The sequence below is a fragment of the Rutidosis leptorrhynchoides genome, chromosome 6 (genome assembly GCF_046630445.1).
Source record: "Rutidosis leptorrhynchoides isolate AG116_Rl617_1_P2 chromosome 6, CSIRO_AGI_Rlap_v1, whole genome shotgun sequence".
Lineage (NCBI taxonomy): Eukaryota > Viridiplantae > Streptophyta > Magnoliopsida > Asterales > Asteraceae > Rutidosis > Rutidosis leptorrhynchoides.
In genome coordinates, this window is record NC_092338.1 from 418490801 (window position 1) to 418634979 (window position 144179).

The 144179-nt window shown below is 34.1% G+C and overlaps 3 protein-coding genes, 3 long non-coding RNA genes and 1 other non-coding gene across 8 annotated transcripts; 2 read left to right on the plus strand and 5 right to left on the minus strand.

The window, feature by feature from the left end:
• Nucleotides 1-8969: 8969 nt before the first annotated feature.
• LOC139855635 (uncharacterized) lies at nucleotides 8970-108992 on the minus strand. Of its 2 annotated transcripts, XM_071844883.1 has the most exons (8): nucleotides 108883-108989; nucleotides 108627-108658; nucleotides 108022-108142; nucleotides 107220-107283; nucleotides 106772-107025; nucleotides 12868-12988; nucleotides 11490-11553; nucleotides 8970-8986 (listed from the first exon to the last, which is right to left on the minus strand). In XM_071844883.1, the coding sequence occupies exons 3-6, from the start codon at nucleotides 108115-108117 to the stop codon at nucleotides 12941-12943; spliced, it is 462 nt and encodes a 153-aa protein (XP_071700984.1). In that variant the 5' UTR covers nucleotides 108118-108142; nucleotides 108627-108658; nucleotides 108883-108989; the 3' UTR covers nucleotides 8970-8986; nucleotides 11490-11553; nucleotides 12868-12940. The 2 variants fall into 2 exon arrangements, with proteins under 2 accessions (XP_071700984.1, XP_071700983.1); XM_071844882.1 differs by lacking the exon at nucleotides 108627-108658 and having other exon boundaries at nucleotides 108883-108992.
• LOC139852092 (uncharacterized) lies at nucleotides 14801-18679 on the minus strand. The gene is made up of 7 exons (XM_071841315.1): nucleotides 18674-18679; nucleotides 17240-17303; nucleotides 16899-16972; nucleotides 16719-16802; nucleotides 16281-16403; nucleotides 16058-16106; nucleotides 14801-15607 (listed from the first exon to the last, which is right to left on the minus strand). Exons 1-7 carry the CDS (start codon nucleotides 18677-18679, stop codon nucleotides 14931-14933), a joined length of 1077 nt encoding a protein of 358 aa, XP_071697416.1. The 3' UTR covers nucleotides 14801-14930.
• LOC139855636 (uncharacterized) lies at nucleotides 20002-21913 on the plus strand. Its single transcript, XR_011761502.1, has 4 exons — nucleotides 20002-20152; nucleotides 20276-20796; nucleotides 21612-21667; nucleotides 21877-21913. It is a non-coding gene; the product is annotated as an uncharacterized lncRNA (long non-coding RNA).
• On the plus strand, nucleotides 21949-22900 carry LOC139855638 (uncharacterized). The gene is made up of 2 exons (XR_011761505.1): nucleotides 21949-22121; nucleotides 22641-22900. It is a non-coding gene; the product is annotated as an uncharacterized lncRNA (long non-coding RNA).
• Nucleotides 29628-29733, minus strand: LOC139856254 (small nucleolar RNA R71). Its single transcript, XR_011761749.1, has one exon. It is a non-coding gene; the product is annotated as a small nucleolar RNA R71 (small nucleolar RNA).
• On the minus strand, nucleotides 104519-105974 carry LOC139855637 (uncharacterized). Its single transcript, XR_011761504.1, has 3 exons — nucleotides 105853-105974; nucleotides 105707-105755; nucleotides 104519-105098 (listed from the first exon to the last, which is right to left on the minus strand). It is a non-coding gene; the product is annotated as an uncharacterized lncRNA (long non-coding RNA).
• A 2492-nt stretch (nucleotides 108993-111484) lies between the features above and the next one.
• Nucleotides 111485-111919, minus strand: LOC139855144 (uncharacterized). Its single transcript, XM_071844390.1, has one exon. It carries the CDS (start codon nucleotides 111917-111919, stop codon nucleotides 111485-111487), a length of 435 nt encoding a protein of 144 aa, XP_071700491.1.
• Nucleotides 111920-144179: the final 32260 nt, after the last annotated feature.

The following is a 144179-nucleotide window of genomic DNA, read 5'->3' on the forward strand; positions in this document are numbered from 1 at the left end:
GCTATCTTATTCGAAGGTTTAAACTTGTAATCACTAGAACATAGTTTAGTTAATTCTAAACTTGTTCGCAAACAAAAGTTAATCCTTCTAACTTGACTTTTAAAATCAACTAAACACATGTTATATATCTATATGATATGCTTACTTAATGATTTAAAACCTGGAAACACGAAAAACACCGTAAAACCGGATTTACGCCGTCGTAGTAACACCGCGGGCTGTTTTGGGTTAGTTAATTAAAAACTATGATAAACTTTGATTTAAAAGTTGTTATTCTGAGAAAATGATTTTTATTATGAACATGAAACTATATCCAAAAATTATGGTTAAACTCAAAGTGGAAGTATGTTTTCTAAAATGGTCATCTAGACGTCGTTCTTTCGACTGAAATGACTACCTTTACAAAAATGACTTGTAACTTAATTTTCCGACTATAAACCTATACTTTTTCTGTTTAGATTCATAAAATAGAGTTCAATATGAAACCATAGCAATTTGATTCACTCAAAACGGATTTAAAATGAAGAAGTTATGGGTAAAACAAGATTGGATAATTTTTCTCATTTTAGCTACGTGAAAATTGGTAACAAATCTATTCCAACCATAACTTAATCAACTTGTATTGTATATTATGTAATCTTGAGATACCATAGACACGTATACAATGTTTCGACCTATCATGTCGACACATCTATATATATTTCGGAACAACCATAGACACTCTATATGTGAATGTTGGAGTTAGCTATACAGGGTTGAGGTTGATTCCAAAATATATATAGTTTGAGTTGTGATCAATACTGAGATACGTATACACTGGGTCGTGGATTGATTCAAGATAATATTTATCGATTTATTTCTGTACATCTAACTGTGGACAACTAGTTGTAGGTTACTAACGAGGACAGCTGACTTAATAAACTTAAAACATCAAATTATATTAAAAGTGTTGTAAATATATTTTGAACATACTTTGATATATATGTATATATTGTTATAGGTTCGTGAATCAACCAGTGGTCAAGTCTTACTTCCCGACGAAGTAAAAATCTGTGAAAGTGAGTTATAGTCCCACTTTTAAAATCTAATATTTTGGGATGAGAATACATGCAGGTTTTATAAATGATTTACAAAATAGACACAAGTACGTGAAACTACATTCTATGGTTGAATTATCGAAATCGAATATGCCCCTTTTTATTAAGTCTGGTAATCTAAGAATTAGGGAACAGACACCCTAATTGACGCGAATCCTAAAGATAGATCTATTGGGCCTAACAAACCCCATCCAAAGTACCGGATGCTTTAGTACTTCGAAATTTATATCATATCCGAAGGGTGTCCCGGAATGATGGGGATATTCTTATATATGCATCTTGTTAATGTCGGTTACCAGGTGTTCACCATATGAATGATTTTTATCTCTATGTATGGGATGTGTATTGAAATATGAAATCTTGTGGTCTATTGTTACGATTTGATATATATAGGTTAAACCTATAACTCACCAACATTTTTGTTGACGTTTAAAGCATGTTTATTCTCAGGTGAATATTAAGAGCTTCCGCTGTTGCATACTAAAATAAGGACAAGATTTGGAGTCCATGTTTGTATGATATTGTGTAAAAACTGCATTCAAGAAACTGATTTCGATGTAACATATTTGTATTGTAAACCATTATGTAATGGTCGTGTGTAAACAAGATATTTTAGATTATCATTATTTGATAATCTACGTAAAGCTTTTTAAACCTTTATTGATGAAATAAAGGTTATGGTTTGTTTTAAAATGAATGCAGTCTTTGAAAAACATTTCATATAGAGGTCAAAACCTCGCAACGAAATCAATTAATATGGAACGTTTTTAATCAATAAGAACGGGACATTTCATTATACACGTAATTTGATTTATTAGCTAATAAATGAATATGATTAATTTTGACCATTGGATTAAAGGGTAGGGTGAAGTCTTTTTTTAATCTAATGGTGATTAAGGGGGTTTTGAAAACATTTATTAGCTAATAAAGACTCTATTTTAATGTATAGTAGGATAGGATATGATAGAATAGGATATATATATATATATATATATATATATATATATATATATATATATATATATATATATATATATATATATATATATATATATAAGGGATCAAGAGAGAACTAAGGGTGGGAGAGAATCCATAGAACCTGCAGGTTGAGCTCAATCTGCACATAGATTGGGTTCAATCTGCACACAGATGGAGCTCAATCTGCAAAAGTTCTCTGAGTTCTCTTCTACCATTGGTTCTCTCTGAATCCTCACCCTATATATATATATATATATATATATATATATATATATATATATATATATATATATATATATATATATATCCTTTTGTTCAGATATTTTCTATACACACATACATATACATTCTGCTATATACAAAACTTCATCAATAGCACCAATTTCGTTCAACGTTCATTTCGGAGGTAACCCAACGAGCGACTGGAAGTCATACGTTGGCGGAACGCAAATGGAATTTAACGACGTCTATATGAATGATTTTGATTTTTCAGAGTTGAAGTTACTCAAAAAGGAAATACCGGTCCCATTTTCGAGTATTTGGTATTTAGATGAAGAGAAGACAGAAGTGATGTTCCAATGTAACGACGTATAGAATAAGCTTAAAAAACGAGCCAGTGAAAATGGTAATCGAATTTAATTGTATGTTATGGAGTTGAGCACGTGAAAAACTAATCCGTTCCCTTCCGATTTTGGAACTAGCTTCGAATCAGGAGCTTTGATGGAATGAGACTTTTAATAATTGTAGTTTTGTGTTTTTAGGATTTTTAATAAGTATTAATTGTTTTAGGACTTTAATATTTTCTACTTTTAGGAATTTTAATATTATTGTAATCGTTGTTAGTTTGTTTTCATAATTACAGAATAATATAACTAATTAAACAAAATTAAAACTAAAATAAATTCATACATTAAAAAATGAAAAAGAGATAAAAATAATAATCTTTTATATCTATATCTATATCTATCTATCTATCTATCTATCTATCTATCTATCTATCTATCTATCTATATCTATATAAAAATTGAGTCCTGAAAAATTAATTAGGCCTTAATAAATATTGTTAACTCCATATGAATTACCCTTTATTTATACTATTTACCACATGTAAAAAAAATCATCATTCACTCCATTGCATTATTCAATATTAACCCCATTGCATTTACCCTTCCTTTTTAATGAAATGAAATGTGAATTTAAATAAATTAAAGATTGTAAGTACATAACTGATGTAATTATGGTGAGAATCTAAAATGAAATCCATAACCCATAGTATAAGTAGCTCATCATTTTATTTCATATGCAAAATTGAAAAATCTACACGGTAATGTATCAAATGTAGAATGTGAAATCATGTAGATTTTAAGTAGTTATTATTTACATCCCTTTATTAAGCTTCATTTTTATTCTACTAACCAGTTTTAAAAAAATAACTTTGCATGTTACTAATTCCATGTAGCCTATTTTTATGTTGTTTAGGTTAAGATACGTAGATAGCCGATGATTTATAATTAACGGATTACTTTTTATGCTGTTATAGGTGAAATGGCCAAGAGATATGTTAATGAATCATAACATCAATGAGGCTTTTTCTGGAAATGGAGCAATGATGCTTTTTTGCGGAAATGCATCAATAAGGTACGACAGATTATATGTTTAAATAACTACTCCGCATTACTTATATGCAATATTGAGTAAACGAGTTATATATGCTATCTCTATTAACTCTATAAACAACACATCTCTTTTGTGCCTTCCTGTACAAATTCTCTAAAAATTTCTACCACTCTATAAACAACCTATCTCTGTTATTCACAAAATAATGTAAAGGTGATCATAACTTACATGAACTCACCAATCATAATTTTTTTTAATGTTTATTGTGAATTTGTGATTTGGCCATACTTTGACTACCCAAACGCTATTTATATCGTTAAAAGATACTATTAATAGTAGTTAAAGATAACGAAATTTATTTATTTGAGTGCGTATCAAATATCATTTTAGCTCATCCATATAAGAATTTGAAAAATTTTAAAACAACTCTTGCATTTATTTATTATCATAGTAAAAAAAAAGTGAGAATTATCTTTTGCATTTATTATCATAGTAAAAAAATAATAATCTACCCGTTATAATAAATTTATTTAAATATGTAGACTTATAGATAGATTGTAATTATCATAGTAAAAAAGATTTAAAAATAATCTAGCTATTGTGATAAATTTATTTAAATATATATCTTGCATCTATTATCATATTAAAAAATTAAAAAAAATAATCTACTCATTGTAATAAATTTATTTATATATATAGACTTATAAATAGATTTTAATTATCACAGAAAAAAAGTTTTAAAAATAATCTATCTATTGTGATAAGTTCATTTAAATATAATAATATATAGACAAGTTTAAAAAATAATCTATTCATTGTGATGAATTCATTTAAATATATATCATATTAGCGTTTATAATCATGTAATGAAGTAGATATCTAATATAATCCTAAAACTAAAAATATTATAGTTGATCGTCTTTTATTATTGAGCCAATTAGCATAACGAAAATGTAAAGAATGAAATGATAGTATTTATTTATGACATAAGTTAAATTTGTTAAATTTTTATTGAGCGAATTAGTTTATTTCTTATATTTTTTTTTATCAAATACCTAACATTTAACCCTTTCATTTTTCCTTATAATAAATAGATAAGTTTCAATCCTTTCATAATTCTTATAATAAATATACATGTTTTAATCTTTTCATTTTCTTATATTAAATAGCTAACTCATATGATACATTGTTGTCTATAAATACCCATTTTCATTTATACAATACTCATTTTCATATAAAAGTTAGTCATACTTTGCAACTAAAATAATTGATAGAGATTTATATATATTAGTTATTCATCATCATCGGCATCATAATTTATTTGCTCTTTCATTGTCAAACATCCGTCCATCACAAGAACATTATATATATGTATGTTACGATATGATTTCATTAAAATGTAATTGGTGTGGAAATAATTTTTATCTTATTTTATGTAATTTTGATCTTCTTTAATAATTGTTTAGAAATTATTAAAAGATACATTTGATTTGTGTGTAGTTTTATTAAATTATGTATATATGAGTTCACTTTCCTTAGCGATACTTTTATGGTGGTGATGGACATTTTTAATGCATTTGTACAGTATATATGTATCAAATTATATTAAGTGTGCATGTATAGTTTTTCATGCTTACATAGATGACAACAAACACATACCTAATTTTCGGATATACGTATGCATACCCACAAATATATGACATTTAATAAAATATTGTTTTCCTTTACTTCTTAGGTTACAAAACATTTATATCATCTCTCAATAATATATATTTCTTCTATTAGAAAAATAAATATTGGATCACTTCAACCTTATCGAGAAATAGGTGATATAAAACTATTAAATAATGATGAAATGTAAGCAAATGAAAGGATGGTTAAATTTAATAGTTACTTTCGTAATTTTTGATTTAAAGTATGTAATATAAAATGAATAAGGAATTCTTAAAATTATAATTTTCTAAAACTCTTATAATATATTAAATGAAATATGGTGATTAGCTGTTTGTTTCGAAATCAATATAGAAAATAAAATAAGATGTTGAAATTAACGGATTTTAATAGAACAATATGTGAATCGTTATTTTAATGAGTCTCGTAATTGTATTATGATAATGTTACAAACATCTAAATAGTATATATTATTATTATTATTATTATTATTATTATTATTATTATTATTTTCTATGTTTAAGTCTAAGTGTATTACAAATATATGAATATATATGCATATATATTATTCAGAGCCATTGTTATTACACAAAACTAAAATATCGATGTGGTTAATCAACATTATGATATTGAATTTTGAATTAGATTAATTTATAGAGTGTAAATCAACTATATTGTATCTTAATAATTTTTAAATTTCATTTCAAAATACATTTTACACCATTACTTTGTATTATTGATTTAAGATATGTTAACAATGAGATATCTAGAGTAATACATGAGTTCTTATACGTAATCACAAATTAAGTTGTTTTATATAACTTATTTGAATATAGTGTATGTTTTCTTAACAATTACTAGCTGAATTTTTGTTCATATATATATATATATATATATATATATATATATATATATATATATATATATATATATATATATATATATATATATATATATATATATATATATATATATATATATATATATAATTTTATCATTTAATATCTTGAAACATAAACGATGAATAACATGTAAAAAGTCGGATGAGATTTATGCAGGGTTTAACAGAGAGAATATTTTAGAAATAACTATATTGTCGAATTCTAAAATACTTTAAATTATCAAGGGATGCCGCTTCATGAGCTAAACTTCAAAAACTTTATATGACTACCGATAATGCTCTTAAACGTTGAACCGTAACACAATCCGTGCAACGCACGGGCTTTACCACTAGTAATAATAATAATAATAACAATAACCAACCTCTATCCATCAACACGACACTCAGCACGCCACCCATTATTTACCAGTTACCAGCACACCTGTCAAACACCCCACCCCACCCCTACCAGTCAACACGCTAACACGCCCATCATTGTTAAAGATGGTCTTATTGTAACAACTAGTAAAATGACCCGTGAAATCACGGGTTGGTTTAAATAAAACAGTTTAATAATATGTTTTAGGTATTAAGAGAATGTAAATGATAAAGTCATTTAGTTTAATGACCCGTGGAACAACGAATTCCGACTAAGAAACTTATCGTTTTTACAAACATATTGATGTACTTAACTTGGTCAGAATAAATGAACTACCTTGATGTACTTAACTTTGTCAAAAGTCGACATTACAACCTTTTATTGAGACTTGTATTTCACATACATACGTAACGTAATTAATCGTAAAAAGCAACCATATTTGAATAATAATCAATAATAATAATATAATAACTATAATTATAATTATAATAATTAATGATAAAATTTGTTTAAAAATTGAGTATTTATATTTTTAATAATTATTATTATTAGTAATAACAAATGCCACTTGATAAATTTTCAAAAATTAAAATACAATTATTATATGAAGGTTGTACAATATGTTTCAAAGTTTATACACGTGTTTATGTGGTGATTTGTAAAAAATTGTACAATTTGTTTTAAAGTTTATACATAATACTTCAAATATTGTACATACAGTGTTGAGGGTGTTTTACAATAAGATTGTACATATGTTTCAAATATTGTACATTTGGTCATGAGGGTGTTTTATCAGCCAATATCACATCTTCAGCCTGCACTTTTTCCTCACAATTAACAGGAACTGAACTCTGTGTCTGCATTTTCATGCACAAAATCATCAACCATTTTCACATCTTCGCTCGCCACTTTTTCATCAAGAACAACAGCATTCACAGGATCTGAACTTTGCCTTTCTGCATGTCCTTCAGCTAAATCGTCAACCATTTTATCGTCACAAATAACGGTATCCACATGACCTGAATTTTGTATCTCTGTGTCTCCCTCTGCTGATAAACGAGTGCTAGAAGATGCATTAAGAGGTGAAGCAACAGAAATCGACTCCTGATTAATGCCTAAAACAAGTACAGTTACAAACAAATCTAAGATTAGCATGCAATATTTAAAGATAGAACTGTTTACTAGCATGGGCTTGTTAGATCTAAGTTACTTTAAGTGCATGTAGTAAGCAGTTCCTTCATTCTAAGGGTGTAAGCGTAATAAGAGAAATCTTGTTGAAAAGAAGAGTAACAAATACAAGCATTGCTTTTCAAGTTAAATGGTGATTCTAATCAACCATCGTAATATCTTAGATAATTTACTACCAGTTAGCAGACGGGTCTTAAAAATGTAGATTAAAACAGCCAACAAAAAATAGAAAGACAAATTATATAAGAATGGCAAGCATTGGTCTACAAAATTAGTTCACCTTGCTTTGATGGAAAGATAAGCTGTGCACCACATGAAGTCCTACCACCCTACATGAAAAAAATTGAACTTAGATAAGAACAAGGTTATATTAACACCACTTAAAGCTGTTACAATTATAAAAGAATCAAATAGGCAAAAAAAAAAAAAAGGAAGTAATTTACATAAATAAAGAAAATAAGTGGAGAGAGAGGCACCACAGTAGGCAATGTCCAGCCTTTTCTTTGGGACCACTCTAAGTTCGGCCGTAAATCCTTAACGAGTGCTTCATGTGTCTCGTCGTCTTTCCTTTCTCCGGCTGGGGGCATTGGCAACTCAATCTACAGATGGTGGAAACATGAATACAAATAAAAAAAAATAAAAAAAGGAAGGAACAAGAAACTGTGAATCATAAATTGTATGTGTATTTAACTATTTATTTTGTAATAATATATCAGATACATCCTTCCTAACGAAACATTTAAGAAGTAAAAATAACATCACAAGAGTGTTTCAGATGTTTATAAAACCTGATATTAAGATAGCTAAAAAAATTATACCTTAAAAGTTAACTCTCCAAGTTAATGTAATTAATTAATTTTTGCCAACAAACACAATAGTATACTAATTAAATTTAACAGGTTGCACAAGTCAAATTCTTTACCTTAACCTTGTCATCGCTCAACACTTCAACCACCCTTGCAGACCAATAAGAACTGTCAGAATACCAATCTACCTTATCACCAACCTTAAATGTACCATCAAATACAACACAAACTTCGGAAATTGAGTTAGCATCTGGCATTTCATCTTTTTTATATGTTAGCGGATAGCGAGGCCGAACCATTAGTTGTTTTTTAATGTGCCTTGTCTTTCTTCCATAAGGAGGCTGTCCATACATCTTTTCCCAACTTATCTCTGCAAACACATCAACAATTAACTTTATCTGAAATCTATGATTTTAAAAAGCTTAAGAACAAGGAACCCGATGAGAGAACACAATCAAAATAGAAGAATGTACTATAAGAAAAGTGACAACGGGCAACTAAGTTGATGAGGATCAAAGGATCCGTTGGAAGACAAACGCTCTTCGCAACAATAAATTAAAACACAAACGTGATTTAATTATGAAAATACTCGCGCACGAGTATAGCAAGAATGCAATAGCAATTCTTAATCAAATAATAATAATATTATTAAAAACAAAGAGAGGTAGGTGATCCCCTGTACGTACATATGCATCTATATATAAAGATAATAAACTAACTTACCCTCCAAGACTTTCCTACTTGTACTCTAACACTTAATAGGAAACGTATTATTTAATTACAGAAAACAAGATAATCTAATAATTAAAGAATATAAGTCTATCTATGACTCTTATATTCCAATCAACTAATACGGACCAAATAATAAGGAAATAAAATCTCTCATGCCAACCACCTTTGATCCTTTCAATCCGGTTCCATATCAGTCTTCCCCACCCAAAAAGAACTCGCCCTCGAGTTCCAACTTGAATATGACGATATGCCCGGGTCAAAGACAAACCAATTAATGACAAATTCATTGTTGCCATTCCAAATAAATTTGAGCATGCCCGGGTCAAAGACAAACCAGTCAATGACAAACTCATCGGTGTCATTCCAAATAAATTTGATAATTTTACGACAACCTTTTATGAATTTCTTATGCTCTAAACCCCTTTGACCATTCTCCCCTTCTTTAAAAGAACTCGTCCTCGAGTTCTCGTTCAAATCATATGATATACCTGATGTAAACTCAAACAAATCAATTATCGCAACTAGATCTTCAATTGTAAACCTCTTTTCATGGAACTGATTGTCCCCAAAGTCTTTGTATGCCACCATGTTGTACTCAACCTCCTTGAATTCATCCTGAGCTATCATATTTAATTCATCAACTATATTGTCAACTGAAGTTAGTTGTAGTGGTGACAACTCATCTTCACTGACAACTCGTGATTCATGTAATTGTTCCTGCTCATTAAGAATCGAGTTTAAATCTTCATCTTGTGTTATTGGAGTCGAAACATCTGCATTCAATAATTGTTCAACTTTTAGTTCTTCTTCCGAAACTCCTGGAAGCACATCATTTGAAGATGATTCGTCTTCATCATTTAAATCGTACAATGGTGATGATACTTCCGGCTCATAAGGGAGCTCATAAGGGATGTGATCTTCGTTGTAAATATCTTGAAATTCATAGTTTGAGTATGAATAATCATCACATAAGCGACGATGATGATGTGTTGGTCGTCGGATTCGTCGGGGCGGTTGTTGGTAGAGTTGTGGTTGATAGTATGGATGATAGTAGGGCAGTGGTGGATAGTATGGTTGATGGTAGGGTTGTGTCTCATAGTAAACAGGGCATTGGTGGTATTGAGGTACACCATATTGGTAGTCTTGTTGTGATTCGACCCAAGCATCATAAGTAGCACTTCGGGTTTCTTCTTCAAGCCATCGTTGTTTTGCACGTTCATTGGATTTGTTAACTATATCTAACGTGTCCTTGAGTCTTTTTAGGGCGGTAGCGAGATCGCGACTTTGATTACCTTTATCGGCCATTGAACAAGAAAAGAAAAAAAAAATCTTTTTTTATGAACAGTAACGTGAACAGTGATTTCTGCGCGTTTTCTGACGATGAATAGTTAGCGTGAACAGTGTTCCGGCGATGAACAGTAACGATATATATACTTTTTTTTTTTTTTTTTTTTGAGATAGAATATCAAAACTCAAACGTGGGAGAGACCCAAGTAATCGAATTAAGATATGTGAGATAAACTATCAAAATCCAAACGTGGGAGAAACCAAACTAATTGGAATTATGATAGATTGGATCGATTGCTCTGAATACCAATTGATGAGGATCAAAGGATCCGTTGGAAGACAAACGCTCTTCGCAACAATAAATTAAAACACAAACGTGATTAAATTATGAAAATACTCGCGCACGAGTATAGCAAGAATGCAATAGCAATTCTTAATCAAATAATAATAATATTATTAAAAACAAAGAGAGGTAGGTGATCCCCTGTACGTACATATGCATCTATATATAAAGATAATAAACTAACTTACCCTCCAAGACTTTCCTACTTGTACTCTAACACTTAATAGGAAACGTATTATTTAATTACAGAAAACAAGATAATCTAATAATTAAAGAATATAAGTCTATCTATGACTCTTATATTCCAATCAACTAATACGGACCAAATAATAAGGAAATAAAATCTCTCATGCCAACCACCTTTGATCCTTTCAATCCGGTTCCATATCATAAGTATATGCCTAATGATGACTAATAAGTCGCAATCAGAAACATAATAATCTAAAGTTAATGAAAAAAGTGGCAATCAATCATACCCACACTGGTTCATACAGCAAGTTAGCCAACTCACCTTCGTCTTCGAAATCATAGTATTCCAGCTGTATCTTGTTCCTTTTCAAATTGATATCTCTGATCTGAATGACATTTTAGACATGGATTAATAGAATTAGACTTTTGGTAAGCTCCTTCTGTAAGTACTTTAAAAATAGCCTGTTTAAAATTGCTCAATGGCAGTCGAGCCTTCGGTTAAATACTTTCGATGAACACTTAGATGTGTGGTTAGAAAATTATATGCTTTGGAAATTGGAAATAAGTTTGAAAGCAGGAGGGATAAGAGAATTCATAAATTTATATAGATTATTTACATAAAATATAACCTATTATAACAAATTTGAGTAAAAAGACTATTAAGTAATGTATCGTACAATATATTTCAAAAGAAGTACCCTTCTTCCCTTAAACACACTTTTTTGTTCCAAACAATGTTGCAACCAGAGTACCATCTTACTTGAATATATAACTCCAAAATAAGTCTTGCGTATAAACTATACCTGGCAATTGAGAGCCATACTCTCAAAATCGGGTCATTTGGGTCATCGGGTCAATTGGGTCAAGCTATCGGGTCAATTGGTTCTTGAGAAAAACTAGGTCTAGCAATGTAAATCAAAACTTAAAAAAAGTCCAATAGGTTCCCCTCTAACCTATTGGGTCCTATACAAAAATAAAAATATCAAAGAACATGTCTAATGGGTAACAATTCCCAAATCTCAATAAAGAGAGATAGGTCTAATAAGTCAAATGGGTCAAGCATAACAAGCTTCATCCGCCAAACATTTATGAAAGCATTCATGGTTATATAATTTACTATGTATATTAATATTTTCATATATATAATAAATAAATAAATAATAACTAAAATAATATAATCAATGTAAAAGTATATGACCTATTTGGACCACTTGACCCGTGTGACTTGTTTCGACCTGTTACCCAACCCAGCCTGACCCATTTGGACCCGTTTAAAAATTTGACTCGTTTGACCCATGACCCATTTCAACCCATGACCATTTTAACCCGTTACGGAAACCGACCTAACCTGACCCGTTTTCTAGGTATAGTATGAACATCCATGACGAACCGATCATATCCCACGCACAACTAAGTGTGCAACATCAGCCAAAGGTTGTAATTCAAACCTTAAGTTATTTCTATATGAAAGAAAAGAACAGCATACTAATGATCGTGACACACTAATGATCGTGAAACAATCATCCTAAACGTGTTCATACTCTTATGTTGGACATCTAAACATCATATCAAACACCAGATATGCTCGTAATTAATATTACGACGCCTAAAGTTGCAATCTAGCCCACCATTAGTATTTTTATTGCAATTGCATATGGGAACAAAACAGAGCTACCAAATCAATTGAATGAAAAAGCTACCTTGCATCTGAACCAGGCACCACGATATCCATCCGCAAAGGATTTCGATTCCCCAAGCTGGCCCACTTCAAACTTAAAACCACTCGAATTCTCCATTTTGCATCACCAGAATTTTCCTGATCTAGAAAAATAAATTTATCTCAGCAAATTTTCCATGCAAATCAAGTCTATGATTCATGAATTCATAAAAAAACTCATAGAACTTAACAATGAAAAATGAAAAAAAAAGTCCAAAATTAGACGTTTTTTCACCTACATCCGCCTTTCATAAAATAAATACCATTCTTGACCTTGCAATCACAGAATCGGGCAATCAAATTGCTACATATATTCACAAAACTACAAAATAAGGTTATTCATTAATGCACTATAATTAGGTATCATAATAAGTAGTAGTAGCAATTTAGGGTTTCGGTGAATTAGGGTTTTGCGTTACCATTAAACAAGAAATACAGTAGTACCTCGATGATTTAAAAATAAAAAAGTGAACCTTTGATAAGCACGGAAGATGTGATTAATCGCGAATAGTGTGTCTACTTAAAAGTGATCACCCTCACACTCACATGCTTCGAACTAAACCAAAGGGCTTTGTTTGTCTTGCATTAGTAAGTTACGGATTATGTATTCATTTATTTATATTTTATATTTATAATAAATTATTAATATTAATAAATTATTATTACAGTAATTAATTTGCATTCGTAATTCGTACGGTGTGTGTAATGTATGCAGTGGAGGATCTCGGATTGGTAGTCACTAGTTCAAACCCCCAAAAAAATTCTACTATTTCAATGGTGTCACTCAAAAAAATGTACATTATCAAATTGTATCACTAGTTAAAAACCCCATTTTTTTTTCACGACATCGCGTATTTCAGTGGTGTCCCGTGCCACCACTAGGTACAATATAGAACCGCCCCCATATCAGTGTATGTCACCTTTAAAAAACGGATTTTCAGGAAAACCTACCCGGGTAAATTTCATGGTTTATTTTATTTTTAACTATTAATCAAAAAGACACATTTTTCAAACAAACTATAGCGTACGCCCCAAAAAACAAATATCTTAAAATCCCTCGCAAGGTTGGCTTGTGATCTTGTGACTCGTAAATTCGCGATCATGACCTACAAATTCCATGTCGCGACCTGGAATTTACGGTCATTGCTGATAAATTATATCTTGCAATTTGCGACTGTCTGGAAGTTAGGAGTCGCAAGGTTCGCAAGATCCTATCCTACCATGTGACGTGCGACTAGATCTTATCTGCTCTAAGATTTTCGGATAAGATTTCCTGACATGTTATTTGAATAACATTTTCACTTTCTTAATATATAGTTGTGATGCTTCATTTCTAAATAAACAAAAACCCGTACTAAAAAGGGATGATGGTTGAACAATTCTTGCTGGAGTAGATGACTCCGATCTATTTCCAGCAACAATTCATCTCAAACCATAACAACACCTCCACCACCGGCCCACCTCCCCCGCCACGTCAATTTATGCAAAGTTTTGAGTCGCAAGAATCGAATGCAATAATATACAATATTCCAGGGGATGTTCTGTTATGCGTCGTAAAAGAAGCAATAATCAAGGTGAACATTCAAAGTCTATCCAGAAATTTTTAAAGGGAAGTACTTGAAGAGTCAGAAGCAGATGATAGCTTTGAACAAATTCCTGTGGATTTTGCAATGTAGTTTGTGTATCTTGATGGTGAACATTCAGTGTCTATCCAGAACAGTAACCCTGACGACGTCATGCTAACGTGATCATCCACTTTAACTAATAAAAATAGGTATATTCTCTATTTGATATGCTTGCTCTCAGCATGGCCTTTAATTTTTAAACAGTCATATTTATAGTCTCACTATGCAAATGATAAACCGGAAAGAAAAAGAAAAATGAGGAATCAAAAGCGCCACAGAAATTTGCATACGGAGTGTCAGAAACAACCTTCTAGATTGAGCAACTACAACACATGTCGATTACCACGTTTCAAGTACCAGAAAGAAAACTTACCAAACTATACAGAACGCGTCAAATAATACTTGATGTGAAGAGAATAGTTTAAACAAACTTCCACAATGTTGAATCAGTACTTGACTGACTGCCATTGTTATTTAGAAGGTTCTGCATCCATTTAATTTTGTTAACAAGTTCCTCCAGATCGATTACGGCTGCTTCCAGTGTATCTTCATGCTTTATGTTCAAGTCTTTACTAAAATGAATACCACCCTCATCTGCAACTGCCGGTGCCGCTTCTGCTGCTGATTTCTTCTCTTCCACACGCAAACTCGTAATACTATCGAAGGATTCCACACATTCATCATCCATTTTCACATCTTCAGTCTGCTTTTTTTCTTCACAAACAACGGTATCCATCAGATTTGAATTATGTGTTTCAGTATCACCCAATATCGCATCTTCAGCCTGCACTTTTTCCTCACAATTAACAGGAACTGAACTCTGTGTCTCTGTATTTGCATGCACATCATCATCATCATCATCATCAACCATTTTCACATCTTCACTCGCCACTTTTTCATCAAGAACAACAGCATTTACAGGATTTGAACTTTGCCTTTCTGCATGTCCTTCCGCTAAATCATCAACCATTTTATCGTCACAAATAACGGTATCCACATGACCTGAATTTTGTCTCTCTGTGTCTCCCTCAGCTGATAAACGAGTGCTAGAAGATGCATTGAGAGGTGAACCAAGAGAAATTGACTCCTGATTCATGCCTAAAACAAGTACAGTTACAAACAAATCTAAGATTAGCATGCAATATTAAGAGATAGAACTGTTTACTCGCATGGGCTTATTACATCTAAGTTACTTTACGTACATGTAATAAGCAATTCCTCCTGTCAAAGGGCGTACAAACAACAATTGATCACATGCTTCAAAACAAAACAAAACACTATAACTAAAAGTACGAAGTATAATAGAACTTTTTTTAGAAAAGAGAAAAAGAGAAAACTAGTTGAAAAGAAGTGTACTAACTATGATAGTAAGATGTTCAAGCATTGCATTTTAAGGTAAATGGTGATACTAATCAACCGTCGTAATATTTTAGATAATTTACTACCAGTTAGCAGACGGGTCTTAAAAATGTAGATTAAAATGGCCAACAAAAATAGAAAGACAAATTATATAAGAATTGCAAGCATTGGCCTACAAAATTAACTCACCTTGCTTTGATGGAAAGATAAGCTGTGCACCACATGAAGTCCTACCACCCTGCATGAAAAAAATTAAACTTAAATAAGAACAAGGTTATATTAACACCACTTAAATCTGTTACAATTATGAAAGAATCAAATAGGCAGGAAAAAAAAAGTAATTCAAATAAAATAAAATAAAAAAGTGGAGAGAGAGAGAGAGAGAGAGAGAGAGAGAGAGAGAGAGAGGCACCAGAGTAGGCAAAGTCCAGCCATTTCTTTCGGACCAATCTAAGTAGGGTCGTAAATCTTTACATAATGCTTCGTATGTCTCACCTTCTACCCCTTCTCCAGCTGGGGGCATTGGCAACTCAATCTACAGATGGTGGAAACATGAATACAAATCAAAAAAAGGGAAGGAAAAAGAAACTAAGAATCATAAATGGTATGTGTATTTAACTATTTATTTGTAATAATATATCAGATACATTCTTCCTAACGAAACGTTTTAAGAAGTAAAAATAACATCACAAGAGTGTTTCAGATGTTTATAAAACCTGATATAAAGATAGCTAAAAAATTTATACCTTGAAAGTTAACTCTCCAAGTTAATGTAATTAAATAATTTTTGACAACAAACACAATAGTATACTAATAAATTCTAACAGGTTGCACAAGTCAAATTCTTTACCTTAACCTTGTCATCGCTCAACACTTCGACAACCCTTGCAGACCAATAAACACCTTCATAATTCCAATCTACCTTATCATCAACCTTAAATGTACCATCAAATACAACACAAACTTCGGGAATTGAGTTAGCATCTGGCATTTCATCTTTTTTATATGTTAGCGGATAGCGAGGCCGCACCATTAGTTGTCTTTTAATGTGCCTTGTCTTTCTTCCATAAGGAGGCTGTTCGAATATCTGTTCCCAGCTTATCTCTGCAAACACATTAACAATTAACTTTATCTGAAATCTATTATTTTATAAAACTTTAAGAACAAGAAACCAGATGAGAGAACACAATCAACATAGAAGAATGTAGTATAAGAAAAGTGACAACGGGCAACTAAGTTTATGCCTCATGATGACTAATAAATTGCAATCAGAAACATAATATTCTGAAGTTAACGAAAAAAGTGGCAATTAATTCACAAGAAACGATTTCCAAACCCACACTGGTTCATACAGAAAGTTAGCTAACTCACCTTCTACGTCGAAATCATAGTACTCCAGCTGTATCTTGTTCCTTTTCAAATTGATATGTTTGATCTGAAAGACATTTTGGAGATGGATAAATTAAATTAGAGTTCTGTAAGTAATTTAAAATAGCCCGTTTAAAATTGCTCAAAGGCAAATGAGCCTTCGGTTAAGCACTTTCCATGAACACTTAGATACGTGGTTACAAAATTATATGCATTGGAAATTGCAAATAAGTTTGAAAGCCGAAGGGTGGATAAGAGAATTCATAAATTATACTGATTATTTACATAAAAAGATAACCTATAATAAAAAAATAAAAAGTGAACCTTTTGGTAAGCACGGAAGAAATGATTAATCGCGAATAGTGTGTCTACTTAAAAGTGATCATCCTCACACTCAGGCACTTCGAACTAAACCAAAGGGCTTGTTTGTCCCGCAGTAAGTTAAGGGTTATGTATTCATTCATTTCATTTATTAATTACAATAAAAATAATAATAATTATTAATATTATATATTTTAAAGGGATGATTCTCACACACACTTTTTTGATCCTCACACACCAATTGAGTATTATTAGAAGAGTAAAAGGTTAAAATAGGTGTGTGAGGATCAAAAAAGTGTGTGTGAGAATCATCCCCATATTTTAATAACAAGCAATTGCGCCAGCTCGCTACGCTGGGCCCAATTGATTTCGAAACTGGTGGCTGCATCCCTTTGGTTGTAATGAAGACGGCCAAGCCACCAAACCGATTGCACGCTTGTGTTATTATATACATCTAATAGTATTTATCTACTTAAACATGTCGCTATCAAAACTGTGTATTGTAGCTACTGTTCATTTCGTCTTTTTTTGTCTTTTAGTGATTTCCAAATGAATATATACAAGTATTCGGGTCGGCCCGCTTCGCTGGGCCCAAGATCGCTAGCCGGAAAAAAAGGCCAACTTCAAGATTCAAACCTACGTCCCTTCAAATTTTAACAAACATCCTTACCAACTGATCTACATATTCATTATGATATATTTATAGTTTGTTTAACATATATCCCTTAAAATTAGAGGGTTGGTCAAAATTAAAAAGGTAGTCAAAAGGGGTGAAATTTAACATAATGTAAAAACCGGGGGTTAAGGTGACAAAATTACAAAAAAGTTTCAAATGAATAGTTTCATTTTTTTTTTGTCTTTTTGTGTTTTCTATTTGAATATATATATATATATATATATATATATATATATATATATATATATATAATATATAATGTGTTTTCTATTTGAATATATATATATATATATATATATATAATATATTATATTATACATATATACAATTCAGCAAATTTAGTTACTATTCCTCGATAGTAATTTCTTTGTCCTTTTGTGGGGTTTTTTTTCTGCTTTTCCATCCCAAACTATTTTCGTCTTTGTTCCAACAACTCTAACCGCCATACTTCCGGCAACGCAACTTTTAGAACCTACGCACATAGCTTTTAGACCTAAAAAACCTCATAAACCCACCCCAAACTTTGAACGCAAATACTTTCAATTTCCTAGCGAAATAAAAAGACACCACCTACACAAATTAACTCGCAACATATTTTCGAACGTACAATTTTTACTAGCAATCGGTCTGAAGCGCACTGCCACACGCCACACACATAGGTCATCGGAAATTTCCCCCGCCACTTTTTCTGAGTTTTTTCAGGTAGTATAGATGTGTTCTTCAGTGGGAACAAAAGATATCAACGACGAAAATAGGAAAGAAAGAAGAAAAGTCCGGATGTTCGGAGAATACCAGAAGCCGGAACGAAGCCGAAAAAATCAGGTTTTAGGCGAGACACATGAGAGAAGGCAGAGTCAACAAAAATGTAGAGACTCATAGAAAAAATATTCAGAAGATATTGTAAATGGTTACCTGAGAAGAAGATCGGAGATCAGAGAATCAAATGGAAAAGGCAAAATGAGATGGGTAGATTTTCAAGTAAGAGAGGATTAGAGAAGGGAGCACGTGATGACTTTTTTAATATTAACTATATAGATATAGCTCTTACTCCAATTAAAGAGTTTGAGTCATTAATAAAATATTCCTTTAATGTGTAACACAAATTACATTATAATTATAAATTACATCAAAATTGAGCCATTCTTTTATAACTTGAACTTTCAAACCTTATTAAATCATTCTTCTGATTTATACAGAGTAATTTTTATTACGTGTATAAAAATTTATTTACGTGTTATATAGTAATTATCTATAACAATTAATTTGATACATCTAAAAAAAAAATATTATACAACATAATTTGGACAGATCAAGATAATTAATTTGTTACAACACATTTAGTAATATATGACAATATGTTTCTTTGTAATAATATGTTTCTTTGCAATTGTATTAGATGTTTAATATGTTAAAACGAATTATTGTCTTATAGGTTACATTAACTGTTTTGCTTTAACATATTCTTAATAGAATATATAATTGGATGCTACAAAAAAGTTTTACGTAAACGAGGGTGGCCGCCGCAACACGCGTCTGACTACTGTGCTTGTAATATTACAATTGAGCAAAAACCCTTTACTGTTCAACAACGGTAACCCTAGCTTTCCATTCCCTCCATTTAACTCATCCGGTCGCCACCATCACCGTAGCCTACCATCTCCGGCGCCACCACATGTCTTCTTCAGAGGTTGTATTTTACAAACACAACCTGAAAATTTTAGGGTTTCGTCTTTTATGGATATGTGACATATTATCGAATGTTTTTTTTTTTTTCGTTGGTTATTGTGACGTAGCGGTGTCTAACCACGGTTTGAGTTGATAAATCGCGACCATGGGCTATTGCGATTGTAACCAGTATGATTGCCGTCGGAAATTTAGGGTTCAATACGATTCACCAGAAACCGTCATCGTCGCTACTGGTAAATACTAAATCACTTATTTTTTTTGTTAATACTCGACATGTTTGTTTATTTATAACATGTAACTTTTGTTGTTGTAGCATGAATTGTTTGTGGTTTTATACCTTAGTTGATGTATTTCAGAATTCAGATGCGATGGTCATGGGTAGTGTTCGGTGACTGTCACCTCTGCAAAACAGTAAGTTGTATTCATCTACACCGTCACATCATTTTGTGCTCTACTTTAACTACAAAAGTATTACAACTGCATATAATTATATGATATAATATCAATAGAGAGTATATTTTTTGCATATATTATTATAATTATAATTATAATTATAATAATAATAATATCATTGAAATGTCGTCGTTGGGATTGTAGTCCGATTGATACATACACTGTCCAGAAATTAAACATTGATGCTTGAATCAATTTTTTTCTGTCAAAAGTAGTGATTTTGTTGTTGTTGGTTACAAATACTGTTAATAATGATTGACTAACTTTGGTTGGTTTGGATGTGATTTTGCTGATGTCTTTCCGCTTGGCTGTGATCCCGCTGGCTAATTTGGTTACATGTGACGCTGTTGGCGGGTGTGAAAAAGGTTATCCCATTTAGAAAACCCTTAAAAGACGACGATGAACAATCAAGTCCAACACTCAGGTAACAAATTAAACTCCCGCTCAATACACATGTTTCTTACTTATTACATACATATACAGAGAACTAATTGCTCAAGGATTTAAAGTTCTAAAGTTCATCATTTCAGTTTTCACTACTTACATAGTTTGAAAGCAAATAGGTACTTCATGACAGGTGTTTTTATTTGTTTATTTAATATTAATATTGTAATTGTATGGTTAATTATCATAAGGTAGCAGGCAGTTTGATTGTAATATGCTTTATTGAGCATTATATATTTATTTTGGATGCTGAGTTTCTAAGTAGTTTGAAGATTTTATTACTCCAAAATGCTTCTCTTTTTTACTATGATGGAGAATGGAGATATATACATTACCATTAGAAATATGTCAGTGTTAATAAGAAGATATATACAATTAGGTATTTCCAGCTTTAATGCCTTTTGTAACCATAATTGCTTAAGAAGATATAATGTAAGCTGGCCTTTGTAGGTCATTTGAGGATATACGGTTAGTATTGATATAGTATTTTTCTGTCAACAATTGTGGTTTAGATTTTTACCAGTTCTCAATAAGAACAAATACATCCATAGAAATGTTAAAAAAAATGGTTGTCATGATAAACATATGGGAGTTGGGTCGAGTAGCGAGAAAAAATAAAATTTCGTATCTTGGCGTGGTAACTAACAAGTTGCAGCCTTGGCGATTTATGTTCTCTTGCTTGATTTCAATTAATTGCTTGAGATGTTAGATTTTAGAAACAAAAAATTGCTTGGCTATCTTTATTTCGGCAATTCTTTTGATATACTAAACTCTTCATTTTTTTGGTTCGTTTAGGTATGCATATCTCACTGGATCAAATAAACATGTCAAAAGGCACTCAAATTTCGATGGTGAGATGTTTTCTTTCTACATTCTATTATACGTATTGATATATGATCTATATCTATGTATTTAGAAAGACATTTCTATTGATCAGAGGTTACACGTTCTATTAACTAGCATAGTTTTAATTTACTTCGATTTTACAGTTCTCAAAAAGTTACAACCTTCTACAAGAATGGTCCCTTTCAATACAGCTAATACGTGTTTTTTCTTGCAGCTTTTATGTGTGCCTGATCGCAGGCCTGCTCTGTGCGCGACTGCAACATATAAGCTTGCCTGATCGCGGCATACAAGCATGCGTGATTGTTACCCTGCTGCATGCCTGATTGTGTTTGCCGATTGCAGCTCAAACATATTCCTGATTGCAGCCCTCCTGACTGCTGATTATAGTGTGCTGGTGACACACACAGTGACTCAACTTATGTTCATGTCGTATTTGTTTGAGCTTATTCTTACGTCCAGGTATTTTTCCCATTTAGTAGCAAAGCTTTTATTTATTTGCATCATCATTTACATTTGCCTAATCACACACATGTTTCCTCAAATACTCTTTTGGTGATAAATGATTTACAAGAATAAGAACACGACTTATTCCTTCAACTTCTAAAATTTCAAAAGTCCTAATCTTTGATGGCTTCACTGTTAAGTAAGTTCTGTCTCAATAACTGTAAGTTTTTGTGCAAATGATCAAACATATAATACACTCTCCAACCTAAATTTCTCTACAATAAGTTATGTGTTGCTGTATTTCATTAACTAGGTTATTTTGTATGTATCTGATTTAATATGACTGTCACACTTTTTTCGTGAATAAGCTGCCAAGTTACAAGTACTCTGTTAACCAAGATGTGAATGACTAGAGTTTACATTTTTGTTTTTATGCAAGTTCTACTCTTTAAGTCAGAAATGAGTTTAGTTTGTATGCATCCCTTATTATCTTTAATATTGTCACTAACAAAACCTTACCTACTGCGATTACAGATATGCCCGCAAAATAACAAAAGAAACAAGAATGGATAACGTAGCAGACCACAATCTCATATTCAGCACCTTTTGTGCCATGTTTTCAATCACCTATCTTGCAGCCTTTAAACTTTTCGTATGACGCTTTGAATCACCTTTTGCATTGCTATAAATTTATGTATTCCTATGTATGAAACTTTTGTAAACCTGTGTAATGCATATGTAAACTTATATAACCTTATGTTATAAAATCATCCGGTTAACGGCCCTTTTCGTTACTCCTTAATAATAATAACAAAAGAACCCGCAACAATGTGCGGCGGGCCAACCGCTTGTTAATATTAATTAGTGATGTTAAATTTTTTTTCTTTCTTTAATGTACTCTTTTTCTATTTGCGGTGTCTCGTTTCATGTCTCCTGGAAACAGACCAATTTTCAGATTAAGTAGCAAATTAAGTGGCATATTAATTAACAAAGAAATAGCAATTTTACTTATTATACGAATGCACACCATTAAGTGGTAAGTAAATAAGCCCTATGTCTCGTTTAAAAGACGGATTCTCAGAAAAAACTACCGGGTGAATTTCGTGGTTTATTTTATTTTAGGCTATTAGTCCATTTTTAAACAAACTATAACGATACGCCCGAAAAACGAATTTCCTAAAATGCCAAGGTTAGCTTGAGACCTTGCAACTCGTGATTTTTCGATCATGAATGACAAATTTCAAGTCGAGACCTGGAATTTACGGCCATTGTTGGTAAATTATATCTTGTGAATTGCGACTGTCGGGAAGTTGCCAGTCGCAAGGTTCACAAGATCCTACCTTGCGACGTGCGACTAAATCTTATTCGCTCTAAGATTTTCGAATAAGATTTTCTGGCATGTTTTTGAATAACGTTTTCACTTCTTAAATCTATAGTTCTCATGCTTCACAATTTCTAAACAAACTAAAACACACACTAAAAATGAATGATGTTTGGGCATTTCTTGTTGAAGTAGATGATCCTCATCTGTTTCCAACCCCTAGCAATTCATCTCAAACCATAACATCTCCCCACCACCGGCCCACCTCCCCCGCCATGTCAATTTCTGCAAGGTTTTGTGTCGGAGGAACCGAATGCAATAATATACAACATTTCAGGGGGTGTTCTCATCGATGTTATGCATTGTAAAAGATGCAATAACCAGGGTGAACATTCGAAGTCTACCCAGAAATTTATAAGGGAAGTACTTAAAGAGGCACAAGTAGGGATGGCAATGGATCGGATATGGACCGGGTGACGCCATATCCATATCCATATCCATTTAGTTTTTGTTCATCCATATCCATTTAGTTTCAGGTCATCCATCGATATCCATATCCAGTGGATTTAGCGGGTTAATGGATATCCAATGAATATTTAAAAAATGTTATTATATTTTCTAATATGCGATTTAAACGAAAATGTAGTATAGCAAAAATAAACATAACATGACATTATTAAATTATATCCATAAAAATGTATAACCCTTGTCGAAGATATAACAAAATTTGTTAAATTTAATATAAGACATAGATTATACAAAATTAAATATGAGATTTGTAAGTTTATTTTGTTGGATATACATATTTTTTGTAATATATTATAGTTATTTCATTATAGGGTTGAAAACAAAATTTAAATCTATTGGTAAATGAGCTTGTAACAGTAAATATATAAGCATATATCTATATTTATGTATTTTTATAGGTATTTCGGGTTGTAATGGATATATCCATGGATGAAACTTTTCATCCATGTCCATATCCATATCCATTTAGGTTCATCCATATTCGTATTCATATCTATTAAGGTTCAACCATATCCATCACGAAACGGATGGATCGGGTGGATATCCACCGGATCGGGTGGCCATTGTCATCCCTAGGCACAAGCGGATGATAACTTTAAACAAATCATGAGGCTTTTTGCGATGTAGTTTGTGTATCCTAATAATGGTAGTATACAATTATGTTTAGTTTTCTTTATTATACATTTTACTATTAAATTATATATATACTTTGTGACATTTGTTTGCATTTTAGTGAAGGAAACTCAAATTTAAAACAAATATAGGCTTGTCTAAAACATCTAAAGTATAACAAACAAATAGGAGTATTATTTATTTTAATTCAACCAAGAACCAAAATATACCATACAAAAGTTAAAACATTTTTCTTTTTAAAACTAAAGTATGGGATATCAAGTTGTTTGTTACGAGCCACTTATTTAAGACAAAAGTATCCAGATAATCATTGTAGTTTGTACAATCTTGCAAGTTTAGACAATATTTTTTTCTCCAAAAAGAGTCATTGTGATTTATAAAGGTTGCACGTTTGGTCACTTTATCTAACAAATGTTAACAAATGTCCATGAAGTCCAATCTTGTTAGCCATCGACATTCAAGAATTAGATTAAACACTCAAACTGGAAAGTGAATATAGAAGCGGTGGTCCGTCAGTGACCTGCAAGCGGTGTTGATTACCTTAAAGTCATGTAAGTTTCTTACATATTTAAAGAGCTGGGAAGATGTTGTTACCTTGAAGTCATGTAAGTTTCTTGCATATTCTTTTTGGGTTGGGAATGGAACACGCAAAAAATAGTTTCCCCGACAGAAGTCTAGCAACCTGATGAAACACGCAAAAAGTAGTTTCTCCGTCATCTAGATCTCGTTGGAAACAGATCTCCGGTCAACTTCTCGTCACTTCATATGCTTAACCGTACGTTACTTTCCAGCAACCAAATTTCCGATCAATTTCTCGTCACTCCAGATCTAGATTGTAAGATCCTAGATTTTATGCATCAGAAAGTGTCTCGAAAGTGTCAGTAAATGTGTGCATCAGGAACTGCCACTAAAAGTCAACCTAAAACTTATGCATTTTCAGAATTTACATCAGAATCGGAGTCAGACAACTTCAGTCCCTGAACTTCAGAATCAGAATCAGATACAGCACTGAGCCGCGTCGCGGGCCTTAGAGCCGCGTCGCGGGCTAAAATGTGAGCTGATGGTGAAGTTTGCTGAAAAGTGTCGGGGGTGTTTTTCCTCATTAAGTCGCGTTGCGGGCCCTGGAGCCGAGCCGCGGGCTATAACTGGAGCTGGTGCTGTTTCAGCTTTTTAAAAGGGGTTAAATGAGGGGCAAATTGGTAATTTCACTTATGAACGGTTTTGAGGCCTCAAATCTTGCCAAATCTCATCCACATCGTCATTTCATCTAATCTTTTCACTCTCTTTTCTCTCAACCTTTTTAGAAAGAGAAAACCCATTTTAGAAAGAGAGAGAGCTCAATCGAGGAAGAAGAAGCTCGAATCGGGTGAAAGCGCAAGAATTAAAGTTGTTCCACTTGCTCTTAGCTACGTTTTGGTTGTAGTGGTAAGTCTCGAATCCGGATTTCAATTGTTTGATTCTTGTTCATGTTTAGGGTTTGTGCTAGTTAGAGTTATAACCCCACTTATTGTGAAATTTGGGGGTTTTGGGTATGATTCATGTGTGTAAACACTAATTGGAGACCTAGAGTTTTGGGTGACACATTTGTAGGTCTTGTAGCTTGCATGTGTTGATTAAACACTAGGTTACTTGTGATTTAGTGTTCTTGAGGGTGTATGTAAGTTGATTTTTGTTGAAAACCCCATTTTGGGTCAAAATGGGTCAAGTGGGTATTTTGGGTCAAGTAAACTTAATTTGGTGTCAAAATAAATTTTGAGTCAAGTTTTCGTGAATCAAGTATGTGAATACTTGATTTAGGTGTTAATTGGTGTTTTGAAAATATAATCACTAGTCGTTAGTGATTTTGGGCATTTTGAGACTTATGTCAAAATGGGTAAGTTGATTGGGTCAAATTCGATGATGACACTAGTTTTGGTCAAATGGATGTTTAAACACTTGTGTTAAGTGTTAAATGGCGTTTTTGGAAGTAATCACACATGAGAAGTGATTTTGAGTCAAAGCGATGTTTTAACAAGTCAAACGTGGTCAAACGCAATATGGGTCAATATTGCACGTGTTGTAGTTTTGTTGTTAACGGCGGTTTGAAATGATCACTACCTAAGTAGTAATCTAGTGTTGGGACCTAGGTTGGTCAATTTGGTGACAAGTATGATTTGGGTTAAATTGTACTTTGTTGTGTGGGTTTGAATTACCACCTCATATCGGCTAAAAAGTCACGTTTTCACCCCGGTATTATGGCCCAAAAACAAGAAAGATTCGAACTTTGTCGGAAAAATACCCACTTCGTCGGTTAGAATTAAAGAACAAGTAATTCCGAAGACGGTGCAAAAAGAATCAAGAGAATCGGAGCTAAAACGAAGATTCTAGAGCAAAAACGATGAAAGACAAGAAATCAAGTTACGATCCAGTGAATCAAGGCTGACCAGGCACAAAAACGGCCTGCCAAACGGCTTGCCAGTATGGCAAACGGCCTGCCAAACAGTCCAACAAACGGGCTCAATAAACGGCTTGCCTGGCAAACGGCTTGCCAAATACGGCCTGCCAAACGGCTTGCCAGCCATTTGCAGGCAAAATTCTTGTCTATTTAAAGAGTCTTTGTCATTCATTCCAACACACTTCAATTCACTTCTTTCTCTCTCTTGTACAATATTAGTCATACTCTCAAGCCCTTCGACTCCGTGCGGGAAACCTAGTACCCGGAGAAGAACGCCGAAGATTGTATTAGGAGCGGTCTGGAGTCTTGAAGTTGTCACTTTTGTATTCGGAACTCATTTAATCTACTGGTACTTCTATCCCTTATCTTTATATAATGTCTTATGATATTTTTGTCAAGATTAGTGAGTAATTATCTTTAGTGTATGCTATGATGTAAGCAGTTACAATGCCGAAATAATATTATGGTTTGTGTATGCTGTTGAAATGATTTCCGATTTTGCTTTAAACTCAATCGCTTTTCCAACTAATAGAACGTAGTTATAGGCTCTATTATTGGGAAGTCGCGAACCCCGATTTAGAGTACACTATCTGTGTCACCCCTTGGTAAGAGAAGTCTATCGGATACAACGTAAGATCGACTGAGGCACACCGGTTGTAGTAAGTCTTTCAAGCTTTGGATTCCGACTGAGGATTCTTTCGTAGTGAAACATCTGACTAGACCCTTAGTACATTGTCGGTCCTAGACCATGCTAGTGTAGTCATCAAGCATATAAACTTCGTGCACGCTGAAGCACAACGGTTGTTGTAAACTGTACCTCTGCTAAGTAAGGCCATGGAACCCGGTTAGTGTTGACCAGTACACTGCACCATAACGCGGTCTCAAGCATTGCACCCCGTAGGGATTCTTAGTTAATTAAGGAACTGTTTGTTTAGACACATAAAGGATTGGACCGTTAGGATAACCGAACGTGTTCATGGAAGTCAGCTTGACTTGGCCATGGTGTTCTTTATGGTTGAACTCTTTTCTAAAGGGCCTAACTATCTTTTAAAACCAATCATTAACGAAAGCATTGAAACACATCACGTCTCTCGGATATGGTAAACCATGTATTCTATTATGCTTAAGAAAGTTTAGACCATTGTGGAATGTTAATATGTCACCCAACCGAGTCGCTCAATTCGATGAGCCGTCCGAACGTGTATGCCTGTAGTCAGACTGTACGGGCGTCGGGGGTAAGGGACGTTGCTGTCTATTCAGAATCTTCAAGCCTAATGCAGTACCCAGTGACATGTCTTATGACAGGGGCGTTTAGGACCAGTGTAATGAATACAAGGCCTTTGCCTATTCATGAGCCAGCATTTCATAATCTCGGCAGAATAACTGATGAAGTCATAGTATGCACTCACTTTAACCTTATCGGAATTACGAATTTTATCGCATTTACTTTATCTGTCTTATAAATTAGAAAATCCCAAAAATAGGTAATCACTACTCCGTGTTAACTATCTTAGGCTTATATATAGGTTCGATTCTACTGATATCTCAAAAATACGACTCTAGGTCATACTTCCCTTACTCATATAAGGAGTAGTAAGATTTAGGTCCCGCTAAATATAAATTTAAAACAGTATCTCCCCCTCGAGTGGCTGATCCTGGCGCGCCGCGGCCCTACGACACCGCGCGAAATAAAACCGTCCGTTTCGGCCGTATCAAGGGGGAACCTAGTTTTTGGCGCCGCTGCCGGGGAACTGGTATCAGACAATACTGCTCTCTATCAAACTGATTCAAAAGCATTTAGTGGTATCTAAGAAAGACAATTATACACGGACTTGGTTGTTGGATTTTCTGAACAGTCGCCAATTATATTGGGACCAAAAGGATCTTGCCTCTCCGTAGTCGGCCTGGCCACTTGGTTTGTTGAATAGTTCATGCGGAGCTCTGTTACCGAAATACCAGGGAATCAGTAGCCAGAATCAAAAACATATTCAACCATAGGATAGTAGTTAATTAAATAAGATTACCTTAGATTACCTTAGAATTAGATTACCTTAGACTAGTTTAGCTTACTTTAGATTATCTTAGTTTATTTGCTAAAAATTAAAAACAAAAAGGCATACCCAGTGTATGACCCAAACCCGATCTAGACCAGGGCCGTTGTTATTCGTACCTGATCCAGACGCAATAATCTCTAAAGCACGCAAGGAAGCACGAATCAGAAATCAAATGGCGTTACGCGTTACTTTAGCAGAAAATACCAAACCATCGATTGAAGGTCGAGGAGGACCAATCAGATTTCCAGAGATTCAAGGACACTCGTTCGAGTTAAAACATCACATCATCCAGCTCATCCAGAATAGCTGTCAGTTTCGTGGATTACCGAACGATGATCCTAATTCTCACCTTGATAAATTCATATCTCTTTCGAACTCCTACAATCAGCCAGGGATAGGACAAGATATAGTCCGGCTATACTTGTTCCCCTATTCTCTCACTCATCATGCTCAAACTTGGTTTGAATGACTGGAAAAAGATTCCATCAAGTCATGGACGGAGATGGCTACCAAATTCCTAACCAAATATTTTCCTCCTTCTAAACAAACCAAACCGAAGAATGACATCATTAACTTCAAACAAAGTTATGATGAATCTCTTTACACTGCATGGGAGCGATTCAAAAATCTGCTGAAGAAATGCCCTAATCACCAGCTAGAACAGTCAGCCCAAATCTGTACCTTCTACAATGGTCTTACGGTAAATCATAGGACGACGATCGATGCAGCAGCTCAAGAGAATCTGATGAACCAAACCGCAGACGAAGCATGGGAATTGCTCGAGAACATGACAATGCATCATCATGACTGGAACAGTGGTGAAACAACTTCATCATCTGCCCCACTCTTAGCACTTAACAATCAAACGGAGGCCATCAAATCCCTCACAGATAAGATGGAATCTCTCGCTAAAGAACTCGAAGAATTGAAGATGTAGCCGCAGCAGGTCAACCAAGCTCAGGCTTGTGTTAATTGTACCAACCCGCAACCCACTGAAGAATATCAAGTTGAGTACGAAAACCCTGACGATTCAGTCTGTTACGTCCAATACCCAGCTCCTCCACCAAATCCCGGATTCAATCAACCACCTAGGGTTAATCAATTTCAGTGAAGCAATCAACCTTTTCGCTATCGCTATCCACCTTATCCAGCCCAACAATCTCAATTGACCTACGATCAACCACTTCCACTCACTGGAACCCCAGTTGAGGAAAATTCCCCTACCACCCAGATTACAAAAGCAACTAACCCCACTCTCGGAGCTGATGATCTCTTGACTCAGTTCATTCAAGGACAACAACAGCTAAATCAGAGAACTGCAGCCAGGCAAGATCAGACGGAGATATTAATGAGAAATCAATTGGCTCTGCTCAAGAGTCTGGAAACGCAGCTCGGACAGTTATCACAACGCCTTGAAACCCGACCGCAGGGAAGACTGCCAAGTAATACTATCCAAAATCCCTACATAGAAGAAGAAAAGCAAATGGATTCCATAATCCCAGAGGAAGAACCACGGAGAAGGTCAGCCAGGCTAAAGAACAAATCGACATATACTCAGAAGTTGACCCCTGAAACTCCAGTTCGTGTACCTTATCCTGGAAGGCTACAAGAAGAACCATCCAAGCTTGATTCCTTCAAAATTGATGGAAGATTCCTGGACACCATGTCCAAAGTTCCCAACCAGAAGAGATACATCCGAAGGCTTCTTTCTACAAAGGAGAGGATACCAGATTCTAACAAAATTCCACTGAGTGAAGAATGCTCTACATTACTCAGAAACTCTCTACCACAAAAGCTAGGAGATATGGGCCGATTCGTTTTTCTGTGTTCAATCTACCAATCTGGAACCATTCATGCGCTAGCAGATTTAGGAGCAAGTATCAACCTAATCCCTCACTCTCTCTACACGAGATTAGAGTTAGGAGACTTGTCACAAACTAAAATGACAATCCAACTTGCCGATCACACAATTCGATATCCTAAGGGCATAGTTGAGAACGTCTTGGTGAAAGTCGACAAATTCTTGTATCCTACGGATATTGTAGTAATGGATATTAAGGAAGACCTACACACACCAGTAGTGTTAGGAAGACCTTTCATGAATACGGCTAGGATTGTCATTGATGTATATAATCAAACCTTGATATTACGATCACATGGGGAGATCGTTACCTTCAAAATTGACCGACCAACCGATCTTTCTGGACAGGAAGAGATGTTTGCTATTTCCACCAGACGGATCACTTCCGATGACGAGTCTTCACCACCAGCCGATGATATCGAGATGGGTGTCGAATCACAGTCTGTAGGCGACCCAGAAATGGAAAAAGAGAATCCTAGCGAAGAAATAGAGGAAGAGGAGGAATTTGAAGAGGAAGAGGAAATGGAAGACGTAAAAGAAACTGCGACAATGCCCGCTCCAAGCATTGAGCGTCATGAAGAAATAATGAGGCTTGAGACGGAAGATCACAGTTTAATCATTCGCTTCAAGAAGAAGACCGACAAGGCTGAGGTAAAGGATATAGAAATTGATCCCGCAAGTATCAAAGTGGAGAATCAGAATACTGAAGAAACCCGTTCATCAGACGCATCCTCAGAAGAACAATACACCAATGATGACGAGGTGGAGCAACATGAAGACATTCTGAATAACTCACACTCTCCAACCGAACCAGATCAAGGGAGCCGGACTCTTCTTCAGATCGGATTTCGGTTATATCCACACACGCAGATATGATAACCTTCATCAATGATACCGATGAATTTGAAGACATTCTCGAAGCCATTCGAAGATCAACCATTGATTTTTCGCTACGCTTAATAGAACGAATTATGGCTATCCGAGAAGAACACAACCTCTATCTCCAAAGAGAAGACAATGATGTTGAAATCCTAGAAGAACGCATTCAAGACTTTATCAATTCTCTTCACAATCATATCTACCAAGAAGAAAGGCAACGAGAGCACAATTCAGTGGTTCGCACTATTCTTGAGACAAGATTCTGTCGAGATCAGAAGATCATTTACTCTAGGGTTTATAACGCCTTAGTCGGATCTGCACTTCCGTTCTCACGAAACCAACGAGCACTACTGACTCTCATCCGGAAGCATATGGATCTTTCCACCGGACGCCCGACTTATCACTCTGATTTGCAAATGATCGAGGATATTCACAGCTTTTTCGCTCTCTTGGAAAGAGATAATTGCGAAAGCACACCAGACAGACTAGTGATTTACGTAACAATTGATCACCATGCTGATCTGATTATCAAAGAGTTACGAGACGCTGTTATGGAAGAAGCAAGGCGAAACAATTCGTTCTCTCATCTTGAACCAGATCGAGTCAACATTGCCACCTATGTTATGAAGCATATATCACGTATCTTCCACGAATCCACAGATCCTAGTTTCACATTTAAAGCTGGATGTCGGGAGATATACTCAAAGACGGTGAAATTAATACTCGGATCAGGATTGCTGTTCACTTCTTTTCAGCTTCGTCTTTTAACTAATTTGTGCAAAGCTACAGACTCCTACTGTGGAGATCACCGTTCCGAAGACTTCGAAATTCTACAGATACGGTTTCTAACATTGTTTGAAGACCTCCAAAATGAGCATCCCATCAGAGAAACAATCACCACCAGCACCGCTTCTATGATTGACATTCATGGGTCAACTAGCAGAGCCGTTGATCATATTCTCATCGGACTTCAAGACTTATCAAGATCCGAAACTGCGCACTGTAGTGACCCGAACTTTTCCATGTTTATATATATTAATTGAGATTGATATTTACATGATTAAATGTTTCCAACATGTTAAGTAATCAAACTTGTTAAGACATGATTAATTGAAATATGTTTAATATAGACAATTGACCACCCAAGTTGACCGGTGATTCACGAACGTTAAAACATATAAAAACTATATGATGACATATATATGGATATATATATAGTTAACATGATACTATGATAAGTAAACATATCATTAAGTATATTAACAATGAACTACATATGTAAAAACAAGACTACTAACTTAATGATTTTTAAACGAGACATATATGTAACGATTATCGTTGTAAAGACATTTAATGTATATATATCATATTAAGAGATATTCATACATGATAATATCATGATAATATAATAATTTAAAATCTCATTTGATATTATAAACATTGGGTTAACAACATTTAACAAGATCGTTAACCTAAAGGTTTCAAAACAACACTTACATGTAACGACTAACGATGACTTAACGACTCAGTTAAAATGTATATACATGTAGTGTTTTAATATGTATTTATACACTTTTGAAAGACTTCAATACACTTATCAAAATACTTCTACTTAACAAAAATGCTTACAATTACATCCTCGTTCAGTTTCATCAACAATTCTACTCGTATGCACCCGTATTCGTACTCGTACAATACACAGCTTTTAGATGTATGTACTATTGGTATATACGCTCCAATGATCAGCTCTTAGCAGACCATGTGAGTCACCTAACACATGTGGGAACCATCATTTGGAAACTAGCATGAAATATCTCATAAAATTACAAAAATATGAGTAATCATTCATGACTTATTTACATGAAAACAAAATTACATATCCTTTATATCTAATCCATACACCAACGACCAAAAACACCTACAAACACTTTCATTCTTCAATTTTCTTCATCTAATTGATCTCTCTCAAGTTCTATCTTCAAGTTCTAAGTGTTCTTCATAAATTCTACAAGTTCTAGTTACAAAATCAAGAATACTTTCAAGTTTGCTAGCTCACTTCCAATCTTGTAAGGTGATCATCCAACCTCAAGAAATCTTTGTTTCTTACAGTAGGTTATCATTCTAATACAAGGTAATAATCATATTCAAACTTTGGTTCAATTTTTATAACTATAACAATCTTATTTCAAGTGATGATCTTACTTGAACTTGTTTTCGTGTCATGATTCTGCTTCAAGAACTTCGAGCCATCCAAGGATCCGTTGAAGCTAGATCCATTTTTCTCTTTTCCAGTAGGTTTATCCAAGGAACTTAAGGTAGTAATGATGTTCATAACATCATTCGATTCATACATATAAGGCTATCTTATTCGAAGGTTTAAACTTGTAATCACTAGAACATAGTTTAGTAAATTCTAAACTTGTTCGCAAACAAAAGTTAATCCTTCTAACTTGACTTTTAAAATCAACTAAACACATGTTCTATATCTATATTATATGCTAACTTAATGATTTAAAACCTGGAAACACGAAAAACACCGTAAAACCGGATTTACGCCGTCGTAGTAACACCGCGGGCTGTTTTGGGTTAGTTAATTAAAAACTATGATAAAATTTGATTTAAAAGATGTTATTCTGAGAAAATGATTTTTATTATGAACATGAAACTATATCCAAAAATTATGGTTAAACTCAAAGTGGAAGTATGTTTTCTAAAATGGTCATCTAGACGTCGTTCTTTCGACTGAAATGACTACCTTTACAAAAACGACTTGTAACTTATTTTTCCGACTATAAACCTATACTTTTTCTGTTTAGATTCATAAAATAGAGTTCAATATGAAACCATAGCAATTTGATTCACTCAAAACGGATTTAAAATGAAGAACTTATGGGTAAAACAAGATTGGATAATTTTTCTCATTTTAGCTACGTGAAAATTGGTAACAAATCTATTCCAACCATAACTTAATCAACTTTTATTGTATATTATGTAATCTTGAGATACCATAGACACGTATACAATGTTTTGACCTATCATGTCGACACATCTATATATATTTCGGAACAACCATAGACACTCTATATGTGAATGTTGGAGTTAGCTATACAGGGTTGAGGTTGATTCCAAAATATATATAGTTTGAGTTGTGATCAATACTGAGATACGTATACACTGGGTCATGGACTGATTCAAGATAATATTTATCGATTTATTTCTGTACATCTAACTGTGGACAACTAGTTGTAGGTTACTAACGAGGACAGCTGACTTAATAAACTTAAAACATCAAAATATATTAAAAGTGTTGTAAATATATTTTGAACATACTTTGATATATATGTATATATTGTTATAGGTTCGTGAATCAACCAGTGGCCAAGTCTTACTTCCCGACGAAGTAAAAATCTGTGAAAGTGAGTTATAGTCCCACTTTTAAAATCTAATATTTTTGGGATGAGAATACATGCAGGTTTTATAAATGATTTACAAAATAGACACAAGTACGTGAAACTACATTCTATGGTTGAATTATCGAAATCGAATATGCCCCTTTTTATTAAGTCTGGTAATCTAAGAATTAGGGAACAGACACCCTAATTGACGCGAATCCTAAAGATAGATCTATTGGGCCTAACAAACCCCATCCAAAGTACCGGATGCTTTAGTACTTCGAAATTTATATCATATCCGAAGGGTGTCCCAGAATGATGGGGATATTCTTATATATGTATCTTGTTAATGTCGGTTACCAGGTGTTCACCATATGAATGACTTTTATCTCTATGTATGGGATGTATATTGAAATATGAAATCTTGTGGTCTATTATTATGATTTGATATATATAGGTTAAACCTATAACTCACCAACATTTTTGTTGACGTTTAAGCATGTTTATTCTCAGGTGATTATTAAGAGCTTCCGCTGTCGCATACTTAAATAAGGACGAGATTTGGAGTCCATGTTTGTATGATATTGTGTAAAAACTGCATTCAAGAAACTTATTTTGTTGTAACATATTTGTATTGTAAACCATTATGTAATGGTCGTGTGTAAACAGGATATTTTAGATTATCATTATTTGATAATCTACGTAAAGCTTTTTAAACCTTTATTGATGAAATAAAGGTTATGGTTTGTTTTAAAATGAATGCAGTCTTTGAAAAACGTCTCATATAGAGGTCAAAACCTCGCAACGAAATCAATTAATATGGAACGTTTTTAATCAATAAGAACGGGACATTTCAGTTGGTATCCGAGCGTTGGTCTTAGAGAACCAAAATTTTGCATTAGTGTGTCTTATCGAGTTTGTTAGGATGCATTAGTGAGTCTGGACTTCGACCGTGTTTACTTGAAAAATGATTGCTTAACAAATTTTGTTGGAAACTATATATTTTTAACATGTGAATATTATGTGATATATTAATCTCTTAACGCGTTTGATATTATGTGATAGATGTCTACCTCTAGAACAAGTCCCATTGACTCACCTAATAATAATGAAGAGTCAAATATAAATTGGAATGATTCGTGGACTGATTCACAAGTTCCCGAAGAGGAACCGGAAGAAGAGTCGGAACCGGAAGAAGAATCGGAACCGGAAGAAGAATCGGAATCGGATGAAGAAATAGAACCGGTGGGGGAAATAATAAAACGGTTAAGTAAAAGAGAATCCTCAACCAACCGACCAAGGTTAATTATGGTCAATGGTGTTTCCACCAAGGAAGCAAAATATTGGGAGGATTACCAATTCTCCGATGAATCGGATTCCGACGAGAATTCCGATGATGTTATAGAAATTACCCCAACTGAATTTAAAAAGGCAAAAGAAAATAATAAGGGAAAGGGCATAAAAATAGAGAAATCTAATTCCAACCCCGATGAACTTTATATGTATCGTCAACCCCCGAAGTCCTTAAGTTGTAACAATGACCCGGGAACCTCTAAACCACCAGGTTTTTCTAAACCAATGTGGAAAACGACGGCTCGTATTAGGAGAACATCATATATCCCTAGAAACTTGGCAAAACGAACCAAAACCGAAGAAGAAGAAACAAGCGAGTCGGAATAAGATAGTTGTATTCGTGTGGTGTAATATATGTAATATAGTGTGCTTATGCTTTATGATATATGTAAAAATTGCTTGTATTAATAAGTATTTTTTTTATGAATCTAACTCTTGTCTATTTTACAGTATAAAAACACAAAATGGATAGACAACCCAATATTTTAAGAGACCTACCCGGAGACATGATTGATGAAATCTTGTCTAGAGTCGGTCATAATTCTTCGGCACAACTATTTAAGGCGAGATCAGTTTGTAAGACATTCGAAGAACGTTCCAAGAATGCCTTGGTTTATAAAAGGCTTTCGTTCGAAAGATGGGGGATATCACATTGGGAAATCCATAAGTTACGATGTGTTTACTTTGACGCATATATTGCGGGGTACCCAAATGCTATTTTACGCAATGGGTTAAGAAATTATTTTGACTCAATATATCCGAATATTGGACTTCGTGATTTAGAAAAAGCGGCTAACATGCAACATAAAGAAGCATGTTATGCTTACGGATTAGTAATGTTCGCTTCTCACCAAAGTGAGAACAAGAACATCGGGCTACAACTATTAAACAAAACGTTCCCACAAGTGACGGAGTCGGTAATTGGGGTAAGAAATGAGGTTTTTAGATTGTTACGGGACTGTTGGACATTACGTAACCCTCGTCCCTTTGACGACGTTACAACACGCTGTCTTATCAACGGCCATAACGGTTATGTTCTACAAGACCAAGGATGGAAAGTAGTCCTAGTAAAACCAGAATGCATGACTTGTTTCTGGACGTATGAATTACGTGTCTTTATTGCCTTTGCTGAACGACTTGTGTACTAGCTAGAATTATCTTCACAACTATCTTGTATCAAAGTTATTGTGTACTATATTTCATGCTTTATGTAAAATAAGCGGTATTGTAAGTTTGTAAAATATTGTATAAAAGTTTGAACGCGAAATATTATTATAATCAGTTTTTCATATAGAATTGTAGTAGTTGAATTGTATATTAGCTACTAAGTATGAACTTAACGGGTAGGTACTACCCGAATTTAAACTTATAAAATGCTAATATGAAGAAAAAGCTTTTATAAATGAGTTCATATTATGCTACGAAATACTATTAACTACTCTTAATATTCTGTATGATTAACTTGTTCCATTTGACTATTTTGAAGGAAATGGCACCGACTACTCGACACACCGTGAATATGAATGAAGAGGAATTCCGTACTTTTCTAGCTTCAAACATAGCCGCAGTACAGGCTGCGCTACATACCAACAATAACCTTGGATCTAGCAGTACAGGAAATCGTGTAGGATGCACCTATAAAGAATTCACTGCCTGCAAACCTTTGGAATTTGATGGAACCGAAGGACTGATCGGATTGAAACGGTGGACCGAGAAGGTCGAATCGGTGTTTACCATAAGTAAGTGTACTGTAGAGGACAAAGTGAAGTACGCTACGCATACCTTCACAGGTTCTGCGTTAACATGGTGGAATACCTATCTAGAGCAAGTGGGACAAGACGATGCGTACGCACTACCGTGGTCAGCATTCAAGCACTTGATGAACGAGAAGTACCGTCCCAGAACCGAGGTCAATAAGCTCAAGATAGAACTTAGAGGGTTACGAACCTAAGGATTTGATATTACCACGTACGAAAGACGATTCACAGAATTGTGCCTATTGTGTCCGGGAGCATTCGAAGATGAGGAAGAGAAGATCGACGCGTTTGTGAAAGGATTACCGGAAAGAATCCAAGAAGATATAAGTTCACACGAGCCCGCCTCCATACAACAGGCATGTAGAATGGCTCACAAACTAGTGAACCAGATTGAAGAAAGAATTAAAGAACAGACTGCTGAAGAGGCCAATGTGAAGCAAGTCAAAAGAAAGTGGGAGGAAAACGGTGATAAGAATCATCAATACAACAACAACAGCAATTACAACAATAATCGCAACAATTATCCCAACAATCGCAACATCAATCGCAACTACAACAAACGGCCCAACAACAACAACAACAATAACAACAACAACAACAGCAGCAACTACAACAATCATCCCAACAACAATAATAACCGCAACAACAACAACAATCAGAAGCAGCTATGCCAAAGGTGTGAAAAGTATCACTCGGGATTCTGCACCAAATTTTGCAACAAGTGTAAAAGAAATGGTCATAGCGCGGCGAAGTGTGAGGTCTACTGTAACATCCCGCCCTTTTCCGTTTAACTATTTTAAACTCCGTTATATGTTTATAACATCTCCCGTTAATACGCGTTTCAAATTATCTCGTTTAGGTAATTTAACGCACCCGACTACGACTTGAGGGACTTGTTTTGCCAAAACCCCAAAATGGTGACTAGCACTTGACTAGTCAACCATCTTCCACCTCCATTTTTCATTTTATTTTCTCTTTTTATTCTCTACTTTCATATTTTCTTTAAATTCATCAAAAAGCAAATCTTCATCCATATTCAATCGATCAAGCTTCGGGCCAAACAAATTACATATTTGAACTCCTCGTGATCTCCTCTTCGATTCCATACCAATCTCATTGCATTTGGGTAACTTTCTAAAATTACTAATTTTATGTGTTCTTGAGATTTTTGAGTTAAAAGGTTGTTAATTAGTGTCTATGGCTCAAGTCTAGTATGGTTATGTGATTTGTATGTTTGTTCTTGCTATTTTGATGTAACTAGTTCATATTGAAAGTTCACATGCTTAATCTTGAGTTTTGAGTGTTCATATGTTGTTTGATGCTAAGAGTTCATGTTTTAATCTTATTCCTAGTGTTACTAGCTTCGTTATGATGTATGGTTTGGTTAAAGAAACCTTCTAAACTTGATTATGAAATTTGGTGAATTTGAGTTAGGGTTTCATGACCTAGAAATGGACTTTTGATGCTTTAAATGACACGAAATGCTAATCGTAAGTGTTAGGTTGTGTTGTATGCTTAATTACCTTCGAAACGGCATATTGTTCATGTAATTTGGTTACCGAATCATTAAATGGCATTTATGACTTGTATGCATTGAATGAGGAATATTAATTGCGGTTTTTGGTTGTTATAAGTGGAAGTTTGATTGATGATATGTGTTTAGTTGCATTCCTCGTCAAAACACCTTTCCAACGATGTATGATAAGCGTTATATGTATTTGCGGGTCAAGTGTTGTGTTAGAATTGGTTTTGGTTCGTGCATATCTTTGAAAAACAGGAAAATAGCTGAACAGCAGGTGGCGCGGCGCGCACCTCACCCCGCGCGGCGCGCAGAACAACCTGGACAGATTCTGACCTCCGTGTCCCATTTCACGTGAAATGTTTGACTAGCTACCGACCTCCGATTCACATGAAACTTGTTTTAATATACTTATATATGAATAATTAGCATAGAAAATTTGTTCGAGACCCGACCCGAACATGTTGACTTTTTCGTTGACTTTGACCGACCAAAGTTTGACTTTTTGTCAAACTTAACCAATTGATTATGCAATCTTTCTAACTTGTTTCTATACATGTATCTTGCATGAAACTTGACTATTTGCTTCACATGCTTCATAATCGAGTCGTGTTGAGCCATAGGACTAATTGAGCAACTTTGACCCTTCGTGACTATCGTTATTGATACAACCTATTTGTTTAGGTCGAGGCTAGCGTTGTCCTTTGCGCACATTACTTGTTGAAGTACTTATTTACTCTTGCAATCAAAGGTGAGATCATAGTCCCACTTTTACACTTTTATACTTATATTTGGGATGAGAAAACATAAACGTTTCATTTTACAAAGTGAACACAAGTACGAAAACAAACATTCTACGTACGAGTTAGAACAAAAAGCCTCAATTCAATTATCATTAGTTACACTTGCAGGGTGTAAGCGAGAACTTATGTTGTGTGGCCATACGGGTTTGACAAACCCTCATTCGGAAGGTTCGCTACCGTTAATCGGATGAAATATATTTTCGGGGATAAGTGTATGTTCTGACACTATATTAATGGGGTTTCGTGATAGTTAAGCCTTGATAATTGGGTGCTCATGATATCAACTTTTAGAATGGTTTATTATTATTTCAACGTGACAACACTTGTGGTTCAACTTACTTACTCACTTACTTACTTACTAAACCTATGATTTCACCAACGTTTTCGTTGACAGATTCTCTATGTTTTTCTCAGGTCCTTGAACTTAGGTGATACATGCTTCCGCACATACTTTTGATACTTGCATTGGATGTCGAGTATACTTGCATACGTGGAGCGTCTTTTTGGCTACTTTAAACTATGTCGCACGTGTTTCATATGAACTATAACTTTTGATATGTACTTGTCTTGGGAATTACTTTTGTAAACGTTGAAACATCCTTTTATGAAATGAATGCGACATATTTTCGGTCAAACTTTGTTATAAATGCTTATGCCCATGTAATGGGACCATACGTAGACGACGCCGTCACTTGACGATTTGTCGGGGTCTCTACAAGTGGTATCAGAGCCTTGGTTGTAGGGATTTAGAGTTCATTGGTGTCGACCCCGAGTCATAGGGTACATTGATGAGTCTAGACTACAACCGGCATATAGACTTGACATAGGAATTACTTGACTACTTGTGCATTATACTCGAACTCTCTTACTCATATCTACTCTTATTCTATCTTACTCTTGAGTGGTATAATTTAATTGACACGCCACCTTGACTATATGTAGTAATGTCGAATGCACATATGAATTAGGGTAATATAATTTCCGGGATTATATTACGGTGACTCATATGAACATACCGACATTATGACATAAAGAATTTAAGGCGAGTCAAGGATAATTTTCTCTTTATCTTTATTCCATATCACGGTTAGTATTATTTAGAATACTAACCAACGGTATTCTTTTGTTTTGAAGGAACAATGCCTCCTCGCCGTGTACGACGCAATGAAACTCCCGAACAAGCTTTGCAACGCAATGATAGCCACCGCCGTGGATGCGGCCATGGCCGGTCACTCGTCCAACAACAACAATAACAACAATAACAACAACAATAACCAAGGAGCCGGTAACTCTAGCGAAGGGTGCTCCTACAAAGCTTTCACGGGGTGCAAACCTCACACTTATGATGGAACCGGGGGACCGGTTGTGCTTACTATTTGGTTTGAACAAACCGAGGCCGTCTTTAGCATAAGCGGTTGTCGGGACCAAGATAAGGTCAAATACTCCACCCACACTTTCTCCGGTGTTGCTCTCACATGGTGGAACACCTATGTTCAATCGGTGGGAACCGATGAAGCTCATGCCCTTTCTTGGGCCGATTTGAAGGAAAAGATGATTGTTGAATATTTTCCGCGCGAAGAAACCCGCAAGCTTGAGCAAGAGTTAAGAGTTTTGAAGGCGGTCGGAAACGACCTCAAGGCTTACAATCTACGCTTCGCCGAACTATCTTTGATGTGTCCCAATCTCGTTAGCCCCGAATCTCAAAGGATTGAGCTCTACATGCACGGTCTTCCAAAAAGCATCAAACAAGGGGTGATGTCATCCAAACGCACTACTCATCAAGCCGCTATGAACATGGCCCGCCAATTAATTGAGACGGTTGACGAAATTGTAGTGCCGGCTCCTAAGGCCGAGGACAAGTCGGGTGGCAACAAAAGGAAATGGGAAGCCACTCCATCAACCAATTACAACAACAACACCTTCACCAAAAAGCCTTTCAACAATGACGGCAAGAAAATCTATGGTGGAAATAAACCCTTTTGCAACAAATGTCACAAACATCAATACGGGGAATGTGGCAATTTATTTTGTCACCGGTGCCAAAAGAATGGTCATGTGGCCAATGATTGTAGAAGTGCCGCCCCCGTCGCTCGAAAGGGGCCCAATCCTCCAAGGACGGTCACTTGTTATGAATGTGGCCAAACGGGCCATTATAAGAACGAATGCCCGAAAAAGAAAGCCAACCCCAATAACCGAGGCCGAGCCTTTAACATCAACACCGAGGAAGCCCGAGATGACAATGAACTAGTCACGGGTACGTTTCTTCTCAACAACACTTATGTTACTTGCTTATTTGATTCGGGTGCCGATAAATGTTTTGTGTCTAAGACTTTGGCTCCTACTCTTTCCGCTCCACCACACCCTTTAGATACTACTTACTCCATCGAGGTGGCCGATGGAAAACTCTTAAGTGCCGATACATATTACCGGGGGTGTACTTTAAATATTTTGGGTAATGAATTTGAAATTGACTTGATACCCATGGAACTAGGGAGTTTTGATGTAATAATCGGTATGAATTGGATGGTCAAAAATAAATCTCACATTCTTTGCGATCTTCACGCAATCCGAATCCCTATCGAGAATGGTGAACCATTGATTGTCTATGGCGACAAGAATTGCACCGGACTCAATCTCGTTTCGTGCCTTAAAGTTCGAAAGCTACTTCGCAAGGGTTGTTTTGCGATTCTTGCTCACGTTAAGAAAGTCGAGGCCGACGAAAAGCGCATTGATGATGTGCCAATTGTTAGTGACTTTTCCGATGTATTTCCCGACGAATTACCGGGTCTTCCACCTCATCGACCGGTTGAATTTCAAATCGATCTTATACCGGGAGCCGCACCCGTAGCGCGTGCACCATATAGACTCGCTCCATCCGAAATGCACGAATTGCAAAGTCAAATCCAAGAGTTACTTGACCGTGGTTTCATTCAACCTAGCCATTCACCATGGGGTGCTCCGATTTTGTTCGTCAAGAAGAAAGACGGATCCCTACGAATGTGCATCGATTATCGTGAATTGAACAAATTAACAATTAAAAACCGATATCCTCTTCCGCGCATTGATGACCTCTTTGATCAACTACAAGGTTCTCGTGTATATTCAAAAATCGATCTCCGTTCGGGTTATCATCAACTAAGGGTTAAGGGGGAAGATGTCTCCAAAACCGCCTTCCGGACTCGTTATGGTAGTTATGAATTCCTTGTCATGCCTTTCTGTCTCACTAACGCACCGGCGGTGTTTATGGATCTCATGAACCGCGTGTGCAAACCTTACCTCGACAAATTCGTTATCGTGTTCATCGACGATATTTTGGTCTATTCTAAAAGCGAAGAGGAACACAAAGAACATCTCCGACTCGTGCTTGAACTCTTGAGAAAAGAACAACTCTATGCCAAGTTCTCCAAGTGTGAATTTTGGTTGAAGGAAGTTCAATTCCTCGGTCACGTTGTAAGTGATCAAGGCATTAAAGTCGATCCCGCAAAAATCGAAGCCATTAGTAAATGGGAGACTCCTACTACTCCTACTCAAATTCGTCAATTCTTAGGTCTCGCCGGATACTATCGTAAATTCATCAAGGATTTCTACTTAATCGCTCGCCCTCTAACCGCGTTAACTCACAAGGAACGAAAGTTCATTTGGTCATCCGAACAAGAAACCGCTTTCCAAATCTTGAAAACTAAGCTAACCACCGCTCCTATCTTGTCGCTTCCCGAAGGCAATGATGATTTTGTCGTATATTGCGATGCCTCGAAAAACGGTTATGGGTGCGTATTAATGCAACGAAAGAAAGTCATTGCTTATGCATCTCGACAACTCAAGGTTCACGAACGAAACTACACGACACATGATCTTGAACTCGGAGCCGTCATCTTTGCACTTAAGTTATGGAGACATCATCTTCTTGGTACCAAGAGTACTATCTTTACCGATCACAAAAGTCTCCAACATATCTTCGATCAAAAGCAACTAAACATGAGACAACGACGGTGGATTGAAACCTTGAACGATTACAATTGTGAGCTTCGTTACCACCCCGGAAAGGCAAATGTAGTGGCCGATGCCTTAAGTCGAAAGGAAAGAATGGTACCTCTTCGCGTCCAAGCATTAAACATCACCATCCACTCCAACCTTAATAGCCAAATTCGTGTAGCTCAAGAGGAGGCTCTTAAGGACAACCACATCGGACGTGAACTTTTAAACATCCTCGTCTCTCGATTCGAAGTTAAGGAGAACGGACTTCGATATTACGCCGGAAGAATTTGGGTGCCTAGATATGGCGATTTACGAAACCTCATCTTAGACGAAGCCCACAAATCACGATACTCGATTCATCCCGGCGCCAATAAGATGTACCATGACCTTAAAGAACAATATTGGTGGCCGAACATCAAAAAGGAAGTTGCTAGATACGTTGCCAAATGTTTGACTTACGCAAAAGTCAAAGCCGAACACCAAAGACCGTCCGGGTTACTTCAACAACCCGAGATCCCGCAATGGAAGTGGGAAAGGATCACGATGGATTTTATCACCAAACTACCAAAAACGTCGGGCGGTTATGATACTATTTGGGTCATTATCGATCGCCTCACCAAATCCGCGCACTTTCTCGCCATGAAAGAGACCGACAAAATGGAGAAACTTGCACGACTTTACATTAAGGAGATTGTAGCCCGACACGGTGTACCTTTATCGATTATCTCCGACCGAGATGGTCGTTTCGTTTCTAGATTTTGGCGTACTTTACAAGAAGCGTTGGGAACGCGTTTGGACATGAGCACCGCATATCATCCTCAAACCGATGGGCAAAGTGAACGTACAATACAAACCTTAGAAGATATGCTACGAGCTTGTGTTGTTGATTTTGGAAAAGCTTGGGACAAGCACTTACCTCTCGCCGAGTTCTCTTATAACAAAAGTTATCACGCGAGTATTAAGGCCGCACCTTTTGAAGCATTATATGGCCGAAAATGTCGCTCTCCTCTTTGTTGGGCCGAAGTGGGTGACGTGCAAATTTCCGGGCCCGAACTCATTCATGAAACCACCGAGAAGATCCTTCAAATCCGAGATAGGCTTCGGACGGCCCGGAGTCGTCAAAAATGCTATACCGACAAAAGACGCAAAGACCTCGAATTTCAAGTCGGTGACCGCGTCATGTTAAAAGTCGCACCTTGGAAAGGTGTCATCCGTTTTGGGAAACGTGGGAAACTAAATCCGCGGTATGTTGGTCCTTTCGAAATCTTAGAGCGTGTTGGAACCGTTGCGTATCGTTTGGATCTTCCGCCTCAACTAAGCTCCGTCCATCCTACTTTTCATGTATCTAACTTGAAGAAATGTCTTTCCGAGCCCGATATCGTCGTCCCTCTCGAGGAACTTACTATTAATGACAAACTTCATTTTGTGGAGGAACCGGTTGAAGTTGTGGACTACGTCGAGAAGGAATTAAAACAGAGCCGGATCCCGATTGTTAAGGTCCGATGGAACGCCAAAAGAGGACCCGAGTTTACTTGGGAAAGGGAAGATCAAATGCGAAAGAAATACCCTCATCTATTTCCGATTCCGGAACCGTCGGATTCAGAGGAAGAGACAACGATTACTACGCATGCTTAATTTCGTGACGAAATTTCTTTTAAGGAGTAGGTAATGTAACATCCCGCCTTTTTCCGTTTACTTTTCCGTTTAACTATTTTAAACTCCGTTATATGTTTATAACATCTCCCGTTAATACGCGTTTCAAATTATCTCGTTTAGGTAATTTAACGCACCCGACTACGACTTGAGGGACTTGTTTTGCCAAAACCCCAAAATGGTGACTAGCAATTGACTAGTCAACCATCTTCCACCTCCATTTTTCATTTTCTTTTCTCTTTTTATTCTCTACTTTCATATTTTCTTTAAATTCATCAAAAATCAAATCTTCATCCATATTCAATCGATCAAGCTTCGGGCCAAACAAATTACATATTTGAACTCCTCGTGATCTCCTCTTCGATTCCATACCAATCTCATTGCATTTGGGTAACTTTCTAAAATCACTAATTTTATGTGTTCTTGAGATTTTTGAGTTAAAAGGTTGTTAATTAGTGTCTATGGCTCAAGTCTAGTATGGTTATGTGATTTGTATGTTTGTTCTTGCTATTTTGATGTAACTAGTTCATATTGAAAGTTCACATGCTTAATCTTGAGTTTTGAGTGTTCATATGTTGTTTGATGCTAAGAGTTCATGTTTTAATCTTATTCCTAGTGTTACTAGCTTCGTTATGATGTATGGTTTGGTTAAAGAAACCTTCTAAACTTGATTATGAAATTTGGTGAATTTGAGTTAGGGTTTCATGAACTAGAAATGGACTTTTGATGCTTTAAATGACACGAAATGCTAATCGTAAGTGTTAGGTTGTGTTGTATGCTTAATTACCTTCGAAACGGCATATTGTTCATGTAATTTGGTTACCGAATCATTAAATGGCATTTATGACTTGTATGCATTGAATGAGGAACATTAATTGCGGTTTTTGGTTGTTATAAGTGGAAGTTTGATTGATGATATGTGTTTAGTTGCATTCCTCGTCAAAACACCTTTCCAACGATGTATGATAAGCGTTATATGTATTTGCGGGTCAAGTGTTGTGTTAGAATTGGTTTTGGTTCGTGCATATCTTTGAAAAACAGGAAAATAGCTGAACAGCAGGTGGCGCGGCGCGCACCTCACCCCGCGCGGCGCGCAGAACAACCTGGACAGATTCTGACCTCCGTGTCCCATTTCACGTGAAATGTTTGACTAGCTACCGACCTCCGATTCACATGAAACTTGTTTTAATATACTTATATATGAATAATTAGCATAGAAAATTTGTTCGAGACCCGACCCGAACATGTTGACTTTTTCGTTGACTTTGACCGACCAAAGTTTGACTTTTTGTCAAACTTAACCAATTGATTATGCAATCTTTCTAACTTGTTTCTATACATGTATCTTGCATGAAACTTGACTATTTGCTTCACATGCTTCATAATCGAGTCGTGTTGAGCCATAGGACTAATTGAGCAACTTTGACCCTTCGTGACTATCGTTATTGATACAACCTATTTGTTTAGGTCGAGGCTAGCGTTGTCCTTTGCGCACATTACTTGTTGAAGTACTTATTTACTCTTGCAATCAAAGGTGAGATCATAGTCCCACTTTTACACTTTTATACTTATATTTGGGATGAGAAAACATAAACGTTTCATTTTACAAAGTGAACATAAGTACGAAAACAAACATTCTACGTACGAGTTAGAACAAAAAGCCTCAATTCAATTATCATTAGTTACACTTGCAGGGTGTAAGCGAGAACTTATGTTGTGTGGCCATACGGGTTTGACAAACCCTCATTCGGACGGTTCGCTACCGTTAATCGGATGAAATATATTTTCGGGGATAAGTGTATGTTATGACACTATATTAATGGGGTTTCGTGATAGTTAAGCCTTGATAATTGGGTGCTCGTGATATCAACTTTTAGAATGGTTTATTATTATTTCAACGTGACAACACTTGTGGTTCAACTTACTTACTCACTTACTTACTTACTAAACCTATGATTTCACCAACGTTTTCGTTGACAGATTCTCTATGTTTTTCTCAGGTCCTTGAACTTAGGTGATACATGCTTCCGCACATACTTTTGATACTTGCATTGGATGTCGAGTATACTTGCATACGTGGAGCGTCTTTTTGGCTACTTTAAACTATGTCGCACGTGTTTCATATGAACTATAACTTTTGATATGTACTTGTCTTGGGAATTACTGTTGTAAACGTTGAAACATCCTTTTATGAAATGAATGCGACATATTTTCGGTCAAACTTTGTTATAAATGCTTATGACCATGTAATGGGACCATACGTAGACGACGCCGTCACTTGACGATTTGTCGGGGTCTCTACATCTCCGGACCAGGGGTTAATAGAACGAAAGGAACAAATGGTGTCGGAACGAGTAATGGCGGAGCAAGTAGTGTCGGAGCAAGTTATGCCAATGTAGTTTGTTATAAATGTGGAAAACCGGGCCACATTATTAGAAATTGCCCGAACCAGGAGAACACGAATGGACAAGGCCGCGGAAGAGTTTTCAATATTAATGCGGCAGAGGCACAGGAAGACCCGGAGCTTGTTACGGGTACATTTCTTATTGACAATAAATCTGCTTAAATTTTATTTGATTCGGGTGCGGATAGAAGCTATATGAGTAGAGATTTTTGTGCTAAATTAAGTTGTCCATTGACGCCTTTGGATAGTAAATTTTTACTCGAATTAGCAAATGGTAAATTAATTTCAGCAGATAATATATGTCAGAATCGAGAAATTAAACTGGTTAGCGAAACATTTAAGATTGACTTGATACCAGTAGAGTTAGGGAGTTTTGATGTGATAATCGGTATGGAATGGTTGTAAGAAGTGAAAGCAGAGATCGTTTGTTACAAAAATGCAATTCGCATTATACGAGAAAAAGGAAAACCCTTAATGGTGTACGGAGAAAAGGGCAACACGAAGCTACATCTTATTAGTAATTTGAAGGCACAAAAACTAATAAGAAAAGGTTGCTATGCTGTTCTAGCACACGTCGAGAAAGTACAAACTGAAGAAAAGAGCATCAATGATGTTCTCGTCGCAAAAGAATTTCCCGATGTATTTTCGAAAGAATTACCGGGATTACCCCCACATCGATCCGTTGAATTTCAAATAGATCTTGTACCAGGAGCTGCACCAATAGCTCGTGCTCCTTACAGACTCACACCCAGCGAGATGAAAGAACTACAAAGCCAATTACAAGAACTTTTAGAGCGTGGTTTCATTCGACCAAGCACATCACCGTGGGGAGCTCCTGTTTTGTTTGTCAAGAAGAAAGATGGTACATTCAGGTTGTGTATCGACTACCGAGAGTTGAACAAACTTACCATCAAGAACCGCTACCCACTACCGAGAATCGACGACTTATTTGATGAACTACAAGGCTCGTCTGTTTATTCAAAGATTGACTTACGTTCCGGGTATCATCAAATGCGGGTGAAAGAAGATGATATTCCAAAGACTGCTTTCAGAACACGTTACGGTCATTACGAGTTTATGGTCATGCCGTTTGGTTTAACTAATGCACCAGCTATGTTCATGGACCTTATAAACCGAGTGTGTGGACCATACCTTGACAAGTTTGTCATTGTTTTCATTGATGACATACTTATTTACTCAAAGAATGACCAAGAACACGGTGAACATTTGAGAAAGGTGTTAGAAGTATTGAGGAAGGAAGAATTGTACGCTAAATTTTCAAAGTGTGCATTTTGGTTGAAAGAAGTTCAATTCCTCGGTCACATAGTGAACAAAAGAGGTATTAAGGTGGATCCGGCAAAGATAGAAACTGTTGAAAAGTGGGAAACCCCAAAAACTCCGAAACACATACGCCAGTTTTTAGGACTAGCTGGTTACTACAGAAGGTTCATCCAAGACTTTTCCAGAATAGCAAAACCCTTGACTGCATTAACGCATAAAGGGAAGAAATTTGAATGGAAGGATGAACAAGAGAAAGCATTTCAGTTATTGAAGAAAAAGCTAACTACGGCACCTCTATTGTCATTGCCTGAAGGGAATGATGATTTTGTGATTTATTGTGACGCATCAAAGCAAGGTCTCAGTTGTGTATTAATGCAACGAACGAAGGTGATTGCTTATGCGTCTAGACAATTGAAGATTCACGAGCAAAATTATACGACGCATGATTTGGAATTAGGCGCGGTTGTTTTTGCATTAAAGACTTGGAGGCACTACTTATATGGGGTCAAAAGTATTATATATACCGACCACAAAAGTCTTAAACACATATTTAATCAGAAACAACTGAATATGAGGCAGCGTAGGTGGATTGAATTGTTGAATGATTACGACTTTGAGATTCGTTACCACCCGGGGAAGGCAAATGTGGTAGGCGATGCCTTGAGCAGGAAGGACAGAGAACCCATTCGAGTAAAATCTAGGAATATAATGATTCATAATAACCTTACTACTCAAATAAAGGAGGCGCAACAAGGAGTTTTAAAAGAGGGAAATTTAAAGGATGAAATACCCAAAGGATCGGAGCAGCATCTTAATATTCGGGAAGACGGAACCCGGTATAGGGCTGAAAGGATTTGGGTACCAAAATTTGGAGATATGAGAGAAATGGTACTTAGAGAAGCTCATAAAACCAGATACTCAATACATCCTGGAACGGGGAAGATGTACAAGGATCTCAAGAAACATTTTTGGTGGCCGGGTATGAAAGCCGATGTTGCTAAATACGTAGGAGAATGTTTGACGTGTTCTAAGGTCAAAGCTGAGCATCAGAAACCATCAGGTCTACTTCAACAACCCGAAATTCCAGAATGGAAATGGGAAAATATTACCATGGATTTCATCACTAAATTGCCAAGGACTGCAAGTGGTTTTGATACTATTTGGGTAATAGTTGATCGTCTCACCAAATCAGCACACTTCCTGCCAATAAGAGAAGATGACAACATGGAGAAGTTAGCACGACTGTATTTGAAGGAAGTCGTCTCCAGACATGGAATACCAATCTCTATTATCTCTGATAGGGATGGCAGATTTATTTCAAGATTCTGACAGACATTACAGCAAGCATTAGGAACTCGTCTAGACATGAGTTGTAGTGACCCGAACTTTTCCATGTTTATATATATTAATTGAGATTGATATTTACATGATTAAATGTTTCCAACATGTTAAGCAATCAAACTTGTTAAGACTTGATTAATTGAAATATGTTTCATATAGACAATTGACCACCCAAGTTGACCGGTGATTCACGAACGTTAAAACTTGTAAAAACTATATGATGACATATATATGGAGATATATATAGTTAACATGATACTATGATAAGTAAACATATCATTAAGTATATTAACAATGAACTACATATGTAAAAACAAGACTACTAACTTAATGATTTTTAAACGAGACATATATGTAACGATTATCGTTGTAAAGACATTTAATGTATATATATCATATTAAGAGATATTCATACAAGATAATATCATGATAATATAATAATTTAAAATCTCATTTGATATTATAAACATTGGGTTAACAACATTTAACAAGATCGTTAACCTAAAGGTTTCAAAACAACACTTACATATAACAACTAACGATGACTTAACGACTCAGTTAAAATGTATATACATGTAGTGTTTTAATATGTATTTATACACTTTTTAAAGACTTCAATACACTTATCAAAATACTTCTACTTAACAAAAATGCTTACAATTACATCCTCGTTCAGTTTCATCAACAATTCTACTCGTATGCACCCGTATTCGTACTCGTACAATACACAGCTTTTAGATGTATGTACTATTGGTATATACACTCCAATGATCAGCTCTTAGCAGCCCATGTGAGTCACCTAACACATGTGGGAACCATCATTTGGCAACTAGCAAGAAATATCTCATAAAATTACAAAAATATGAGTAATCATTCATGACTTATTTACATGAAAACAAAATAACATATCCTTTATATCTAATCCATACACCAACGACCAAAAACACCTACAAACACTTTCATTCTTCAATTTTCTTCATCTAATTGATCTCTCTCAAGTTCTATCTTCAAGTTCTAAGTGTTCTTCATAAATTCCAAAAGTTCTAGTTTCATAAAATCAAGAATACTTTCAAGTTTGCTAGCTCACTTCCAATCTTGTAAGGTGATCATCCAACCTCAAGAAATCTTTGTTTCTTACAGTAGGTTATCATTCTAATACAAGGTAATAATCATATTCAAACTTTGGTTCAATTTCTATAACTATAACAATCTTATTTCAAGTGATGATCTTACTTGAACTTGTTTTCGTGTCATGATTCTGCTTCAAGAACTTCGAGCCATCCAAGGATCCATTGAAGCTAGATCCATTTTTCTCTTTTCCAGTAGGTTTATCCAAGGAACTTAAGGTAGTAATGATGTTCATAACATCATTCGATTCATACATATAAAGCTATCTTATTCGAAGGTTTAAACTTGTAATCACTAGAACATAGTTTAGTTAATTCTAAACTTGTTCGCAAACAAAAGTTAATCCTTCTAACTTGACTTTTAAAATCAACTAAACACATGTTCTATATCTATATGATATGCTAACTTAATGATTTAAAACCTGGAAACACGAAAAACACCGTAAAACCGGATTTACGCCGTCGTAGTAACACCGCGGGCTGTTTTGGGTTAGTTAATTAAAAACTATGATAAACTTTGATTTAAAAGTTGTTATTCTGAGGAAATGATTTTTATTATGAACATGAAACTATATCCAAAAATTATGGTTAAACTCAAAGTGGAAGTATGTTTTCTAAAATGGTCATCTAGACGTCGTTCTTTCGACTGAAATGACTACCTTTACAAAAACGACTTGTAACTTATTTTTCCGACTATAAACCTATACTTTTCTGTTTAGATTCATAAAATAGAGTTCAATATGAAACCATAGCAATTTGATTCACTCAAAACGGATTTAAAATGAAGAAGTTATGGGTAAAACAAGATTGGATAATTTTTCTCATTTTAGCTACGTGAAAATTGGTAACAAATCTATTCCAACCATAACTTAATCAACTTGTATTGTATATTATGTAATCTTGAGATACCATAGACACGTATACAATGTTTCGACCTATCATGTCGACACATCTATATATATTTCGGAACAACCATAGACACTCTATATGTGAATGTTGGAGTTAGCTATACAGGGTTGAGGTTGATTCCAAAATATATATAGTTTGAGTTGTGATCAATACTGAGATATGTATACACTGGGTCGTGGATTGATTCAAGATAATATTTATCGATTTATTTCTGTACATCTAACTGTGGACAACTAGTTGTAGGTTACTAACGAGGACAGCTGACTTAATAAACTTAAAACATCAAAATATATAAAAAGTGTTGTAAATATATTTTGAACATACTTTGATATATATGTATATATTGTTATAGGTTCGTGAATCAACCAGTGGCCAAGTCTTACTTCCCGACGAAGTAAAAATCTGTGAAAGTGAGTTATAGTCCCACTTTTAAAATCTAATATTTTTGGGATGAGAATACATGCAGGTTTTATAAATGATTTACAAAATAGACACAAGTACGTGAAACTACATTCTATGGTTGAATTATCGAAATCGAATATGCCCCTTTTTATTAAGTCTGGTAATCTAAGAATTAGGGAACAGACACCCTAATTGACGCGAATCCTAAAGATAGATCTATTGGGCCCAACAAGCCCCATCCAAAGTACCGGATGCTTTAGTACTTCGAAATTTATATCATATCCGAAGGGTGTCCCGGAATGATGGGGATATTCTTATATATGCATCTTGTTAATGTCGGTTACCAGGTGTTCACCATATGAATGATTTTTATCTCTATGTATGGGATGTGTATTGAAATATGAAATCTTGTGGTCTATTATTATGATTTGATATATATAGGTTAAACCTATAACTCACCAACATTTTTGTTGACGTTTTAAGCATGTTTATTCTCAGGTGATTATTAAGAGCTTCCGCTGTCGCATACTTAAATAAGGACGAGATTTGGAGTCCATGCTTGTATGATATTGTGTAAAAACTGCATTCAAGAAACTTATTTTGTTGTAACATATTTGTATTGTAAACCATTATGTAATGGTCGTGTGTAAACAGGATATTTTAGATTATCATTATTTGATAATCTACGTAAAGCTTTTTAAAACCTTTATCTATGAAATAAAGGTTATGGTTTGTTTTAAAAATGAATGCAGTCTTTGAAAAATGTCTCATATAGAGGTCAAAACCTCGCAACGAAATCAATTAATATGGAACGTTTTTAATCAATAAGAACGGGACATTTCAGTTGGTATCCGAGCGTTGGTCTTAGAGAACCAGAAAATTTGCATTAGTGTGTCTTATCGAGTTTGTTAGGATGCATTAGTGAGTCTGGACTTCGACCGTGTTTTCTTTAAAAATGATTGCTTAACATTTTTGTTGGAAACTATATATTTTTAACATATGAATATTATGTGATATATTAATCTCTTAACGTGTTTGATATTATGTGATAGATGTCTACCTCTAGAACAAGTCCCGTTGACTCACCTAATAATAATGAAGAGTCAAATGTAAATTGAAATGATTTGTGGACTGATTCACAAGTTCCCGAAGAGGAACCGAAAGAAGAGTCGGAACCGGAAGAAGAATCGGAACCGGAAGAAGAATCGGAACCGGATGAAGAAATAGAACCGGTGGGGGAAATAATAAAACGGTTAAGTAAAAGAAAATCCTCAACCAACCGACCAAAGTTAATTATGGTCAATGGTGTTTCCGCCAAGGAAGCAAAATATTGGGAGGATTACCAATTCTCCGATGAATCGGATTCCGACGAGAATTCCGATGATGTTATAGAAATTACCCCAACTGAATTTAAAAAGGCAAAAGAAAATAATAAAGGAAAGGGCATAAAAATAGAGAAATCTAATTCCAACCCCGATGAACTTTATATGTATCGTCAACCCCCGAAGTCCTTAAGTTGTAACAATGACCCGGGAACCTCTAAACCACCAGGTTTTTCTAAACCAATGTGGACAACGACGGCTCGTATTAGGGGAACATCATATATCCCTAGAAACTTGGCAAAACGAACCAAAACCGAAGAAGAAGAAACGAGCGAGTCGGAATAAGATAGTTGTATTCGTGTGGTGTAATATATGGAATATAGTGTTCTTATGCTTTATGATATATGTAAAAATTGCTTGTATTAATAAGTATTTTTTTATGAATCTAACTCTTGTCTATTTTACAGTTTAAAAACACAAAATGGATAGACAACCCAATATTTTAAGAGACCTACCCGGAGACATGATTGATGAAATCTTGTCTAGAGTCGGCCAGAATTCTTCGGCACAACTATTTAAGGCGAGATCAGTTTGTAAGACATTCGAAGAACGTTCCAAGAATGTCTTGGTTTATAAGAGACTTTCGTTTGAAAGATGGGGGATATCACATTGGGAAACCCATAAGTTACGATGTGTTTACTTTGACGCATATATTGCGGGGAACCCAAATGCTATTTTACGCAACGGGTTAAGAAATTATTTTGACTCAATATATCCGAATATTGGACTTCGTGATTTAGAAAAAGCGGCTAACATGCAACATAAAGAAGCATGTTATGCTTACGGATTAGTAATGTTCGCTTCTCACCAAAGTGAGAACAAGAACATCGGGCTACAACTATTAAACAAAACGTTTCCACAAGTGACGGAGTCGGTAATTGGGGTAAGAAATGAGGTTTTTAGATTATTACGGGACTGTTGGACATTACGTAACCCTCGTCCCTTTGATGACGTTACAACACGCTGTCTTATCAACGGCCATAACGGTTATGTTGCACAAGACCAAGGATGGGAAGTAGTCCTAGTAAAACCAGAATGCATGACTTGTTTCTGGACGTATGAATTACGTGTCTTTATTGCCTTTGCTGAACGACTTGTGTACTAGCTAGAATTGTCTTCACAACTATCTTGTATCAAAGTTATTGTGTGCTATATTTCATGCTTTATGTAAAATAAGCGGTATTGTAAGTTTGTAAAATATTGTATAAAAGTTTGAACGCGAAATATTATTATAATCAGTTTTTCATATAGAATTGTAGTAGTTGAATTGTATATTAGCTACTAAGTATGAACTTAACGGGTAGGTACTACCCGAATTTAAACTTATAAAACGCTAATATGAAGAAAAAGCTTTTATAAATGAGTTCATATTATGCTACGAAATACTATTAACTACTCTTAATATTCTGTATGATTAACTTGTTCCATTTAACTATTTTGAAGGAAATGGCACCGACTACTCGACACACCGTGAATATGAATGAAGAGGAATTCCGTACTTTTCTAGCTTCAAACATAGCCGCAGTACAGGCTGCGCTACATACCAACAATAACCTTGGATCTAGCAGTACAGGAAATCGTGTAGGATGCACCTACAAAGAATTCACTGCCTGCAAACCTTTGGAATTTGATGGAACCGAAGGACCGATCGGATTGAAACGGTGGACCGAGAAAGTAGAATCGGTGTTTGCCATAAGTAAGTGTACTGAAGAGGACAAAGTAAAGTACGCTACGCATACCTTCACAGGTTCTGCGTTAACATGGTGGAATACCTATCTAGAGCAAGTGGGACAAGATGATGCGTACGCACTACCGTGGTCAGCATTCAAGCACTTGATGAATGAGAAGTACCGTCCCAGAACCGAGGTCAATAAGCTCAAGACAGAACTTAGAGGGTTACGAACCCAAGGATTTGATATTACCACGTACGAAAGACGATTCACAGAATTGTGCCTATTGTGTCCGGGAGCATTCGAAGATGAGGAAGAGAAGATCGACGCGTTTGTGAAAGGATTACCGGAAAGAATCCAAGAAGATATAAGTTCACACGAGCCCGCCTCCATACAACAGGCATGTAGAATGGCTCACAAACTAGTGAACCAGATTGAAGAAAGAATTAAAGAACAGACTGCTGAAGAGGCCAATGTGAAGCAAGTCAAAAGAAAGTGGGAGGAAAACGGTGATAAGAATCACCAATACAACAACAACAGCAATTACAACAATAATCGCAACAATTATCCCAACAATCGCAACATCAATCGCAACTACAACAAACGGCCCAACAACAACAACAACAACAGCAACTACAACAATCATCCCAACAACAATAATAACCGCAACAACAATAACAATCAGAAGCAGCTATGCCAAAGGTGTGAAAAGAATCACTCGGGGTTCTGCACCAAATTTTGCAACAAGTGTAAAAGAAATGGTCATAGCGCGGCGAAGTGTGAGGTCTACGGACCAGGGGTTAATAGAACGAAAGGAACAAATGGTGTCGGAACGAGTAATGGCGGAGCAAGTAGTGTCGGAGAAAGTTATGCCAATGTAGTTTGTTATAAATGTGGAAAACCAGGCCACATTATTAGAAATTGCCCGAACCAGGAGAACACGAATGGACAAGGCCGTGGAAGAGTTTTCAATATTAATGCGGTAGAGGCACAGGAAGACCCGGAGCTTGTTACGGGTACGTTTCTTATTGACAATAAATCTGCTTACGTTTTATTTGATTCGGGTGCGGATAGAAGCTATATGAGTAGAGATTTTTGTGCTAAATTAAGTTGTCCATTGACGCCTTTGGATAGTAAATTTTTACTCGAATTAGCAAATGGTAAATTAATTTCAGCAGATAATATATGTCGGAATCGAGAAATTAAACTGGTTAGCGAAACATTTAAGATTGATTTGATACCAGTAGAGTTAGGGAGTTTTGATGTGATAATCGGTATGGACTGGTTGAAAGAAGTGAAAGCGGAGATCGTTTGTTACAAAAATGCAATTCGCATTATACGAGAAAAAGGAAAACCCTTAATGGTGTACGGAGAAAAGGGCAACACGAAGCTACATCTTATTAGTAATTTGAAGGCACAAAAACTAATAAGAAAAGGTTGCTATGCTGTTCTAGCACACGTCGAGAAAGTACAAACTGAAGAAAAGAGCATCAATGATGTTCCCGTCGCAAAAGAATTTCCTGATGTATTTCCGAAAGAATTACCGGGATTACCCCCACATCGATCCGTTGAATTTCAAATAGATCTTGTACCAGGAGCTGCACCAATAGCTCGTGCTCCTTACAGACTCGCACCCAGCGAGATGAAAGAACTACAAAGCCAATTACAAGAACTTTTAGAGCGTGGTTTCATTCGACCAAGCACATCACCGTGGGGAGCTCCTGTTTTGTTTGTCAAGAAGAAAGATGGTACATTCAGGTTGTGTATCGACTACCGAGAGTTGAACAAACTTACCATCAAGAACCGCTACCCACTACCGAGAATCGACGACTTATTTGATCAACTACAAGGCTCGTCTGTTTATTCAAAGATTGACTTACGTTCCGGGTATCATCAAATGCGGGTGAAAGAAGATGATATTCCAAAGACTGCTTTCAGAACACGTTACGGTCATTACGAGTTTATGGTCATGCCGTTTGGTTTAACTAATGCACCAGCTGTGTTCATGGACCTTATGAACCGAGTGTGTGGACCATACCTTGACAAGTTTGTCATTGTTTTCATTGATGACATACTTATTTACTCAAAGAATGACCGAGAACACGGTGAACATTTGAGAAAGGTGTTAGAAGTATTGAGGAAGGAAGAATTGTACGCTAAGTTTTCAAAGTGTGCATTTTGGTTGGAAGAAGTTCAATTCCTCGGTCACATAGTGAACAAAGAAGGTATTAAGGTGGATCCGGCAAAGATAGAAACTGTTGAAAAGTGGGAAACCCCGAAAACTCCGAAACACATACGCCAGTTTTTAGGACTAGCTGGTTACTACAGAAGGTTCATCCAAGACTTTTCCAGAATAGCAAAACCCTTGACTGCATTAACGCATAAAGGGAAGAAATTTGAATGGAATGATGAACAAGAGAAAGCGTTTCAGTTATTGAAGAAAAAGCTAACTACGGCACCTATATTGTCATTGCCTGAAGGGAATGATGATTTTGTGATTTATTGTGACGCATCAAAGCAAGGTCTCGGTTGTGTATTAATGCAACGAACGAAGGTGATTGCTTATGCGTCTAGACAATTGAAGATTCACGAACAAAATTATACGACGCATGATTTGGAATTAGGCGCAGTTGTTTTTGCATTAAAGACTTGGAGGCACTACTTATATGGGGTCAAAAGTATTATATATACCGACCACAAAAGTCTTCAACACATATTTAATCAGAAACAACTGAATATGAGGCAGCGTAGGTGGATTGAATTGTTGAATGATTACGACTTTGAGATTCGTTACCACCCGGGGAAGGCAAATGTGGTAGCCGATGCCTTGAGCAGGAAGGACAGAGAACCCATTCGAGTAAAATCTATGAATATAATGATTCATAATAACCTTACTACTCAAATAAAGGAGGCGCAACAAGGAGTTTTAAAAGAGGGAAATTTAAAGGATGAAATACCCAAAGGATCGGAGAAGCATCTTAATATTCGGGAAGACGGAACCCGGTATAGGGCTGAAAGGATTTGGGTACCAAAATTTGGAGATATGAGAGAAATGGTACTTAGAGAAGCTCATAAAACCAGATACTCAATACATCCTGGAACGGGGAAGATGTACAAGGATCTCAAGAAACATTTTTGGTGGCCGGGTATGAAAGCCGATGTTGCTAAATACGTAGGAGAATGTTTGACGTGTTCTAAGGTCAAAGCTGAGCATCAGAAACCATCAGGTCTACTTCAACAACCCGAAATCCCGGAATGGAAATGGGAAAATATTACCATGGATTTCATCACTAAATTGCCAAGGACTGCAAGTGGTTTTGATACTATTTGGGTAATAGTTGATCGTCTCACCAAATCAGCACACTTCCTGCCAATAAGAGAAGATGACAAGATGGAGAAGTTAGCACGACTGTATTTGAAGGAAGTCGTCTCCAGACATGGAATACCAATCTCTATTATCTCTGATAGGGATGGCAGATTTATTTCAAGATTCTGGCAGACATTACAGCAAGCATTAGGAACTCGTCTAGACATGAGTACTGCCTATCATCCACAAACTGATGGGCAGAGCGAAAGGATGATACAAACGCTTGAAGACATGCTACGAGCATGTGTTATTGATTTCGGAAACAGTTGGGATCGACATCTACCGTTAGCAGAATTTTCCTACAACAACAGCTACCATTCAAGCATTGAGATGGCGCCGTTTGAAGCACTTTATGGTAGAAAGTGCAGGTCTCCGATTTGTTGGAGTGAGGTGGGGGATAGACAGATTACGGGTCCGGAGATTATACAAGAAACTACCGAGAAGATCATCCAAATTCAACAACGGTTGAAAACTGCCCAAAGTCGACAAAAGAGCTACGCTGACATTAAAAGAAAAGATATAGAATTTGAAATTGGAGAGATGGTCATGCTTAAAGTTGCACCTTGGAAAGGCGTTGTTCGATTTGGTAAACGAGGGAAATTAAATCCAAGGTATATTGGACCATTCAAGATTATTGATCGTGTCGGACCAGTAGCTTACCGACTTGAGTTACCTCAACAACTCGTGGCTGTACATAACACTTTCCACGTCTCGAATTTGAAGAAATGTTTTGCTAAAGAAGATTTCACTATTCCGTTAGATGAAATCCAAATCAACAAAAAACTTCAATTCATCGAAGAACCCGTCGAAATAATGGATCGTGAGGTTAAAAGACTTAAGCAAAACAAGATACCAATTGTTAAGGTTCGATGGAATGCTCGTAGAGGACCCGAGTTCACCTGGGAGCGTGAAGATCAGATGAAGAAGAAATACCCACATCTATTTCCAGAAGATTCGTCAACACCTTCAACAGCTTAAAATTTCGGGACGAAATTTATTTAACGGGTAGGTACTGTAGTGACCCGAACTTTTCCATGTTTATATATATTAATTGAGATTGATATTTACATGATTAAATGTTTCCAACATGTTAAGCAATCAAACTTGTTAAGACTTGATTAATTGAAATATGTTTCATATAGACAATTGACCACCCAAGTTGACCGGTGATTCACGAACGTTAAAACTTGTAAAAACTATATGATGACATATATATGGAGATATATATAGTTAACATGATACTATGAGAAGTAAACATATCATTAAGTATATTAACAATGAACTACATATGTAAAAACAAGACTACTAACTTAATGATTTTTAAACGAGACATATATGTAACGATTATCGTTGTAAAGACATTTAATGTATATATATCATATTAAGAGATATTCATACAAGATAATATCATGATAATATAATAATTTAAAATCTCATTTGATATTATAAACATTGGGTTAACAACATTTAACAAGATCGTTAACCTAAAGGTTTCAAAACAACACTTACATATAACAACTAACGATGACTTAACGACTCAGTTAAAATGTATATACATGTAGTGTTTTAATATGTATTTATACACTTTTTAAAGACTTCAATACACTTATCAAAATACTTCTACTTAACAAAAATGCTTACAATTACATCCTCGTTCAGTTTCATCAACAATTCTACTCGTATGCACCCGTATTCGTACTCGTACAATACACAGCTTTTAGATGTATGTACTATTGGTATATACACTCCAATGATCAGCTCTTAGCAGCCCATGTGAGTCACCTAACACATGTGGGAACCATCATTTGGCAACTAGCAAGAAATATCTCATAAAATTACAAAAATATGAGTAATCATTCATGACTTATTTACATGAAAACAAAATAACATATCCTTTATATCTAATCCATACACCAACGACCAAAAACACCTACAAACACTTTCATTCTTCAATTTTCTTCATCTAATTGATCTCTCTCAAGTTCTATCTTCAAGTTCTAAGTGTTCTTCATAAATTCCAAAAGTTCTAGTTTCATAAAATCAAGAATACTTTCAAGTTTGCTAGCTCACTTCCAATCTTGTAAGGTGATCATCCAACCTCAAGAAATCTTTGTTTCTTACAGTAGGTTATCATTCTAATACAAGGTAATAATCATATTCAAACTTTGGTTCAATTTCTATAACTATAACAATCTTATTTCAAGTGATGATCTTACTTGAACTTGTTTTCGTGTCATGATTCTGCTTCAAGAACTTCGAGCCATCCAAGGATCCATTGAAGCTAGATCCATTTTTCTCTTTTCCAGTAGGTTTATCCAAGGAACTTAAGGTAGTAATGATGTTCATAACATCATTCGATTCATACATATAAAGCTATCTTATTCGAAGGTTTAAACTTGTAATCACTAGAACATAGTTTAGTTAATTCTAAACTTGTTCGCAAACAAAAGTTAATCCTTCTAACTTGACTTTTAAAATCAACTAAACACATGTTCTATATCTATATGATATGCTAACTTAATGATTTAAAACCTGGAAACACGAAAAACACCGTAAAACCGGATTTACGCCGTCGTAGTAACACCGCGGGCTGTTTTGGGTTAGTTAATTAAAAACTATGATAAACTTTGATTTAAAAGTTGTTATTCTGAGGAAATGATTTTTATTATGAACATGAAACTATATCCAAAAATTATGGTTAAACTCAAAGTGGAAGTATGTTTTCTAAAATGGTCATCTAGACGTCGTTCTTTCGACTGAAATGACTACCTTTACAAAAACGACTTGTAACTTATTTTTCCGACTATAAACCTATACTTTTCTGTTTAGATTCATAAAATAGAGTTCAATATGAAACCATAGCAATTTGATTCACTCAAAACGGATTTAAAATGAAGAAGTTATGGGTAAAACAAGATTGGATAATTTTTCTCATTTTAGCTACGTGAAAATTGGTAACAAATCTATTCCAACCATAACTTAATCAACTTGTATTGTATATTATGTAATCTTGAGATACCATAGACACGTATACAATGTTTCGACCTATCATGTCGACACATCTATATATATTTCGGAACAACCATAGACACTCTATATGTGAATGTTGGAGTTAGCTATACAGGGTTGAGGTTGATTCCAAAATATATATAGTTTGAGTTGTGATCAATACTGAGATATGTATACACTGGGTCGTGGATTGATTCAAGATAATATTTATCGATTTATTTCTGTACATCTAACTGTGGACAACTAGTTGTAGGTTACTAACGAGGACAGCTGACTTAATAAACTTAAAACATCAAAATATATAAAAAGTGTTGTAAATATATTTTGAACATACTTTGATATATATGTATATATTGTTATAGGTTCGTGAATCAACCAGTGGCCAAGTCTTACTTCCCGACGAAGTAAAAATCTGTGAAAGTGAGTTATAGTCCCACTTTTAAAATCTAATATTTTTGGGATGAGAATACATGCAGGTTTTATAAATGATTTACAAAATAGACACAAGTACGTGAAACTACATTCTATGGTTGAATTATCGAAATCGAATATGCCCCTTTTTATTAAGTCTGGTAATCTAAGAATTAGGGAACAGACACCCTAATTGACGCGAATCCTAAAGATAGATCTATTGGGCCCAACAAGCCCCATCCAAAGTACCGGATGCTTTAGTACTTCGAAATTTATATCATATCCGAAGGGTGTCCCGGAATGATGGGGATATTCTTATATATGCATCTTGTTAATGTCGGTTACCAGGTGTTCACCATATGAATGATTTTTATCTCTATGTATGGGATGTGTATTGAAATATGAAATCTTGTGGTCTATTATTATGATTTGATATATATAGGTTAAACCTATAACTCACCAACATTTTTGTTGACGTTTTAAGCATGTTTATTCTCAGGTGATTATTAAGAGCTTCCGCTGTCGCATACTTAAATAAGGACGAGATTTGGAGTCCATGCTTGTATGATATTGTGTAAAAACTGCATTCAAGAAACTTATTTTGTTGTAACATATTTGTATTGTAAACCATTATGTAATGGTCGTGTGTAAACAGGATATTTTAGATTATCATTATTTGATAATCTACGTAAAGCTTTTTAAAACCTTTATCTATGAAATAAAGGTTATGGTTTGTTTTAAAAATGAATGCAGTCTTTGAAAAATGTCTCATATAGAGGTCAAAACCTCGCAACGAAATCAATTAATATGGAACGTTTTTAATCAATAAGAACGGGACATTTCATGAGTACTACCTATCATCCACAAACTGATGGGCAGAGCGAAAGGACGATACAAACGCTTGAAGACATGCTACGAGCATGTGTTATTGATTTCGGAAACAGTTGGGATCGACATCTACCGTTAGCAGAATTTTCCTACAACAACAGCTACCATTCAAGCATTGAGATGGCGCCGTTTGAAGCACTTTATGGTAGAAAGTGCAGGTCTCCGATTTGTTGGAGTGAAGTGGGGGATAGACAGATTACGGGTCCGGAGATTATACAAGAAACTACAAAGAAGATCATCCAAATTCAACAACGGTTGAAAAAAGCCCAAAGTAGACAAAAGAGCTACGCTGACATTAAAAGAAAAGATATAGAATTTGAAATTGGAGAGATGGTCATGCTTAAAGTTGCACCTTGGAAAGGCGTTGTTCGATTTGGTAAACGAGGGAAATTAAATCCAAGGTATATTGGACCATTCAAGATTATTGATCGTGTCGGACCAGTAGCTTACCGACTTGAGTTACCTCAACAACTCGCGGCTGTACATAACATTTTCCACGTCTCGAATTTGAAGAAATGTTTTGCTAAAGAAGATCTCACTATTCCGTTAGATGAAATCCAAATCAACGAAAAACTCCAATTCATCGAAGAACCCGTCGAAATAATGGATCGTGAGGTTAAAAGACTTAAGCAAAACAAGATACCAATTATTAAGGTTCGATGGAATGCTCGTAGAGGACCCGAGTTCACCTGGGAGAGTGAAGATCATATGAAGAAGAAATACCCGCATATATTTCCAGAAGATTCGTCAACACCTTCAACAGTTTAAAATTTCGGGACGAAATTTATTTAACGGGTAGGTACTGTAGTGACCCGAACTTTTCCATGTTTATATATATTAATTGAGATTGATATTTACATGATTAAATGTTTCCAGCATGTTAAGCAATCAAACTTGTTAAGACTTGATTAATTGAAATATGTTTCATATACACAATTGACCACCCAAGTTGACCGGTGATTCACGAACGTTAAAACTTGTAAAAACTATATGATGACATATATATGGATATATATATATAGTTAACATGATACTATGATAAGTAAACATATCATTAAGTATATTAACAATGAACTACATATGTAAAAACAAGACTACTAACTTAATGATTTTTAAACGAGACATATATGTAACGATTATCGTTGTAAAGACATTTAATGTATATATATCATATTAAGAGATATTCATACATGATAATATCATGATAATATAATAATTTAAAATCTCATTTGATATTATAAACATTGGGTTAACAACATTTAACAAGATCGTTAACCTAAAGGTTTCAAAACAACACTTACATGTAACGACTAACAATGACTTAACGACTCAGTTAAAATGTATATACATGTAGTGTTTTAATATGTATTTATACACTTTTGAAAGACTTCAATACACTTATCAAAATACTTCTACTTAACAAAAATGCTTACAATTACATCCTCGTTCAGTTTCATCAACAATTCTACTCGTATGCACCCGTATTCGTACTCGTACAATACACAGCTTTTAGATGTATGTACTATTGGTATATACACTCCAATGATCAGCTCTTAGCAGCCCATGTGAGTCACCTAACACATGTGAGAACCATCATTTGGCAACTAGCATGAAATATCTCATAAAATTACAAAAATATGAGTAATCATTCATGACTTATTTACATGAAAACAAAATTACATATCCTTTATATCTAATCCATACACCAATGACCAAAAACACCTACAAATACTTTCATTCTTCAATTTTCTTCATCTAATTGATCTCTCTCAAGTTCTATCTTCAAGTTCTAAGTGTTCTTCATAAATTCTACAAGTTCTAGTTACATAAAATCAAGAATACTTTCAAGTTTGCTAGCTCACTTCCAATCTTGTAAGGTGATCATCTGTCATAACCCGTCCTTAACCATAAGAACGAGTTAGATAACGTATGATTTCATTGCGAGGTATTGACCTCTATATGCGACATTTTTAAAAGAACAACTGCATTTATTTTACATTACAAACCATAACTCTTATTTTAATACAAGCTTTAGACAATTAAAAGATGATTATCGTTTAGCGATAATCTTAGACTTACAAACTTTACATGTGATGATAACAATACGATTTCTAGCATATTTTACATTACAAATCCTCCGATATGCAGTTTTATTTTTGACACAAATATGCGTACTCAAGATCTTGTTTAAATTCAACATGTTGCAGCGGAAGCTTCTAATTATCACCTGAGAATGAACATGCTTAAAACGTCAACATAAAGTTGGTGAGATATAGGTTTAATGCCGGCAGCAATATATATATATAGACCACAAGATTTCATATATAAACATTTTAATAAAAATATTCTAAGTGGTTGAGCACTTGGTAACCATACTTAACATTTAATCACGTCGCATATTCCCTTTATTATGAAATCTTACTACACCGTACCAAGTGTAGTCACGAAACGAAGTACTGTGCAACCGTTGAATACTGGTCGTCCAGTTCGGTTGGGGTTGTCAGGCCCGATAGATCTATCAACAGGATTCGCGTTTACAATACCGCTGTAAATAATAGTTACCAAGCTACAGGGAAGTATGCCAGTGATACAACTCAACGTAGAATATATTTTTCAGTTACTTGTGTCCATAACGTAAAACATAAAATACATGTATTCTCATCCCGAAATATTTAGAGTTTAAAAGTGGGACTATATACTCACTTTCGTCTTGAAGATATGTAATTTTGACTTGGTCTCCGATTGATATCACGAACCTATCCATATATAATATATCAATACCTTTTCTTTTTAAACAAACGTCACATATATATACTTATAATACTTTTAATACTTTTAATAATTCCTTAGTCCGTAGTTAGCAGTCCGATGTTAGTAATTCAATTTTAATGGTTCATTTTTAGGTGTTTAATAAACCCCCAATGAAATAAATAAAAACCCCCATCGTATATGTATTGGTCGAGATTAATCTTGACCCACGGTACCGGTGTTGTCAAATGACGTGTTGCGTACATAAAGTACCGGTGTTGTCAAATGACGTGTTGCGTACAATCATGGGATCTTATGATTAATCTTCTCGTATTGTTTACGGGTGATCCTGAACCATATAAAATTAAATTATGAGTACATATATATAAAATATCATGTTATTTTAAAAAGATGTGATTTATTTAATTTTCTCCAATTATTTTCGTAGCTAAACTAGTCTTAGATATCCGATCTCGTTTTGGTCATAGTTTCTTCGTTACAACTCCGTTTTCGTTGATTCAACTTGCCACTTCCTTGGATCGAGTCCCTCTTTAAGACTATGAACTGTAAATACCTTAGTTTGTATTCGAAATCACAGGTCATAGGTCAAACTTTAGTGAAACTTATGAAGTTGATCATTTTCCATCATGTAAACAACCTTAAATGATTATTTTTCTAAAAATACTTATACTTTGAGTTAAATCATGAAATTTTTATGTGTTAACATATTCATAGTAAATATCAATTTTCCAGAAAATAAGCCTCCAATTCAAAGTTCAAAATAGTTTTTAATTATCCAACCCAAAACAGCCCCCGGTTGCACTCCGATGTCGTAAAAACAGTTTTTAAGGTGTTCTTTGAAAAACTAAGTTATACCTTGTTAAATTAGAATATATTTATGATATATTATAGGTCTTGAAGTATTTTAAAAGTTAAGTTAGAAGGATCTATTTAGTTTGCAAACAAGTTTGAAAACATTCAAACTATGTTCTTGTTGTTAAAATTTTATACCATAAAATAAGATAGCTATATATATATGAATCGAATAAGGTTATGAACAAAGTTACTACCTCAAGTTACTTGGACAAGATTGCTGTAAAAGAGGAGTAAAAACCTAGAACCAAAAGAGTGATGGAGTTGGATGAAAGATTGGAAGTAAACTTGTGTTCTTGAAAGGATTCTTGAAGTGTTTTTGTAAGGTTTTTCTTATGGTGTTTAAGTGATGTTTTTATGGCTAGATCTTCATGGATACTAGCTGAATGGTTATGGAGTTTCTTAAGAGTGTGTTTTTGGTTAAAAAAATGTGTAGTAAACTGAAAATGGAATGGAGTATAAATGGTGGTGTAAAAGGTGTATAAGTTTGTAATTTTGTGAAAAAATCTTTTAATCATGTGAAATTGTCATACTAGATAACAAAAGTAGTTACCTTATACATAAGGCAATGAACAAGGGCTGGTTGGTGGTGATTTGATGTGTATATACCAATAGTAAATACGTATAGAGGTTAGGTATGATACGAGTACATGTACTCTAGATATACGTATAGAAATCTTGTGAAAAATGGAATGAGAATTCAAATATAGCTATCTTTTGTGAATATACTTATATTGTTTTATGTATTTAAGTCCTTAAAAGTGATTAAATACATTACTTATACGATATATGTATAAACATTATAGGTCATAAGTATTTATGTCAAATAACGTTACGTATGGTTATCGTTTTGAAAACTTAGGTTAGTAGTTTCAAAATATACTTGTAACTTATTGTTATTAATACAAAATGAGGTATTAAAACATTCTTAGATCATGTTAAATATGTATATATACATATATATACACAAACGTATAATTATCATATGTTATATAGTTCGTGATATCATCGGTCAAACTAGACGGTCAAACGTTGTGTAAAACTCTTTTCAAAAACATAAATCTCAACAATTTGGATTGCTTATCATGTTGGTAAGGTTTAATTTATGTAAATATTAATCTTATAAGTATAGAACGATCGAAAAAGTGCGGGTCATTACAGTACCTACCCGTTAAATAAATTTCGTCCCGAAATTTTAAAATTGTACCTATTTTGCGTCATCGAGAAACAAGTGTGGATACTTTTGTTTCATCTGATCCTCTCGTTCCCAAGTAAACTCAGAACCTCTTCGAGCATTCCAACGAACCTTAACGATCGGTATGTTGCTCTGCTTGAGCTGTTTAACTTCACGGTCCATGATTTCGATTGGTTCTTCGATGAATTGTAGTTTCTCATCGACATGGATTTCTTCAAGAGGAATGGTGAGGTCTTCCTTTGCAAGACACTTTTTAAGGTTTGAGACGTGAAAGGTATTATGTACTCCGGCGAGTTGTTGCGGTAACTCGAGTCGATAAGCTACCGGTCCAATGCGTTCGATAATCTTGAACGGGCCTACATATCTTGGGTTTAGTTTACCCCTTTTTCCAAAACGTATTACACCTTTCCATGGTGACACCTTTAACATAACCATGTCACCGATTTGAAACTCTAATGGTTTCCTTCGAACATCGGCGTAGCTCTTTTGGCGACTACGTGCTGTTTTCAATCTCTCCTTGATTTGTAATATCTTCTCAGTCGTTTCGTGTATGATCTCGGGACCAGTTAATTGTCGATCTCCTACTTCATTCCAACAGATAGGAGATCTACACTTCCTTCCATACAATGCTTCGAATGGTGCAGCTTTAATGCTCGCATGATAACTATTATTATACGAGAATTCTGCTAACGGTAAATACTTATCCCATCCGTTTCCAAAATCGATCACACATGCCCTGAGAATGTCTTCAAGAGTCTGAATTGTTCTTTCACTCTGCCCGTCGGTTTGCGGATGATATGCGGTGCTCATATCCAAACGAGTTCCTAGGGCCTCTTGTAGTGATTGCCAGAACTTTGAGGTAAATCTACTATCACGATCAGATATAATGAAAATAGGTATTCCATGCCTTGAAACTATTTCCTTTATATATAATCGTAATAATTTCTCCATTCTATCTGTTTCCTTTATAGGCAAGAAATGTGCAGATTTGGTAAGACGATCAACAATTACCCAAATGGTGTCGTATCCCCAGGCAGTCTTTGGTAACTTCGTGATGAAATCCATGGTAATACCATCCCATTTCCATTCTGGGATTTCTGGTTGTTGAAGTAACCCTGACGGCTTCTGGTGTTCAGCTTTGACTTTGGAACAAGTTAAACATTCCCCAACATATGTTGCAACGTCTGTCATTAAATTAGGCCACCAATAATGTGTCTTAAGATCTTGGTACATCTTTCCAACTCCAGGATGTATCGAATATCTTGTCTTATGTGCCTCGTTCAATATCAACTTCCTTAATCCACCCAACTTCGGTACCCAAATACGATTTGCAAAATATCGAATTCCATCTTCCCGCATAACGAGTTGCTTCTCATACTTCTTCATTATTTCATTTCCTATATTTTCTTTAGTAAGTGCTTCTCGTTGAACTTCTTTGATTTGTGAGTTGAGATTCATGCGAATTTTTATGTTCATCGCTCGTACTCGAATTGGTTCTCGTTCCTTTCTGCTTAGAGCGTCGGCCACCACGTTCGCTTTCCCGGGATGATAACGAATTTCACAATCATAGTCATTTATTAACTCAACCCACCTACGTTGCCTCATGTTCAGCTGTTTTTGATCGAAAATATGTTGAAGGCTTTTATGATCAGTAAACACAGTGCATTTAACCCCATACAAGTAGTGTCTCCATATCTTCAATGCAAACACGACTGCTCCCAGTTCTAGATCATGCGTCGTATAATTCCGCTCGTGAATCTTTAATTGTCGGGATGCGTATGCAATAACTTTCTTCCGTTGCATAAGAACGCAACCAAAACCTTGTCGCGAAGCGTCACAATATATTTCAAAATCATCGTTCCCTTCTGGTAGCGATAAAATAGGCGCCGTAGTCAACTTCTTTTTCAGTAATTGAAATGCACTCTCCTGCTCAGAAGTCCATTCATATTTCTTCCCTTTTTGCGTTAACGCTGTCAACGGCTTAGCTATTCGGGAAAAATCTTGAATAAACCTTCTATAATAACCGGCTAAACCCAAAAATTGGCGTATCTGCATTGGTGTCTTAGGAGTCTCCCATTTTTCAATGGCTTCAATTTTTGCTGGATCAACCTGAATTCCTTTGCTACTAATAACGTGGCCAAGAAATTGCACTTCTTTCAACCAGAAAGCACATTTAGAAAATTTAGCATATAGCTGTTCTTTTCTCAACAACTCTAATATCAACCTTAAATGCTGCTCATGCTCTTGCTCACTCTTGGAATAGATAAGAATATCATCAATGAAAACGATAACAAACTTATCTAAATATGGACTACAAACTCGATTCATGAGGTCCATGAATACAGCTGGCGCATTCGTCAATCCAAACGGCATGACCAAAAATTCGTAATGACCGTAGCGTGTCCGAAAAGCAGTTTTCGGTATATCTTCTTCTTTGACACGTAATTGATGATAGCCCGATCTTAGGTCAATTTTCGAGTACACACATGATCCTTGGAGTTGATCAAATAAGTCGTCAATTCTCGGTAGTGGATACCGATTTTTGATAGTTATCTTATTTAATTCACGATAAGCTATACACATCCTAAAAGATCCATCTTTCTTTTTAACAAATAAAATTGGAGCTCCCCACGGTGAAGTACTTGGTCGTATGAATCCACGATCCAGTAATTCTTTTAACTGACTCTGAAGTTCTTTTAACTCGGACGGTGCAAGTCTATATGGAGCACGAGCCACTGGTGCAGCTCCTGGTACTAAATCTATTTGAAATTCCACAGATCTAAATGGAGGTAATCCCGGCAACTCTTCCGGAAAAACTTCAGGAAAATCTCTTGCCACAGGCACGTCGTTGATGCACTTCTCTTTTTCTTTCTTTTCGACTTTATTAACATGTGCTAGAATAACATAACATCCCTTTTCTAAATACTTCTTGGCTTTCAAACAACTAATGAGTTTTAGCTTTGAATTACCATTCTCTCCATAAATCATCACCGGCATTTTATCCTTACCAGGAATGCGAATTGCCTTCTTGGCACACACAACTTCAGCTCCTACTTTGGACATCCAGTCCATGCCGACTATTACATCAAAACTTCCTAATTCTACGGGTATCAAGTCAATTTTAAACGTTTCTCCGGCTAAATTTATTTTACAATCACGACAAATTTTATCGGCTTTAATTAGTTTACCATTAGCTAACTCAATCATGTACTTAGCATCTAGAGGTAATGATGAACAATTCAATTTAGCGTAAAAGCCTCTACTCACGTAACTTCTATCGGCACCAGTATCAAATATAATAGATGCAGATAAGTTATTAATGGTAAACGTACCCGTAACAAGCTCCGGGTCTTCACATGCCTCTCTAGCATTAATAATAAATGCTCTCCCACGTGCAGGTCCGATATTCTTCTCTGGATTTGGGCACTGGCTCTTATAGTGACCTTGTTTTCCACACCCATAACAAGTAATGGTAGCCAAAGCAGTTCTATTTGCATTGGTGGCAGGAGTCTTGGTACCATTTGTATTTGTAACGAGAGCCCTACAATCTTCAGCAAGATGACCCTTTCGATTACATTTGTTGCATACCACATTACAGTAACCAGAGTGATGTTTGTGGCATCGGTTGCATAAAGGATTTTGTACTTTATAACCAAAGCTTAAACCACTACCCGCACCTTGCGTGATTTCTTGTTTCTTAAAAGATTGTTGTTGGTTACCTCGATCATAATTTCCATTCCACTTTCTTTTGTTACCTGATACCTTCACATCAGTATTGGATACTTTCTTATCCATGATGACCTGATCCATTAGCTCATTTGCCATGGTTATAGCTTCATGAATTGTCTTAGGTTTCGATGCTGTAACATTTGCCTTGACCTTTTTGGGCAAACCATCTTTGTACATTTCAATCTTCCGTTCTTCGGTTGGAACCAATTCAGGACATAGCAAAACTAATTCCATGAATCGCTGATTGTAGTTGGTGATTTCAGTACCAACAACCTTCAGGCTTCGTAATTCGTCTTCCAACTTCCTAACCTCGTTCCTTGGACAATACTCGTTGATTAACATTGTTTTGAATTCTTCCCAAGGAGTATCATAAGCTACATCTCCTCCTACAGCCTTCACATAATTTTTCCACCACGTGAGTGCACTATCTTGTAAAGTGCACGATGCATACTTGGTCATGTCCTTTTCAACACAACCACTTATTTTAAACACAGTCTCCATCTTTTCTATCCACCGGGTTAAACCGATCGGTCCTTCTGTTCCACTGAATGATGAGGGCTTGCAAGCTTGAAAAGTTTTGTAAGTGCACCCCACACGAGGATTTGGGTTAACTGCAGCACCTCTTGCAGCCTCGACCCATAACATTCTGTCGTTCACTCGCTGATTGATGAGTTCCTGGATTTCTTGTTCCGTCATTCGGTTCAATCGCGCCATATTCTTCTATAAGAATGAAAAGAAAATAATTATTCACATGGAATATTATAGATGTAGTGTATATTTACAGTACATTATAGCTTATTAATAATATGAACCAGGTATTATTATAAAAGCCTTTTCTTCTTATTAGCGTTTTATAATTATATCTAGGGTAGTACCTACCCGTTAATGTCCATACTTAATAGCTTAGTACAGAATCAATTACTACTATCTAAATAATACTTAACCATGGAAAATTATTGCATTTCACACTTCACTATTTTACATATGCTTATCTTACATCGAATATTAAGCAAACCACACTAGTAATATTATACAAAACATTATATGATCCCATGGTTTAATACGGCAGCGCATCGTTTGGTCTATTTTCTAAGACGTTTAGGTTTAATGAATCGCCTAACGCTTATCCTAGCTGTCTGCCTATATTTTGGCTGTGGGACTGAAGAACTGGATGCCGGGATAGAACGAATAGGAATAGCGGGAATAGGGGTGTTAGTGTCTAGTGGAGTTGGTGCCACATCATCCTTACTAAACTCGGGATTTGAATTTTCTAATTCATTAGCCTTTCGTTTCTTTCCTAGTTCGAACTTGTCTTTTGTAATTTCATGTATTTCTTCCTCGGGTTCACTTTCCTCCTCGGGTTCACTTTCCTCCTCGGGTTCACTTTCCTCCTCGGGTTCACTTTCTGGGTTCTCTATAGTCGGTTCATCCGGAATTTGTGAGTCTTCCCCAAAGATATTATTTTCGTCATCGGATAGGTTAATGACTGTAACACCATCTGAAGATTCTGGTTCGGAGTCGCTGAATGTGATAACAAGTTTTGAGCCCGACATCTATCACACAACAACTAACCCATTAGTACTACATAATATTTACATATAAATTTTAACCAACAATGATAAGCAATGGTTTTTAAATCAGACCCAGTCAAAGTCCAGACTTACTAATGTATCCTAACGACTTATCAGTTAGACACACTAATGCAAACCTGGTTCGCTAAGACCACCGCTCTGATACCACATGTCATAACCCGTCCTTAACCATAAGAACGAGTTAGATAACGTATGATTTCATTGCGAGGTATTGACCTCTATATGCGACATTTTTAAAAAAACAACTGCATTTATTTTACATTACAAACCATAACTCTTATTTTAATACAAGCTTTAGACAATTAAAAGATGATTATCGTTTAGCGATAATCTTAGACTTACAAACTTTACATGTGATGATAACAATACGATTTCTAGCATATTTTACATTACAAATCCTCCGATATGCAGTTTTATTTTTGACACAAATATGCATACTCAAGATCTTGTTTAAATTCAACATGTTGCAGCGGAAGCTTCTAATTATCACCTGAGAATGAACATGCTTAAAACGTCAACATAAAGTTGGTGAGATATAGGTTTAATGCCGGCAGCAATATATATATATAGACCACAAGATTTCATATATAAACATTTTAATAAAAATATTCTAAGTGGTTGAGCACTTGGTAACCATACTTAACATTTAATCACGTCGCATATTCCCTTTATTATGAAATCTTACTACACTGTACCAAGTGTAGTCACGAAACGAAGTACTGTGCAACCGTTGAATACTGGTCGTCCAGTCCGGTTGGGGTTGTCAGGCCCGATAGATCTATCAACAGGATTCGCGTTTACAATACCGCTGTAAATAATAGTTACCAAGCTACAGGGAAGTATGCCAGTGATACAACTCAACGTAGAATATATTTTTCAGTTACTTGTGTCCATAACGTAAAACATAAAATACATGTATTCTCATCCCGAAATATTTAGAGTTTAAAAGTGGGACTATATACTCACTTTCGTCTTGAAGATATGTAATTTTGACTTGGTCTCCGATTGATATCACGAACCTATCCATATATAATATATCAATACCTTTTCTTTTTAAACAAACGTCACATATATATACTTATAATACTTTTAATACTTTTAATAATTCCTTAGTCCGTAGTTAGCAGTCCGATGTTAGTAATTCAATTTTAATGGTTCATTTTTAGGTGTTTAATAAACCCCCAATGAAATAAATAAAAACCCCCATCGTATATGTATTGGTCGAGATTAATCTTGACCCACGGTACCGGTGTTGTCAAATGACGTGTTGCGTACATAAAGTACCGGTGTTGTCAAATGTCGTGTTGCGTACAATCATGGGATCTTATGATTAATCTTCTCGTATTGTTTACGGGTGATCCTGAACCATATAAAATTAAATTATGAGTACATATATATAAAATATCATGTTATTTTAAAAAGATGTGATTTATTTAATTTTCTCCAATTATTTTCGTAGCTAAACTAGTCTTAGATATCCGATCTCGTTTTGGTCATAGTTTCTTCGTTACAACTCCGTTTTCGTTGATTCAACTTGCCACTTCCTTGGATCGAGTCCCTCTTTAAGACTATGAACTGTAAATACCTTAGTTTGTATTCGAAATCACAGGTCATAGGTCAAACTTTAGTGAAACTTATGAAGTTGATCATTTTCCATCATGTAAACAACCTTAAATGATTATTTTTCTAAAAATACTTATACTTTGAGTTAAATCATGAAATTTTTATGTGTTAACATATTCATAGTAAATATCAATTTTCCAGAAAATAAGCCTCCAATTCAAAGTTCAAAATAGTTTTTAATTATCCAACCTAAAACAGCCCCCGGTTGCACTCCGATGTCGTAAAAACAGTTTTTAAGGTGTTCTTTGAAAAACCAAGTTATACCTTGTTAAATTAGAATATATTTATGATATATTATAGGTCTTGAAGTATTTTAAAAGTTAAGTTAGAAGGATCTATTTAGTTTGCAAACAAGTTTGAAAACATTCAAACTATGTTCTTGTTGTTAAAATTTTATACCATAAAATAAGATAGCTATATATATATGAATCGAATAAGGTTATGAACAAAGTTACTACCTCAAGTTACTTGGACAAGATTGCTGTAAAAGAGGAGTAAAAACCTAGAACCAAAAGAGTGATGGAGTTGGATGAAAGATTGGAAGTAAACTTGTGTTCTTGAAAGGATTCTTGAAGTGTTTTTGTAAGGTTTTTCTTATGGTGTTTAAGTGATGTTTTTATGGCTAGATCTTCATGGATACTAGCTGAATGGTTATGGAGTTTCTTAAGAGTGTGTTTTTGGTTAAAGAAATGTGTAGTAAACTGAAAATGGAATGGAGTATAAATGGTGGTGTAAAAGGTGTATAAGTTTGTAATTTTGTGAAAAAATCTTTTAATCATGTGAAATTGTCATACTAGATAACAAAAGTAGTTACCTTATACATAAGGAAATGAACAAGGGCTGGTTGGTGGTGATTTGATGTGTATATACCAATAGTAAATACGTATAGAGGTTAGGTATGATACGAGTACATGTACTCTAGATATACGTATAGAAATCTTGTGAAAAATGGAATGAGAATTCAAATATAGCTATCTTTTGTGAATATACTTATATTGTTTTATGTATTTAAGTCCTTAAAAGTGATTAAATACATTACTTATACGATATATGTATAAACATTATAGGTCATAAGTATTTATGTCAAATAACGTTACGTATGGTTATCGTTTTGAAAACTTAGGTTAGTAGTTTCAAAATATACTTGTAACTTATTGTTATTAATACAAAATGAGGTATTAAAACATTCTTAGATCATGTTAAATATGTATATATACATATATATACACAAACGTATAATTATCATATGTTATATAGTTCGTGATATCATCAGTCAAACTAGACGGTCAAACGTTGTGTAAAACTCTTTTCAAAAACATAAATCTCAACAATTTGGATTGCTTATCATGTTGGTAAGGTTTAATTTATGTAAATATTAATCTTATAAGTATAGAACGATCGAAAAAGTGCGGGTCATTACATCATCCAACCTCAAGAAATCTTTGTTTCTTACAGTAGGTTATCATTCTAATACAAGGTAATAATCATATTCAAACTTTGGTTCAATTTCTATAACTATAACAATCTTACTTCAAGTGATGATCTTACTTGAACTTGTTTTCGTGTCATGATTCTGCTTCAAGAACTTCGAGCCATCCAAGGATCCGTTGAAGCTAGATCCATTTTTCTATTTTCTAGTAGGTTTATCCAAGGAACTTAAGGTAGTAATGATGTTCATAACATCATTCGATTCATACATATAAAGCTATCTTATTCGAAGGTTTAAACTTGTAATCACTAGAACATAGTTTAGTTAATTCTAAACTTGTTCGCAAATAAAAGTTAATCCTTCTAACTTGACTTTTAAAATCAACTAAACACATGTTCTATATCTATATGATATGCTAACTTAATGATTTAAAACCTGGAAACACGAAAAACACCGTAAAACCGGATTTACGCCGTCGTAGTAACACCGCGGGCTGTTTTGGGTTAGTTAATTAAAAACTATGATAAAATTTGATTTAAAAGTTGTTATTCTGAGAAAATGATTTTTATTATGAACATGAAACTATATCCAAAAATTATGGTTAAACTCAAAGTGGAAGTATGTTTTCTAAAATGGTCATCTAGACGTCGTTCTTTCGACTGAAATGACTACCTTTACAAAAACGACTTGTAACTTATTTTTCCGACTATAAACCTATACTTTTTCTGTTTAGATTCATAAAATAGAGTTCAATATGAAACCATAGCAATTTGATTCACTCAAAACGGATTTAAAATGAAGAAGTTATGGGCAAAACAAGATTGGATAATTTTTCTCATTTTAGCTACGTGAAAATTGGTAACAAATCTATTCCAACCATAACTTAATTAACTTGTATTGTATATTATGTAATCTTGAGATACCATAGACATGTATACAATGTTTCGACCTATCATGTCGACACATCTATATATATTTCGGAACAACCATAGACACTCTATATGTGAATGTTGGAGTTAGCTATACAGGGTTGAGGTTGATTCCAAAATATATATAGTTTGAGTTGTGATCAATACTAAGATACGTATACACTGGGTCGTGGATTGATTCAAGATAATATTTATCGATTTATTTCTGTACATCTAACTGTGGACAACTAGTTGTAGGTTACTAACGAGGACAGCTGACTTAATAAACTTAAAACATCAAAATATATTAAAAGTGTTGTAAATATATTTTGAACATACTTTGATATATATGTATATATTGTTATAGGTTTATGAATCAACCAGTGGCCAAGTCTTACTTCCCGACAAAGTAAAAATCTGTGAAAGTGAGTTATAGTCCCACTTTTAAAATCTAATATTTTTGAGATGAGAATACATGCAGGTTTTATAAATGATTTACAAAATAGACACAAGCACGTGAAACTACATTCTATGGTTGAATTATCAAAATCGAATATGCCCCTTTTTATTAAGTCTGGTAATCTAAGAATTAGGGAACAGACACCCTAATTGACGCGAATCCTAAAGATAGATCTATTGGGCCTAACAAACCCCATCCAAAGTACCGAATGCTTTAGTACTTCAAAATTTATATCATATCCGAAGGGTGTCCCGGAATGATGGGGATATTCTTATATATGCATCTTGTTAATGTCGGTTACCAGGTGTTCACCATATGAATGATTTTTATCTCTATATATGGGATGTGTATTGAAATATGAAATCTTGTGGTCTATTGTTACGATTTGATATATATAGGTTAAACCTATAACTCACCAACATTTTTGTTGACGTTTAAAGCATGTTTATTCTCAGGTGAATACTAAGAGCTTCCGCTATTGCATACTAAAATAAGAACAAGATTTGGAGTCCATGTTTGTATGATATTGTGTAAAAACTGCATTCAAGAAACTGATTTTGATGTAACATATTTGTATTGTAAACCATTATGTAATGGTCGTGTGTAAACAGGATATTTTAGATTATCATTATTTGATAATCTACGTAAAGCTTTTTAAACCTTTATTTATGAAATAAAGGTTATGGTTTGTTTTAAAAATGAATGCAGTCTTTGAAAAACGTCTCATATAGAGGTCAAAACCTCGCAACAAAATCAATTAATATGGAACGTTTTTAATCAATAAGAACGGGACATTTCACGCCCTACTTATCTTTCAGAAGATCTTCAAGAGAAGTACCGGATCTTCTACTACTATTAGTCCGACACTTTCTCAGAATTTATCCGCCAAGACTCACATTCCCTCGAGAAGATCAAGATCACAACCATCAACGAGGAATATTTGCTTTTTAAAGCATCACTACGGTCGAGCCAACGACCTTAAACAAAAGCGCTTCTCGGGAGGCAACACGTGCAATAAAGTAGAGTAGAAGAATAAAGGATGACGAATGAGCCGATTAAAGACGCAAGGATTGGAAGCCAGCCGCATCTGTTAGGGGTATTTCTTTCTTTCCGCTACTAGCTCAAGATTCAAACTATGCCACATCCTAGCTTATCACTAAGTGTGGGATAACACCCAATTAAAACACTAGACAAATATTCCCAAATCTTCAACTAAAACTCCTAATTGTGGGATACACTAGGAACATTGAGGACAATGTTCGTCTAAGTGTTGGATGTTGGTATAATCTTTTTATGCTGCATTAAAATAACCCATTACGAAGATTCCAAGTCCTTAAGCTAAATTTCAATTTTTTGCAAAAGAAACCCTTTTCGAAAAAGTATTTTTGAAAACCTAAAACGTTTGTCAATAAAAATAAGGCTTAAGTAAGGTGGAAATCTTGTTAGGTTGAACCAAATCTCTAATAGAGCATTGCATGACTAAGGCATTATCGACCTAAATTGATTATGGTGAGGCACCCCAAATAAGACCAGCATTCATCTTTAATGATTCACTATTTTCCGTTGAGAGTGCCGATGTCTGTGCTCAGAATCAGAACTTGCTTTAGATCTACATTTCCAAGCAGCGAAGCGTGATTCGGTTGTAATCAAAAGAGCTAGCCATTTGTCAAAAATAAACCTTCCGCACCTCCACTACTTCTACTCCACCACCACATCCACATCACCTTTATTATTACTCAAAAAATCCAGAAAATGAGATTCCTTCCGAAAACCCGATGTTATAAGCCTCTCAAGTATCATGGCAAAGGTCTTGAAAAAGTTTACCGGCAAAAAGTTTCTCGAGATGAAGTCTCCAATATATATATATATATATATATATATATATATATATATATATATATATATATATATATATATATATATATATATATGTTCTGAAAAAAGGAGCAGAATTTAATAAGAGAAATGCCAAGAGAACCTGACCGAAAATGATGAAGAAAAGTTCAAAAGTGCTTCTCAAAATACTTTAGCACTCCAATCTCTCCGAATAAAAGTCTGTATAAAGACTACATTACCCTTTTATCTCACCCCTCAAAAATAACTTCACTACCACTTCAAAATTCCTTTTCCATCATTGACAAATGACCTATAAAGCTGAGATTACTATTGTTCTTGCATTAGCAGCAAGGATTTGAGTCTTTATCAAGCCTATGACGATGGGTGCAACATGGCTGGCTATGAGTGTATTCATTTCATAGATCTATAAGGAACCCTAAACACTTGAGTGATTTGAGTGACCCGTGAAAGCTAGCCTATGTCATGTAACCTCCTCGCATGCTTGCAAAGATAATTTCAAACCTAACATGGATGACTTACCTTATCTTTTTGCTCTTATAATAAAAGCAAACCGCTTAGGCTATTAGAAAAGAAATGCCGAAAATATTCTTAAGGAAATGAGAGTTTGCTTGAGGACAAGCAAAGTCTAAGTGTGGGATATTTGATATCGACTAAAAAGTCACGTTTTCACCCCGGTATTAAGGCCCAAAAACAAGAAAGATTCGAACTTTGTCAGAAAAATATCCACTTCGTCGGCTAGAATTGAAGAACAAGTAATTACGAAGATGGTGCAAAAAGAATCAAGAGAATCGGAGCTAAAACGAAGATTCTAGAGCAAAAACGGTGAAAGACAAGAAATCAAGTTACGATCCAGTGAATCAAGGCAGACCAGGCACAAAAATGGCCTGCCAAACGGCTTGCCAAATGGCTTTCCAGTATGGCAAACGGCCTGCCAAACGGTCCAACAAACGGGCTCGATAAACGGCTTGCCAAATACGGCCTGCCAAACGGCTTGCCAGCCATTTGCAGGCAAAATTCTTGTCTTTTTGAAGGGTCTTTGTCATTCATTCCAACACACACTTCAATTCACTTCTTTCTCTCTCTCTTGTACAATATTAGTCATACTCTCAAGGCCTTCGACTCCGTGCGGGAAACCTAGTACCCGGAGAAGAACGCCGAAGATTGTATTAGGAGCGGTCTGGAGTCTTGAAGTTGTCACTTTTGTATTCAGAACTCGTTTAATCTACTGGTACTTCTATCCCTTATCTTTATATAATGTCTTATGATATTGTTGCCATGATTAGCGAGTAGTTATCTTTAGTGTATGCTATGATGTAAGCAGTTATAATGCCGAAATAATATTAAAGTTTGTATATGCTGTTGAAATGCTTTCCGATTATGCTTTAAACTCAACCGCTTTTCCAACTAATAGAACGTAGTTGAGTCTCAAAGATTTTGAACTATTTTATTTTATTCATTTAACCTCGACCAGTTTCGACAATTCACGAACAATTAATTGTAAATAGATATGTGTGTTTATATATAAATGGTAATATGAAATATTATATGTTGTTACTATTAAAATTTAATTATGTAAAATAAATAAAAATGGAATTTTTATGTGTTCTTTTATCCGCCACTGATTAACAACGGAGAACAAAATTTAGTCCGTGAAAGACGACGGCTAAATTAATCACACGTTTCTTTATTTAAGATACATTATTATACTATTTATTATTATTATATATATTTTTGTTTTCAAATGATTTAACATATAACTGTAATTGAAAGCGAAACTCAAATTTGTAATTGAATTACTGTGCTAGATTGATTTACTACGTATGATTTATTCCTTGTTTTCCTGGACCACACCTTTCTTTCTTTTCAATTGAACTATTGTTATTATATACTTATTATTATTATTATTATTTATGTTGTCCACTTGTGTTAAGATGATAGACATATAGATATTATATGTAGATATTGAGAGATAGGGAGATAGAGACTGCAAACGACCTTGTCTATTAAGTGTGCGCTTGATGTAACGACCCGGATTTTTCCGATCGTTTTACACTTATAAGATTAATATTTACATAAATTAAAACTTACCAACATGATAAGCAATCTAAATTGTTGAGATTTATGATTTTGAAAAGAGTTTTACATAACGTTTAACCGTCTAGTTTGACCGATGATATCACGAACTATACAATATATGTTAATTATACGTTTGTGTATATATATGTATATATACATATTTAACATGATTTAAGGATGTTTAAATATCTCATTTTGTATTAATAACAATAAGTTATAAGTATATTTTGAAACTACTAACTTAAGCTTTCAAAACGATAACTATATGTAACGTTATTTGACATAAATACTTACGACCTATAATGTTTATACATATATCGTATATATAATGTATTTAATCACTTTTAAAGACTTAAATACATAAAACAATATAAGTATATTCACAAAAGATAGCTATATTTGAATCCTCATTCCATTTTTCACAAGATTTCTATACGTATATCTAGAGTATATGTACTCGTATCATACCTAGCTTCTATACGTATTTACTATTGGTATATACACATCAAATCACCACCAACCAGCCCTTGTTCATGCCTTATGTATAAGGTAACTACTTTTGTTATTTAGTATGACAATTTCACATGATTAAAAGATCTTTTCACAAAATTACAAATTTATACACCTTTTACACCACCATAAATACATGCATGCATTTTCAATTTTTGGAACATCATTTCTCTAGCTAAACACACACACTTACTAGCCTCATGTCTCTCTAAGAACTCCAGAAAAAATCCTCTCAAGAATCACCTTAAACACCACCATAAAAAGATCAACAAAAACACTACAAAAATACAACTTTCAATTCAAGTTTATGTCTTAAGTTGCTTCCAATCTTTCATCCAATTTCATCACTCTTTTGGTTCTAGGTTTTTACTCCTCTTTTACAGCAATCTTGTCCAAGTAACTTGAGGTAGTAACTTTGTTCATAACCTTATTCGATTCATATATATATAGCTATCTTATTGTATGGTATACAATTTTAACAACAAAAACATAGTTTGAATGATTTCAAACTTGTTTGCAAACTAAATAGATCCTTCTAACTTAACTTTTAAAATACTTCAATACCTGTAATATAACTTAAATATATGCTAATTTAACAAGGTATAACTTGGTTTTTCAAAGAATACCTTAAAAAACTGTTTTTATGACGTCGGAGTGCAACCGGGGGCTGTTTTGGGTTGGATAATTAAAAACCATCTTGAACTTTGAATTGGAGGTTTATATTCTGGAAAAATGATATTTCTTATGAATATGTTAACACATAAAAATTTCATGATTTAATTCATAGTATAAGTATTTTTAGAAAAATGGTCATTAAATGATGTTTTTGTAACAAAAATGATTAACTTCATAAGTTTCACCAAAATTTGACCTATGACCTATGATTTCGAATACAAACTAAGGTATTTACAGTTCATATTCTTAAAGAGGGACTCGATCCAAGGAAGTGGAAAGTTGAATCAACGAAAACGGAGTTGTAACGAAGAAATTATGACCAAAACAAAATCGGATATCCAAGACTAGTTTAGCCACGAAAATAATTGGAGAAAATTAAATAAATCACATCTTCCTAAAGTAACATGATATTTTATACATATGTACTCATAATTTAATTTTATATGGTTCAGGATCACCCGTAAACAATACGAGAAGATTAATCATAAGATCTCATGATTGTACGCAACACGTCATTTGACAACACCGGTACTTTATGTACGCAACACGTCATTTGACAACACCGGTACCATGGGTCAAGATTAATCTCGACCAATACATATACGATGGGGGTTTTATTTATTTCATTGGGGGTTTATTAAACAACTAAATATGAACCATTAAAATTGAATTACTAACATCGGACTGCTAACTACGGACTAAGGAATTATTAAAAGTATTAAAAGTATTATAAGTATATATATGTGACGATTGTTTAAAAAGAAAAGGTATTGATATATTATATATGGATAGGTTCGTGATATCAATCGGAGACCAAGTCGAAATTACATATCTTCAAGACAAAAGTGAGTATATAGTCCCACTTTTAAACTCTAAATATTTCGGGATGAGAATACATGTATTTTATGTTTTACGCTATGGACACAAGTAACTGAAAAATATATTCTACGTTGAGTTGTACCACTGGCATACTTCCTTGTAGCTTGGTAACTAATATTTACAGCGGTATTGTAAACGCGAATCCTGTTGATAGATCTATCGGGCCTGACAACCCCAACCGGACTGGACGACCAGTATTCAACGGTTGCACAGTACTTCGTTTCGTGACTACACCTTGGTACGGTGTAGTAAGATTTCATAATAAAGGGAATATGCGACGTGATTAAATGTTAAGTATGGTTACCAAGTGCTCAACCACTTAGAATATTTTTATTAAAATGTTTATATATGAAATCTTGTGTTCCATTGTTATAACGCTGCTAGCATCAAACCTATATATCTCACCAACTTTATGTTGACGTTTTAAAGCATGTTATTCTCAGGTATGAATTAAGTCTTCCGCTGTGCATTAGCTCATGTTAAGGATACTACTTGGGACCTTTTAAGCCATGATACAAAGACGTTGCATTCGAGTCATTGGAGTTCAATAGAGAATATAAATAAGTAAATGACAGATTAGGTCATTTGGATATTATGAAATGTTAGACGAAAATGTCAAATATTGATGTAATGATAGTTTGCCTTTTAAGAATAAATGCAACGTTTGTAAAATGTATCATATAGAGGTCAAGTACCTCGCAATGTTATCATATGTTATTGTATTCGTCCCTATGGATTGGGTCGGGTCGTCTCATGTGGTATCAGAGCGTTGGTCTTAGCGAACCAGGCCTTGCATTAGTGTGTCTAACTGGTAGTTGTTAGGATGCATTAGTGAGTCTGGACTTTGACCGTGTCTACATGTCAAAAGTTTTGCTTATCATATCTAGTCGAAAATCATCTGCTTATCATCCTTAAGAATTGCCTGCTTAGTATTCTTAAGTCTAGACACGTCTTACTGCATTTGGTGCATCGATAGTGTATAGACAAAATTCGTATCCTAGCGTATATGTTGCTATAGACATTGCCTGACGAATTTCAAAGATTCTCCGCAATTCACGGGATTTTGAGTATTATAAATACATATGTAAATTATGTATTGAAGAATACCAAACCCAACTCCTATAATCTATTCCAAACCAAAAATTCATTTCCCCGACTGTACAAGATGAACTCCGCGTCCAGTTCGAATTCCTCCGACTCCGACAGCTACGCTGATATGGATTTCCATTCGGGCTCCGAAGGCAGCGTCACTGGAATGGATCAACCAATTTCTCATCATCTATTCTGGATGAATTGGGGATGGGTTCGTAGTATACTAAATTATTGGAGACAAGAAGAAGGTGATCCCTTTCACCCACCGAATTGCCCCATTGGCGACGAACCTGAAGCACTTACCGGTGAACCTGTTCGAGAAACCATTTTCTCTCTCATTTCTCGAGTATCTCGTCACGATTATATCCTATCCCATATTTCGGATCTTGTTCATTCGCTCACTCCAACCGCCAATCATCCTGGTGTACTAGCAGAAATTAACGAACTTCGCGCTCGTGTGACGGCTTTGGAGAACACGGTGCGAAGGTTACAAACACCAGCAGCAGCACCAGCAGCATAACCAGTACCGTTAACAACATCAACCTCGCAATCTTCAGTACCAGTAGCATCATCGACGTCAACGACATCATCAGCATCAACACCAACCGTATCATTACCACCACCAACAATCACATCCGCACCACGTACCTCAACATCATCATCTGAACTTCGAATATGATCTTTGTTCTACATATCATTCTACACCGATTACCTCTTCTTTACGTATCGTTCTTCGTTCGACATGACGATTATGTAATCTCTAATGTTTTGGAGATTATGTAATCTAGTAATAACGATAAATCAAATGAGTTGAATATTTTATTGACTCATTAAATTCATAGTTACCTCCGAAGAAAATATATATGCAAATATATTTTCATAAAGATTGTAATTAAAAATTTCATTCGTACAAACTGTTAATGATGAAAATATTTTAACGGGTGGGTAGTACCCAAGGAATATTTAGAATTCACATTAACAAGTTACACTGTACATTCTTCGAATCTGATTCAACGATCATTTATTATCCTACTTACAATTACCGATATACGTATCCGTTCACCCCAGATTAATCATTTCCATTTAAATTTCATATTTGGATTTTTACCTATCCGAATCCAACAAGTGGCATAATGAAGAAACATTGGCAAAATAAAAATTGTTAGAAACAGATGAATTAATTAATTGAAATTGTGATAGGATTACACGCTAACTGTTCCGGCTAACTGTTCCCAGCTAACTGATTAATATTTAATTTATCGCAATTTACATTCTTGCAATTTTAATTTCTGTACTTTACATACCGTCGGGACACATGTACAACAACACGTCGGATTAATTCTGAGACAACACGTTGTATAATGGGTCATGATATATATTTATTTATTTTACACATTTTAAATAACGGGACACGTATACAAGGTTTCGACTTATCATATTGATCCATCTATATATATATTTCGGAACAACCATAGACACTCTATATGTGAAGGTGGGAGTTGGCTATACAGGGTCGGAGTTGATTCCAAAATATATATATACTTTGAGTTGTGATCGACACCGAGACCAGTACACGGGTCACGATACGTATTAAGTAATTCGAATATTATATATTTAGTTCATATATGAATTTATTGAACCATTGGACAATCGGACTATTGGACTGCTAACTTTGGACAATTAAAAATGAGTTAAAATGATGATTATTACATATGAAACTAAACAATCCTTCAAGTTTGCCACTTGATTCTATTTTAAACCTCATTTGTATCTTGACGATTACAATTCGCATTCACAACTTTTCATGATTCTTGAAAACATCTCGATCGAGAAGTTCAACCAGCCGCACCTCGTCTACAGAATAAAGATTTATGCATACAGTTATGCACCTAAAAATTTTTGAACTCGAAGTTATAGTTAAAACGTATCCGCATCGAATTCCTTATCATCCATTAGCAAAAACAATCACGCGATTCCTTTTCAATTAACTAATTTTGTCACAGCTCCACTTCGATATCTCAGTAAGACTACTCTTATTACAATCTCGAGATATATATATATACGTTGTTCTTTCGCCATTGTTACCGGAGAACCTTTTATATTCCATCATATTACCATCAGCGTTTAATCATCTAAAAATACAATTCTCCTTAAACCATCTTGGTTTGATAACCAATGACCCAGATCCGATAACTTTGAAAATACTGACGAAGCAGCATGTTGTAGAAGGTCTTAATGACCAAATGTTGATGATAAAAGAAGGAAGTGTTAGGAACGCTCGATAGAAAATTGGTACTGAAAACCGGATTGAACAAACCATGAAGGAGACTCTGAACAAGTTACAAGGACTAAACTTGTACATAAAGAATTATGACGATTCTGTAGCAAACACCTTGCTTCTGAATCTAAACCCTTATGGGTCAATCTTCATCATCATCCTTCGACATTAGAAATTCCAAGATATTATCATATCTTTCATTATAAATATCCTCAATATTTCTGAAGATATTTTCACCACTATCCTTATCTGAAATCATTTATCTCTGTAATATCTGCGTTACAATATAAAGGAAACTGTGTTAGTTTCTAAATCCTTCAAGTTTAAAATAGGAATGTTCTGAAGCAGTGTTGGGAACTGATGCATGAACTAGTATAATATAATGAAACTTGATCAACTTCATTATATTACAGTAAGTCATGTTAAGTTTCTAATGGAATATGATGATTCACAGTACCGTCATCATGTGCCATGTTACACGACTTTTACATTCTATCCAATTCCGAAACATATTAAGAACAAATCATCTTGATAGTTCTATTTTCCTGGATATTCTGGTAATTTGACAAATCAAAATCGTGCCATTACCATTCCTTTCTTAGAGCATTAGCTATGTTCATTCCGAATTTTATACCTACGAATTTCGAACTATTGATCGCTTGACTCAAGGACGGGAAGAAGAAACGAAGGGACAAAGTCCCAAAATAGAAATTGGGGTATAGATTACAGCAAATAGGAGAGAGTATTAACTATGGATGACAATGATTATGGAAAATAGAAGCAGGAGCATCGAAATATAAGGAAAGATATCAAACCCAATAACCACCCAGAAACTACAAACCGTGTGTATCAATACGTATGGCGACGTAAAGACACGGGAGAATTAGAAACATTATAATTCCAAGAAAATCATAAAAGTGAATAGATTCTTCTAGCGGTAGATGAAAGAGAAGAATGAAAGATATGAAAGTTAGAAGTATAACAAAAATCAGAACGGGATGAAGCATTTTAAAGGATACCTTAAGGTATGAATTAGAGGAGGAAGAGTAAGAGATGTGAGGTATGGAAGTAAGAAAGGGAAGGAGGTGGATTTATAGTGAAATATCCGACAAAGAAATCGAAACAGATTATCGCATTAAATCAAAGGAGATCCTGTTTTCTAAATCATCGAAGAACCAAATCTTATTACATAAGATTTTCTTTAAATCCCTTAAATTCTGGAAATCAATCCTAATCTCGACATCGGTTAAAACAATTCTATATTCACTCATTTCATTCTTTTGTGATAGCTTCACTCGTGCACTTCACATGACCGAATCGTTTTATCCATATCTTCCAATAATGATAAAACTCTATTAATACCTCATATTCGTCATGAAAACATTCCTATTGTTATTTATGACAACCTCTACCAAATTTCGGGACGAAATTTCTTTAACGGGTGGGTACTGTAACGACCCGGATTTTTCCGATCGTTTTACACTTATAAGATTAATATTTACATAAATTAAAACTTACCAACATGATAAGCAATCTAAATTGTTGAGATTTATGATTTTGAAAAGAGTTTTACATAACGTTTAACCGTCTAGTTTGACCGATGATATCACGAACTATACAATATATGTTAATTATACGTTTGTGTATATATATGTATATATACATATTTAACATGATTTAAGGATGTTTAAATATCTCATTTTGTATTAATAACAATAAGTTATAAGTATATTTTGAAACTACTAACTTAAGCTTTCAAAACGATAACTATACGTAACGTTATTTGACATAAATACTTACGACCTATAATGTTTATACATATATCGTATATATAATGTATTTAATCACTTTTAAAGACTTAAATACATAAAACAATATAAGTATATTCACAAAAGATAGCTATATTTGAATCCTCATTCCATTTTTCACAAGATTTCTATACGTATATCTAGAGTATATGTACTCGTATCATACCTAGCTTCTATACGTATTTACTATTGGTATATACACATCAAATCACCACCAACCAGCCCTTGTTCATGCCTTATGTATAAGGTAACTACTTTTGTTATTTAGTATGACAATTTCACATGATTAAAAGATCTTTTCACAAAATTACAAATTTATACACCTTTTACACCACCATAAATACATGCATGCATTTTCAATTTTTGGAACATCATTTCTCTAGCTAAACACACACACTTACTAGCCTCATGTCTCTCTAAGAACTCCAGCAAAAATCCTCTCAAGAATCACCTTAAACACCACCATAAAAAGATCAACAAAAACACTACAAAAATACAACTTTCAATTCAAGTTTATGTCTTAAGTTGCTTCCAATCTTTCATCCAATTTCATCACTCTTTTGGTTCTAGGTTTTTACTCCTCTTTTACAGCAATCTTGTCCAAGTAACTTGAGGTAGTAACTTTGTTCATAACCTTATTCGATTCATATATATATAGCTATCTTATTGTATGGTATACAATTTTAACAACAAAAACATAGTTTGAATGATTTCAAACTTGTTTGCAAACTAAATAGATCCTTCTAACTTAACTTTTAAAATACTTCAATACCTGTAATATAACTTAAATATATGCTAATTTAACAAGGTATAACTTGGTTTTTCAAAGAATACCTTAAAAAACTGTTTTTATGACGTCGGAGTGCAACCGGGGGCTGTTTTGGGTTGGATAATTAAAAACCATCTTGAACTTTGAATTGGAGGTTTATATTCTGGAAAAATGATATTTCTTATGAATATGTTAACACATAAAAATTTCATGATTTAATTCATAGTATAAGTATTTTTAGAAAAATGGTCATTAAATGATGTTTTTGTAACAAAAATGATTAACTTCATAAGTTTCACCAAAATTTGACCTATGACCTATGATTTCGAATACAAACTAAGGTATTTACAGTTCATATTCTTAAAGAGGGACTCGATCCAAGGAAGTGGAAAGTTGAATCAACGAAAACGGAGTTGTAACGAAGAAATTATGACCAAAACAAAATCGGATATCCAAGACTAGTTTAGCCACGAAAATAATTGGAGAAAATTAAATAAATCACATCTTCCTAAAGTAACATGATATTTTATACATATGTACTCATAATTTAATTTTATATGGTTCAGGATCACCCGTAAACAATACGAGAAGATTAATCATAAGATCTCATGATTGTACGCAACACGTCATTTGACAACACCGGTACTTTATGTACGCAACACGTCATTTGACAACACCGGTACCATGGGTCAAGATTAATCTCGACCAATACATATACGATGGGGGTTTTATTTATTTCATTGGGGGTTTATTAAACAACTAAATATGAACCATTAAAATTGAATTACTAACATCGGACTGCTAACTACGGACTAAGGAATTATTAAAAGTATTAAAAGTATTATAAGTATATATATGTGACGATTGTTTAAAAAGAAAAGGTATTGATATATTATATATGGATAGGTTCGTGATATCAATCGGAGACCAAGTCGAAATTACATATCTTCAAGACAAAAGTGAGTATATAGTCCCACTTTTAAACTCTAAATATTTCGGGATGAGAATACATGTATTTTATGTTTTACGCTATGGACACAAGTAACTGAAAAATATATTCTATGTTGAGTTGTACCACTGGCATACTTCCTTGTAGCTTGGTAACTAATATTTACAGCGGTATTGTAAACGCGAATCCTGTTGATAGATCTATCGGGCCTGACAACCCCAACCGGACTGGACGACCAGTATTCAACGGTTGCACAGTACTTCGTTTCGTGACTACACCTTGGTACGGTGTAGTAAGATTTCATAATAAAGGGAATATGCGACGTGATTAAATGTTAAGTATGGTTACCAAGTGCTCAACCACTTAGAATATTTTTATTAAAATGTTTATATATGAAATCTTGTGTTCCATTGTTATAACGCTGCTAGCATCAAACCTATATATCTCACCAACTTTATGTTGACGTTTTAAAGCATGTTATTCTCAGGTATGAATTAAGTCTTCCGCTGTGCATTAGCTCATGTTAAGGATACTACTTGGGACCTTTTAAGCCATGATACAAAGACGTTGCATTCGAGTCATTGGAGTTCAATAGAGAATATAAATAAGTAAATGACAGATTAGGTCATTTGGATATTATGAAATGTTAGACGAAAATGTCAAATATTGATGTAATGATAGTTTGCCTTTTAAGAATAAATGCAACGTTTGTAAAATGTATCATATAGAGGTCAAGTACCTCGCAATGTTATCATATGTTATTGTATTCGTCCCTATGGATTGGGTCGGGTCGTCTCACTTGATCTCATTTCACCTGTTCTGTTGTTAAGATATTATTATATAACATATCATTATTATATTTATCACTATTCTACTACATATATATTATATACAGATACATATGTTGTTAAGATATTATTATATAACATATCATTATTATATTTATCACTATTCTACTACATATATATATATATTATACAGATACATACAAATATGGGAAAAAGGGGCATAATGAGTCACACTTTTACATCGACACACACATGCCATCTTCCTATTTCTAATTGTTTATTTTGTTTTTTTTTCTTCTTTCTTCTCAAATACATATCCACATGCTTGAACACAATTTGTCTATATATTACTCTCTACTTTAGATTGTGCATATAGACCACACCACCACCTTATAACCCATTAAACCACCACTCACAGCTACACCTTGGTTCCACCATTTAACCACCATAACAGGCTGCCTGTTTACTGTTTTTATTTCGATCATAATCAACTGCCAAACCCTACCACCGATCACCACGATTCCCCATAACCATCACCAACACCACCTTGATCATCAACCACCTTCGAACCAACCCACAATCACCATGACTGACCACAATCACCACCAAGGACCACTCTCTCTCTCTCTTCTATCTCTCTCTCTTCCTTTCTTATTCGATTAAAAATCACTATCATGAAAATCACGGCTAACCTGTTACAATCAGAGCTCCAATTGTTGTTGAAGACTGTTCCTGTCCGAAACCCAACCACCACCATTAAACCCACTAGGACAACTACTGCATGCATATTTCTTTCTGTTTCTAGTCTGGTACAGCTCGAACAACCATCAAAAACCACTCTAACCCTACTGCTGCTCCTTTAATTAAAACTGATACGATGAATAAAAGTATGAGAAAGGAACGGAGTACAACTAATTCAATTGGGTTTCATTCACGCAGCCACAAGAAAGTTTTAAAGGATTTAAAATATAAAGAAACAAAAGGGATGCTATGATAAAGATTGCATTCGATGGAACACAGCTGTATACCATTTGACCGAAATTATTTTCCTCTTTATGTTAATGTGCCATTTCTCTTGGGCCAACAATAAACCTACGAAATCCTTTTGGGATCGGGCTGTCCTGGGCTTTTGTTACAGCGTGGGCTGAAGCCGTTATACACTTAATTTAACTCAGCCCAAAAATCCACTTGGGCTAACTGGTTGCTTATCGACTTCCTGCTATTGCTATATTGTGTTTCTGCTATTCCTTGGACGACGAGTATGTGATGAAGGTATTATTCGATGCTGTTCCTCGTTTATTATTCTGTTTCCATGTTTTATTTTTTGATAAGAATTCCATCAACAAATCTCTATTTTTCTGTTTCAAACACAAGCTTATAAACCGAAACCCATTTGTTTTCTTGAGGTATTTTATCGTGAGAATAATAAGGATGAACGAGGTAGATGATGATTGTGTTTATGATCTGTGATGATAAATATGAAGATGACGGGTGAACATGATAATGATGATGACCCGTTATTTATGATGATGATGATCGATAAGATGATAGTTTATAGGATTTAGTTTATGATTTAAATCATAAAAAGCAACAGCAGAGCATGGGGTTAGGGATTTGTCTGTTAAGCGAGAGGTTGCGTGTTTGAGCCTGGATTGAGGCATTTTTTTAGGAACTCACCCTTTAAAGGTAGTAAACTTAATTTTATTATTACTACTACTATTATTATTATTATTATTATTATTATTATTATTATTATTATTATTATTATTATTATTATTATTATTATTATTATTATTATTATTATTATTATTATTATTAAATGTAAAAAAGTTATCATTATTATTATTAAGATGATTAATATTATTATTATCAATAATAACATATAACATTTTTATCATCATTACTATTATTAATATAAGTAATATCATTTTTATTATCATTATTATTACTATTTTTAGGATTAATATTATTACTATTATGAATATTACTATTATTAAAAATTTTATGAATAATATAATAATTATTATTATTATCATTATTATTAATATTTTTAACATTAATATTATTATTTTTAACATTATTATTGTTATTATTATTATTGTTATTAATATTACTATTAATATTACTATCATTATTATTACAATAAAAACTAGTTATATAAAAATATATTTAACAAAACTTTATTAAAAATTTTATAATAAATATTAGTTATTTATTTAAAGTATATAAAATAGATATATCTAATTAAGTTATTAATGAAACATATAATTCACAATTATATCAATAATAATATATAAATCTGTTCGATTACGATTATATGTGTTAATATAAATATATGATATAGGTTCGTGAATCCGAGATCAATCCTACACTTGTTAAATGACGTCATATGTATTTTTACTACAAAAATACAGTATGGTGAGTTTCATTTGCTCCCTTTTTAATTGTTTTTGCAATATATATTTTTGGGCTGAGAATACATGCGCTGCTTTTATAAATGTTTACAAAATAGACACAAGTACTTAAAATACATTCTACGTTGAGTTGTACCACTGGCATATTTCCCTGTAGCTTGGTAACTACTATTTACATGGGTATTGTAAACGCGAATCCTGTTGATAGATCTATCGGGCCTGACAACCCCAACCGGACTGGACGACCGGTATTCAACGGTTGCACAGTACTTCGTTTTGGTGACTACACTTGGTACGGTGTAGTGAGATTTCATAATAAAGGAAATATGCGACGTTGATTAAATGTTAAGTATGGTTACCAAGTGCTCAACCACTTAGAATATGATTATTAAAAACGTTTATACATATATGAAATCTTGTGGTCTATTAATATATTGAAATGATTGTTATGATAAACCTATGAACTCACCAACCTTTTGGTTGACACTTTTAAGCATGTTTATTCTCAGGTACGAATTAAGTCTTCCGCTGTGCATTTGCTCATTTTAAGGACATTACTTGGAGTCTATCATCGCAATGGGACCAGATGTTGATGACTTCGTCCAGGGGGATAAGGACGGGTTGTTACAGTTGGTATCAGAGCGGTGGTCTTAGCGAACCATGTCTTGCATTAGTGTGTCTAACTGATAGTTGTTTAGATGCATTAGTGAGTCTGGACTTCGACCGTGTCTGCATGTCAAAAGTTTTGCTTATCATTTCTAGTCGGAAATCATCTGCTTATCATCCTTAGGAAATTACCTGCTCATCATTTTTAGTCTAGACATGTCTTACTGTCTTTATTGCATAGATAGTGTATAGACAAATTTATATCTTAGCGTATCTATTACGGTAAACTTTGCCTGATATCTTCCGTAAATTTCTCCGTAATTTAAGGGATCCTGGTACTATATATATCTAGGCATATTATGCATTGAGAATACCATCCAACTATCATTTGTTGTCACTAAGCTTTTCATACCAAAAATCTTTTATGTGATCGCGTACGATGACCTCTACGAATCAGCCAAGTTCTTCTGACTCCGAAGATAGCGTGACGGGAGCGCACCAACCGATCAACTACCGTGATTTCTTTAGAAAGTGGGGATGGGTTCGCGAAATACTTACCCTATGGAGAAATGAAGAAGGTACTCCATATCACGAGCCGAACTTACCGCCTAACGTCGGAGTGCTCGACCCGCTCACCGGCGAACCTGTTCGCAACACCTTTATACCCTTTTTGCAAGAATTTTTCGTCTTGAGGCTACCATTAACGGAACTAGAGAAGATATCCGACCTCTACCTCACACTGATAGCCAACCAGGGTTAGTAGAAGAAGTTAAAGAACTCCGAGCTCGAGTGTTAACTTTAAAGAGCACGGTACACAATTTGCAAGCACTAGCAGTATCATCAACACCAGTAACATCACCAGCCTCAGCACCAACAGCACTAGTACCACCAACAACAACATCCGCGTCACCAGCTTCGACATTTCATTCTGTACCTCGAGTATAATCATCGTTCTACATGACGTTCTACATCATTTATCTTAGTTCGACATAGTGATTCTGTAACCTCTAATGTTTTAGAGATTATATATTCTTGTTCTAACGGTAAATCAGATGAGTTAATATCATATTAACTCATTAAATCCATGATTGCATCTGAAGAAAATATATATGTATATATGTTTTCATAAAGATTGTAATTAAAAATTCTTTCGTACAAAGTGTTAATTGTGAAAATATTTTAACGGGTAGGTAATACCCGAGGAATATTCAGATTTCACATTAATAAGTTACAATGTACATTCTTCGAAGCTGATTCAACAGTCGTTTACTATCCTACTTACATCCACCGATATACAAATCCGTTCACCACAGAATAACTATATTCATCCAATTTCATATTTGGATTTTGATTTATCAGAATCCAACAAGTGGCATAATGAAGAAAACATTTGACAAAATAAAATTTGTTAGAAACAAACAAATTAACTATGAGGAATTTTGTTAAGAATCCACGCTAACTGTTCCTAGCTAACTGTTCCTAGCTAACTGTTAATTCCTTATTACATTTTAATTATCGCAATTTATTTTATCGCAATTTAATTCTCGCAATTTTATTTATTGTCATTTAAATTCTGTTATTTACTTTACGCATTTAATTTATCGTCATTTAATTTCTGTTATTTATTTTACGCATTTAAATATCGGGACACGTATACAAGGTTTTGACATATCATATCGACGCATCTATATATATTATTTGGAATCACCATAGACACTCTATATGCAGTAATGATCGAGTTCTCTATACAGGGTTGAGGTTGATTCTACAATAATATATATAGTTTGAGTTGTGATCGAGTCTGAGACGTATACGGGTCACGACACGTATTAATTAATTCGTATATTATATATTAAGCTATATATGAATTATTGGACTGTTACTGTGGACTATCGACTGTGGACTAATGACATTGGACAATTAAAATGAATTAAAATATTGATTATAACATATGGAACTAAACAATTCTTCAAGTTTGCCACTTGATTTCATCTTAAACCTCATTTGAATCTTGACGATTCCAATTCATGTTCAAATCTTTCATGATTCTTGAAAACACCTCGATCGAGAAGATGAACCAACTGCACTTCATCTACGGAAAAAAAGATCTATGCATATAGTTATGCACCTGAAAAACTCTCGGAACCTGATTAAACGTTTAACACGTATCTGTGCTGGCTCCGTTGGCATTGTTATCACCGAAAATAACATTGCAATCCTTTTTCAAAGTAGCCAATTTTGTCACAGCTTCAGCAAGTCAACTTCGACTTTTCATTCTAATCAACCTTATTATAACTTTGATATATACGTTTGCCATTGTTATTGTTACCAGGAAACTTGTTATATTCTACAATATTACCAACAGACGTACCAGTAACCTCGTTACTCCTTGGCTTAAATCTCTCTGACAAATCACTATATTTATCTATTGAAGTCTTATCATGTACTCATCAACATCTTGTAGCGATAGTTGCCATACTAAATACCGGGAAGCATTAATCACTAATTCTCGAATTTCGTAGCGTTCCTACGTCAACAGTTATATATCTATATATAACGTATATCTTCTGGACCGATGAATTTCAATTCGGAATATCTGAATTCCTGAAAAGCACTCTAGCTTACGAATCATATCTTTGAGTTCTGAAAATGCTGATGAAGAAGCAAAAGTTGTAGATGGTCTTAATGGCCAAAAGTTTAATGATAAAGAATAGAGTGTTGGAAACACTCAATAGAAAATTGGTACTGAAAAACGGATTAAGAAAACCATGAAGGAGATTGTGAACAAATCACAAAGACTAAGCCTATACTTAACGAATCCAGATGATTCAGTATCTACTGAAACCTTTAAACGAATATCTTGCTCCTACTTATTCTAAATTCATGCGGAAGGATTTTCTTCATCAACCTTCGATCTTAGAAATTCCAAAATATCGTCATAAATATCTTCGATATTTCTGAAGATATATTCATAAATATTCTTGTCCGAAATTATCTATCTCTTCGTGCTATCTGTGTTACATCCTAAAAGAAACTGTTTTAGTTTCTATATTCTTTAAAATTCAAGTTAAATTATGAATGATTTCCTAAAGAAGTGTTGGGAATTGAAGCATGAGTTAGTATAATATAATGACGTCAGGCCAACGTAGTTATATTACAGTAAGTCATGCTAAATTTCTAATGTAACGTGATGATGATTCACAGACCTTATCCTCATCATGTGCCATGTTACATAACTCTTTCATTCTACTTAATCTTTAAGCATATCACGGAAATATTTCCTTGATATTTCTGTTCTTCCGTAATTCCAACAAATTTCTAATAAATCGTGCTATTACATTTTCTTTCTGATTAGAAAATTTTCTTAAATTCCTCGAATTCCGGAAATCCACCATGACTACGTCAAAAGTTAAGACGAAACTTTTCACTCTTCTGTGATAGCTTCACTCGTACGCTTCACATGACCGAATCGTTTTATCTATATTAATCGATAACGATAAAACTCTAATTATCAACTCATATTCGTCATTAAAACATTTTTATTGTTAGCCATGACGATCGCATTCAAATTTCGGGACGAAATTTATTTAACGGGTAGGTGCTGTCATGACCCGGAAAATTTCGATTAATTTTAAACCAAACTCTCGATACGATTTCATAATTCTGACACGATAAACAAAGTTTGTTAGGTTGAGTCTCAAAGATTTTGAACTATTTTATTTTATTCATTTAACCTCGACCAGTTTCGACAATTCACGAACAATTAATTGTAAATAGATATGTGTGTTTATATATAAATGGTAATATGAAATATTATATGTTGTTACTATTAAAATTTAATTATGTAAAATAAATAAAAATGGAATTTTTATGTGTTCTTTTATCCGCCACTGATTAACAACGGAGAACAAAATTTAGTCCGTGAAAGACGACGGCTAAATTAATCACACGTTTCTTTATTTAAGATACATTATTATACTATTTATTATTATTATATATATTTCTGTTTTCAAATGATTTAACATATAACTGTAATTGAAAGCGAAACTCAAATTTGTAATTGAATTACTGTGCTAGATTGATTTACTACGTATGATTTATTCCTTGTTTTCCTGGACCACACCTTTCTTTCTTTTCAATTGAACTATTGTTATTATATACTTATTATTATTATTATTATTTATGTTGTCCACTTGTGTTAAGATGATAGACATATAGATATTATATGTAGATATTGAGAGATAGGGAGATAGAGACTGCAAACGACCTTGTCTATTAAGTGTGCGCTTGATCTCATTTCACCCGTTCTGTTGTTAAGATATTATTATATAACATATCATTATTATATTTATCACTATTCTACTACATATATATTATATACAGATACATATGTTGTTAAGATATTATTATATAACATATCATTATTATATTTATCACTATTCTACTACATATATATATATATTATACAGATACATACAAATATGGGAAAAAGGGGCATAATGAGTCACACTTTTACATCGACACACACATGCCATCTTCCTATTTCTAATTGTTTATTTTGTTTTTTTTTCTTCTTTCTTCTCAAATACATATCCACATGCTTGAACACAATTTGTCTATATATTACTCTCTACTTTAGATTGTGCATATAGACCACACCACCACCTTATAACCCATTAAACCACCACTCACGGCTACACCTTGGTTCCACCATTTAACCACCATAACAGGCTGCCTGTTTACTGTTTTTATTTCGATCATAATCAACCGCCAAACCCTACCACCGATCACCACGATTCCCCATAACCATCACCAACACCACCTTGATCATCAACCACCTTCGAACCAACCCACAATCACCATGACTGACCACAATCACCACCAAGGACCACTCTCTCTCTCTTCTATCTCTCTCTCTTCCTTTCTTATTCGATTAAAAATCACTATCATGAAAATCACGGCTAACCTGTTACAATCTGAGCTCCAATTGTTGTTGAAGACTGTTCCTGTCCGAAACCCAACCACCACCATTAAACCCACTAGGACAACTACTGCGTGCATATTTCTTTCTGTTTCTAGTCTGGTACAGCTCGAACAACCATCAAAAACCACTCTAACCCTACTGCTGCTCCTTTAATTAAAACTGATACGATGAATAAAAGTATGAGAAAGGAACGGAGTACAACTAATTCAATTGGGTTTCATTCACGCAGCCACAAGAAAGTTTTAAAGGATTTAAAATATAAAGAAACAAAAGGGATGCTATGATAAAGATTGCATTCGATGGAACACAGCTGTATACCATTTGACCGAAATTATTTTCCTCTTTATGTTAATGTGCCATTTCTCTTGGGCCAACAATAAACCTACGAAATCCTTTTGGGATTGGGCTGTCCTGGGCTTTTGTTACAGCGTGGGCTGAAGCCGTTATACACTTAATTTAACTCAGCCCAAAAATCCACTTGGGCTAACTGGTTGCTTATCGACTTCCTGCTATTGCTATATTGTGTTTCTGCTATTCCTTGGACGACGAGTATGTGATGAAGATATTATTCGATGCTGTTCCTCGTTTATTATTCTGTTTCCATGTTTTATTTTTGATAAGAATTCCATCAACAAATCTCTATTTTTCTGTTTCAAACACAAGCTTATAAACCGAAACCCATTTGTTTTCTTGAGGTATTTTATCGTGAGAATAATAAGGATGAACGAGGTAGATGATGATTGTGTTTATGATCTGTGATGATAAATATGAAGATGACGGGTGAACATGATAATGATGATGATCCGTTATTTATGATGATGATGATCGATAAGATGATAGTTTATAGGATTTAGTTTATGATTTAAATCATAAAAAGCAACAGCAGAGCATGGGTTAGGGATTTGTCTGTTAAGCGAGAGGTCGCGTGTTTGAGCCTGGATTGAGGCATTTTTTTAGGAACTCACCCTTTAAAGGTAGTAAACTTAATTTTATTATTACTATTACTATTATTATTATTATTATTATTATTATTATTATTATTATTATTATTATTATTATTAAATGTATAAAAGTTATCATTATTATTATTAAGATGATTAATATTATTATTATCAATAATAACATATAACATTTTTATTATCATTACTATTATTAATATAAGTAATATCATTTTTATTATCATTATTATTACTATTTTTAGGATTAACATTATTACTATTATGAATATTACTATTATTAAAAATTTTATGAATAATATAATAATTATTATTATCATTATTATTAATATTTTTAACATTAATATTATTATTTTTAACATTATTATTGTTATTATTATTATTGTTATTAATATTACTATTAATATTACTATCATTATTATTACAATAAAAACTAGTTATATAAAAATATATTTAACAAAACTTTATTAAAAATTTTATAATAAATATTAGTTATTTATTTAAAGTATATAAAATAGATATATCTAATTAAGTTATTAATGAAACATATAATTCACAATTATATCAATAATAATATATAAATCTGTTCGATTACGATTATATGTGTTAATATAAATACATGATATAGGTTCGTGAATACGAGATCAACCCTACACTTGTTAAATGACGTCATATGTATTTTTACTACAAAAATACAGTATGGTGAGTTTCATTTGCTCTCTTTTTAATTGTTTTTGCAATATATATTTTTGGGCTGAGAATACATGCGCTGCTTTTATAAATGTTTACGAAATAGACACAAGTACTTAAAATACATTCTACGTTGAGTTGTACCACTGGCATATTTCACTGTAGCTTGGTAACTACTATTTACATGGGTATTGTAAACGCGAATCCTGTTGATAGATCTATCAGGCCTGACAACCCCAACCGGACTGGACGACCAGTATTCAACGGTTGCACAGTACTTCGTTTTGGTGACTACACTTGGTACGGTGTAGTGAGATTTCATAATAAAGGGAATATGCGACGTTGATTAAATGTTAAGTATGGTTACCAAGTGCTCAACCACTTAGAATATGATTATTAAAAACGTTTATACATATATGAAATCTTGTGGTCTATTAATATATTGAAATGATTGTTATGATAAACCTATGAACTCACCAACCTTTTGGTTGACACTTTTAAGCATGTTTATTCTCAGGTACGAATTAAGTCTTCCGCTGTGCATTTGCTCATTTTAAGGACATTACTTGGAGTCTATCATCGCAATGGGACCAGATGTTGATGACTTCGTCCAGGGGGATAAGGACGGGTTGTTACATGGTAGCACCATGACGCGAGTATGGTTAAGCATATGGTGTATGTGTCGTTTATTTAGCATTTAATATTGTGATGAATATATGCTATTGGTTATGCTAGCTTGCGGTATTGGAGGTTATTAGCTTTATACTTTGCGATGGTATGCTAATTAGATTGCTAGCATGTATGCGGTATTTGTGTAAGTGTTTGCAAGTAAGTAGATTATATATGTATATGTATAACTATTGCATTCACTAAGTTTTATGCTTACCCCTCTCGTTGTTTACCTTTTTACAGGTATTATGATTGTGAAGATAGTTAGTTGTTAGACTAGATGCGTAGGAGCGTTTGGGCTCGATGGGGGTAGCTTTTGGATATTGGGACGCGGATTGGAGATTTGGTAGTCCCCAGGATTATGCTCTTGGTATCGGGTTGGGTTATTGGGTATTAACCCGTATTTTGTGTGATTCGGTTGTTATTACAAAAATGCTTTTGTAATGTGTCATTTGTGTACCGAGGGTCATTATAAATTGTTAAACATATCGTTATGATATTATGTTTTTGGTTAATACAGAGTTGGAAATATTATGTATTATGAACATTTTAATGGGACCTAACTTATATATATAAAAAAATAGTGCTTCGTTTTTGGTTAACGGATTTGGGGTCGTTACATAGATCCGTTGCTGAACATCATTTCCAGTCCAATTCATTTATTGTTTCCTTCTTCTTCTCCTACGAGGAAATCGGTTGGGCATAACAGGTTGCTCTTTTATTATTAGGCGGGGGTTGGTCGGTGTCAAAGGCCAGGTTGTTATTCTGGCGGGTTAAGGGTTTGCATCTGTTAATTTTGTTGATGGGTGTGATTCATTTTTTCAGATAGAATCGTGATCTTGTGCGCAAATATGGTTTTTGGTCCCGAGTTTTTTGTTCAAAAAGAAATAGATATTTACAAACAAGATTTTAAAGCATAGAGGATTTAGAAGATTTATGAGAATTAATTATAATTTTCAGATTTAGATTGTAAAGAAATTAAGAATTTTGGTAAATATGGAGATGGAGGTGATGAAGAGGCGAGGTAAAAGGAGCAAAATACTCTCACATGCTTGGCACATGGTGACACTTAACGGAAAAAATTAACATATGTTGCATGGAGAATATTGCAAGATTTTCATACCACGATGACTATTCTTGCAAGGAAAAACAAGAACCTAACCAAACAAGAAATTACAATGAAAACTACACATCTAGAAGCCGACAAAACACAAACGGGCAATCGAAGCTTAATAACAGCAAAGATATATCAAAAGCGGACACGACAAAACACCAAGATATAACCAACTTAATTTCGACCATTCTTCTTAGCGGCATCCGAAGCTTTCTTTCCTCTGGCCACCTGCCTAGAAACCATACCATCCACCTTTATACAGGAAACGGCTTTTCTCGAGCGAGACTAAAAAGAGTACTCCTTGGGGGAACCAAAAGAAGTGACACCCGAAGAACCTGTGAGTTTTCCTTCACCCGGAGAATTATCACAGAAAACCTCGCCCAACACCCAAAATACCCCATTCGGCTTCTCACCATTCTGAATTATTTTAATCATTTACATTGGTTCTGAATTATATTTCTCATTTCCCTGTAGCTTTACTAAAATTACATTCGTTACCCAATAAATATAGATTTATTATTATTATATATATTTTGCTCCCAGAATGGGCTTTAATAAACTTATTAACAGCCATATTTATAAACTCTCTATGCAAGTGATCAACCAAAAAAATTAAGCATAAAGCGCTGCTGCAATTTGCATAGAAGTCGTCATAAACAACCTTCTCGGTTGAATAACTAAAACACATCATCTAGATTAACACGTTTCTACTTGACTGCATCATTCAAGTACCCGATAGAAAACATACCAAATTATACAGACAGCGTCAAATAAAACTTGACTGACTACCATAGTTATTCAGAAGGTTCTGCATCCATCTAATTTTGTTGGCAAGTTCCTCCAGGTCAATTATGGTCCAGTTTATTTTCATGGTTCCTCCAGGTCAATTATGGTCTAGTGTATTTTCATGCTTTATGTTTAAGAAGCGTTGAGAGGTGAACCAAGAGAAATCGAATCCTGATCCATGCCTAAAACAGGTACAGTTACAAACTTACAATCAAACATATCTAAAATTGGCATGCAATATTTAGAGATAAAACTGTTTATTAGCATGGGCTCGTTAGACCTAAAGTTACATTACGTACATGTAATAAGCAATTCCTCCTTTCTAAGGGCGTACAAACAACAATTGATCACATGCTTCAAAAATATTCAGAAATTTTTTTTTAAAGGTACGAAGAATAAGAGAGCTTTTTTTAGATAAGAGAATAAGATAAAACTTGTTGAAAAGAAGCGTGATAACTATAAAACTAACAACTACAAGCATTGCCTTTCAAGTTAAATGATAATAATACTAATCAACCGTCGTAATATTTTAGATAATTTACTTGCAAGAAGTCTCAAGTTCGAATCTTGTGGTGGCCAGGGTAAGGTTGGAAACAGCCAGAGAGGGTGTGCGTCCAGTAGAGTATGAGGTTGGATTACTCGCCTCCAGGTAACCCGAACAGGGATGAACCTTATAAACTTTATACTACCAGTTCGCAGCCAATTCTTTTTATATAGATTAAAACAACCAACGAAATGGAAAGACAAATTATATAAGAATTGCAAGCATTGGCCTACAAAGTTAGTTCACCTTGCTTTAATGGAAAAATAAGCCGTGCATCACATGATGTCCTACCATTCTGCATGTAAAATTTAACTTAACTAAGAACAAGGTTATACTAACAAAAGACTACAATAAAAAGACGTAATTTGTAAAAAATGGAGAGAGAAAGGCACCACGGTAGGCAAAGACCAGCCTTTTCTTTGGGACCATTCTAAGTTCGGCCGTAAATCCTTAACGAGTGCTTCAAGTGTCTCATTTTCCACCCTTTCGCCAGCTGGAGGCATTAGCAACTCAAATGGTGGAAACATGAATACAAATCAAAAGTCAGAACAGAACGATTACTGCAAAAAACTACAATATCTGTTCCATATGAGCAGTGCTGCAGAACTCAGAATTACTAATTACTCGACGTGTACTCGGTTTTTGCAACTCACGGATCACTCGCTCAGTCGGCCAAAACTCGGAAATACTCGAAAAATCGGACAAAACTCATAATAACTCGGAAAATCAGTCAAAATTTGGTCAAAACTAGGTCAAGATCGGTCAAAGTCAAACTTTTTCAGCATCCGAGTACTCCCCGAGTTGACGAGTACTCAGTAAAAAGTCGCGACTAGGTACTCACCGGGTAGTGATTTTTGCAACCTTGCAAATGAGTGATAAACAAACGTAGTCTGCATGCTTAGCGGTATATCATTCGTGGACCAACATAAGTCGTGGTTTATTTTTCTATGTATTCATATTCATATTATATTTATGGGACAAAGTACATGAGAGTACTAGGTGAGGTTCATAAATATAATAATATTACAGTACTCACAAGGCTAAAATGCTAATTAGATCCTTATTTGTTCCCTTGTATCGTTATGGTTCGTTTTAGTGTGGGTTTAGTTCTTTTCTTTGTTTTAGCGGTTTATGTTTGTCTTATCGTAAGCTTGTTTGTTCGCTAGTATCGTTTAGTTGTTTGTTTTGGTTTCCTAGTTTTAGGTAGATTTCCCACAGAAGTTATTATATGAATCATATGTCTCACATAAAACATTAGATAAATTTATAGATAAACATGCCAACGAGGTTAAAAAGTCAAATTTTCTTTACCTTAACCTTGTCATCGCTCAACACTTCGACAACCCTTGCAGACCAATAAACACCGTCAGTATTCCAATCTACCTTATCACCAACCTTAAATGTACCATCAAATACAACACAAACTTCGGAAATTGAGTTAGCATCTGGCATTTCATCTTTTTTATATGTTAGCGGATAGCGAGGCTGCACCATTAGTTGTTTTTTAATGTTCCTTGACTTCCTGCCATAAGGAGGCACTTCGTATATCTTTTCCCAACTTATCTCTGCAAACACATTAACAATTCACATTATCTGAAATCTATGATTTTATAATAAAGCTTAAGAACCAGGAATCAAATGAGAGAACACAATCAACATAGAAAACTTATACTTAAACTTATACTTAAACTTACTACAAATATTATAGAAAACTTATACTTAAACTTCGATGCACCATTATAATCTAAAGCTAACTCACCTTCTTCTTCAAAATCATAGTATTCCAGCTGTATCCTGTTCCTTTTCAAATTGATATCTCTGATCTGAATGACATTTTAGACATGGATTAATAGAATTAGAGTTTTGGTAAGCTCCATTCAGTAAGTACTTTAGAATAGCCTTTTTATAATTGCTCAACGGGCAGTCGCGCCTTCAGTTAAGCACTTTCCATGAACACTTAATTGAACTGTCACAAAATATTATGCTTTGGAAATTGCAAATAAGTTTGAAAACCGAAGGGTGGATACGAGAATTAATAAATTTATAGAGATTATTTACATAAAATATAACCTATAATAACAAATTTTGGTGAAAAGACTGTTACCTAATGTATCTTACAGTATATTTTTAATGAAGTGCTTTCTTCCCTTAAACACACTTTTTTAGTTCCTAACTAGTTGCAACCACCGTACCGTCTTACTTGAATATATAACTCCAAAATTAGTTTTGCGTATGAACATACATGGCGAACAGGTCACAGCCCAAGCACAACCAAGTGTGCCACATCAGCCAAAGGTTGTGATTCAAACCTTATCAGAGGCATCGTAAGTTATTTCTATATCAAAGAAAAGAACAATATACCAATGATCATGAAACAATCATCCCAAACGCGTTCATACTTTTATGTTGGACATTTAAACATCATATCAAACATCAGATATGTCGTTAGTAGTATTACGACACATAAAGTATTAATCTAACCCATCATTCGTATTTTATTGCAATTGGTAGATATGGGAACAAAAAAAAAAGCTACCGAATCAATTAAATGAAAAAAATACCTTGCATCTGAACCAGACACCACGATATCCACTCTCAAATGATTTCGATTCCACAAGCTGGCCAACTTCAAACTTAAAACCACTCGGCATCTCCATTTTGCATCCCCGGAATTTTCTTAATCTAGAAAAATTAAATTATATCAGCAACTTTGAAATGCAAATCAAGTCTCTGATCCATGTATTCATGTAAAGATTATAGAACTTAACAAAAAAAAAAACTGAAAATAGTCCAATTTAGGCGCTTTTCAACTACATCTGCATCCCATTAAATAAATACCCAAAAAAAATTACAATTCTAGGATATTCACATTGGATTGGGTATTTGGGTCACCTCTATCTTCAGCTCCTAAAAAAATTCAATGTCAAATCAACCTGATCCATAGCCTACAATTGGAGTCTTGCCAACATAGCAAATACACTCATACAGTCATGCGTGCTCTTTTTTAAAAGTTCCAAGCAAACCCAACATTTACGGTGAACAGACAATTAATTAAGCAAATAAAATAAAACAAGATGACTATTACATACAAAATGGTCTATTACAGCTAATTTAGGCTAACAACAAATCTATCTAAACTGTAAAACTAGAGATTAAAAGCACATACATGTCTTTAAAACTGCTGCTACTATTCTTGACCTAGCAATCACAAAATCACGCAATCAAATTGCTACATATATCTTAAAAAATAAGGTTATGCATATGTGCACTATAATTAGGTATCATAATAAGTAGTAGCAATTTAGGGTTTCGGTGAATTAGGATTTTGCGTTACCATTGAAAATGAAAATCGTACCTAGAATATTAAAATAAAATAAAAAATAAAATAAAATAAAAAAAAGAAGAAAAAAAAGGAAGTGAACCTCTAATCGCTCTTTTGAAGAGCACGGAAGAAGTGATTAATCGCGAATAGTATTTCTACTTACAGGACCATTTGTTACGATGGTGGTGGTTTGGTAGTGATGGTGTGAGTTGAAATTTAGGTGAGTTTGATCAAAAGGTTCTATTGAAATTTAAGTATTCAATACATCCATAAACACTTAATTGACTATTATGTACATACTTACAATAATAGAGGTTCAAGTCCAATATAAATTTAAAATTATAATTGTAAGTTTTATGGTAAAAAGTGTGTATGGATCAAAAACTGATATGTGAGTATTAACTCCCGAAATTTAAAGGTCTGATAACTATATTTTCTAATCAATTTTTATAATTATTTTTAACGTGAATGAAAAAAAAAATTACTTTTAAAGGTTGTTAAAGAGTTTGATAATCATACTTTCCAAACGATTTTTATAATTATTTTGGGTGAATAACCTAAATGATAAAAAATTATTTTATTAAATGAATAAAAAATATGTTAATTATTTTAATAATAATTATTTTGAATGAATAACGTGTGTTAGAAAAATCACCTTATTAATTTTTTTTTTTGAGTAAGCGAGGAAACCCTTCTATGAACGAGCACATTGGCTCCCCATAGAAGGTAAAACCTCGGGTAATCAAGCCCCCTGAGCGCGAGATCTGGTACCGGGTGAATTGCGCATTATGCGCACCCTCTAGTCACACTCCCTTTTTGAACAATTTGTCATAGCCAGGAATTGAACCCGGGTGGTGTGCTTCATTGGGCAACTCAGTGGCCACTCAGGCAAGCCTATGAATAAAAACTATAATATAATTGTTAAATTGTTTAATGATTAAGAGATAATTTTAGCTTTAAATGGTTCGACACTGAATGTGGACACCATCTCTTATTAAGATGTCAGAAACAAATACATTGAATGCTGAATGGTTCAATATTCAGCGTTGAATCATTCAATTGAAAGATAAATAAACACACCCTTAGTGTGGGATGGGGTGACATGACGTGGATTGAAAATATGAAGTTATAGTGGTGTGGGTTGGAGTGCGTGTGGGAGGTGTGGTGCAGATGTGATAAAATGTGATTAGTATATTGGATAAAGACAGAACAAAGAAAATATAATAAAAAATATTAAAAAAAAAAGATCAATCAATCACAATAACCCACACATCTGTTACCTTTCATGTTAAAAACACACTCACACTCAACCCACGCCCCTTAACACCAAAAAAAGGTGTTGCTTATGTGCTAGCTAGGATCCCACGGTGTTGGTTCAGATACGTAACTCTTGATGTGCATTGTCTATTGGGTTCACATTTGGGCTTGCCCGGTAAGCAGCTCGTAGGTCTTCCCCGAAACCCTAATCCCCTCTCTATAAATAAAGGGGTACCTACTACATATGATACATTTTCCACGGACTATGAGATACGACCATAGCCTCTCATCACTCTCATCTAAGGTTTACCTACACTATGTGTAGGGTTTTCCCTCGCCGAAGATCCGACTCCGGCGATGAGCCATAACCACCCTCTCGAGATCATCATCTCGATTAGGGTTCACTGTGGTAGCTCTCTAAAACCCCTCTTTAGCACTCAATCATATCCTTGCCCTACCTGCAGGAATATGTTTGATTAGTAACATATAGCCTAAGTCCGGGACTTTGAACTTTGAATGTAAGCGAAGAAATGTAAAGTTGTACGATTTTCTAGCCTAAGTCCGAGACTTGGAACCTTTAATGCAAGGAAAAGAAAACTAAAGTTGTACGATTTTCAAGAAAATCTACCCGGGTGAATTTCGTCACATATTTATACAAATAATCATTCGGATTTTTTTCCCATATAGGGGGGAAAAGATTTTTAAATATTATTATTATATTTATTTTTTGAAAAAATTAATAAAACTAAACAGATCCGAAAATGATTGAATTTGATAACTATATATTATTAAAATTGTGTAATTTTGTGTGGTAATAATCAAATTGAGACAAAGTAAGAACTGATTTTTTTTCTAAGTAACCAAATTTGAGAGAGAAAATGGTAAAAAGAGATAAGAGTTTCTAGGGCCAAACAATAACAACGTTAACCTACTCAAGTAGATATCTACTTGATTCATATATTAAACAGTGAATATGAATGATTTAAATTGATGTATAATAGATATGAACAATAAAGACAAATTTTTTTTTTTTTTTTTGAAAAGCCAACTTTATATTTATATTGAAAACTATACAAAATATACAAATTGAGTCACAGATTGTGAGCCATGGAAGGCTTACAACACGAATCTATATGACAACAGAAGGAAGTATGTACACTTTCTATACAATCGCATTCACAATGTCTATACTAAGGAAGTGCTCATCCTGGATCACGATTGTTGTTGCGTGGAAAGCTCAAGGAGCTTGGACATGTGAGCCATTGTAACCAATCCATCGATTTGTATCTTGAACGGTTGGTGATCCATTCAAACGTTTTCACTTGGATATCACTTACGATCTTCGAACACGCCCATGATTCATTCCGAAATACCTTTTGATTCTTATTCTTCCAAATATAGTAACCCGTTACCCACTCAATTGTTTGCCAAACCTTTTTGTCTTCTCAAGATAAAATTCCCCGTCCCGAGCCCGAGAACAATTTCTGTAAGCTGTCAAAATTGGGAGGGGAGGATCCCCACCAATTATAGATAGCTTTCCAAACGTCGGTTGCCGCCTTGCATGAGATGAGTACATGGTCCACCGATTCAATGAAGTCGTTACACATAGGGCACAATAGACTGTCTAAGTCTATTCCACGTTTATCGAGTTCTTCTCTAACCGGGATTCTACCACGTAGGGCTCTCCAAACAAAGATACCAATTTTTTGAGGGAGATAATTGTTTTTCATTGTGCCCTGTAAATGACCCGATTTCTCAATAATAATATCATCAATTTTTGTAGATACTAACCTTGAACTATAACCTTGTGAGTTATCAAGCACCCACTGCCATTTTGAGTTTCCAACGCCCAAAGAGACATTGTTTTTGATCAGATCCATGAGCTGTTCCAATTCCCCCACTAAACGCCCCGAAGGAGTTCTTGACCAACCCCATGAAAACTGCTACGACCCGTTAGCCACTTGAATTCTTTCGTAATCACACGTGTCTTGATTGATATCTAACCTGAAGAGTCTTGGAAACTTTTCTTTTAAAGAAGTGCTGCCAACCCAAATGTCTTTCCAAAAGAGAATGTCACGTCCGTCACCTATTTTCCTCTCGAAAAAAGAATTAATATCCAGACCGATCTTGAGCAAGTCAATACCGATATGAATAATGTTACTCCAAACTGTATTGCGAACAACATAAAGGTTAGAAGTAGAGTGCCCCAGCCCCCCGTCCCGCCCGTAAATGCTTTTTATGACTTTGACCCATAGCGCTTCGGTTTCGGTTCGAAACCGCCACCACCATTTTCCCAAAAGCGCCCAATTCCTAGCTTTCAGCGAACCCACATTTAATCCCCCTCCCCATACAGTAATAAAATTACATCCCATTTGACCCATGATAATTTTGAATCCCCACCCGACCCTCCCCAAAAGAACTTAAGGCGTAAATTTTCGAGAAGGTTGACTACGCAGATGGGTGCACGAAACAACGAGAAGAAATAAAGTGGGGTACTACTAAGGACAGATTTAATAAGAGTTAACCTAGCCCCAAATGACATCGATCGGGCCTTCCAATCCGTCAATCGTTTGTTACGTTTCTCAATCACCGAATTCCATGTGTCTTTATTATAAGATTTCTTCCCAATGGGCATTCCTAGGTAAGAAAATGGGATTTTTCCTACTTCACATCCGAATTTGAGTGCCATGGGTTCAACACCAGCTTGCGAAATCCCAATCCCGAATAACTGACTTTTTTTCATGTTAATCTTTAATCCCAACACTTTCTCAAAACATGTTAATGTTTTAAGAACATTCGAAACATTTCGATTACCCCACTCACCAAAAAATATGGTGTCGTCTTCGAATTGTAGATGTGATATCCTAACTCTATTTTCCCCGACACCCACACCTCTTATTAACCCATCCCTTATTGCAATATTCGCCAAAACATTCAGGCCCTCACTAGCAATGATGAAGAGATAAGGCGATAGCGGATCACCCTGACGAATACCCTTTTGTAGGCTAAACTCCCTAGTCGGGGAACCATTTACCAATATAGAAATATAGGCTGATCGAAAGCAGGAATCGATCCATTTCATCCATTTAGAACCAAAACCCATACTACCCATGATGTCTAACATAAATTTCCATCGAACACTGTCAAAAGCTTTCTCAAAATCTGCTTTAAAGATGAAGCACCTAGACTTTCTTTTTTTAACGTCATCCACAAGTTCATTCGCAATTAGGATGCTATCTAAGATTGACCCCCTTTAATGAATGCACCCTGTTCTGTACCTATCAGTTTTGCAATAGTGCCCCGTAAGCGATTTGATAGGATTTTAGATATTATTTTGTAATAACATCCTATCAGACTGATCGGTCGGTAATCTCGAAGTGAGATGGGATCCTTCAATTTGGGAATGAGGGTAATGAACTAAGCATTACAGCCCGGAGAGATTTCACCACGTTCCCAGAACCAATGTAAAGCCTCCATCAGAACATCTTTTACAAGTCCCCAGAATTTCCTGAAAAACTTAAAATTAAATCCATCAGGCCCCGGGGCTTTTGACGGCCCGCATGTGATGACTCGGGAATTTCTGACCAAATTTAAACATAATCTTATATGATTCGACTCGATAAGCAAAGTCTATTAAACCGAGTCTCATTATGTTTGAACTATTTCATGATAACATTTGACCTTTAACTATTTCCGACGATTCACGAACCTTTAATTGTAACTAAGAATGTAAATATAAATAATTATATATAAAACTAATTATATTAGTATTAATGAACTATTAAGTAATTTTGTTATTATAAAAGATAACATTTAATAACTAAAGATTTTCATTTTGAATATATATAGTATATTGTATATAAATGATTCAAACATATTTTACCAACGTTATCAAAATATTAAATGTACAATGTTATACTTTGTAGTTAATTGTTTAATATACATAATTAATCATCTACTCAACATTTAAAACATGATTTTATATATATGGTAGTATACATATATACATAAATATAACTATATATATATGATTTTATACATAATTATTATATTATGTATATGTAGAAATTTATAATATATCTATGATGAAATAATGTACTATTTTAATAAATATATATAATACTTACATATATAAAACATTTATATTTTTCATAATTACATACATAAGTATAATATAATTAGTATGTAAATAAATATTATAATATATTTATATTAAAATGCATAAATATATAATATTCAGTATATGTTACAATACATATTACATAATTATTAAATATTACATAATAATAGATGATATTAATAAATTAAATTTAAATACAAATATAGTTGTTGTAGTAATGTTATTTGTATCGTCAAATATCAATATTTGTATTCATAATATCACTTTATATCATATAAAGATGAAATTGGATGTATATATTAGATTATTATTACTAATATTATTATTATCGATAAAATATTAATATTATCATAATTAGTATGGTATTATTATTATTATTATTATTATTATTATCATTTTTACAATTATTATTATCATTAATATTATATTTATCATTATTATTAATTTTATTAATATTATTAGATATTAATAGTATTGTTATTATATATTATTATTATTAATTAAAAAAAAAACAGTAGGGATCTATATTATACGCGTGACCTCTGTATCCTTTATCTCTATTTTTTTTTTCTTTCCTGCTCCCAACTCGTGAACCTGTGTTGACATTTTCTCCATTTTTATCAACCGATCTCTATTATTACAACATGATTATGTATAATTGCAAATCAAATAAAAAGGAAATCCAATGGGATTAAAAAGCACATCGATATTTTTTTTTCTTCTTCTCTGCACGCTCCAATTTTTTTTTTCTCTTAATTCAATTTCGAATAAAGTTTCAAAATCTAAAAATGCAGAAAGGTTAGAAATCTTTCTTTGAATCTATCTGCAAAATCTCAACTCTCAAATCTTTATATCGATCTTGAATTTTGAAGTCAAATTTAGTTTTAAAAAAGTCAACAATTGTTCTTGAGACAAATTCGCGTTCGTGTATATGTTTCTGATCAAATTGACGATTCCAGTAGTTTTTATACATGTTTAGAAAACTATTTCGTGTTATAAACATTATCTATAATGTTATCTATTACGAAATCAATTTTTTTTGTTCCAAGAACCGACGCTGCAGTAGGCCTTTAGTATATTTTTTTTTATTTTAGAACCCAAATTATTTTTTTTTTCTGTAATGTTTTGAAGCTTTAAAGGGAACCCCGATTTTGTTTTTTTTTTTGGTTATTGATGTTTTGTTGAATCCATGAGACTTGTGGAGAAGAAGAGGAATAGAAGAAAAACAGTTTATATATAAAATTTAAATTCGATATTAGTACAGTGAATCAGAGTTGGTGGGATGGTCGAGAGTGTTTGCGTGTGAGCATGTGGTCACGAGATCGAGTCAAGAGGACGGCAGTTTCTTTTTTTTTTTGAAACTCTTTTCATGTGAGGTAGTTTTCTTTTCTAATTTTATTATTGTTATTATATATTAATTATTATTAGTATTATTATTATTAGTGTGATTGTTTTGATTGTTATTGTTATTGTTATTATTAGTATCATACTTGTTATCATATTTGAAAGTATTATAGACATTACTATTATTATTATGATAGGTATTAATAATATTATTATTAGTAATAAACTTATCATTTTAGTATTTTATCATCATTAGGATTATGATTATGATTATCATTATTATTATTATGAAGGAAATAAAAATATATTATTATCATCAATATTAGAATTTGTACCGGTTTATAAATAATAGTATCATCAGTACATTTACAATTAATAATATCATATTTATCAGTATCATCATTAATATTTACTAGTATTATTATGATTATCATTTATCATTTTATAAATATTAGAACCCTTATTATTAACATAAATATGGTATTAGTATTAATATTATTTTAGAGTTATTATTATTAGTATCATTAACAGTTATCATTTTCATTTTTTTTGCTATTAGTATTATCATTATTAATAAAATTATTATTATTATTAGTAAATCATTATTATCTAAATTATTATTTTAACAAATAAATCTTTTGTACACTATATATATACTTATGGTATATACTAGGATTGTATTAATAATTCACATAACAAACTAATAAAATTTCATAAATACAATACTAACCACAAATATATGTATATAAATATATTAATGTCACTATTTATATAAACGTAAATCATTATAGATATATATACATAAAATCGATATATATATATATATATATATATATATATATATATATATATATATATATATATATATATATATATATATATATATATATATATATATAAAATATAACTTAAAATATAATATAAGTATACGTTTTAAAATAAACGTTAGAATAAATTCTACAAAACTATAATATATAAATAATACATATTAATAATTGAAATTTTGTAACTTACATTATACGTATTAATATATACACAATTGATATAGGTTCGTGAATCCGAGGCTAACCCTGCATTGTTCAATGACGTCATATATATTTTTACTACAAAATACAGTATCGTGAGTTTCATTTGCCTTTTTACCCTTTATATTTTTGGGCTGAGAATACATGCGCAACTTTTATAACTGTTTTACGAAATTGACACAAGTACGTGAAACTACATTCTATGGTTGGATTATCGAAGTCGAATATGCCCCTTTTTATTAAGTCTGGTAATCTAAGAATTAGGGAACAGACACCCTAATTGACGCGAATCCTAAAGATAGATCTATCGGGCCCAACAAGCCCCATCCAAAGTACCGGATGTTTTAGTACTTCGAAATTTATATCATGTCCGAAGGAGGATCCCGGAATGATGGGGATATTCTTATATATGCATATTGTTAATGTCGGTTACCAGGTGTTCAATCCATATGAATGATATTTTTGTCTCTATGCATGGGACGTATGTTTATGAGAAATGGAAATCTGAAATCTTGTGGTCTATTAAAATGATGGAAACGATTGTTTAAGTTAAACTAATGAACTCACCAACCTTTTGGTTGACACTTTAAAGCATGTTTATTCTCAGGTATGAAAGAAATCTTCCGCTGTGTATTTGCTCATTTTATAGATATTACTTGGAGTCATTCATGGCATATTTCAAAAGACGTTGCATTCGAGTCGTCGAGTTCATCAAGATTATTATCAAGTCAATTATAGTTGGATATATTATGAAATGGTATGCATGCCTGTCAACTTTCGATGTAATGAAAGTTTGTCTTTTCAAAAACGAATGCAATGTTTGTAAAATGTATCATATAGAGGTCAAGTACCCCGCGATGTAATCAACTGTTGTGAATCGTTTATAATCGATATGGACTTCGTCCGGATGGATTAGGACGGGTCTTCACAGTTGGTATCAGAGCGGTGGTCTTAGCTAACCAGGTCTTGCATTAGTGAGTCTAACTGATAGTCGTTAGAATGCATTAATGAGTCCGGACTTCGACCGTGTCTGCATGTCAAAAGTTTTGCTTATCATTTAGTGTCGAAAAATTATTTGCTTATCATCCTTAAAGTCTAAGACACGTCTTACTGCCTTTATTGCATAGACAGTGTATAGTTAAATTCATATCTTAGCGTATCTGTTATTGTTATCTTTGCCTGACAGCTTCCGTAGATTCCTCCGTAGCTTATGGGATTTTAGTATTATATATGCATATGTAAATTATGTATTGCAGGGTACTAATCTACATCCTATAATCTATTTCTTATCGAAAATCCTTCATCTGATCGTACGAGATGAATCCATCAACCAGTTCGAGTCCATCAGATTTCGATAGCTATTTCGATAGTTATTCCGACAGCTATTTCGATATGGATTTCCACTCGAGCTCCGAAAGCAGAGTAACCGGAATGAAGCGATCAATTAGCCATCATCTATTCTGAATGAAATGGAGATGGGTTCGTAGTCGACTTAATCAATGGAAACGCGAAGAAGGCGATCATTTCCACTAACCAAATTCACCTCTTGACAATGAACCTAGAACGTTTACCGGAGAACCTGTTCGAGACACCATTTTCTCTCTCATTTCCAAAGTATCTCATCACGATCATATACTATCTCAGATTCTAAACCTCATTCATCCGCTTGTCTGAACCGACAATCATCCCGGTGTAATAGAAGAAGTTAACGAACTTCGCGCATAAGTTGTAGTCTTGGAAAATATGGTGCAAAACGTACCAGCTTCATCCAAATCACCGGCACCAACAGTACCACCAACAACCCAAATTTCAATATCACATGCCTCAACATCTCAATCTATACCTCGAGTATAATCATCATTCTACATGACGTTCTACATCAGTTATCTTCGTTCGACATGGTGATTATGTAATCTCTAATGTTTTAGAGATTATTTATTCTAGTTCCAACTGAAAACTAAATGAGTTTAATATCATGTTAACTCATTAAATTCATGATTACATCTGAAGAAAATATATATGTATATATGTTTTCATAAAGATTATAATTAAAAATTCTTTTGTACAAACTGTTAATAATAAAAATATTTTAACGGGTAGGTAATACCCGAGGAATATTTAAATTTCACATTAATAAGTTACACTGTATATTCTTCGAATCTGATTCAACAGTTATTCACTATCCTATTTACAACCACCGGGATACTTATCCGTTCACCAAAGAATAATATTTTCATTCAAATTCAATTTCATATTTGGATTTTGACCTATCAGAATCCAACAAGTGACATAATGAAGAAATAATGGACACAATAAAAATTGATTAGAAACAGACTAATTAACAATATTAAATTTTATCAAGAAACCACGCTAACAAAATCCTAGCTAACTGTTCCTAGCTAACTGTTAATTCCGTATTTCATTTTATTTATCGCAATTTATTTTATCGCAATTTATATTCTTGCAATTTTATTTATTGTCATTTAATTTCTGTTATTTACTTTACGCACTTTATTTATCGTCATTTAATTTATGTTATTTATTTTACACACTTTAAATATCGGGACACGTATACAAGGTTTTGACATATCATATCGACGCATCTATATATATTATTTGGAATCACCATAGACACTCTATATGCAGTAATGATCGAGTTCTCTATACAGGGTTGAGGTTGATTCTATAATAATATATATACTTTGAGTTGTGATCGAGTCTGAGACATGTACACGGGTCACGATACGTATTAATTAATTCAAATATTATATATTAAACTATATATGAATGATTGCACTGTCAACTGTGGACTATCGACTGTGGACTAATAACATTGGACAATTAAAATGAATTAAAATATTGAATATAACATATGAAACTAAACAATTCTTCAAGTTTGCCACTTGATTTCGTCTTAAACCTCATTTGTATCTTCACGATTACATTCTGCGTTCAAACCTTTTATGATTCTTGAAAACACCTCAATCGATAGGATGAATCAACCGCACTTCATCTACGGAAGGAAAGATTTATGCATATAGTTATGCACCTGAGAAACTCTCGGCAATTGAGTAAAAGTTCAACACGTAGCCGCGTCAGATCCTTTGGCATTTATTAACAAAAACAACTTTGCGATCCCTTTTCAAAATTAGCCAATTTTGTCACAGCTCCAACAAGTCAACTTCTACTTTTCGTACGAAACAACCTTATTATAACGTTTATATATACGCGTGCTCTTTTATTGTTACCAGGTAACCTTTCATATTCCATCATATTACCATCAGCGTTTAATCATCTAAAAACACAATTCTCCTGAAACCACCTCAGATTAATAACCGATGATTCAGATATCATAGCATTAAATGCAGAGGAAACAGAAAAATGGTAGATGGTCTAAACGGACAAAAGTTTGATGATAAAGAAAGGAGTGTTAGGAACGCTCGATAGAAAATTGGGTATTGAAAAACAGATTGAGTTACCCATGAAGGAGACCAAGGACAAATACAAGGACCAAATCCTATATTCAAAGGATTCAGGTAATTCTGGATCCGTTGAAATCTTTAGAGAATATCTTGCTCCGAAGTCATGTTAAAATCTTGCAGAAAATCTTTCTCCATCAACCGTCGAACTTAGAAATTCCAAAATATCATCATCAATATCTTTGATATTTCTGAGGATATTTTCATAAATATTCTCGTCCGAAATTATATACCTCTTCGTGCTTCCTGTGTATCAATATATTGGAAACATTCAATAGAAAATATAGTACCGAAAAGCAGATTATGCGAAACTATGAAGAAAGCCGTGGATAAATCACAAAGAATAAGTTTGACTTCAAAGAATTCAAATAATTCAATGTCTTCTAAAGTCTATAGTGAATAACTTGCTCCTTACTCTAAACCCTTGCAGACAATAGTTTCTATCATCCTCTGATCTTAGATATTCTGAGATATTATCGTACCTTTCATTATAAATATCCTCCATATTTCTGGAGATATTTTTATAACTATTCTTATCTGAAATCATTAATCTTTTCGTGCTATCAGTATTACATCATATAGAAACTGTTAGTTTCTATATTCTGTAAATTTTCAAGCTTAAAATATGAATGTTATTGAAGTAATGATGGGAACTGATGCATGAGTTAGTATAATATAATGACACTTGATCAACGTGATTATATTACAGTAAGTCATGCTGAGTTTCTAAATGAAACGTGATGATTCACAGATCATAACGTCATCATGTGCCATGTTACATAACTCTTTCATCCTACTTAACTCCGTAACAAATCAAGAAAATGTATTCTTGATGGTTCTATCTTCCGTGATGTTGATAAATTTGAAAATCAAATCGTGCTATCACGTTCCTTCATGCTTAGAACATTATAATCATTCGAAACTCTATATCTATAAATTCTGGACCATTATTCGCTTGACTTGAAGTCGGGAAGAGAAAACAAAAGCATAGAGCTTTGAAATATAAGGGAGAATATAAAGTCCGATAACAACACATAAATTACAAACCGTGTATATCAATGTTTATCGCAACATAAAGACACGGGAGAATTAAAAACATTATAATCCCGAGGGCGAAGTAGAAGAAAGCAGATTCCTCTGGTGGAAGTTGGAAAAGGAGAATGATTGTTGCGATAGTAAGGATGAGGACAAGGATCAGAACTGGATTAATCATTTTCAGAATCTTTTGGATGTATGAACTAAGAAAGAAAGTATAAGAATGGTGAGAATAATGGAAAGGAAGAGCTTAATTTATACTGGAAATATCAGACGTAGTAATCGGGGCAGATCACCGTATTTAATTAAAGAGATCTTAATTTCCATAAATCCCGAAGAATCAGATTTTATAGATCTTCAAGATTTTCTTTAAATCCCTTAAATTCCGGAATTCAACCAAGGTAATGTCAAAAGTTAAGACGCGCCTTATTTTCTAAATTCAAACCTGACTACGTCAAAAGTTAAAAACAAATCTTTGTTTCTCATTTCATCCTTTTGTGAATAGCTTCATTCGCACTCTTCGAATAATCGAATTATTTTTATCCATATTACTCAATGATGATAAAACTCAAGTTATCAACTCATATTCGTCAGGAAAACATATTTATTGTTAGCTATGACGACCTCACTCAAATTTGGGGACGAAATTTCTTTAACGGGTAGGTACTGTGATGACCCGGGAATTTCTGACCAAATTTAAACATAATCTTATATGATTCGACTCGATAAGCAAAGTCTATTAAACCGAGTCTCATTATGTTTGAACTATTTCATGATAACATTTGACCTTTAACTATTTCCGACGATTCACGAACCTTTAATTGTAACTAAGAATGTAAATATAAATAATTATATATAAAACTAATTATATTAGTATTAATGAACTATTAAGTAATTTTGTTATTATAAAAGATAACATTTAATAACTAAAGATTTTCATTTTGAATATATATAGTATATTGTATATAAATGATTCAAACATATTTTACCAACGTTATCAAAATATTAAATGTACAATGTTATACTTTGTAGTTAATTGTTTAATATACATAATTAATCATCTACTCAACATTTAAAACATGATTTTATATATATGGTAGTATACATATATACATAAATATAACTATATATATATGATTTTATACATAATTATTATATTATGTATATGTAGAAATTTATAATATATCTATGATGAAATAATGTACTATTTTAATAAATATATATAATACTTACATACATAAAACATTTATATTTTTCATAATTACATACATAAGTATAATATAATTAGTATGTAAATAAATATTATAATATATTTATATTAAAATGCATAAATATATAATATTCAGTATATGTTACAATACATATTACATAATTATTAAATATTACATAATAATAGATGATATTAATAAATTAAATTTAAATACAAATATAGTTGTTGTAGTAATGTTATTTGTATCGTCAAATATCAATATTTGTATTCATAATATCACTTTATATCATATAAAGATGAAATTGGATGTATATATTAGATTATTATTACTAATATTATTATTATCGATAAAATATTAATATTATCATAATTAGTATGGTATTATTATTATTATTATCATTTTTTACAATTATTATTATCATTAATATTATATTTATCATTATTATTAATTTTATTAATATTATTAGATATTAATAGTATTGTTATTATATATTATTATTATTAATTAAAAAAAACAGTAGGGATCTATATTATACGCGTGACCTCTGTATCCTTTATCTCTATTATTTTTTTTTTGTTTCTTTCCTGCTCCCAACTCGTGAACCTGTGTTGACATTTTCTCCATTTTTATCAACCGATCTCTATTATTTCAACATGATTATGTATAATTGCAAATCAAATAAAAAGGAAATCCAATGGGATTAAAAAGCACATCGATATTTTTTTTTCTTCTTCTCTGCACGCTCCAATTTTTTTTCTTCTCTTAATTCAATTTCGAATAAAGTTTCAAAATCTAAAAATGCAGAAAGGTTAGAAATCTTTCTTTGAATCTATCTGCAAAATCTCAACTCTCAAATCTTTATATCGATCTTGAATTTTGAAGTCAAATTTAGTTTAAAAAAAGTCAACAATTGTTCTTGAGACAAATTCGTGTTCGTGTATATGTTTCTGATTAAATTGACGATTCCAGTAGTTTTTATACATGTTTAGAAAACTATTTCGTGTTATAAACATTATCTATAATGTTATCTATTACGAAATCAATTTTTTTTTGTTCCAAGAACCGACGCTGCAGTAGGCCTTTAGTATATATTTTTTTTATTTTAGAACCCAAATTATTTTTTTTTCTGTAATGTTTTGAAGCTTTAAAGGGAACCCCGATTTTGTTTTTTTTTTTGGTTATTGATGTTTTGTTGAATCCATGAGACTTGTGGAGAAGAAGAGGAATAGAAGAAAAACAGTTTATATATAAAATTTAAATTCGATATTAGTACAGAGAATCAGAGTTGGTGGGATGGTCGAGAGTGTTTGCGTGTGAGCATGTGGTCACGAGATCGAGTCCAGAGGACGACAGTTTCTTTTTTTTTTGAAACTCTTTTCATGTGAGGTATTTTTCTTTTCTAATTTTATTATTGTTATTATATATTAATTATTATTAGTATTATTATTATTTGTGTGATTGTTTTGATTGTTATTGTTATTATTAGTATCATACTTGTTATCATATTTGAAAGTATTATAGACATTACTATTATTATTATGATAGGTATTAATAATATTATTATTAGTAATAAACTTATCATTTTAGTATTTTATCATCATTAGGATTATGATTAGGATTATCATTATTATTATTATGAAGGAAATAAAAATATATTATTATCATCAATATTAGAATTTGTACCGGTTTATAAATAATAGTATCATCAGTACATTTACAATTAATAATATCATATTTATCAGTATCATCATTAATATTTACTAGTATTATTATGATTATCATTTATCATTTTATAAATATTAGAACCCTTATTATTAACATAAATATGGTATTAGTATTAATATTATTTTAGAGTTATTATTATTAGTATCATTAACAGTTATCATTTTCATTTTTTTGCTATTAGTATTATCATTATTAATAAAATTATTATTATTATTAGTAAATCATTATTATCTAAATTATTATTTTAACAAATAAATCTTTTGTACACTATATATATACTTATGGTATATACTAGGATTGTATTAATAATTCACATAACAAACTAATAAAATTTCATAACTACAATACTAACCACAAATATATGTATATATATATATATATTAATGTCACTATTTATATAAACGTAAATCATTATAGATATATATACATAAAATCGATATATATATATATATATATATATATATATATATATATATATATATATATATATATATATATATATAAAATATAACTTAAAATATAATATAAGTATACGTTTTAAAATAAACGTTAGAATAAATTCTACAAAACTATAATATATAAATAATACATATTAATAAATGAAATTTTGTAACTTACATTATACGTATTAATATATACACAATTGATATAGGTTCGTGAATCCGAGGCTAACCCTGCATTGTTCAATGACGTCATATATATTTTTACTACAAAATACAGTATCGTGAGTTTCATTTGCCTTTTTACCCTTTATATTTTTGGGCTGAGAATACATGCGCAACTTTTATAACTGTTTTACGAAATTGACACAAGTACGTGAAACTACATTCTATGGTTGGATTATCGAAGTCGAATATGCCCCTTTTTATTAAGTCTGGTAATCTAAGAATTAGGGAACAGACACCCTAATTGACGCGAATCCTAAAGATAGATCTATCGGGCCCAACAAGCCCCATCCAAAGTACCGGATGTTTTAGTACTTCGAAATTTATATCATGTCCGAAGGAGGATCCCGGAATGATGGGGATATTCTTATATATGCATATTGTTAATGTCGGTTACCAGGTGTTCAATCCATATGAATGATATTTTTGTCTCTATGCATGGGACGTATGTTTATGAGAAATGGAAATCTGAAATCTTGTGGTCTATTAAAATGATGGAAACGATTGTTTAAGTTAAACTAATGAACTCACCAACCTTTTGGTTGACACTTTAAAGCATGTTTATTCTCAGGTACGAAAGAAATCTTCCGCTGTGTATTTGCTCATTTTATAGATATTACTTGGAGTCATTCATGGCATATTTCAAAAGACGTTGCATTCGAGTCGTCGAGTTCATCAAGATTATTATCAAGTCAATTATAGTTGGATATATTATGAAATGGTATGCATGCCTGTCAACTTTCGATGTAATGAAAGTTTGTCTTTTCAAAAACGAATGCAATGTTTGTAAAATGTATCATATAGAGGTCAAGTACCTCGCGATGTAATCAACTGTTGTGAATCGTTTATAATCGATATGGACTTCGTCCGGATGGATTAGGACGGGTCTTCACACCGCAATTCTTAATCGCTTCCCAAACTTCCTCCTGACAGAACGGACGTTCTAATTCTGATGCATCTTCTTGTGATATTTTGTGGGTCTCAAATCCTTCAAAACAGAATCCTCGATGTTCTTGATCTTCGTAGAATTTTTTGAAGTGACGATATATTTCTTCTTTATCTTCAGAGGGGTCTTCTTTCCAACAACCATTAACATAAAGGCCTCGGATATTGTTTTTATTATTCCTGCGATTAATTACCGAATGAAAGAAACTAGTATTTTCGTCCCCTTCGATTGACCATTTAATCCTAGCCTTTTGACGTAGCATGTTTCATTTGTTCCTGTCTTTTTCGACCCACCTACCTCTAGAAGATAGCCACTCTTTTCTTTCGAATTCATCAAGCACTCTTTGCTCAGCTTCTAATTCCCAATTATTACATATTTCGATAAGACTTTTAATTTCTTCATCAATCTTTCCAAAAGAAGTTTTATTCCAAGCTTTGAGCTCATCTTTGACATTCTTAAGCTTTAAATGAAATATTACATCAGGAATGTTGGATTTAACTTGCTTACTCCATGCTGTGGCAACGAAAACATCAGCACCCTTCTCATCTAACCAAGAATTGAACACTCGTACCGGTTTTGGCCCGTAATCTATACTACCATTACGAAGCAGGAGAGGAGAGTGATCCGACAATCTCCTATCTAAAGGTAGCACACTCAAATCATCCCACATATATGCAAAAGTGTCTGACACGAGAAAACGGTCTAACTTACTGAATTTCGTACCATCGTCGCTTACTCTAGTGAATCTTTTACCAAGTAATGGAATTTCAATTAATCCGTTCCTCAAAATAAAACTATTAAAAAGTGCAGCTCTGCTTTCGATGAATGTGCTATTCTTTCTTTCAGAATCTGATCTTACCTCGTTAAAGTCGCCGCATATCACCCATGCTACATTAGGCAGCTTCAATAAATCATCAAGACTCGACCAAAATCTTCTCTTTTTTGAATCCCTTTGAGGCCCGTACACGTTAACCACAACTATTTTGGGGTCGTGACCTTGCACTTTACCCTTTACAGCAATGAAAAACTCTCCCCCAACAGCGTGATTGACAGAAAAATTAATCGAATCCCAATTTAGAATCAACCCACCCGACCTACCATTTAGTTGTTTAACCGCATAACCAACATTCTGAGATCCCCACATAGATTCAACCCAATTATCAGTAACTGAACAATGTTTAGTTTCCTGTACAGCCGCAATAATTGGGTGATTTGAAGATACCAAAATTTTAAACCAAGCCTCTTTCCCGTCCTTCTTAAAACCCCGAATATTAACTGATAAGATCCTCATTATTCCAACAAAATAAAACATGAACACAAAGTGAAGCAACATCGACTATAGGTCCTGTTCCCCCGAGAATCCTAATAATTTTGCAAAATCACATAAATTGACGCTAGAATCAGAATGTTCACTATTCAAGGGTTCTTCAACGCTTATCTTTCTAGATTTCAAACAAAGTATTTCATTTAATTTAGGGATACAATAACGTTTAGATCCAACTGGAGTATTATACCTTTTTTGTGCCTAGCCATCCTTTTCGCGTTGATGAATCGAGAGGAGGAGTTCCACTTACGGATTTTGGTCCAGGTTTTATCGTTTGAGTTTTGATTTGATGAACTTTGGATTGAAGATTGTACGATCACCGTACCTATCCCTTTATCAGGAATGACTTTTGATGAGATAGAGGTTTTAAAAAGACTTACTGCATCTTTGATGAGAAGATCGTCAATAATTGGATCATTTTCTTCATTGTGGCTTAGTTGGCATGATGGGTAGATTTGTGTCCCACTAGGAATGTACTTCTCGTTAGCATTGAAATTTCTGGGCTCACCATTTAATAATTTGTGAAAAAGATTGGCCTGGCCCAAAGGATCACTTGGGTAGTTCGGGCCTACTTGGGTAGTTGGGCTCATAATATTCTCCTAAAAAACATTTGGTATATTCAGCCCACATTGAGAAACACCCTTACACGTATGATTAGGAGTCTTAACTTTAGGGGAGGCGTGAGGGTTTTTTTTATATTGGAATTATCCACTTCTACCTCATCATTATTATTGTTGTGCTCGATGTCATTGGAAAGTTGATTATCTTTTTGTACGCTCGGGAAAGACTTTTCAGTTGCAATCTTTTTGGAGTCACCCCTGCAAACGTTTGAATTCTCCGGCACCGGTACCGGATTTTCGTCGTCGTCGGATTGTTGCTCAGGGTCTTCATCCATATCGTCAGGCTCAGAATGAACCGACGAATTTTGATCGACTGCATCCTGTTCTTTAATAATCTCCATTTGGATGGTTTCATTGACATCTTCAATTGCTTTTACATAAAACGTTCTCAACCCATCATCGACTAACACTGTATCATTGATAACATCACACCCCTGATACTTTGACAAGAACTTTACCGAAAGTTAACTTCTGGTCTCCTTCTAGCTCACAGTTTTCCATGTCGAGAACTTTACCCCACCAGCCACCGATCTTTTCAAAAGTTGTTTCTCACCAATATGATACAGGTACCCCAATAACTTTAATCCAAGTTAGTCTTCCAGCCGCCAAATCTAATTTATCCCACCTCCTGACATTCAGTAACCATCTTCGGATACCATGGTTTTTGTTTTCGAGCACCATATTAACCGTTTCCACTGAGTTGGCTACAATCATCATATCGAGACCACCTAAGTATTTAAGTTCAAAGTCACGGAAGCCTTCTTCTTCACAAAGCATTTTGAATTGATCAATGAGTTCATGATTAATAACTTCACCGACTATTGCTCTATCCAGTAGGTTATTATTGTTTGATTTTTCATCAAGTATAACATCCCTAAAACTATCTTCGGTCTTGTCTTTTTTGAGATTTGGCCAGAAGGTTGGAATGGAATAGTTTTCGCGTGTGTTGTTATGCTTAATTGAATCGTTAGCTTTAGGTGCAGATTCATTCGTTGGGATATGCTTTGATTCCACATTAATGGGAGGAAAGTCTTCCATATCCAATTCATTCAGTGAGCCAGATTTGCCATCATCATTCTCTTTGGCTTTTGAGACATTCATCTTCCGCACTATCTCGTCTTTTTTGATTCTGGACGTACCATACGTTCGTTCTCCCATGTTTGATCTTGGATTGTTACCTTTGGTGTTCATTTTGTACTTCTCATTTGAGTTTCTGTGAGAGAATACCTTCCGATTATTATCTTTTCTTTCATGAGCCTTGTATGCCCGGAGCCCCCAACCCATGATTTGAAATTTGTTGAGTTGCTCTAACAACCTGGTCAAGTCCCTTACACCTTCAAACCTTGCAAACCCGAATCGATGTTCGTTCTTTAACCTATTTCTAGCAAGATAGACCTCGTTCACAGTTCCAAACTTCTTAAACAATACCCAAAGATCCGAAACACCCCAGATTTCAGGAAAATTGAAGAACATAATCGAAGTCACCTCTCACACAATAAAGACAAATATGAATATGGATTTGGATGATTATTTAATTGGATTTGAATAACTAGTGAATTACATATGGGAAACAAATTTTATCATCAACGGATTCATCTACTTGATTCATATTATACTATACTATATACTTAATGGTGTATCACATCGAATACACGCATAAAGGCATAATATTAGCATGAAATTAGCATCAGAAACACTGAGAACAATGGTTTTGTGAAACTCTCCGTTAAGCGTTCTCCGCTGTGAAGGCTGCTTCCGTCATGCATAAGCCCTGAAGACCGCCTAGCGCTTAAGCCATGACCGGAGAACGTCACATCCAGTGCATATTTTAGATCACAAATAACAGAACGTATCATCATCTGACACGTGTCCCCGAACAATCCGGTGGATCTATCACTATAAATAGACCCCTTGGGTCATCATTTTACACATTCAGACATTCTGACAACTTGTGAGCAGAGACTTCACCTTTCTCTCTCATAGTACTTTCTCTCACTAGAAGTCATCCGGCTAACAGCTCAATGCTAAGCGGACAAAAGATTGATTAAGCCACCCCACAAGTTTCCATACTTATGAACCGGGTCTGCAGGGATTATTTCCCAAGAGTAAACATCAATCGACAACACGCTTCACTTTTAGCTAGATACTTCTAGTATTGTGTTGATACACTAAGCCTTACCTCATAAGGAAATAGGTGTTAACAATGGCGCCATCCACTAATGTCAAGAACACGCGGAACGAAAAAGGAACAAAAACAACTGAAGCTCCGTCCACAAACGCACTTGAAGCAGTCAACAATCCACTAACTGAAGGCGTGATAACTTATCCGTTAATGCCTGAAGAAGATGTACATGTTCTGCCACCGAAAGGTACGATTGAAGAAACAATAGCTGAAACTGCAGAAAGTCTTAAGCATTTGGCCACTAATCCAGGGAAAAGGCCAATAATCGAAGACACAGCAACCAAAAGTGCAGAAAAGCTTCAAAGTTTCGTTACTAATCCAGAGAAGCGACCATTGATGCAAACACGATGATGTATACCATTTACATCTATTCGACGGACGACGGATGGCAAAAACAAGCAAATCATGAAGAAGCAGTCTATGTCAAAATACAAGTTATCAAAAATACTGGACAAGTTGAGCAATCTTATTGATGATTCTGAAAATGATGATGAGTTGAACTATATTGGCATTGATTCTAAAGAAGAGAATGATGAGAAAGAGGAGTTCATGTCTGAGAAGAAGGCAGCATTACTTTTAAACAGAATCCTTAAGCAGACAGCCCCAACAAAGTATAAGCAACGCTTAGCGTAGCCCGCCGTCCGCGCTGTGGCTGTAGATAATTTTTTCGCTCTAATCACTGGAGAACAAGCTATAAAGCCACCAGCTATGGCATAGACCACTCAATGCTTCATTGATCGAATTGCCAACTATCCGTTGCCCAGGAATCTTGGCATACCGGCAATTGGAGTCTATGATGGTACTACAGATCTTGAAGATTTTCTTACTATGTTTGAAGGTGCAATGAGGTTGCAGCATTGGGATGACGAGGTAGCTTGTCATATGTTTCCAATGGTGTTGCAGAAAATGGCAAGGGAATGGTTTGCTAGCTTACCGTCAAGGAGTATTACAAGTTATTTGGATCTTCGTGCAAAGTTTGTTATGCAGTATCAAAATCTTCGTAGCTGCACCTTGACACATCTTGATGCACATGAGATAACGATGCATCATAATGAGTCCTTGAGTAATTTCATGAAGAGATACACGCTTGAAGCACAAAAGATACCTGATTGTCCAGAGTCACAGCTAGTATCTGGTTTCATTTTCTGTTTGGATCAGCGAAGGTTTTAGTTCACTTGTTCATACGTTGAGGTATGACCTACCAAAAACTTTGCACTAGGCATTGGAAGTTCCACAAAAGCATGTCCGAGCCGGCGAGCGGGGACCAAGCAAGTTTGATGGTAGCAGCAGTAGTACCAAACCGAACAACGGAGGACGGTACTTTGATCGAAACCAAAGGAGAAATGACAATTTCAATGGCGGATGGAGAGGCAATAATCATCCCAATGATTTTCATCACAACAGGAGGCCCCTAGAGAGACATCCATTGATAATGGCGTTAACCAAAACTCCCAAGGAGATTCTTTTCACTGAACCCATCTGGACTGCTTTCAATCCTCCAGCACCTATGGAGGAAAGAGATGGTCCAAGGAGTGAGTTATGGTGTGACTTTCATGAGGCATGGGGTCATGACACAGATAATTGCAAATCTTTGATGAGAGAAATCATCGCAAAGATCAAGGCAGGGGAGTTAAATCACTTGCTGCCAGGGAAGCAATACAGGAGAAATGATCCTCGTAAGAAATTTGCATGGCAGAAAAATGATGGTGGAAGAGGTCGTCGGGGTGAGAACAGAAGAAGGGAAGAGCATGGCGGAAGAGATAACAGAAACCAGTATGGAGACCGGATAGCGGAGCGTGAACCAACTCCAGATGTGGTAATTAAGATGGTGTGGTTTAATGACAGTTGTTATGAAGATGGTGAGCAGTCAAACAACAATGTGGACAGCTGGAGACATGCTCCAATCATCTTTCAACCAATTCAAAATTGGACTTTATCCGTCCAGCCAGTGGTCATATCAGCAGAAATTGCTAATAAGTTCATCAGCTGTATCTACACAGATACAGGCAGTGAGGCTGACATCAATTTGATTATTACCACACAAAATTACACAATTTTAATAATATATAGTTATCATATTCAATCATTTTCGGATCTGTTTAGTTTTATTATTATTTTTCAAAAAATAAATATAATAATAATATTTAAAAATCTTTTTCCCCCTATATGAAAAAAAAAATCCGAATGATTATTTGTATAAATATGTGACGAAATTCACCCGAGTAGGTTTTCTTGAAAATCGTACAACTTTACTTTTCTTCTCCTTGCATTAAAGGTTCCAAGTCTCGGACTTAGGCTAGAAAATCGTACAACTTTACATTTCTTCTCTTACATTCAAAGTTCAAAGTCTCGGACTTAGGCTATATGTTACTGATCAAACATATTCCTGCAGGTAGGGCAAGAATATGATTGAGTGCTAAAGAGGGGTTTTAGAGAGCTACCGCAGTGAACCCTAATCGAGATTTGCTACAGTAAACACTATTTGCTACAGTAAAACACTATTTGCTACAGTAAAATACTATTTGCTACAGTAAACACTATTGCTACAGTAAACACTATTTGATGTCGACGAACTAGCAAACAAAAACAGGATAAGGCGGCCATGCGATCGCATGACAAAAACACTGAAAACTCATGCGATCGCATGAGGTACAGTAGCAGGCCACATACTATAAAAGCTCGATTCATTCCTCTGTATTATTATTTTTTATATTATTATTATTATTATTATTATTATTATTATTATTATTATTATTATTATTATTAAGATTAAGATTATTATTATTATTATTAATCTTATTATAATATTATTATTAGTAGTACATATACCTAAAATACTACGACGAGGTTATGAGCGTGTCACCTTCCAAATGGGTTTTTGAGCGGGATAGAGCTAAGGAAATTATGGGTTATTGCCAAGGAGGTTATGGGTAATGTTCGAGGGTATATTTGTGAATCAAATCTAGTGTTTATCATCTCTGTTGCGTCTACGTACTTTCCTACAATATTGAATCTCAATATTGATACGTAAGCACTCATATTTTATCTTTTATACATTAATTGTGTATCCATGTCTAGTGCTCGAGTATATATATTTATGCATGCTTGTATGCTAAATTTTGTCGTTAAATAGTTCTGATGAATCATGAAGTAAATACATATATTACTGGTAAAAGGTATATGATATACATGTTTTTGGAAAGCTGACGAAAAATCAATAACTTTTCATTTAGATATCGAATAATTTCGATGAACGGATTAAAAGATATGATCAACTGAATTATGATTAACGTTAATTGAAATTGCTTTTGAATCTACAATTAAGATTTAAACAACTTGTTTACGAGATTGATAAATTGGATTTTTGAATATTACCAACCGAGTAAATGAATCCTTATATAAGGTATGTCTCGTTTTGTTGAACTATTGTCAAAATTGACTTTTTGAAACGACTTTGGATAACTTTTGTATGTCGATCTCGAGCATTAGGATTGTTATACACTATGACCTGACCTAGCTTGATAGACATTTATTGACCAACATATGTTCTCTAGGTTGAGATCTACGGTTATTTGATATTTCGAGTTTCGGTCACGTTTTGGTGAACAACTTTATGTGCTGCTAAGGTGAGTTTCATTTGCTCCCTTTTTAATTGCTTTTGCAATCTATATTTTTGGGCTGAGAATACATACACTTTATTTTAAACGCAATGGATACAAGTACATACTAAATTCTACACTGAGTTTGAACCGAAAATCCCTTAGCTTTGGTAACTAGTAACTGCCAGTTATAAGAACTGGTGGGCGCGAGTAGTAGTATATGGATCCATAGGGCTTGATATCCCCGTCCGAGCTAGAGCGCTAGCCTTTTAACGGACGTATGCTATTTGAGAAGCGTACACGTTGGTTTGCGTGTACTATTAAGATGATTATACAAAGGGTACAAATTATATATACGTTAAGTTTAGTTAACAGGGTGCTCAATCTTGTAGAATATTTTGATAAACGTTTCTGGATGAAACAACTGAAATCTTGTGATCCACCTTTATACACAGAGTATGCGAAACATTAAAACTATGAACTCACCAACCTTTGTGTTGACACTTGTTAGCATGTTTATTCTCAGGTTTCCTAGAAGTCTTCCGCTGTTGCTTATATGTTAGACAAGCTATGTGCATGGAGTCTTACATGACATACTTTTCAAGGAAACGTTGCATTCACCAAATTATCACCATGTATCTTATTTTGACTGCATTGTCAACGAAAGTATTATTGTAAACTATTATTTACGGTGATTTTCTATATGTAGAAATCATCAGATGTCGAAAACCTTTGATTTAAATATTCATTTATGGTGTGCCTTTTCAAAAGAATGTAATGTTTACAAAACGTATCATATAGAGGTCAAATACCTCGCAATGAAATCAATGAATGACATATTGTCCATATGGATTTGGAGCGATCGTCACAGTTGGTATCAGAGCGTTGGTCCTAGTGAACCAGGTCTTGCATGAGTGTGTCTAACTGGTTATTGTTAGGATGCATTAGTGAGTCTGGACTATGACCGTATATGTTTTTACCAAGTTTTGCTTACCATTTATCGTCAAAAATTACTTGCTTATCATTCCTAAGTCTAGACACGTCTTACTGCATTTACTGCATAGATAGTGTACCGACAAAATTCATATCTTAGCATATCTGTTACTGTAAACTTTTCCTGACATCTTCCGAAAATTTCTCCGTAATTTACGGGATTTTGGTATTATATATACATATGTAAATTATGTATTGAGGAGTACCAATCTAAATTCTATAATCTATCTTATATCAAAAATCAATTCCCTGATTATACAAGATGGATCACGTATCTAGTTCAAATTCCTTAAATTCCGACAGCTATTCCGATATGGATATTCACATGAACTCCGAAGACAGTGTAACCGGAATGGATCATCCAATTAGCCATCATCTATTCTGGATGAATTGGGGATGGGTTCGTAGCTTACTTAGTCATTGGAGACAAGAAGAAGGCAATCCTTTCCATCCACCACATTGCCCTCTTGGCGAAGAACCTGAAGCACTTACCGGCGAACCTGTTCGTAATACCATTTTCTCTCTCATTTCCAGAGTATCTAGTCATGATTATATACTATCTCACATTCTAAATCTTATTCGTCCGCTCGTCCGAACCACCGATCATCCCGGTATAATAGAAGAAGTCAACGAGCTTCGCGCTCGGGTAGTGGCTTTGGAGAATATGGTGCGAAGGTTACAAACACCAGCAGCAGCACCAGCAGCATAACCAGTACCACCATCATCAACAACAACAGTACCATTACCACCACCAACAACCACATCCGCATCCCACACCTCAATATCACATCTAAAAACTGTACTTCAGATATCAACATCATACGCACCTTAGATACCAAGGAGTGCCAACAACAATAAATGATGAAGAACTGATTCATAACTTCATCGAAGAAATATTCTACGGTGATTATGTAATCTCTAAAATCTTAGAGATTATTTATCCCAGTTCTAACCGTAAATCAGATAAATAGAAGGAAGAATATAAACCCTGACAAGAATGATGCGTAAGGTACAAGCTAGACTTGTTTTACCAACAGCATCAATAGTACCCTTAGCCTCACCAGCACAGTTAGTGTTGTCAACATCATTAGAATCATCAGCACCTCTAACATCATAAGCTCAGCCAGTTCAAGAAAGCACCGTGGATATTATTATAAGTCAACAACGCGTATATTTGTATCAACGAGTTATGAAATATTAACTCATTCCCTCTGAAGAATTTATATGTATATCTTATATATATATTTTAAAACCATCATAAATCTTTTCGTACTAAGCTATTAAGTATGAATTGAAAAAGGGTAAATACTACTCGGTTAAATTCATATTACTAATATACTATGATGTACATCCTTCGTTAACAACTTAACCTTCGTTAACTACAATCTCTGTTTCAATCCAAAGAATTCCGTTTCATAATAAACCAAGTGTATTATTCAATAATATGGTTGATTTTACACTTTCATCTTCGATGCACTCGAAACTTTCTAGAAAACATCATTTGCACCTTGCGAAGTTTGCAAGAATTCCACGAATATCAACACCCTTCACCAAGGAATATCAATAAGAATAAATAATGAATTATTGATTTCATTAGCGAAATACTCCGCAAAGATTATGTAATCTTTAATATTTTAGAGATTATTTATTTCTAATTCAAGCCGAAAATCAAATGAGCTTAATATGATATTAACTCATTAAATCTGTATTACATCTGAAGAAAATATACATACATATATTTTCATAAAAACGGTAATAAAAATTCTTTTGTACAAAGTATTAATTGTGAAATCTTTAACGGGTAGGTAATACTCGGGAAATATATAAGTTCACAATTAATATGTTATATTGTACATTCTTCAACTTTGATTTAAAAATTATTAACTATGTTCACAGCGATATACAATCGTTTTCATACAAATTCAATTACATATTCTGATATTGACGGATCAGAATCCAAGTCATAACTCTGAACCGGTGAAATCATTCTTAGATCTCTACATCTTTCAAAGCTATACTTTGACTTCAAAACTGTGAAAGATCCTTTGGATTTTTTTTTACCAAAAATAACCTTGCAATTCCTTTTCAAAGTATCCAGTATTATCAACCATTTAACCAGTCAACGATGACCTTTCAGACTTGTAATTTTGGCATATACATTTTTGTTACTGGGGAACCTTTCATGTTCCACCACATTAGCAGTAAATTTACCAACAACTTCATTGATCTTTGACCTTTCGAAAAGTCCTTATACTCATTGAAACTGTATCATGTACTCATCCACATCTTGTAATGACAATTGCCATACCAACTATCGGGAATTAGCAATCAGTATCTTGAAATCTTGTAGCACGTCTACGCCAACAGTAATATGTGTACATATAACGTCTACCTCCTGGACTTACATACTTCGAATGTGAAGTTTCCGAAAAACACCCCAAACTACGAAACTAGTTCTCCGAATTTTGGAAAAATGTTGATGAAGCAACAAAAACTGTAAACGACCTTAACAGTCAAAAGTTTGATGATAAAGAATAGTATGGTGGTAAAGCATAGAAAAAGAGAAGGTTTGGAATTGAAAAACGGATTGAGCAGACCATGAAGGAGGCTGTGGACAAATCACAAAGACTAAATCTACCTTCAAAGAATCCAAATGATTCAGAGTCTGCTGAAATCATTAGCGAATACCTTGCTCCTTACTCTAAAACCTTTGCGAACAATATTCTTCATCATCATCTTATCTTAAATATTCTAAGATATCATCGTATCTCCCATTATAAATATCCTCCATATTTCTGAAGATATTTTTCGAAACCATTCTTATCTGAAATCATTACCTCTTCGCGCTATCTGTGTTACATCATAAAAGAAACTATTTTAGTTTCTAAAATCTGAAAAATTCGAAAAAAAAATGGATGTTTTGAAGTAATGTTGGGAACTGAAGCATGAGTTAGTATAATATAATGACACTTGATCAACGTGAATATATTACAGTAAGTCATGTTGAGTTTCTAATAGAACGTGACAAAGGTTCACAGATCACACCCTCATCATAAACCATGTTACATAACTCTTTCATTCTATATAATCTCTAAATATATCAAGAAAATATATTTTTTGATGATTCGGTCTTTTTCGGATATTCTGGTAATTTGACAAGTCGGATTGTGCCATTACCGTTTCTTTCTTAGAACATTAATTATGTTTATTCTGAAATTCATACCTACGAATTCTGGACCATTATTCGCTTGACTTAAGGTCAGGAAGAGAAAACGAAAGCATGAAGCTCCAAAATATAATGGAGAACATAAAGCCCGATAACAACCCCGAAATTACAAACCGTGTATATCAATGCGTATAGCAATATAAAGACTCGGGAGAATGAAAAACACTATAACCCCAAGGTAATAGTAGAAGAAAATAACTTCCTCTGGTGGCAGATGAAAAAGAAGAATGAAGGATACGATAGCCAGGAAAATATCAAGAATCAGAACTGGATTAAGCATTTTCACAATCTATTGGGATGTATGAAATAAGAAAGAAGATTATAGGAGTGGTGAAAATAAATGAAACGGAAGAGGTCAATTTATAGCAATCGAGACAGATTACGCATTTAATCAAAGAAAACCCTAATTTCCGCAAATTCCGAAGAATCAAATCTTATTTAGATTATGAAGATTTTCTATTCCTTAAATTCCGAAAATCAATCGTAACTACGTCAAAAGCTAAGACGAATCTCTATTCTTTCATTTCACTCTTTTACGATAACTTCTCTCATATGCTTTGAGAAATCGGATTGTTTTATCCATATAATTCAACGGTGATAAAATTCTATTTATCAACTCATATTCGTCATGAAAACATTTCTATTGTTAGCCATGACGACCTCACTTAAATTTCGGGACGAAATTTCTTTAACGGGTAGGTACTGTGATGACCCGGAAATTTCTGACCAAATTTAAACTTTATCTTTAAATGATTTAATGTTTCCGACACGATAAGCAAAGTCTATGAAGTTGAATCTTAAAATTTTAGAACTGTTTCATGTATTAAATTACATTTGACTGCTCTCGACGATTCATGAACAATTATATGTATGTATATATATATATGTACAAGTAAAAACGACTTTCCTACCGTAAAACACTATTTACTACAGTAAAATGACTTTCCTACCGTAAAACACTATTTGCTACAGTAAAACACTATTTGCTACAGTGAAACCGTATTTTGCTACAGTGCTACAGTGAAACGACTTTGCTACAGTGATTTGCTACAGTAAACACTATTTGCTACAGTAAACACTATTTGCTGAACCCATCACAACAGGAGGCCCCTAGAGAGACATCCATTGATAATGGCGTTAACCAAAACTCCCAAGGAGATTCTTTTCACTGAACTCATCCGGACTGCTTTCAATCCTCCAGCACCTATGGAGGAAAGAGATGGTCCAAGGAGTGAGTTATGGTGTGACTTTCATGAGACATGGGGTCATGACACAGATAATTGCAAATCTTTGATGAGAGAAATCATCGCAAAGATCAAGGCAGGGGAGTTAAATCACTTGCTGCCAGGGAAGCAATACAGGAGAAATGATCCTCGTAAGAAATTTGCATGGCAGAAAAATGATGGTGGAAGAGGTCGTCGGGGTGAGAACAGAAGAAGGGAAGAGCATGGCGGAAGAGATAACAGAAACCAGTATGGAGACCGGATAGGGGAGCGTGAACCAACTCCAGATGTGGTAATTAAGATGGTGTGGTTTAATGACAGTTGTTATGAAGACGGTGAGCAGTCAAACAACAATGTGGACAGCTGGAGACATGCTCCAATCATCTTTCAACCAATTCAAAATTGGACTTTATCCGTCCAGCCAGTGGTCATATCAGCAGAAATTGCTAATAAGTTCATCAGCTGTATCTACACAGATACAGGCAGTGAGGCTGACATCAATTTGATTATTACCACACAAAATTACACAATTTTAATAATATATAGTTATCATATTCAATCATTTTCGGATCTGTTTAGTTTTATTATTATTTTTCAAAAAATAAATATAATAATAATATTTAAAAATCTTTTTCCCCTATATGAAAAAAAAAATCCGAATGATTATTTGTATAAATATGTGACGAAATTCACCCGAGTAGGTTTTCTTGAAAATCGTACAACTTTACTTTTCTTCTCCTTGCATTAAAGGTTCCAAGTCTCGGACTTAGGCTAGAAAATCGTACAACTTTACATTTCTTCCCTTACATTCAAAGTTCAAAGTCCCGGACTTAGGCTATATGTTACTGATCAAACATATTCCTGCAGGTAGGGCAAGGATATGATTGAGTGCTAAAGAGGGGTTTTAGAGAGCTACCGCAGTGAACCCTAATCGAGATTTGCTACAGTAAACACTATTTGCTATAGTAAATACTATTTGCTACAGTAAACACTATTTACTACAGTAACACACTATTTGATGTCGACGAACTAGCAAACAAAAACAGGATAAGGCGGCCATGCGATCGCATGGTAAAAACACTGAAAACTCATGCGATCGCATGAGGTACTGTAGCAGGCCACATACTATAAAAGCTCGATTCATTCCTCTGTATTATTATTTTTTTATATTATTATTATTATTATTATTATTATTAAGATTAATATTATTATTATTATTATTATTATTATTAATCTTATTATAATATTATTATTAGTAGTACATATACCTAAAATACTACGACGAGGTTATGAGCGTGTCACCTTCAAAATGGGTTTTTGAGCAGGATAGAGCTAAGGAAATTATGGGTTATTGTCAAGGAGGTTATGGGTAATGTTCGAGGGTATATTTGTGAATCAAATCTAGTGTTTATCATCTCTGTTGCGTCTACGTACTTTCCTACAATATTGAATCTCAATATTGATACGTAAGCACTTATATTTTATCTTTTATACATTAATTGTGTATCCATGTCTAGTGCTCGAGTATATATATTTATGCATGCTTGTATGCTAAATTTTGTCGTTAAACAGTTCTGATGAATCACGAAGTAAATACATATATTACTGGTAAAAGGTATATGATATACATGTTTTTGGAAAGCTGGCGAAAAATCAATAACTTTTCATTTAGATATCGAATAATTTCGATGAACGGATTAAAAGATATGATCAACTGAATTATGATTAACGTTAATTGAAATTGCTTTTGAATCTACAATTAAGATTTAAACAACTTGTTTACGAGATTGATAAATTGGATTTTTGAATATTACCAACCGAGTAAATGAATCCTTATATAAGGTATGTCTCGTTTTGTTGAACTATTGTCAAAATTGACTTTTTGAAACGACTTTGGATATCTTTTGTATGTCGATCTCGAGCATTAGGATTGTTATACACTATGACCTGACCTAGCTTGATAGACATTTATTGACCAACATATGTTCTCTAGGTTGAGATCTACGGTTATTTGATATTCCGAGTTTCGGTCACGATTTGGTGAACAACTTTATGTGCTGCTAAGGTGAGTTTCATTTGCTCCCTTTTTAATTGCTTTTGCAATCTATATTTTTGGGCTGAGAATACATACACTTTATTTTAAACGCAATGGATACAAGTACATACTAAATTCTACACTGAGTTTGAACCGAAAATCTCTTAGCTTTGGTAACTAGTAACTGCCAGTTATAAGAATTGGTGGGCACGAGTAGTAGTATATGGATCCATAGGGCTTGATATCCCCGTCCGAGCTAGAGCGCTAGCCTTTTAACGGACGTATGCTATTTGAGAAGCGTACACGTTGATTTGCGTGTACTATTAAGATGATTATACAAAGGGTACAAATTATATATACGTTAAGCTTAGTTACCAGGGTGCTCAATCTTGTAGAATATTTTGATAAATGTTTCTGGATGAAACAACTGAAATCTTGTGATCCACCTTTATACACAGAGTATGCGAAACATTAAAACTATGAACTCACCAACCTTTGTGTTGACACTTGTTAGCATGTTTATTCTCAAGTTTCCTAGAAGCCTTCCGCTGTTGCTTATATGTTAGACAAGCTATGTGCATGGAGTCTTACATGACATACTTTTCAAGGAAACGTTGCATTCACCAAATTATCACCATGTATCTTATTTTGACTGCATTGTCAACGAAAGTATTATTGTAAACTATTATTTACGGTGATTGTCTATATGTAGAAATCATCAGATGTCGAAAACCTTTGATTTAAATATTCATTTATGGTGTGCCTTTTCAAAAGAATGCAATGTTTACAAAACGTATCATATAGAGGTCAAATACCTCGCAATGAAATCAATGAATGACGTATTGTCCATATGGATTTAGAGCGATCGTCACATCAACCTTTCACGTTCTTCATTAAGCATTTGGAGAGCTTCATTTGAAACAAAACTGCGCAACAATTTGAAATATCGGAGGTTATACTGATGAACAAGAACAATTCTACTACGTTCCAAACTTTCTTTAATTATTGTATCTTGCAACTGCACGATTTGATCAATACAACCTAAAAATCTATCCAAACTAGTATTTGCACCCACCAAATGTTTTTTTAACTTCACGTGTTGACTCTCAACCCTATTGGTTGTGTTATTTCCAAAGTTGAGATGTTGATCGATCCAGACAGACACGAACATTTCTTTGAATTCGTTCAACCAATTCTTTTTTATGTATTCCAAAACACCTGGGAAAAAAACCGTATTATAAATATAAAAGAAAATAATCGAGGTCAAACAAACATATATTAAATGTGAATATAAAAGACGTACATAGTCCACGTCTACGTGGATATTTTATAAGGAATGACTCGAGTTGCTTATAATTTGTTGTGTATGATTCCAGCGTCATTGAATTTACTAGTAACTTCCATAACGAAAAAAATTCATCCCAATCACGTATTGGCTTAATAGTTGGCCTACACTTCTTTATTATATTCTGCTCAATGTACCACCTACAAAGTAATCGAGTAGCATCCGGAAAAACTTCTTTGCATGCATTCACTAGAGCCATTTCCCTATCCGTAATTATAACACGCGGGAGCATGCAGTTCTCCAGCGTTGACTTTAGACAGTTCAAGACCCATGTATAGTTAACTGTCTTTTCATTATGCATAAAGGAAAAAGCTATCAAAAATGTCTTCTTGGTTGAAGTTACACCAACAATCTGAACAAAAGGCAATTTGTACTTGTTCGTTTTGTAGGTGGCATCTATAATTAACACTTGTCATATCTTTAACGAAACTTAATTCATTATTAGAAAGTCTCCTTGCATACAGATGACCCTCCATATAATGTACAAGTTGATGATTATGTTCATCACATATTACCCTTAATGACCATGAATTATATTCATTAGAATATCTGCATTCTAACTCAAATGGACAATCGGTTTTTTTAGTACCAGAAACTTTACTTGAATCTTTAACATTATATTGGCCGCCACGATCACACATCAGTACGACTCTATAGACGAAACCAGAATAATTTTTATTCGACCTTTTTGTGACAACGACAACGCCAAGTGAGTATGCTAGGTTTCATACCCAATCCCTTAATTCTTCATAGGACCCAAATGTCTGATAAATGTTTTTATCATCAATATTAATATTAATATAGCATTATATAACTTATTTATTAAATTTTTTTTCTTTTTTGTTGTTAGACATTGTACCTGATTAGTTATAAATTCTGATGTCCTCGTATAAAAGTTACCTCCTTCAATTGAGTCGTTTTCGCTAAAAAGTGACATCTGTAAATAATAGTTAAAAAAATTACATAAATATTTCACTGAAAAATGACATCTATCTATAGTTAGAATAAAAAATATACTTAAAATTAAAATTTATTACACAAATATTAAAAAATATAGTTACTTACCGGGGGCAAAAATTTTATCATAAAAATAACAAAATTACTAAATAGCTCAAAAGAACACGGTGGGCCAAAATAAAATGAAAAACAATCTTTTTTCATAGAAATCAAAGTGTTGGTCAATGTTTAAATGTTGATCCACGTTAGAAATGTTGATAAGTTAACTTGTGTTCGATGAGATACAAGATATAAAACTTTAAAATTTGAGGTCATTATGAAATTTAAAATGTTCATCAATGTATTTTTTGTAATTTTCTAAGACTCGACTCGTATATATATTTTTGTGCTCTACTTATATATTTGAGGTTAGCACAACATCACCACTAACTTAAGAACAACATATGCATGTATTTTCTTTAAAAAAAAATGCTCATTATTTATTCATACAACACAAGTCTGTTAATGTGTATACTACCCAAAAAAAAAAAAAACAAAGCAACAAAATAAGGGGTAGCTGATTAAAATTTATTATTAAAATAAATATTGAGCAAAAAACAAAGGACTCTAAATGAAAATTGGTGATAAAAGTACAAGTGGAGGGTCCCGCCGTCCTCTTTTCCAAATCTTCCAGACCCCCAATTTCTTCAAAATATTCATGGAACTCAATTTCTTCCATTGATGTCCAGATTTTTTTTTTCATCTTTAAATCTATAAATAAATACACAGTAAAATTTTGGAGGCACTTGGGGCATCTGACCCCGGTTGCACCTATGTAGATCCGCCCAAAGACAAAAAGAAAATAATAAGAAAAATAGATATAAAGGGTCTTACAATGATACAAGGATGAAGGATGAAGATGATTGTGATACACACCAGGTTAAAATTTTGTATTTTTTATGATACTTGTATAATTTTGCTTGTGTGTTTATTGTTACTGTACTAATTTTTACCAAATATATATAAAGATTACTTAAAAGCAAGAAGTTTAATTACTTGTTGTTTTCAAAAATTCTAGTTAGAGGTTACATTTACATACATTAAATC

Bases quoted from the DNA above. Each gene is read 5' to 3' on its own strand.
- LOC139852092 (XM_071841315.1), bottom strand. The intron at 16,404-16,718 runs GTAAAGAATTTG...CACCATCTGTAG, and splicing joins TGAGCGATGACAAGGTTAAG to ATTGAGTTGCCAATGCCCCC. The intron at 16,107-16,280 runs GTGCCTCTCTCT...TTTTTCATGCAG, and splicing joins GCTGGACTTTGCCTACTCTG to GGTGGTAGGACTTCATGTGG.
- LOC139855635 (XM_071844882.1), bottom strand. From the start codon at position 108,117: ATGGAGATGCCGAGTGGTTTTAAGTTTGAAGTTGGCCAGCTTGTGGAA. The intron at 107,284-108,021 runs GTATTTTTTTCA...AATGTCATTCAG, and splicing joins GTGTCTGGTTCAGATGCAAG to ATCAGAGATATCAATTTGAA. The intron at 107,026-107,219 runs GTGAGTTAGCTT...ATGTGTTTGCAG, and splicing joins CTATGATTTTGAAGAAGAAG to AGATAAGTTGGGAAAAGATA.
- LOC139855144 (XM_071844390.1), bottom strand. From the start codon at position 111,919: ATGGATCTGATCAAAAACAATGTCTCTTTGGGCGTTGGAAACTCAAAA.